General features: G+C 47.6%; 4 protein-coding genes and 1 long non-coding RNA gene across 23 annotated transcripts in view; 2 read left to right on the top strand and 3 right to left on the bottom strand.

Annotated features, from left to right (window-relative positions):
• The window catches only part of LOC135967920 (uncharacterized), a 12,663-nt gene extending 3,778 nt beyond the window's left edge, over window positions 1-8,885 (bottom strand). Inside the window, exon 1 of the long non-coding RNA XR_010582232.2 lies at window positions 8,831-8,885. This is a non-coding gene — a long non-coding RNA (uncharacterized lncRNA). The remainder of the gene's footprint in view (window positions 1-8,830) is intronic.
• Window positions 8,886-26,047: 17,162 nt separating this feature from the next.
• On the top strand, window positions 26,048-50,638 carry SCIMP (SLP adaptor and CSK interacting membrane protein). Its single transcript, XM_045374772.3, has 5 exons — window positions 26,048-26,111; window positions 38,244-38,367; window positions 41,475-41,538; window positions 46,067-46,140; window positions 49,853-50,638. The coding sequence occupies exons 2-5, from the start codon at window positions 38,256-38,258 to the stop codon at window positions 50,026-50,028; spliced, it is 426 nt and encodes a 141-aa protein (XP_045230707.2). The 5' UTR covers window positions 26,048-26,111; window positions 38,244-38,255; the 3' UTR covers window positions 50,029-50,638.
• A 2,447-nt stretch (window positions 50,639-53,085) lies between these two features.
• Window positions 53,086-109,616, bottom strand: LOC107127711 (uncharacterized). Of its 6 annotated transcripts, none has more exons than XR_012425172.1 (5): window positions 109,099-109,616; window positions 96,482-96,686; window positions 94,437-94,503; window positions 90,335-90,424; window positions 53,086-53,235 (listed from the first exon to the last, which is right to left on the bottom strand). XR_012425172.1 is itself a non-coding variant. In XM_074018369.1 (4 exons), exons 1-3 carry the CDS (start codon window positions 109,419-109,421, stop codon window positions 94,474-94,476), a joined length of 558 nt encoding a protein of 185 aa, XP_073874470.1. In that variant the 5' UTR covers window positions 109,422-109,616; the 3' UTR covers window positions 53,086-53,235; window positions 94,437-94,473. The 6 variants fall into 6 exon arrangements, 2 of the variants coding, with proteins under 2 accessions (XP_073874470.1, XP_073874469.1); XR_012425173.1 differs by lacking the exon at window positions 53,086-53,235 and adding an exon at window positions 69,604-69,741; XM_074018369.1 differs by lacking the exon at window positions 90,335-90,424.
• On the top strand, window positions 74,023-103,155 carry LOC102129127 (zinc finger protein 232). 13 transcript variants are annotated; one of them, XM_074018365.1, is made up of 4 exons: window positions 95,752-96,220; window positions 98,238-98,612; window positions 98,956-99,082; window positions 102,363-103,155. In XM_074018365.1, the coding sequence occupies exons 1-4, from the start codon at window positions 95,801-95,803 to the stop codon at window positions 102,446-102,448; spliced, it is 1,008 nt and encodes a 335-aa protein (XP_073874466.1). In that variant the 5' UTR covers window positions 95,752-95,800; the 3' UTR covers window positions 102,449-103,155. The 13 variants fall into 13 exon arrangements, with proteins under 13 accessions (XP_065388695.1, XP_065388694.1, XP_073874466.1 ...); XM_074018360.1 differs by having other exon boundaries at window positions 95,786-96,220; window positions 102,385-103,155; XM_074018359.1 differs by having other exon boundaries at window positions 95,786-96,220; window positions 102,358-103,155.
• Window positions 109,617-111,400: 1,784 nt separating the features above from the next.
• Window positions 111,401-127,764, bottom strand: ZFP3 (ZFP3 zinc finger protein). Of its 2 annotated transcripts, none has more exons than XM_045375562.3 (2): window positions 127,626-127,764; window positions 111,401-116,266 (listed from the first exon to the last, which is right to left on the bottom strand). In XM_045375562.3, the coding sequence occupies exon 2, from the start codon at window positions 116,256-116,258 to the stop codon at window positions 114,744-114,746; it is 1,515 nt and encodes a 504-aa protein (XP_045231497.1). In that variant the 5' UTR covers window positions 116,259-116,266; window positions 127,626-127,764; the 3' UTR covers window positions 111,401-114,743. The 2 variants fall into 2 exon arrangements, with proteins under 2 accessions (XP_045231497.1, XP_045231496.1); XM_045375561.3 differs by having other exon boundaries at window positions 127,656-127,764.
• Window positions 127,765-141,609: the final 13,845 nt, after the last annotated feature.

Genomic DNA, 141,609 nt, shown 5'->3' with positions numbered 1-141,609 from the left:
GTGTTTGAAATACATTTTTAGATCCCTTATCACTAATTATGCCTTCCACCTTCAGTGTATAGTCAGTCCTGAGAAAATTAATAATAATGGTATGAATAATTGTAAACAAATAATTGGAGCAGTTGGTAGCGTGGGCTCAAAAATGTTTTGTTGCTAGTGGTAAAATCACCTAACTCAAGATTTCATTCCAATGACTGCAAATTTCTTAATGAATCCAGGACTATTTTTAAATTTTTTTTTTTTTTTTTGAGATAGGGTCTCACTCTGTTGCCCAGGCTGGAGTGCAGCAACTTGATCATAGTTCACTGCAGCCTCCAACTCCTGGGCTCAAGTGATCCTCCCAACTTAGCCTCCTGGGCAGCTGGGACTACAGGTGCATGCCACCACACTCAGTTAATTAAAAAAAAAAAAAAATAGAGACAAGGTCTCAAAATCCTGGGCTCAAGCAATCCTCCCACCTTGGCCTCCCAAAGTGCCAAAACTATTCTTGATCCCCTAGCACAATGTCTGACCCAGAGTAGGTCTTTAATAAATATTTGTTCAGGCCTGGCGCAGTGGCTCATGCCTGTAATCCCAGCACTTTGGGAGGCTAAGGTGGGCGGATCACCTGAGGTCAGGAGTTCGAGACCAGCCTGGCCAACATGGTGAAACCCCATTTCTACTAAAAATACAAAAATTACCTGGGCGTGGTGGTGGGCGCCTGTAAACCCAGTTACTCGGGAGGCCGAGGCAGGAGAATCGTTTGATCCCAGGAGGCGGAGGTTGCAGTGAGCTGAGATTGTGTCATTGCACTCCAGCCTGGGCGACAGGGCAAGACTTTATCTCAATAAATAAATAAATAAATATTTGTTCGGTGAGTGAGTGAGTGAATGAAGGCCTTCAAGATCAGGAACTTGCCAATACGCCCAGCCTTGCCTCACCTCATCCCAGCCCCCAATGCCATTTCACCCTAAGTGCCCAATATCCAGACTACTTAGTGCTCCTTCAGGATCTTTCCAGCCCATCTGTCCGACCTCGGCACACCTCTCTCAGCTTATTCCTACTAACCCTCTAGGACTCGAGTCTGAATGGAATCTCTTCTAACAAACCTTCCCTGACCCAACCTCTCCCAGATCTGGGCTGAAGACCCCTTTGGAGCCCTTTTCATCTTGTTCATAATTAGTTTTATTTTTTGGTGTCCACTCCTTGAAGGCAGGGTGTAGGTCTGCTACCAGGGTTTTTCTTTCTTTCTTTTCTTTTTTTCTTTCTTTCTTTCTTTCTTTCTTTCTTTCTTTCTTTCTTTCTTTCTTTCTTTCTTTCTTTCTTTCTTTCTTTCTTTCTTTCTTTCTTCCTTTCTTCCTTTCTTCCTTTCTTTCCTTTCTTTCCTTTCTTTCCTTTCTTTTTTTTTTTTTTTTTTTTTCCCAATGGAGTCTGACTCTGTCGCCCAGGCTGCAGTGCAGTGGCACGATGTCGGCTCACTGCAACATCCACCTCCCGGGTTCAAGTGATTCTCCTGCCTCAGCCTCCCGAGCAGCTGGGATTACAGGGGTGCACCACCACGCCTGGCTAATTTTTGTATTTTTAGTAGAGACGGGATTTCACCGTGTTGGTCAGGCTGGAGCCACCAGGGTTTCAATGAATATTTGCTGGGTGAATAAATAAATGGATGAAAGAATGAAACAGTTGGCTTGGGTATGGTCTTCAGGCACCAGTTTACTATTACGGTGTCAATCAAAGGCTGGCAGATTCCTCGCTAGGTAGGATAAAGTTCACAGGAACCCATCACTTAGTGGTGTTAGTCATTCTTCAAGGCTCTAAACTTTGCCTCTGGCCTTGGGTTTGGCACCCACCTTTCTCTGGACCAAGCTGTCTCCTACCAGGCACCCCTCTCCTCCCTTCCCCTTCTCTCTGTCATCAGATTGCAAGCTTGTACCCTGAGGGCTGTCTCAGGCAGCTAGGATCTGGATCTACAGGCTTGGTGAAGGCACAATTCCTAATCTCTTGCCTTGAGCACACGCAGGAAGTCAGCCGCCCAGCCACAGTTATATTTAGATTCCTGTCACCTGATGGGGTCATCTGTTAATCAGGGCATAGTGGTAGGTGGAGCATTTTGGGAGTAAACTGAGGTAGGACCAAGGTAGAGAGGAAGTGAGCAGTAAAGTCAGGCACTGACTCCAGGCTGTTTGGCAGAATGAATATTCATGACTTATATTACACCTAGAGAGATAGAAAGCAGACCAAAGGAGGAACTTGACTTGAGAGATAAAACAGTTCTTGGCTTGGACAGGGTAATAGTGGTGCCCCTGAGAGCAGCAGGAAGAGCTGGCCCCTGGGGGCCTCTTGCAGTCCTGAAGGCCAGTCGGGTGCAGGAGCAGGAGCACAGGCCCCTTTGCTGAGTGAGCGGGGCTGAGTGGGTGGTTCTCTTCCATAGGCAGCAGCGCCTAGCTGCGGTCAGCAGAAAGAGCTATGGTCACAGGACCCCGTACACAGGGGAGAAACCAGAAAGAAGCAGACATAGCAGGAATTTGTTTTCAAGCTTCCAAGAGCCTTCTCTGCCCTAGATTTGGTTTATCAAGTGACTGCTTTGGGAGCTGGGGAACGGGCCCTAAATTGTCATGGATCCAGTTGCTTCTCCCTCCTTTTCTATATCTAACCTCGCCTTCATTTCCCAAAGACCCCCTTCTTTTATTTCTAGAATCCACCCCCACTACTATAGTGGGTCCATTGCAAGGAGCTCCTGCCCCCATTCCTTGCTTTGGCCTCCAATCCATTCCAGATCCTGCTGACAGTATTGGTTTCCCACAACCCACTCCTGTCTGAAACGCTGGGGTGCTGGCCCATCACCGGGGATCATCTACACCCCTCCGTCTGGCTTCTGAGTTCTCCATGTTCTGACTGACACCCATCCCAATCCCAGATTCACCTTTTTTTTTTTTTTTTGACAGCTTTATTGAGTTATGACTGGCATGAAATAAGCTGCACACATTTAACGTGTACAATTTATAAAGTGTTAACCAACCTCTGTATATATCCATAGAATCATCACCACAATCACAGTAAGGAACACACCCTTCACCCCAAAAGTTTTCTCCTGTGCGTTTGTAATCCCATCTTCCCAGTTCCCCCCAGACCCTTACCCCCGACCTCCTGCAACAACTGCTGACCTGCTTTCTGTCACTGTGGATTTAGTTTGCAGCTTTTGGTGCTTTCTTTCTTTCTTTCTTTCTTTCTTTCTTTCTTTCTTTCTTTCTTTTTGAGACCGAGTTTCACTTTGTCACTCGGGCTGGAGTGCAGTGGTGTGATCTCAACTCACTGCAACCTCCACCTCCCAAACGCAAGCGATTCTCCTGCCTCAGCCTCCCGAGTAGCAGGGATTACAGATGTGTGCCACCACACCTGGCTAATTTTTTGTATTTTTAGTAGAGACAGGGTTTCACCATGTTGGCCAGGCTGGTCTCAAACTGATGATCTCAGGTGATCCACCCGCCTCTGCATCCCGAAGTGCTGGAATTACAGGCATGAGCCACCGCGCCCGGCCCTCACTTTTATATAGATTGTTTTTCTTATCATTGCATTTTGAGAGTCCTTTATAAATTCTGGACCCAAATCCTTATCAGATATATGATTTGCAACGTTACCTCCCAGTCTGTGGCTTGTCTTTTTATCCTCTTAACAGTGTCTTTTGAAGAGAAATTTCTACTTTTGATGAAGCTCAATTGATTTTTTTCCTTTATAAATAGTGCTTTTGATATAGTATCTAAGGAATCCTTGCCAAACTTAAGGTCATGAAGATTTTGTCCTGTGTTTCCTTCTATAAGTTTTATAGTTTTAAGTTTCACATTTGGCATTTGGTTCTATGGTTTTTGTTTATTTTTATTTGTGTCTTGCATATGGATGTCCTATGGTTTCAACATTTTTTTTTTTTTTTTTTGAGATGGAGTCTTGCTCTGTCGCCCAGGCTGGAGTGCAGTGGCGCAATCTCGGCTCACTGCAAGCTCCGCCTCCCGAGTTTACGTCATTCTCCTGCCTCAGCCTCCCGAGTAGCTGGGACTACAGGTGCCCGCCACCTCGCCCGGCTAGTTTTTTGTACTTTTTAGTAGAGACGGGGTTTCACCATGTTAGCCAGGATGGTCTCGATCTCCTGACCTTGTGATCCGCCTGTCTCGGCCTCCCAAAGTGCTGGGATTACAGGCTGGAGCCACCGCACCCGGCCCATTATTTGTTGAAAAGACTATTCTTTTTTTTTTTTTTTTTTTTGAGACAGAGTCTCGCACTATTGCCCCAGCTAATGTGCAGTGGTACGATCTCAGCTCACTGCAACCTCCGCCTCCTGGGTTCAAGTTATTCTCCTGCCTCAGCCTCCCAAGTAGCTGGGACTACAGGTGCCTGCCACCATGCCCAGCTAATTTTTTTGTATTTTTAGTAGAGATGGGGTTTCACCACGTTGGCCACGCTGTTCTCGAACTCCTGACCTCGTGATCCGCCCGCCTCGGCCTCCCAATGTGCCAGGATTACAGGTGTGAGCCACCGTGCCCAGCCAAAAAGATTATTCTTTCTCCACTGAATTGCCTTTGCACCTTTGTTGAAAATCAATTGACCATGTACGTGTAGGACTATTTTACCTCGCCCAGCCTACAATTTACTGCTACATTGACTCTATTCTGTTCCAATTACCTATTTAAAGAATTGAAAACTATCCTTTCTCCAGTGAATTGCCTTTGCACCTTTGTTGAAAATCAAATGACCATGGCCAGGCGCAGTGGCTCATGCCTGTAATCCCAGCATTGTGGGAGGCTGAGGCAGGCAGATCACGAGATCAGGAGATCGAGACCATCCTGGCTAACACAGTGAAACCCCATCTCTACTAAAAATACAAAAAATTAGCCGGGTGTGGTGGCACACGTCTGTAATCCTAGCTACTCGGGAGGCGTCAGCCACCGCATCCAGCCCTTTTAGTACTTTTTAAATGTTACTTTAGTATCTTCTGCATCACATTAACTCTGAACAAGAAGATTGCTGTCATTTTTATGTTTGTTTTTTCTCTGGCTGCTTTCATATCTTCTCTTTATTGCTGGTTGTAAGTAGCCTGGGTGGATCACCTGAAGTTGGGAGTTCGAGACCAGCCTGACCAACATGGAGAAACCCCGTCTCTACTAAAAATACAAAATTAGCTGGGTGTGGTGGCGCATGCCTGTAATCCCAGCCACTCTGGAGGCTGAGGCAGGAGAATCACTTGAACCCGGGAGGCGGAGGTTGCAGTCAGCTAAGATCATGCCATTGCACTCCAGCCTGGGCAACAAAAGCGAAACTCTCTCAAAAAAAAAAAGAGAAGAAGAAAGAAAGAAAGAAAGAAAATGAAAAAAGAAAATCATAAAGAAGACAAATTATATTTACTATTCATGACATGAATATTTAAGAATATTTGTTTTATTTTTTTGCATTTAAATTTTAACTAAAATCTGGAATTGGTTTTGATGTGTGAAATATGATTCCAGTTTTACCAACGAATTTTTTTCTCCTTCCTCCAGCACCTGGCAACCACCATTCTACTTTCTCTTTGTATGAATTTGCCAATTTTAGGTACCTCAATATAAGTGGAATCATACAATTTTTATTTTTATTTTTTTTATTTTTATTTTTTTTGAGACGGAGTCTCGCTCTGTCACCCAGGCTGGAGTGCAGTGGCCGGATCTCAGCTCACTGCAAGCTCCGCCTCCTGGGTTTACGCCATTCTCCTGCCTCAGCCTCCTGAGTAGCTGGGACTACAGGCGCCCGCCACCGCGCCCGGCTAATTTTTTGTATTTTTAGTAGAGACGGGGTTTCACCGTGGTCTCGATCTCCTGACCTAGTGATCCGCCCGCCTCGGCCTCCCAAAGTGCTGGGATTACAGGCGTGAGCCACCGCGCCCGGCCCTTATTTTTATTTTTATTTTTTATTTTTTTTTATTTTATTTATTTTTTTTTTTGAGACGGAGTCTGGCTCTGCCGCCCAGGCTGGAGTGCAGTGGCCGGATCTCAGCTCACTGCAAGCTCCGCCTCCCGGGTTCCCGCCATTCTCCTGCCTCAGCCTCCCCAGTAGCTGGGACTACAGGCGCCCGCCACCTCGCCCGGCTAGTTTTTTTGTATTTTTTAGTAGAGACGGGGTTTCACCATGTTAGCCAGGATGGTCTCGATCTCCCGACCTCGTGATCCGCCCGTCTCGGCCTCCCAAAGTGCTGGGATTACAGGCTTGAGCCACCGCGCCCGGCCTATTTTTATTTTTTTAAAAGCAGAGTCTCGCTCTGTCACCTAGGCTGGAGTGCAGTGGCACGATTTTGGCTCACTGCAACCTCTGCCTCCCGGGTTCAAGTGATTCTCCTGCCTCAGACTCCTGAGTAGCTAGGATTACAGGCATGCGCCACCATGCCTGGCTAAGTATTTTTTGTATTTTTAGTAGAGACGGGGTTTCACCATGTTTTTACCAGGCTCGGCTCAAATTCCTGACCTCAAGTGATCTGCCTGCCTCGGCCTCCCAAAGTGCTGGGATTACAGGCATGAGCCACCATGCTCAGCCACAATGTTTATTTTTTATGTCTGGCTTGCTTCACTTTAGCATAGCGTCCTGAAGATTCATTCCTGGTGTAGCATGTATCAGAATTTCCTCTCTTATTAAGGCTAAATAATATTCCACTGTATTTCTTTTCTTTTTTTTTTTTTTAATTGAGACGGAGTCTCACTCTGTTGCCCAGGCTGGAGTGCATTGGCACAATCTCAGCTCACTGCAAGCTCTGCCTCCTGGGTTCAAGCGATTCTCCTGCCTCAGCCTCCCGAGTAGCTGGAATTACAGGCGCCCGCCACCACGTCTGGCTAATTTTTGTATTTTTAGTAGAGAAAAGGTTTCACCATGTTGGCCAGGCTGATCTCGAACTCCTGACCTCAGGTGATGCACCTGCCTCAGCCTCCCAAAGTGCTGGGATTACAGGTGTGAGCCACCACGCCCAGCCTCCATTGTATTTCTACAGGCACATTTTGTGTCTCCATTCATTCATTGGTGGATACTTGGGATGCTTCCACATTTTGGCTATTGTGAATAACACTGCTATGAACATGGATGTACAAATCTCTCTCTGAGCTCCTGTTTTCAATTCTTTGGAGTAAGGACCCAGAAGTGGAATTGCTGCTGGGTCACACGGAAATTTAATTTTTGAGGAACTTCCATGCTGTTTTCCATAGCAGTTGTGCCATCTTACATGCCCACCAAGAGTGCACAAGCAGATTCTCTGTGTGTGTGTGTGTGTGTGTGTGTGTGTTTAGTGGCTATCCTAATGGGTGTGACATGCGGGTCTAAGCGCTTCTTGTCTGGTTTAACAATGAGGGATGATGGCCGCCATCTGGTGGTAGAAGTGAGAATGTTTCCATGTTTCCAAACTTTTGGCAATTTATAATTTCTACTGAGCATCCCAGGACCAGTCTGGATGAAGGGAGAGGCAGGGTTTGGCAGCACCAGCCAGGCTGTAACTTTTTGAAACTCTCTTCAGTTCAGTGGGTACTGAAGTGGGTTCTTCTCCCCACTCAGCTTTGGGAGTGCCAAGGCAGAGACCGCGGGCAGAGCTCTCCACACCCTTGTTCATAAGGGCTCTAGGATGCCCCCACCCAGCAGGAATTCCCTCACAGAGTCCTTCTTTAGGGAATTCCTGGGACTCCTTTGAGGTAACCTTGTCTTTTCTGGTTCAGTTCTGGAATGTAAAGCCCTCCCTGCAGGCCCAGCCCTCAGGGCCTCCCTGGCCTGGAGAATATCAAAGGCTGCTCCCGCTCTAGGGGGGCCCTCCCTTGTGGCTTTGCCTTCATCTCAAAAGCCGAGTGGCTTCCTGCCCACAGAGTCTCTGGGATCCAGCCTTGCTTTGTGCCTCCTCCCTTCCTGGCTGTCCCTGATGCAAACCCTGAGATCTCTCACATCGAAGAGGTTCATTGCGAAATTCAGCAGGAAACCCAAGTATAGGTAACAGTTTAACAGTGGAAGCTCTAGCATATCTCAGAAATATGAGGGCTCTTGTTCTTGGTCTACAAACTGCTCCTGAAGCCCCTTTTCTGTCAGAAGTTCTACTGACCTGGCCAGGCAGGGTGGCTCATGGCTATCGTCCCAGCTATTGGGAGGCTATGGTGGGAGGCTCGTTTGAAGCCAGGAGTTTGAGGCTGCAGTGAACCATGATCATGCCACACTCCACTCCAGCCTGGGCAACAAAGTGAGACCATCTCAAAAAAAAAAAAAAAAAAAAAAAAAGGCTAGGTGCAGTGGCTCACGCCTGTAATCCCGGCACTTTGGGAGGCCAAGGCGGGTGGATCACAAGGTCAGGAGATCGAGACCATCCTGGCCAACGTGGTGAAACCCCCGTCTCTACTAAAAATATAAAAAAATTAGCCAGGCATGGTGGCACACCCCTGTAGTCCCAGCTACTGGGGAGGCTGAGGCAGGAGAATCACTTGAACACAGGAGGTGGAGGTTGCAGTAAGCCGAGATCTCACCACTGCACTCCAGCCTGGGCAACAGAGCGAGACTCTGTCTCAAAAAAAAAAACCGAAAAACAAACAAACAAAAAAACAAGAAGTTCCACTGACCTGTTCTTCTTTCGAATTTCTCAGCCTCAGCCATCTCTCATATAGAGAGAAGTTTGTGTTTCATCAGAAAGCTGTGCAGTATGTAAACTCCAGGGCAGCACCAGGGACTGGTTTCATGGAAGACAATTTTTCCACGGACCAGGGGGCAGGAGCAGCAGTGTATGGTTTCAGGCTCATTCAAGCTCATTATATTTATTGTGCTCTTTATTTCTATTATTATTACATTGTTATTATAATGAAATAATTATACAACTCACCGTAACGTAGAATCAGTGGGAGCCCCGAACTTGTTTTCGTAGACAGTCTCATCTGTGGGTGATGGGAAACAGTGACCGATCATCAGGCATTAGATTCTCATAAGGAGCGCGCAACCTAGATCCCTGGCATGTGCAGTCCACAATGGTGTTTGCACTCCTGTGAGAATCTAACGCCCCTGCTGATCTGACAGCGGCAGAGCTCAGGCAGTCATAGAACGCTGGGGAGAAGTTGTAAACACAGATGAGGCTTCACTCACTCACCCAACACCACCTCCTGCTGTGCCCCCAGTTCCTAACAGGCCCCAGACCCCTGTTCTAGAGGGTATCTTTCTGGGTTGCGTGATCTCAATTCTCTGTAAAGTATGGATGGCTGATAGCAATGCAAAAATAATTTTTGTTTATAGAGGTGGATATTCTGTCCTGTCCTGTAGAAGTTGCACTGATTTTCTTCCCCATCCCCTTTGTTAAAAAACGATTTGCTTACATTTGCTCCTCCTGTTACCCAAATGAACCTGGGTGGGCCTGCCTGACCCAGCAGAGCTAAACACTGGCATGAGGATCGCAGCCAGAGAAAGTGGGGCATGTATTGCAGGGCGCCAAGCAAGACGAATCTGGCAGCTCCTGCTTAAGACCTGAACTCTCTGATGGCTTACAGACAAACGTTTTATTTTTTATGTTTATTTATTTTTGAGGCAGGGTCTTGCTCTGTCACCCAGACTGGAATGCAGTGGAGTGATCTCGGCTCACTGCAACCTCCACCTCCTGGGTTCAAACGATTCTCCTGCCTCAACCTCCCAAGTAGCTGGGATTATAGGCATGTGCCACCACACCCAGCTAATTTTTGTATTTTCAGTAAAGATGGGGTTTCATCATGTTGAACGGGCTGGTTTTGTGTTTTTTTTTTTTTTTTTTTTTTTGAGACTGAGTCTGGCTCTGTCGCCCAGGCTGGAGTGCAGTGGCCGGATCTCAGCTCACTGCAAGCTCCGCCTCCCGGGTTTACGCCATTCTCCTGCTTCAGCCTCCGGAGTAGCTGGGACCACAGGCGCCCGCCACCTCGCCCGGCTAGTTTTTTGTATTTTTTAGTAGAGACGGGGTTTCACCGTGTTAGCCAGGATGGTCTCGATCTCCTGACCTTGTGATCCGCCCGTCTCAGCCTCCCAAAGTGCTGGGATTACAGGCTTGAGCCACCGTGGAACGGGCTGGTTTTGAACTCCTGATCTCAGGTGATCCACCTGTCTCAGCCTCCCAAAGTGCTGGGATTATAGGCGTGAGCCACCACGCCCGGCCAGTCAAGAGTTTTTAAAGGCAGAGAGGCAGAGGTTACAGGCAAAGTTGTAAATCAATACATACAGGCTATATATTGATTTTACCTAGAAAGACAGGACATCTCAAAGGCAGGGGGGCCACGGGTCATAGGTAGGTTCAAAGATTTTCTGATTTGCAATTGGTTCAGGAGGCGAAGCTTTGTCTAAAAATTTGGGGTCAGCAGAAAAGAATGTTAGCTCTGGCTCCTGGGCACGACTTCCTCCAGGCCCCTCAGGAAGAAATTGAGAACAAAGACCAGAAGTCAGAGTTCAGTTCTCAGCTGCTCTTATCTGAAGTCTACGGGCCAGCAGATCCATTTGGTGGGTGTCCGGATTTCTGAAAAACAACTCAGGGACGTGGGTGACAAAACATCTCCTCACTCTAACTTCCTTGGCTATTTTTTGTTTGTTTTTTGTTTTGTTTTTGAGACAGAGTCTCGCTCTCTCGCCCAGGCTGGAGTGCAATGGTGTGATCTTGGCTCACTTCAACCTCTGCCTCCCAGGTTCAAGCAATTCTCCTGCCTAAGCCTCCCAAGTAGCTGGGATCACAGGTGCCCACCACCACACCCAGCTAGCTTTCTTTGTATTTTTAGTAGAGACAGGGTTTCCCCGTGTTGGCCAGGCTGGTCTCAAACTCCCGAACCCAGGTGATCCACCCTCTTTGGCCTCCCAAAATGCTGGGATTACAGGCGTGAGCCACCGCGCCCTGCCTTGGCTATTGTTTTAAGCTACTATTACCTTCTTGCTTATCAAGCTACTTATTTACTTCTCAGGGCTAGCTAGAGACCTGGAATTTTCTTTGAAGGAACTCAAGATTTTCCTTAATTTCCATGCTTAAAAGGGCTCTCAGGCCCCTAAAATGGGTCCCTGCTCTATCCCAATTCCTTTCAATAACCTTGATTTATAAATGTTGTCTGGTCTTTGGATTTTTCTTTTAAACCTCTTACAACATTGGCCTTTTTTTTTTTTTTGGATAGGATCTCCCTCTGTTGCACAGGCTGGGTGGCTTTCTTCCCTCATTAATTACTAAGTGGAATAAAATCTTTTTTTTTTTTTTTTTTGAGACAAAGTCTTGCTCTGTTGCCCAGGCTAGAGCGCAGTGGCTCGGTCTCAGCTCACTGCAACCTCCACCTCCCAGGTTCAAGTGATTCTCCTGCCTTAGCCTCCCGAGTAGCTGGGATTACAGGTCCACTGTCTGGCTAATTTTTGTATTTTTAGTAGAGATGGAGTTTCACCATGTTGTCCAGGCTGGGCTCCAACTCCTGATCTCAGGTGATCCACCTGCCTCGGTCTCCCTAAGTGCTGGGATTACAGGCATGAGCCACCATGCCTGGCCTACTTTAGCCTTTTTCTTTTTATTTCTTTTTTTTTTAAAAGACAGTTTTTGCTCTTGTTTCCCAGGGTGGAGTACAATGGCACGATCTCGGCTCACCACAACCTCTGCCTCCCAGGTTCAAGTGATTCTCCTGCCTCAGCCTTCCCGAGTAGCTGGGATTACAGGCGTGTGCCACCATACCTGGCTAATTTTGTACTTTTAGTGGAGACGGAGTTTCTCCATGTTGGTCAGGCTGGTTTTGAACTCCCGACCTCAGGTGATCCGCCCACCTCGGCCTCCCAAAGTGTTGGGATTACAGGCATGAACCACCACGCCCTGCCTACTTTAACCTTTTTCAAGAAAGAATTGCTACCAGGGGCAGGAGAGAGGGGACAATGGTTACAGTGTTTCACTTTGGGAAGATGAAAAAAGTTCTGGGCCGGTGCAGTGGCTCACGCCTGTAATCCCAGCACTTTGGGAGGCCAAGGCGGGTGGATCACGAGGTCAGGAGTTGGAGACCAGCGTGGCCAACATAGTGAAACCCCATCTCTACTAAAAATACAAAAATTAGCCGGATGTGGTGGCGGGCACCTTTAGTCCCAGCTACTCGAAAGGCTAAGGCAGGAGAATTGCTTGAACCCAGGAGGTGGAGGTTGTGGTCAGCCCAGAGCAAAACTCTGTCTCAAAAAAAAAAAAAAAAAAAAAAAAAAAAAGATTAAAATAATAAGCCTTATGGTACATACATTTTACCATGACTGCTTTTTTAAAAAAGAAAATGATTTGCTAATTTTGTCATGAGCAGTACAAGGTTACAGATAACCAGGTCCATGTGTGTTTGTGCCTTTCCACAGTGTCAGGCTTTTATTGATGCTATTTAAATCACAAAAGCCACAAGCTACATGGGGTTCCCAAGGAGGCAATTCTCCTTAGTACTTCCCATCACTCAGCAGTCAGCTGTGGGCACACAGGCTCCAGCCAGTCCACAAGTAAGTCAATATTGCAAACCGCACAAAATAACATATTTAATTAATATGTAAGTGTTACATATTAAACATCCCACAACAAAGTAACATTTAACATAAAGAGGAAAAAGAGACCATAGGAGAAAGGGTTAAGGAACAAGTCCTGGGAAGCAAGAAGACAAAAGGAGTCCTGGTCTGGTGGTCTGGGCCCGGTTAGATCTTGCAAGGAAGAGTCTTTAATGTGGCTGAGCTTTCGGGGGTCAAATGCTGAGTTCTTTTGGTTTGTCTGTTTTTTGAGACAGAATTTCACTCTTGTTGCCCAGGCTGGAGTGCAATGGCGTGATCTCTGCTCACTGCAACTTCTGTCTCCTGGGTTCAAGTGATTCTTCTGCCCCAGCCTCCTGAGTAGCTGGGATTACAGGCACCCACCATCACTCCTAGCTGATTTTTGTAGTTTTAGTAGAGACGGGGTTTCACCATGTTGGCCAGACTGGTCTCAAACTCCCGGTGTCAGGTGATCCACCTGCCCCGGCCTCCCAAAGTGCTAGGATTATAGGCGTGAGCCACCACACCCAGCCAAATGCTGAGTTCTTATGAGTGATGATGATGAGTTACAGCTATTTCAAGCTGCTAGAGGCTTGCTTTTTTTTCTTCTTCTTCTTACATGGAGTCTTGCTCTGTTGCCCAGGCTGGAGTGCAGTGGCATGATCTCGGCTCACCACAACCTCTGCTTCCCGGGTTCAAGCGATCCTCCTGCCTCAGCCTCCCAAGTAGCTGGAACTACAGGCAAACGCCACCATGCCCAGCTCATTTTTGTATTTTTAGTAGAGATGGGGTTTCCCTATGTTGGCCAGCCTGGTCTCCAGCTCCTGACCTTGTGATCCACCTGCCTCAGCCTCCCAAAGTGCTGGGATTACAGGTGTGAGCCACCACACCCAGCCAGCCGAGGCCTGATGGTCTATAGTCACGGAGTCCTCTGATGAGAACTGATGGTGGAAGAGTGTGCTTGTTTGCATCTTTATCTGGTCGGATGCAGTCTTCTTCTTCTTCTTTTTTTAAATTTGTTTCTTAAGCAAAAACATCTTATCCTAGTTGGCAAAGCGCTCTATGAAACAGAAAATGGAGCATTTTTCTAAGATGGACTTAGTTGCATCAAGGGTGCTCTGTACAAGTTTGAATACGTTTCTGGTGGGTTCCTATGGCGAAAGCCAAAATTAGGCAAGATTTCACAGGTTCTCAGAGCCTGAACCTTTTTTAGTGTATGCGATTTTTAAAAATAGACTTTCTTCTTCCTACCCCACCCCCTCAGTTCTCAACCAAACAACAAACAATGACTGTGACCTCACCATTGATAAGGCTTCAAGGACCAGAATAGAGGAGATGGAAGGATCCTCGCTATTGTTGTGTAAGGATTATTTTGGTAGCAAACGGTGGCAGCCTTCCTGGAACTGGTTTAGACATAAACAAAGAAGTACTGGGGCCGGGCGTGGTGGCTCACACCTGTAATCCCAGCGCTTTGGGAGGCTGAGGCAAGCGGATCACCTGAGGTCAGGAGTTCGAGACCAGCCTGGCCAACATGGTGGTGTCCTATATCTACTAAAAACTACAAAAATTATCCAGGCATGGTGGCTCACACCTGTAGTCCCAGCTACTTGGGAGGCTGAGGCAGGAGAATCGCTAGAACCCGGGAGGGGGAGGTTGCAGTGAGCCAAGATTGTACCACTGCACTCCAGCCTGGGCAACAGAGTGAGACTCTGTCTCAAAAAACAAAAACAAAACAAAACAAAAAAGGTACTAGGAGGATCCTGCAGGTGTTGAAGGGTGTATTCACTTCCTATTTCTGTTGTAGCAAAATATCAATCACACATTTGATATTCTCTTACAGATCTGGAGGTGCCAAAGTTCAGCAGTCTGAGATGTGTTGGCAGGCAGGTTCTTTCTGTAGGCTCTGGGGAAGAACCTATTTCGCTGCCTTCTTCACCTCCTGGAGGCCATCTGCATTCCCATGTGGCAGTGGGGAGTGAAAATAGGAACGTGGCAGCTCTGACTGAAAACAATGTGATTGATAAAGGGGGTGGGTAATGGGGGGACATTTTCTCAAAAGAAAGGGTTGCTTTTCACCGAAGAGGGAGTGAAGGCCTGGGAAGGCAAGATAACAGGTGTGCACTCAGCTGTGATAGAGAGGCCAACCAGGGGCCGGGCGCGGTGGCTCACGCCTGTAATCCCAGCACTTTGGGAGGCCAAGACGGTCAGATCATGAGGTCAGGAGATTGAGACCATCCTGGCTAACACGGTGAAAACCCATCTCTACTAAAAATACAAAAAATTAGCCGGGCGTGTTGGCGGGCGCCTGTAGTCCCAGCTACTCGGGAGGCTGAGCCAGGAGAATGGCGTGAACCCGGGAGGCGGAGGTTGCAGTGAGCCAAGATTGCACCACTGCATTCCAGCCTGGGCGACAGAGCAAGACTCCATCCCCCCCGGAAAAAAAAAAAAAAAAAAAAAAGAGAGAGGCCGACCAGGTATGCTGTTTGCAGCAAAATGGGCGTTATGCTTTGCCCCTGGAGGCGTGGAAGTGGGGCAGGAGGGTAGAGAAAAAGTTGTTCCAGCCACTACGGATGTTAACAAGTTACTCCAAATCTTGTTGACTTAAAATAGCCACTTGGTTTGCTCATGATTTTGTGGGCCAGGAATTTAGGCAGGCCTGAGCCCAGCCAGTCTCACTCAGCGTTTCCCTAGCAGCTGCTCAGATGTCATCTGAAGGCCCCACAGGGCTGGACGTCCAAGCTGGCTCACTCACACGGCTGGCACGGGCTGTGGCCTGGTAGCTCAGCTGGGGTTGCCAACCCAGGGCTCTACGTGGCTTCTCCAGCATGGCGGGGTCTCGGAGCAGCTGGACTTCTTATGTGGTGGCTGGCTTCCCCCGGCCCACTGAGTGGGAGACTCAAGAGGACAAAGTAGAAGCTTCATAATTTTTTTTTTTTTTTTTGAGATGGAGTCTCGCTCTGTCACCCAGGCTGGAGTGCAGTGGGGCAATCTTGGCTCACTGAAAGCTCCGCCTCCCGGGTTCACGCCATTCTCCTGCCTCAGCCTCCTGAGTAGCTGGGACTACAGGCGCCCGCCACCACGACCGGCTAATTTTTTGTATTTTTAGTAGGGATGGGGTTTCACCGTGTTAGCCAGGATGGTCTCAATCTCCTGACCTTGTGATCCGCCCGCCTCGGCCTCCCAAAGTGCTGGGATTACAGGCGTAAGCCACTGCATCTGGCCAATTTTTTTTTTTTTTTTTTTTGAGATGGAGTCTCACTCTGTCACCCAGGCTGGAGTGCAGTGGCCTGATTTCGGCTCACTGAAACCTCCACCCATCGACTTCAAGTGATTCTCTTGCCTCAGGTAGCACCTGCCACCGCACCCAGCTAATTTTTGTATTTTTAGTAGAGACGGGGTTTCACCATTTTGGCTGTTATGTGCGTCCGTATAAGAGACCACCTGAGCAGGCTTAGTGTGAGCAACAAGGCTGTTTATTCACTTGGGTGCAAGTGGGCTGAGTCTGAGAAAAGACTCAGCAAAGAGTGGTAGGAGTGGAACTGGTTTTATAGGTTTGGGGTAGGTAGTGGAAAGTTACAGTTAGGGGGCAGTTTTTCATGGCAGGGAAAGAATGTCACAAGGTACATAGTCATGAGGAGGGGGAAGTCCCAAGGCAGGATATCACAAGGTTGATTGATTAGGGTAGGGCAGGAACATATCACAGTGGTGGAATGTTGAAAGGTGGGTTAATCCGTTAGGGCAGGAACTAGCTGTTTCTTCTTCTTTAGTGGTTCTCCTGTTGCTCCAGGCTTTGTGACTCCAGGAGGCCTGTACCTGTGGGTCACAGGGGTCACAATGGCTCAACCATGGTGTAGCTCGTTTAGAGGACCTTCCATTGGCCAGGCTGGTCTTGAATTCGTGACCTCATGATCCACCCGCCTCAGCCTCACAAAGTGCTGGAATTACAGGCATGAGCCACCACGCCCCGCCCAAAGCTGCACAATTTTTTATCCTCAAAAGTTAAGCAGCTTTCCTTCCCCTACATTCTGTGGTTGTTTTTTTTTTTTTTAAGACGGAGTCTCGCTCTGTCGCCCAGGCTGGAGTGCAGTGGCCGGATCTCAGCTCACTGCAAGCTCCGCCTCCCGGGTTCACGCCATTCTCCGGCCTCAGCCTCCCGAGTAGCTGGGACTACAGGCGCCCGCCACCTCGCCTGGCTAGTTTTTTGTATTTCTTAATAGAGACGGGGTTTCACCGTGTTAGCCAGGATGGTTTCGATCTCCTGACCTCGTGATCCGCCCGTCTCGGCCTCCCAAAGTGCTGGGATTACAGGCTTGAGCCACCGCGCCCGGCCACATTCTGTGGTTTATAAGTGAGTCCTGCCAGCCCACTTTCGAGTAGAGGGGACATAGATTCCCATGGTTCAATGAAAGGAGTCTCAAAAAATGTAAAAATATTTTAAAACCACTGAAAAGTATGTCATGGGGAGAACATCCAGAGGGGAGATGACTTAGTTGGGTTAAATTACCAGGCCAGGCACGGTGGCTCATGTCTGTAATCCCAGCATTTTGGGAGGCCTAGGCAGTAAAATCTCTTGAGGTCAGGAGTTTGAGACTAGCTTGGGAAATGTAGCGAGACCCCCATCTCTACAAAAAATTTAAAAATTAGCCAGGCATGGCGGTGCATGCCAATGGTCCCAGCTACTTGGGAGGTTTGGGTGAGAGGATCACTTGAGCCCAGGAGTTTGAGGCTGCATTGGGCCATGACTGCACCACTGCATTCCAGCCTGAGTGACAGGGTGAGACCATCTCAAAAATCAATCAATCAATCAATCAATAAATTGCCAGGCCACAGAAAATGCTTAAGTATTACAACTGGTAAATCACAAGAGTTGTGGTTGATGTGGCTCCCAGTCAGTTGAGTGGTAATGGGGCTAGTGGACTCATGTTTGGGAACGCAGAAGAGAGAAGGTTCAAGGGTGAGAACTGAAATCACTGCTGTCTCCCCATCTCTGTCCCAGGGGAAAAGCCATTGCCCAGCCCTGACCAGCTCCTTGAGACGGCCTGCATTTCTTGGCTCGAGAGCCCTTCTTCGGATCTCCCCAGTCTCTCGCCTCTGCCAGCACGTCCCTTGCCACTGACCCTGACTCTCCTGCATCCCTCTCAGAAGGACCTTGTGATTACACGGGGTCCATGTGGATAATCCAACATGACTTCCCCACTTCAAAATCCTTAGTCGTATCTGCAAAGTCCATTTCACCATGTGAAATGACATAGTCGTGGGTTCTGGGGATTAGGGGCCCAATGCTCCAAGTAACTTTCATGGGAATCTTTACCTCCAGAAATGGGGAGAAGTGGGCAGGGACTCCGTTCATACACAAGAGACGGCTGCCTCCTGCTACACCCCCAAATACTTACACACTTGCCTTTTTACATCTGAACTGGAAAGACCCTACTTCAATGTCGTGGGGGCCGGGGTGGGAGACAGAGGAGCTGCAACACCTGCTTGGCTATTGTTAGGGACAAACAAAGCAGCCACGGACGCTTAGTGATGACTTCCGGTTCCACCTGAGTGCTTTGGCCACCCATACTGCTCTCAGAGCTCTTTAAAGAGTTCTTGTGCTGGGCACAGTGGCTCACGCCTGTAATCCCAGGACTTTGGGAGGCCGAGGTGGATGGATCACTTGATGTCGGGAGTTCGAGACCAGCCCGACCAACATGGAGAAACCCCGTCTCTACTAAAAGTACGAAATTAGCCAGGCGTGGTGGCGCATGCCTGTAATCCCAGCTACTCGGGAGGCTCAGGTAGGAGAATAGCCTGAACCCAGGAGGTGGAGGTTGCAGTGAGCCAAGATCGCACCATAGAACTCCAGCCTGGGCAATAAAAGCGAAACTCTTTAAAAAAAAAAAAAAAACTTCTTAAAAACTATAATAAAATCTATTAATGTTCTATTTTATGATTTCCCTTTCTTCAGTTTTTTTCTCATGATGGGGATTAATTGACACTTTGAGTGGTACAAAGAATAACACCCTCATTTTATACATGGCTTGGATGACTGAGTGAGAAGAAACAGAAGAAACAAAATGGCAGAAGCTGGGTGCCACCCGGATGTTGACAAAAATGTTGAGTCATGGGATGAGGAGTGGACTAGAACCCCTTCTGAGTGTCCTCTAGCCTGATGGTCTCTATAGCTTTAAGAGGTGAACATCGTCGGGCGCGGTGGCTCAAGCCTGTAATCCCAGCACTTTGGGAGGCCGAGGTGGGCGGATCACGAGGTCAGGAGATCGAGACCATCCTGGCTAACATGGTGAAACCCTGTCTCTATTAAAAATACAAAAAATTAGACGAGCATGGTGGCGGGCACCTGTAGTCCCAGCTACTCAGGAGGCTGAAGCAGGAGAATGGCGTGAACCCGGGAGGCGGAGCTTGCAGTGAGCGGAGATCGCCCCACTGCACTCCAGCCTGGGTGACAGAGTGAGACTCTTGTCTCCCAAAAAAAAAAAAAAAAAAAAGAGGTGAACATCTTGTGTGTCCAGCCATCCCTTTTGGGAGGTCAGAAGGACCAGAATCCCGAGGAGAAAGTACCACAGATGACCACTAGAGGGTGCCCTTCATTCTCCTTGACCCCCTCTGGTACAACTGCTAATCTACGGCCCTCAGGGACCTCTTTAGCTGCCCAGACCAGCAGATGGCATTTCAGATGTGCAGAAAGAACACAACCGCCTCAACTTCCTGCTCTCCTCTTGTGGTGGAAAGACAAATGGTATAGTCGGGGAAGAATGTAGGTAGCAAGGAAGTGGGCAGATCCAGATGCTCTGGTGTGTGTCCCTAAACTTTGCTCTCAGGCCTCTGACTGCCCAATACATTCACTCTTGATCAGCCATGCAACCGTCTGTTTCTCTCCAAACACTATGGCTGCTTTGTGTCTGTCCACATTCTCTCCACTTGGTGAGCTCCTACACATCCTTCAAGGCCCAGTTCAAATGCTACCATATCAGACCCTTTCTTCTCTCCCACTTTTGTGCTTCCACAGCACTAGCATTCATCACTATGCATAGTAATAACTTATGTGCCTTCTGTCCTGTAGAGCATGTGCTCTGCCCATGAATGACTTGCCCAGTTCTCAGTCTCTACTTGCATAGGGTCTGGCACAAATTGAAGGTCACTGTATTTAGCCTGCATCATATTATGGCTTCAACTTCCTCCTACATTTTGCTGGACTTTCTTGAGGGCAGATGCTGAGTCGGATTCTTTTCTTGAATTCTTGCACTGTCCAGCACATGGCCTGGTAAAGTAGGCACTCAAGTTTGGTAGAATGAAGTTGCCTCCTTTGTGTACGCAACTCACATTTTTTTTTTTTTTTTTTGAGATGGCGTTTTCCTCCTGTTGCCCAGGCTGGAGTGCAATGGCTTGATCTCAGCTCACCGCAACCTCCGCCTCCGGGGTTCAAGTGATTCTCTTGCCTCAGCCTCCTGAGTAGCTAGGATTACAGGCATGCCCCACCATGCTTGGCTACTTTTGTATTTTTAGTAGAGATGGGGTTTCTCCATGTTGGTCAGGCTGGTCTCGAACTCCCGACCTCAGGTGATCCACCTGCCTCAGCCTCCCAAAGTGCTGGGATTACAGGCATGAGCCATCGCACCCGGCTGCAACTCACCTCTCTCTGTGGATGACTCAGCTTCTTTTTTCAGTCAGCGAGTATCTATCAGGTATTTCCTATGTGTTCAGGAATATGCTGGGTGCCATGTTGGGAGGGTGCCATGGTTGGGAGGGTGTAACATACAGTTGGTCTTTGTCCCATTTGCTGGCATGCAACTCCTAAAATCCTTAGACTCTTCGAAGTGTTATCTTTTTGTATGCTAATGAGTTGACTTATGACTGGCAGCTTATATGTGGCTTCACAGGATGGGTGCTGATCACTGAAGAGACCCAGAAGGATTAGAAGATTGGCACATTCAGCTCCACCTCCCAGGAGGTGAAAAGGGCTGAAAATTAAACTGATCACCAGTGGGTCGATGGTCTCATCAATCATGCCTACATAATGAAGCTTCCATACCAACCACAAAGGACAGGGTTTAGAGAGTTTCTGGGGAGCCAAACATGTGGAGGTTCCTGCAAGGCAGTGCGTCCTTGGAGGGCATGGAAGCTCTGTCCCTTTTCCCCCTTATCTTTTCCTGTGCAACATTTCATCTGTATCCTTTGTAATATCCTTTACAATAGACTGGTAAGCATAAATGTGTTTCCCTGAGTTCTGTGAGCCACTGTAGAAAATTAATCAACAACAAGGAGGAAGCCATGGGAACCCCCATTTATAGCCAGTAGGTCAGAAGCATGGGTAAAACATCCTGGTGCTTGTGATTGGCATCAAAAGTGACAGGAAGTCTCGTGGGACTGAGCCCTTAATCTGTGTGATCTGATGCTGTCTCCAGGGTGGTAGTGGCGAAATTGAATTGGAGGACACCCGTAAGCTGTTGAATGTAGAACTGATCGCTTGCCTATTGGTAGGGATAAGTTTCCATACATTTCATGGAAGTCTTCTGTGTTGACTGTGGTATGAGAGCAGAGGAAAAGTAGTTGATGTTTTGTCCACTCAGGTGGTACTTGAGAAAGTGTTCAGTCCTCCAGGAGTTTTCCAACTGGAGAGATCAGTCTATAACAGTAAATATGAAGAAGGCAGAGAGACCCAGATGGTGGAATAGGAGTTTCCTACTGCTATTCATCTCATCTCCTCCACAGTGCCCTGGTTTTGACAACTATCCATGGATTAATATACCTTTCTGGGAGTCCAGGGAAGAAATTCTAGAACACCATTGGAGCAAAAAATCTAAACATAGGAACATTGAAGAAAATAAAAAGAACAGTTTCACTACATCACCCCTGCCCGTAGGTGGTACAGGTCAGTGACACGACAGACCCCCTCAGCCCACAGTAACTCCCACAGGGAAATGTAAAAGTATAATGAGTGAACACTCAGCTTCCCCAGCTGTGCAGGATGCTTCCTAAGAGTCCTCCCTTTTCTTCATTCAACCCAGAATACTGAAGGGATGCACATGAACGAGTAGCTGGGAGAATGTGGAGGAAGGAACAAAGGCAAGAGACTCACAGCAATCACAGTATAAAACTCAACAAAGGGCCACATACCTTACTAGCTGCTTCACAGATTCCATCAAAGGCCTGCTCACAAGCTGCTTGGGATGCCTTACCTGTAGACTCCCCAGCTGGCCCATGGGCACCTCGAATACTCTATGTGCTTCACCCCTTTCACCACCCCATGGCTGGACCTCTCTAGGTGTACCCTGGACAGCAAGTGTAGGGCTTTACAGATGGTTTGCAAGCACATGCACTCAACAGGCTTGATACCGTAGGGAGAAGGTACACAAACGAGCATTTCAGGGCACTGCCCCTAAGGAAAACAAATGGGAGACTCTCCGTGCTTGGCCTGGCTTTGCAGTATTAACAGAAGGTATACCATCTTAAGAATCCCCCCCATCCCAAGAGCAAACAAGAGGAGCAGAGTGGGTGCATCCATAGAAAAAGTACAAGATAGCCTCAGAATCCCTGAGCCTGGTTAACTGGTGAAGGTGTTTTCCTCTCAAAGCCAGTTATCAAAGACAGGAAGAAGTGACTTCTCCAAGTAAATACAAAGACAGTAATGTAACACTTTAAGCAACATGAAAACTGAGGAAGCATGACACCATGAAAGGAACACAATAATTTTACAGTAACCAACCCCAAAGAAGTGGAGATCTAAATATTTCCTGACAAGGAATTCAAAACAATTGTTTTAAGGGAGCATAGCAAGCTACAGCAGAACACAGACAACGCAACCAAAATTAGGAAAACAATACATTTAAAACGGAGATGTTCAACAAGAGTGAAACTCTGTCCCAAAACAAAAACAAACACAAAACAAGAAAAATTAGCTGAGTTTGGTGGCATGTGCCTGTAATCTGGGAGACTGAGGCAAGAGAATTGCTTGTACCCGGGAAGTGGAGGTTGCAGTGAGCCGAGATCGCACCATTGGACTCCAGCGTGGGCAACAAGAGTGAAACTAAAAAATAAAATAAAATAAAAATAAAAAGATTTTTAAAAAATTGTATATCTGTATGGAGTATTCGCCATAGAGCTTTCAGGACTGGCTGTTGCCCTGGGTGAGTCAGTGAGTGAGTAGTGATGCATATGAAGGTCTAGGACATTACTGTACATGATGCAGACTTTACAAACACTGTATATGTAAGCTATACAAGTTCATTTGAAAAATAATTGTGCTATGATGTTACAATGGCTATGACATCACTAGGTGATATGAATTTTTCCATTTCATTATAATCTTAGGGGACTACCGTCTAATATGCGGTCCATCACTGACCAAAACATCATTATGTAGATATAATGTATATGCTGCCCTTTAAGGAAACACACAGGCTGAAACTGAAGAGATGGAAAAAGATGTTTGACTCCCATGTCCATTGCAGCATTTTCCATAATAGCCAAGACATGGAAACAACCTCAGTGTCTACAAACAGATGAATGGATAATGAAAATGTAACTATAGGCCGGGCACGGTAGCTCAAGCCTGTAATCCCAGCACTTTGGGAGGCCGAGACGGGCGGATCACTAGGTCAGGAGATCAAGACCATCCTGGCTAACAAGGTGAAACCCTGTCTCTACTAAAAAAGACAAAAAACTAGCCGGGCGAGGTGGCGGGCGCCTGTAGTCCCAGCTACTCGGGAGGCTGAGGCAGGAGAATGGCGTAAACCCGGGAGGCGGAGCTTGCAGTGAGCTGAGATCCAGCCACTGCGCTCCAGCCTGGGTGACAGAGCCAGACTCCGTCTCAAAAAAAAAAAAAAAAAAAAGAGGCGGGGCGCGGTGGCTCAAGCCTGTAATCCCAGCACTTTGGGAGGCCAAGACGGGCGGATCACGAGGTCAGGAGATCAAGACCATCCTGGCTAACACGGTGAAACCCCGTCTCTACTAAAAAGTACAAAAAAAAAACTAGCCGGGCGAGGTGGCGAGCGCCTGTAGTCCCAGCTACTCGGGAGGCTGAGCCAGGAGAATGGCGTAAACCCGGGAGGCAGAGCTTGCAGTGAGCAGAGATCCGGCCACCGCACTGCAGCCTGGGTGACAGAGTGAGACTCCGTCTCAAAAAAAAAAAAAAAAAAGAAAATGTAACTATATATTTAACTATATGTTATATATATATAACTGTGTGTGAGAGAGAGAGATACAGAGAATGTTATTGAGAATTAGAATTTTATTGAACCTTTAAAAATTAGAATAGACCAGGTACAGTAGCTCATGCCTGTAATTCTAACACTTTGGGAGGCTGAGACAGGAGGATTGCTTGAGCCCAGGAGTTTGAGACCAACCTGGAAAACATAACAAGACCTCATCTCTACAAAAAAATACAAAAATTAGCCAGGCATGGTGGCATATGCCTGTGGTTCCAGCTACTCAGGAAACTGAGGCAGGAGGATCGATTGAGCCCAGGAGGTCAAGGCTGCAGTGAGCTGTGATTGCACCACTGCACTCCAGCCAGGGTGACAGAGTAAGATCCTGTCTTTAAAAACAAAGAAAAAGAAGGCCAGGTGCGGTGACTCATGCCTGTAATCTCAGTACTTTGGGAGGCCGAGGCGGGCAGATTGCTTGAGGTCAGGAGTTTGAGATCAGACAGGCCAGCATGGTGAAACCCCGTCTCTACTAAAAATACAAAAATTAGCTGGGCATGGTGGCACGCATCTGTAATCCCAGCTACTCGGGAGGCTGAAGTAGGAAAATCGCTTGACACCGGGAGGCAGAGGTTGCAGTGAGCCAAGATTGCGCCACTGCACTCCAGCCTGGGCGACAGAGCGAGATTCTGTCTCAAAAAACAAAAAAAACAAACAAAAAAAACTTCATGGCAAAATCCCTGAAGCACTTTCATGTTTATCAATTGTATTCTTTCATTTTACAACAAGGAAACAAAGGCTCAGAGAAGGGAAGGATTCACAAAGAAAGTTGTCAAACCAGGCCTGGAATTCTGATCACCTGACACCTCAGCCTTGAACTTGATGTGCAAAAGGCATTGTTGGGAATAGGGTTATAGAGTTCACTATATCACACAGCTGAACTGGGGTCCTTAAAGGTTAGCAAAATAATTTATTGATTGATTTATTGAATGAATGAATGAAACACAAACCAAGAAGTCACAGCTTTGTTAGCCTAGGATAAGTTCTATCCACAGAAGCATTTACTCACCCTTCAGAAGAGAATTTTTTTTTTTTTTTGAGACGGAGTGTTGCTCTGTTGCCCAGGCTGGAGTGCAGTGGCTCGATCTCAGCTCACTGCAACCTCCGCCTCCCAGGTTCCAGCGATTCTTCTGCCTCAGCCTCCTGAGTAGCTGGGACTACAGGCGCCTGCCACCACGCCTGACTAATTTTTGTATTTTTAGTAGAGGCAGGATTTCACCGTATTAGCCAGGCTGGTCTCAAACTCCTGACCTTGTGATCCGCCTGCCTCGGCCTCCCAAAGTGCTGGGATTTCAGGCGTGAGCCACCATATCTGGCCTAGCAGAGAATTTTAAATTGGCTTTTAGGAAGGTGTTTTAGCAGCTAAACTTTGGATGAGCCTAATAAGAAAGAGTTCAGGCCTTGGCCAGGTGCAGGGGCTCATCCCTGTAATCCCAGCACTTTGGGAGGCAGAGGAGGTCGGATCACAAGGTCGAAAGATCGAGACCAGCTTGGCCAACATGGCGAAACTGTCTCTAATAAAAATACAAAAATTAGCCAGACGTGGTGGCAGGCGCCTGTAGTCCCAGCTACTTGGGAGGCTGAGGCAGGAGAATCACTTGAACCTGGGAGTTGGAGGTTGTAGTGAGCCGAGATCAAGCCATTGCACTCCAGCCTGGCAACAAGAGCAAAACTCCATCTCAAAAAAAAAAAAAAAAGAAAGAAATTAGTAAACACTGCAAATCAGGAATCTTCTGAGCCAGATGTTTTGTTTTTGTTTTGTTTGAGATGGAGTCTTGCTCTGTCGTCCAGGCTGGCGTGCAGTGGTGTCATCTCAGCTCACTGCAACCTCCGGCTCACGGGTCCAAGCAATTCTCCTGCCTCAGCCTCCTGAGTAGCTGGGACTACAGGCGCATGCCACAACGCCTGGCTAATTTTTGTATTTTTAGTAGAGATGGGGTTTCACCATGTTGGCCAGGCTGGTCTGGAACTACTGACTTCAGGTGATCCGCCCTCCTCGGCCCCTCAAAGTGCTGGCGTGAGCCACTGTGCCCGGCCAGAGCCAGGTGTTTGTTAAACATTTATCAGACATATCAGGTTATCATCATTATTACTGAAATCGACAACAACTCATTTGCTCTGGGCAGACACAACGCACATCTGTTTGCCTATTTTTACTAATGTGACTGCTCATTTGAGTCAGAAGCAGCCAATTCAACAAAATGGTTAATTGGTTTCCCCACCCCATCCCCCATGTTCAGGGGCCGTGGGCCTCGCTGGGAGTTTCTGTCTCACAGTGTTAAATGAGGGAACCCAACTCCGTCAAAATGCTCCACTGGCCACATTTCTCAATGTCGCCACTCACACGCCCTCAGAAACAGGAAGCCTGTCCCTTGCCTCCTCCAAGCAGAAGATGTCTCAGCAGTTCCAGGGTGCACAGGAGCTTTCAAGAGTCACCCTCATTGTGAGCTGGTGAGTTTGTCACACATGAGCTGGTTTCTTACCTGGATCTGTCTCTGCGTGGGAGTCGGCATCCCGTCGCTCTTCTTGAGACTAAGGCTACCACTTCCAGGAATGCTCAGGGCAAACTCGTCTGTGGGGGCACCTCACCCACCCACACTGCCAAGTCTCCACCCTGGCCCCTGGCCCCCACCAGGACCCCCTCCCGCACCATGAGGGTCCTCTGGTGGGTCTTGCGGGAGCGACACAGGGCAGTGAGAAGATTCTGGCTTCCGGACAGCCGCGGGTCGTCAGCTTCCCTGGAAAAGGGATGCTTGCCTAGCGATGACGCCTGGGTCTCTCCCCCGTGGGCAGACTAGAAAGGGGAAGTGGTCAGGATGAGGCTCACTGTCTCGAGCGGTGGGTGAGGGCCTGTGAGTGAGGAATGCCTCTCGCCAGCTGTGCCTGAACCGCAGCACTCCGGCCACTGCTGTCTCCTTAGCCGCTCGGATACCTTCACAGTTCAGGTAAGCATCTCGGCTTTCCAAGGGACAGTTTCCTGCTCTCTTCCCAGTAGACATCTGTCAGCGCCGGCATCAGGGCATGTGTCCCTGGGAGCCACCGATGGGCACCGGGCCAGGGGATTGCAGCCTGGGGCCCTGGTACGACTGCTGGGTAGGGTTGGAGAAAAACTTGCATTGAAGAATCTGCTCTGCCGGTAACTGGCTGAGTGACCTGAGGCATCGCTTCACCTCTCTGGGCCTTTTCCTCGTGTGTATGTCGCGGCGATAAAGAAGTCAACCTCTCGGGTTGAAATGAGATAATGACTGGGAATGAGAGGTGTGAACTGTAACGAGTTATTCCCACTCTCTGGATGCCGATAGTGTGTTTTGGGACTGATATGTGAGAAGACTGTCATGGTGCCGTGCTGGAGGTAGGGGTGGGAGCAAGGCACTGACTGTGTCCATTTATTTATTTTTATTTTATTTTATTTTATTTATTTAGCTATTTTTGAGACGGAGTTTTGCTCTTGTTGCCCAGGCTGGAGGGCAGTGACGCGATCTCAGCTCACTGCAACCACCACCTCCCGGGTTCAAGCGATTCTCCTGCCTCAGCCTCCCGAATAGCTGGGATTACAGACACGCGCCACCACACCTGGTTAATTTCTGTATTTTTAGTAGAGATGGGGTTTCACTGTGTTGGCCAGGCTGCTCTTGAACTCCTGACCTCGAGTGATCCGCCTGCTTCAGGCTCCCAAAGTGCTGAGATTACAGTGGTGCGAATTTAGGCTACGTCTTGGGGCTCTTGGATGAAAGACCTGGAACACCTCCAGTCTTGGTACCGCTGTCATTGCATCTCTGGCTTTAAGTAGCTCATTAGGCACCTTCCCTTCCAGAGGCCTCGACATCAAAGTGTGTTGGGCTGGTGTGAGTTCTCGGTGGAGCCATCTGCTTTTGCCCTCTAGAAAATTATTTCGAGAAGAGACCAGGGTTCGGCTTCGCCATATCCACTCCCACTGCCCTGTGTATCCACTTGTCCCCGAGGTCTTGGCCGTGAAGCAATGCAGAGCACAGGCTTCACTCTGCTTCAGTGGTAAATAACGACTGAGAGGCAGGTGGGGTGCGGTGGCTCACTCCTGTAATCCTAGCACTTTGGGAGGCCAAGGTGGGCAGATCACAAGGTCAAGAGATCAAGACCAGCCTGGCCAAGATGGTGAAATCCCGTCTCTACTAAAAATACAAAAATTAGCTGGACGTGGTGGCGGGTGCCTATAGTTGCAGCTACTCAGGAGGCTGAGGCAGGAGAATCGTTTGAGCCCGGGAGGTAGAAGTTGCAGTGAGCCAAGATTATGCCACTGCACTCCAGCCTGGTGACAGAGCAAGCAAGACTCCATCTCAAAAACAAAAACAAAAACAAAAACAACCAAACAAACAAAAAAACTACTGAGAGGCTTAAAGCAAGGAAAGGACAGGGTCACACTGGTATTTGGCAGCCAGTGGGAAGCCAGATGGGGACTAGGGACCAGCGAAAATGGAATGGTCCAGGTACAGAGATGAGGACTTAGACTACATTTGGAGGCTGATGGGCTGAAGTGGGGTGGGGATGGGGCCATGGGAGAAAGAGGAATGAGGTGAGGTTTCCGGTCTTTCCCAGAAGTGAAAGGATAGAGAAAGGGAGAAGAGAGGCTGGACTCCGTTTAATGACCCTGCCCTGCACTTCCCCATGCACACTTGGGTTTTAAGTTGCCAGTGACTATCCACATGACCATTTCTGGTGCTGACATCAGTGAGAAGGACAACTGGAGCCAGACTCAGTGGCTCATGCCTGTAATCCCAGCACTTTGGGAGGCCGAGGCAGGTGGATCACTTGAGGTCAGGAGTTTGAGACCAGCCTGGCCAACATGGCAAAACCCCATCTCTACTAAAAATACACAAAAATGAGCCAGGTATGGTGGTGCATGTGTGTCTGTAATCCCAGCTACTCAGGAGGCTAAGGCAGGAGAATGGCTTTAACCGGGAAGTAGGGGTTGCAGTGAGCCGAGATTGCACCAATGGAGTCTAGCCTGGGTGACAGAGCAAGACTCCATCTCAAAAAAAAAAAAAAAGAGAGAAGGACGAGTGAGAACAAGGCCTCACTGAGCATGAACAGCAACAGTCTGGGAATTAGAGGTGAACTGGGGCAAGAGCTGCTCAGGCCAACCAGCCTAAATGTTCTCTACAGCCTCTCAGACCCTTGAGATCTAGGCTGAGATTAGTTCGAACCCTTATTCTAGGCCTGTGGAAGTCCAAAGCCCTCCCCAAGACTTCTGTGGACTCCCGAGGAGTCCACCTCTTTTTCCATGGTCAGCAATGGGCCTGCAGCCTCTGTGGGTTTAACTGTTTATGTTGCACTGTTTCTATTCCACCCCTTTCTTAGTTCCCCACACCCCCAGAACAAATCTGCTCACAAAACCACTGGCAGATGCAGCAGACTTTACCAAAGACTAAGCGGGGGGCCACCAGAGGGGCTTGTAACGCACCAGTGCAAACAACTACGCACGGAACATAACAGGGCCCTGTTCTGAAAATGTCTTTGCCACCCCATCCCTGAGGACTTTCTATCAGTTTCTTCTCTTGTTACCAAATGAGGCCCATTCTGCTCATCGCACAGTAAGCCAATCACTGAGGTGACCAGTTTTTTTTTTTTTTTTTTTGAGACGGAGTCTTACTCTGTCGCCCAGGCTGGAGTGCGGTCGTGCGATCTCGGCTCACTGCAACCTCCGCCTCCCGGGTTCACGCCATTCTCCTGCCTCAGCCTCCCAGGTAGCTGGGACTACAGGCGCCCGCCCCCACGCCCGGCTGATTTTTTGTATTTTTTAGTAGAGACGGGGTTTCACCGTGTTAGCCAGGATGGTCTCGATCTCTTGACCTCGTGATCTGCCTGCCTCGGCCTCCCAAAGTGCTGGGATTACAGGTGGGAGCCACCGTGCCGAGATGAACAGTTTTGCAGCAGAGAATGTGTTTATTCATGAGGCAGCCAAGTGAGGAGATGGGAAAATAGGTCTCAAACTGACTTCCTCAAAGATGGGGTTTAGAGACGTTGATGGGACAAAGAAGCAGGTGGCCTAAGGTGTAGGGAAGGTGATTGGAGGCAAGGAAAAGTAAGGCATCAGCGATCTGTGCAAGCCTAGTCAAGCTTCGTGGTTCTTCATAGGATGCAGGTTCACAAAATGGTGGCATTAGCATGACTGAGGATGGAGTTTTTGGTGCTCTGACATCAAACGTCACCTACTGGACACTCTCACAGACCAAGCTGAAGGACTGATGGTCATAAGTGGCTTGAACTGGATAAGAGCTGACCACACGTTCCTGAAAAACAACTTTTTTTTTTTTTTTTTTTGGGATGGAGTTTCACTCTCGTCACTCAGGCTGGAGTGCAATGGTGCGATCTTGGAGGCTCACTGCAACCTCCACCTCCTGGGTTCAAATGATTCTCCTCCCTCAGTCTTCCGAGTGGCTGGGATTACAGGCGCCCACCACCATGCCTGGCTAATTTTTGTATTTTTAGTAGAGATGGGGTTTCACCATGTTGGCCAGGCTGGTCTTGAACTCCTGACCTCAGGTGATCAGCCCACCTTGGCCTCCCAAAGTGCTGGGATTACAGGCATGGGCCACCGCATCCAGCCCCTGGAAAACAACTTAAACAACCATTACTATGATGGATAACAGAGATGTTATCCAGCAGGAAGCTGGTGGAATTCCAGTTAAATATTGCTTAGCTACATGACTTTTAGCTATATAGGTTTTTTTTGTTTGTTTGTTTTTAAAGACAGGGTCTTACTCTATAACCCAGGCTAGAGTACACTGATGGTGATCACAGCTCACTGCAGCCTCAACCTCCTAGAGTCAAGCCTTCCTCCCACCTCAGCCTCCTGAGTATCTGGGACTACAGGCACACGCCGCCACATCTGGTTTTTTGTTTGTTTGTTTTTAGTAGAGACAAGGTCTTGCCATGTTGCCTAGCCTGGTCTTGAACTCCTGGGCTCAAGTGATCCTCCAGCCTCGGCCTCCCAAAGGGCTGGGATTACAGGTGTGAGCCACTGATCCCAGCAGCTATATAGGTTTTAAGATCAACTAGAAGCAAGTGACTAAAATCAAGTAAAGTAGGTTAAGTTCCGCAGGCCTAATCTAGCCTGGGTTCACTCCCACCTTTGTACCATCCTGCTGGCTCCCCTTCTTCTCACCCTTCCATCCCTTCTTCTCATCACCTTCCCTCCCAGAACTCCAAATTCTCCCCCTCTATAACCCAGAGGAATTTAACATTCCCCACTTCCTACCAGCAAACTTCATTCCTAGCCCCGCCAGCTTTGCAGACCTGGAGATCCTCTGCAGGGAGAATAGGGAATTCTGCTCGTCGGGTAGCTGCCCTTCTTAGAAGACACTTGGCGATTGTAAATAGAACTTGGTTGGTTTGCCCTTAATAATGCCTCATGCTTGGTGATCTTCTGCACACAGAGCTCTTTTGCATGCATCATCTCTTGGAAGCTTTTCAGAAGCCTGCAAGGAGATGTTAAACGTCTTATTCCAAGTGCAACAGCTAAGTGGGAACAGGAAACATATTCCCCCTGGCCAGGTGCAGTGGCTCATGCCTGCAATCCTGGTACTTTGGGAGGCTGGGGCTGAGGATCACTTGGGGCCCGGAGTTTGAGACCAGCCTACGCAACATTTTTTGTGCATCTACAACATTTTGTTGTCTTTACAAAAAGGAAAGGAAGGTAAAGGAGAGGAGAGGAGAGGAGGGGAGGGGAGGGGAGGGGAGGGGGAGGAGGGGAGGGGAGGGGAGGGGAGGGGAGGGGAGGGGAGGGGGAGGAGGGGAGGGGAGGGGGAGGAGGGGAGAGGAGAGGAGGGGAGAAGAGAAAGGAGAGGAGAAAGGAGAGGAGAAAAAGGAGAAGAGAGAGGAGAGGAGAAAAAGGAGAGGAGAGGAGAGGAGAAAGGAGAGGAGAAAGGAGAGAGGAGAGGAGAGGAGAGGAGTGGAGAGGAGAGGAGAGAAAGGAGAGGAGAGGAGAAACGGAGGGGAGGGGAGGAGAACTTGTTTCCCTCGATGGCCAGCCTATGGCCCTTCAATGCTTCATTTATGTGAATATGTGTATAACTTTCACAGTGTAAACTATATTTCTTACTGAACATCTTATTTTAAAAATGCTAAATAGGCAGAACACCGTGGCTCATGCCTGTAATCCCAGCACTTTGGGAGGCCAAGGCGGGTGGATCACCTGAGGTCAGGAGTTCGAGTCCAGCCTGACCAATATGGTGAAACCCCATCTCTACTAAAAGTATAAAAATTAGCTGGGTGTGGTGGTGTGTGACTGTAGTCCCAGCTACTTGGGAGGCTGAGACAGGAGAATTGCTTGAATCCGGGAGGTGAAGGTTGCAGTGAGCTAAGATCCGGCCATTGCACTCCAGCCTGGGTGACAGAGCAAGACTCTGTCTCAAAAAAAAAAAAAAAAAAAAAAAAAAAAAAAAAAAAAAAAGCTAAATAAACCCACAGTCTCAGAACTTCCTGGTGAAGGAAAATGTGATTTCTGTCCCTGACGCCCTGGAAATGCCCCTTGGAGAAATGAAAGTGAAGCTGACGTGGTGGCTGCCTTCAGCTGCTCTCCCACTCACCCGCCCTCTTCCCTGTGGAATGTCTTGCCAAATCCTTTCCACTGAAACCACCCAGAACTGCAACAGGCTCACTCATGTTCCTTGAAAATGTCATGGACAACTAGAGGAATGGGGAGAAACAAAGGGGAAGCTGGAACTCCACCTCCCCAGCATTGTATGGCCACTGCTTCCCAGCCAGCCTCTTGACCCCAGTAGCCAAAGGCCAGCGTGTGTTCAGATGAGGCTTTGGAATTAGACTGCACAGCACAGGAATTTCAGGTACTGGACCCAAAGTGACTTCTGCCTGCATTCTCTGGGGGGAAGTCCATCTATGGCAGGGTAAAGAGACTGGGGCATCATCCATTCTTTCACATATTCACAGATATGTATGGAATGTCCTGCCCCGGGTGATGTTCTAGGCTCTAGAAACACAGTGGTAATTACAGACAAAGCCTCGGCTCTTACGGCTCTTATGGTGCTTACCCATCAGTGTGGGAGACAGACAAGGAACAAATAAACAAAGAGGACAAATACACCAAGAGACAACTGTCACTGTCACAGGCTCAGTTGGAAGAAAAATGCATTTCACTTTTTTTTTTTTTTTGAGACAGGGTCTTGCACGGTCGCTCAGGCTGGAGTACAGTGGCACAGTCATGGCCCAATGCAGCCTCACACTCCTAGGCTCAAGCAATCCTCTCACCTAAGCTTCTTGAGTAGCTGGTACTATAGGCATGTAGCACCTCGCCTGGCAAATTTTTAAATTTTTTTGTAGAGACAAGGTCTTGCTATGTTGCCCAGGCTGGTTGCTAACTCCTGGCCTTCAGTGATCCTCCTGCCTCAGCCTCCAAAAGTGTTGAGATTATAGGTGTCAGTCACTGTGCTCAATGCATTTTTTTTTTTTTGAGACAAGATTTGGCTCTGTCACCCAGGCTCCAGTGCAGTGGCATGATTGCAGCTCACTACAGCCGCGACTTCCTGGGCTCCAACAATCCTTCCACTTCAACCTCCCATGTAGCTGGGACCACAGACGCATGCCACTATGCCCAACTTATTTTTTATTTTTTAAATTTTTTTTGGAGAAGGAGTCTAGCTTTGTCACCCAGGCTGGAGTGTAGTGGCGCGATCTCGGCTCACCACAACCTCCGCCTCCCAGTGTCAAACAGTTCTCCTGCCTCAGCCTCCCAAGTAGCTGGGATTACAGGTACCCACCACCACGCCTGGCTAATTTTGGTATTTTAGTAGAGATGGGGTTTCACCATGTTGGCCAGGCTGGTCTTGAATTCCTGACCTCATGATCCGCGAGCCTCGGCCTCCCGAAGTGCTGGGATTACAGGCATGAGCTACCACACCCAACATATTTCACATATACATATTGCAGGGGTAGTGACATCCCTTCATGTAGCTGAGGAGCTCTCCTTGGGATGCAGCAGACAAGGAGGAAGGACGGCCTCACAAGAAAGGCTCCATCAACTGAAATTGTGAAGAAAGCGCCATGGGAATGGGGAGTGGGGGCTGGGCTGGAAGGTGGAGGAGTTGGTGTGTGCTGTTGGACTGCTCTGCTCAAGCCAGCTCCTCCCACCTCAGCCCCCAGGCTGTTGATTTTGCCTCCCAACTCAGAGGAAATCGAAACTTAAGTGTGAGCTCTCAACTTCCTGCCCCCAAGCCCCTTCTCTCCGGTTCTGGTTCTATTGGGTGTCACTCCCTTCTCTAATCCTTGTTCCCTTTTTTTTTTTTTTTTTTTTTTTTTTTTGAGACAGTCTCGCTCTGTCGCCCAGGCTACAGTGCAGTGGCGCGATCTCAGCTCACTGCAAGCTCCGCCTCCCGGGTTCACGCCATTCTCCTGCCTCAGCCTCCCAAGTAGCTGGGACTACAGGTGCCCGCCACCTCGCCTGGCTAGTTTTTTGTACTTTTTAGTAGAGACGGGGTTTCACCGTGTTAGCCAGGATGGTCTCGATTTCCTGACCTTGTGATCCGCCTGTCTCAGCCTCCCAAAGTGCTGGGATTACAGGCTTGAGCCACCGCGCCTGGCCCTTGTTCCCTTTTGAAAGTTCATTCTGGGTGGGGCGGTGGCTCACGTCTGTAATCCCAGCACTTTGGGAGGCTGAGGAGGACGGATCACTTGAGGTCAGGAGTTCAAGACCACCCTGGCCAGCAGGGTGAAACCCCTGAGTAGCTGCGGAGGAGCTTAACCTCCTGAGTAGCTGGGACTACAGGCGCATGACGCCACGCCCGGCTACATGTGAGTGTGTGTTTGTGTGTCGTGTGTGTTTGCATAGAGACAGGGTCTTGCTGCGTCGCCCAAGCTATCTTGAACTCCTGGACTCAAGTGATCCACCTGCGTTGGCCTTCCAAAGTGCTAGGATTACAAGCGTGAGCCACTCACTCAGCCAGTACAAACACTTCTTTGCAATCCTTCAGTAGCCCTCAGCAGTCCTGTACTCACAATCTTATCAGCCCTCTGTGGCCACAACTCCAGGCCTGCTAGCACAGGTAGGATGCAGCTTCCATACCTTCCCAGGGCCTGAACTTGGTCATGCAGCCATCGTGATCTTCCCATTGTCCATACTCTCTGTCATCCTTCCCCAGGGCTTCCCCTGTCTGGAAGCACCTTGGCCATTAAACCAGCCTGGTGGCCTAGAGGACTTCCTACTGGAACTAGAATGTGATTCTCTTAGGCCCCTTCTCTCAGCTGCCCTCTCTCAAAAAGCAAGCTCTCCTTGGTTCTGCTGAAAATGTGTCGGCCGGGCGTGGTGGCTCACGCCTGTAATCCCAACACTTTGGGAGGCCGAAGCAGGTGGATCACCTGAGGTCAGGAGTTCGAGACCAGCCTGGCCAACATGGTGAAACCCCATCTCTACTAAAAATACAAAACAAATTAGCCGGGCGTGGTGGCACACACCTGTAATCACAGCTACTCGGGAGGCTGAGGCAGAAGAATCGCTTGAACCAGGGAGGCGGAGGTTGCAGTGAGCCGAGATCGCGCCATCACACTCCAGCCTGGGGGACAGAGCGAGACCTCATCTCAAAAAAAAAAAAAAAGAAAAGAAAAGAGAAGAAAAAAAAAAGTGTCTCTCTGCAGTCCATTTCATTCGTAAGAACAAAACTGACAAAAACTATTTATCACTCTGAGTAGTTCTGAAAATGACCCAGGGTTTCCCTTTCTGACAATATCATTCCACTTCCTCTTTCCCGAGAAACTGATGAGAATGAAATTTCCTTGACCTTGAAACCTAAGCAATAGTTTTTCTTGGAGGCTACACTACATGGTGAATTTCTTCTTTTCAGTGTTATCAAAGTAAATGTACCTAGTGCAAGAATCCAGTAATGCAGAGAGTTTATAATGAAAAGCAACAGTCCCTGTCTTCCCGCCTCATCCTTTCACGCAGCCCCCTCCTTCCACGCAGTCACAATCCAGATACAACAGCTTTGAATGCGCAGGTCCTGGTATTTATCTCTATCACTCTAAAGAGTATCGTTTCAGGAAAACTCTGCCGACGGTGTTTTTCCTCTGTTCTCACACACCACCACAATCAACACAGAAAAGGGCTTCTGTGACCAAATGTGTGCGGGTTTTTTCCCCCCACACACCAAGCAGTGAACACCAGCTGGGTGTTCTCCAATTCAATGCCAGCACTATAGACCCAGAGATAGCATCAGATCCCACAGCTCAGTCCCCAAGACTGCTGCCCCCAACTCCCCAGACATTGGTCGCAAGTCCGGGCCTCTGGAACTTGAGAGCAACCAGCTTCAAAGTTGGGGTTCTCACAACTCTCACTTTGAGATCAGTGTTTTTTTTGAGATGGAGTCTCACTCTTGTTGCCCAGGCTGGAGTGCAATGGTGCAACCTCGGCTCACCACAACCTGTCTCCTGGGTTCAAGCAATTCTCTTGCCTCTGTCTCCTGAGTAGCTGGGATTACAGGCGTGCACCACCATGCCCAGCTAATTTTTTGTATTTTTAGTAGAAAAGGGGTTTCACCATGATGGCCAAGCTGGTTTCGAATTCCTGACCTCAAGTGATCTGCCCGCCTTAGCCTCCCCAAGTGCTGAGATTACAGGCGTGAGCCACTGCACCCAGCCTTTGTTTTTATTTTGAGATGGAGTCTTGCTCTGTTGTCCAGGCTGGAATGTAGTGGTGTGATCTTGGCTCACTGCAACCTCCGCTTCCTGGCTTTAAGCAATTCTCCTGCCTCAGCCTCCCGAGTAACTGGGACTACAGGTGCAAGTCACCACACTCGGCTAATTTTTTTATTTTTAGTAGAGACGGGGTTTTGCCATGTTGGCCAGGCTGGTCTTGAACTCCTGACCTGAAGTGATCTGCCTGCCTCAGCCTCTCAAAGTGCCGGGATTACAGGCATGAGCCACTGCACCCGGCCATGTTATGCAGTTTTATTGGAGGTTTGATGGTAACAAAAGGTGACACCACAGCATAACCTAGGTAGCAATTTAAAGCTGGACATGAGGCATTACTGTCCTAGAAATGCCTTGGTTATTTGCCACTGCGGGAGCTTCCTAACCAGGCTCTGACTTGCCGCTCTCTTCTTGACCTCTCTCTCTGCTGCTAACCTTTTCTAAGATTTTTCCCGGGCCGGGCGCGGTGGCTCAAGCCTGTAATCCCAGCACTTTGGGAGGCCGAGATGGGCGGATCACAAGGTCAGGAGATCGAGACCATCCTGGCTAACATGGTGAAACCCCGTCTCTACTAAAAATACAAAAAAACTAGCCGGGCGCGGTGGTGGGCGCCTGTAGTCCCAGCTACTCGGGAGGCTGAGGCAGGAGAATGGCGTAAACCCGGGAGGTGGAGCTTGCAGTGAGCTGAGATCCGGCCACTGCACTCCAGCCTGGGCGACAGAGCGAGACTCTGTCTCAAAAAAAAAAAAAAAAAAAAAAAAAAAGATTTTTCCCCTCTCTGGTCTGTCAGCTTCCAGCCCCCAAATGCCTGTTAACTCTCTCATGCAGATCAACTCAATTTGCCCTATCTCTTCAGCTTCACCCTTCTGACCATATCTCACTCAAAGAGACCCATCCAGCTATTTTTCTAACCCTCACCTCAAACAAGAGCTCTTAAAATTTCTCTCCCCTGCTATGCATTAAATCTGACTTGTCCTTGTGATTAAAAACAACTGTTCGAGACCAGCCTGGACAACATGGTGAAACCCCGCCTCTACTAAAAATATAAAAACTAGCCAGGCGTGGTGGCGCACACCTTTAATCCCAGCTACTCAGGAGGCTGAGGCAGGAGAATTGCTTGGGAGGTGGAGGTTGCAGTGAGCTGAGATTGTGCCACCGCACTCCACCCTGGGCAACACAGCAAGACTGCTTCTCAAAAAACAAACAAACAAAAAAACAAAAAAAACCCTGCCGTCAATTATTGCTTTAAATGGCACCTTCCCCCTCCTGCTGCATGTCTGAAAGAGCAATGATGATGTCTACCATTTCTAGAGGGCCCAGTAGGTACATGCTTGATCTCCAGTCCTCACAAACTGCATTGAAGTAGGAGGTATCATCCCCATATTACAGACGAGGCTCACAGAAGGTCGAGTGACATGCCTGAGGTCCCCCAGGTGTTAATCAGTAGGGTATGGCTGTGAACCAGCACCTGATTCCTAAGCAGATGTCTGCATCTCTACACAACACAGTAGATTAGCTGGGCGCCGTGGCTCATGCCTGTAATCCCAGCACTTTGAGAGGCCAAGTCGGGTGGATCACCTGAGGTCAGGAGTTCGAGACCAGCCAGGCCAACATGGTGAAACTCTGTCTCTACTAAAAATACAAAAATTAGCTGGGCGTGGTGGCAGGTGCCTGTAGTCCCAGTTACCCTGGAGGCTGAGGCAGGAGAATCACTTGGACCTGGGAGGTGGAGGTTGTAATGATCTGAGAGCTGAGATCATGTCATTGCACTCCAGCCTGGGTGACAGAGTAAGACTCCGACTCAAAAAAAAAAAAAACAAAAACAAAAACACAGTAGATAACTGCCCTACCCCACCCCACCCCAGGATATCTTTCATTCATGCCTCATTCTTGTCTCTCCATTCTTCTCAGGATTCCACTGCAATGAGTTGGTGGAGGAACAATTTTTGGATCATCTTAGCTGTGGCCATCATCGTTGTCTCTGTGGGCCTGGGCCTCATCCTCTATTGTGTCTGTAAGTGGCAGCTTCGACAAGGTAATGGCCATCTTACCTGGGCAGGTGGAGGGAGGAGCCAGGTGGTTCTCAGTGCAGTAACGCACTGATCCTTTAGGGCAAGCAGTCAATCCTGGGCTTGAATGAGCTGAATTTTCATTAAGCATCTTGCATTCTGGGTTTGAGTCCTAGCCCTGCCACTAACATTATGTCTCTAGGCCTCAGTTTCCTCATCCGCGTAGTGAAAGGAGGGATGTCAACTAATCTCCAAGAGCCCTTCCAGCCCTAATCATCCGGTGAAAGCAGAATCTGTTTTAAGGCACAGTATGCTCAAGGGCTTTTTCTTTCCTGTGTGGCTACTGATCACAGCATCTTGAGAGAACACAAGTATATGGAATATTAAGAACTGTCGGCCAGGCCGGGCGCGGTGGCTCAAGCCTGTAATCCCAGCACTTTGGGAGGCCGAGACGGGTGGATCACGAGGTCAGGAGATCGAGACCATCCTGGCGAACACGGTGAAACCCCGTCTCTACTAAAAAATACAAAAAACTAGCCGGGTGAGATGGCGGGCGCCTGTAGTCCCAGTTACTTGGGAGGCTGAGGCAGGAGAATGGCATAAACCCGGGAGGCGGAGCTTGCAGTGAGCTGAGATCCAGCCACTGCACTCCAGCCCGGGCGACAGAGCGAGACTCCGCCTCAAAAAAAAAAAAAAAAAAAAAAAAAAGAACTGTCGGCCAGGCGCAGCAGCTCACGCCTGTAATCTCAGCACTTTGGGAGGCCGAGGCAGGCAGATCATGAGGTCAGGAGATCGAGATCATCCTGGCTAACACGGTGAAACCCCGTCTCTACTAAAAATACAAAAAATTAGCCGGGCGCGGTGGCGGGCGCCTGTAGTCCCAGCTACTGAGGAGGCTGAGGCAGGAGAATGGCGTGAACCTGGGAGGCGGAGCTTGCAGTGAGCCAAGATCGCGCCACTGCACTCCAGCCTGGGAAACAAGAGTGAGACTGTTTCAAAAAAAAAAAAAAAAAAAGAACTTTCTTGAGTAATAAAATATGGACTCAACCCACAGCCAACATGTTTGGCCACTATGATTGCCTTCTCTGAGACCATACTCTGAATCTTCTGGTATTACCTAGACCAGAAACCTCTTGGTACCCTCAGACATAAATAAGTGGTCTGGGGATTAACAGTAACTTTAGATTATCTGTAAGTAGGGTTTCCACTTTCCTGTTCATTGCCAGAAACATGAGAGCCTTGATTCAATGGTGTGTTATCTTGACATCTCATCCCTTTAAATAACAACCTGGCCGGGCACAGTGGCTCATGCCTGTAATCCCAGCACTTTGGGAGGCCAAGGTAGGCGGCTCACTTGAGGTCAGGAGTTCGAGACCAGCCTGCCAACGTTGCAAAACCCTGTTTCCACTGAAAATGCAAAAATTAGCCGGGCGTGATGGTGGGTGCCTGTAATCCCAGCTACTCAGGAGGCTGAGGTGGGAGAATCACTTGAACACGGGAGGCAGAGGTTGCAGTGAGCCGACATGGTGTTACTGCACTCCAGCCCGGGCGACAGAGCGAGAGTCCATCTCAAAATAATAATAACAACAACAACAACAACAACAATGACCTAAGCAGGGAGTACACCTAACAAGAACAATGACCTAAGCAGGGAGTACACCTAGGGATGGTAAGCACACGGAGAGGTACAGCCACCTTCCCTGGGGCACCCTGGACTGGCATCCCTCAATGATGAAGCCACTATCCACCCACTGTATCTGGTCACAGCCTCCAGATTCCTGCTCAGCCCAGCTCAGTGCTGGCAGGTCACAGACAGACAAGAAGTGAAATCTTTCTGTCATTCTTCTCAATCTCTCTTTAGAGATAAGAAAATTAAGGTTCAAAGGAAGATGAGAGCTTCACTGAGGTGCCATAAGAACTGGTGGCAGAGTTGGGACCAGAACTCAGGCCTGCTGGGCTTCCAGTTCAATGTTCTTTCTTCTCTATTGTAATTAATTTTTTAATTAAAAAAGTGTATTCTGGGACCCTACAGTCCTCTGTCCTTTGCCCTTTTTTTTTTTTTTTCAGATGGAGTCTCTGTCATCCAGGATGCAGTGCAGTGGTGTGATCTGGGCTCACTGCAACCTCCACCTCCCAGGTTCAGGTGATTCTCCTGCCTCATTCTCCTCAGCAGGTGGGATTACAGGCGTATGCCATCATGCCTGGATAATTTTTGAATTTTTAGTAGACATGGGGTTTCACCACGTTGGCCAGCTTGGTCCTGAACTCCCGACCTCAAGTGATCCTCCAGCCTTGGCATCCCAAAGTGCTGGGATTACAGATGTGAGCCACCGTGCCTGGCCTCCTTTTGCCTTCTAAAAAGTTTTCATTCCCACCAGGTGCAGTGGCTCACACCTGTAATCCCAGCACTTTGGGAGGCCAAGGCGGGTGGATCACTTGAGGTCGGGAGTTCGAGACCAGCCTGGCCAACATGGTGAAACCCCCTGCCCTGTCTCTGCTAAAATTACAAAAATTAGCCAGGTGTGGTGATGGGCGCCTGTAATCTCAGCTACTCTGGAGGTTGAGGCAGGAGAATGGCTTGAACCCGGGGAGCAGAGGTTGCAGTGAGCCCAGATTGCGCCACTACACTCCAGCCTGGGCAACAAGAGCAAGACTCTGTCTGTGGGAAAAAAAAAAAGTTTCCATTCTCAAATATGGATGACCCTGAACTAAAAATTCTCAAATATGAATGACCCTGAACTAAAACTTTACCTCCTTTCTTTTTATCCTCAACCACTCCTATTAACAAGCAGGTTTTAATTTACGACAACTTATATGTCCAGCACATTACAGGATACAAACTGCTTTTCCGAGGCTTTATCTGATTTCCTCCCAACCACACTTTTGATTATTCATTCGACCAACATTTCTAAGTGCCACCTAAGTGCCAGGCATAGAGGAAATAAACACCACCCACACTGTGCCCGCCCTCACTGGGTTAGTGCAGAGGCTCTGTGGTCAGACAGTCTGGATTCAAAGTCCAGTTCTATCATTTATTAACTCGGTGTCCCTAAGTGTGTTTTTTCTGGGTTCAATTCGAAAATCACAACTTTTGCTAATTCTTCTTCAATGAACATGCTTTTCCTTCTCTTAGGCAAGAAATGGGAAATTGCCAAGCCCTTGAAAAACAAGCAAGCAGATGAAGAAAAAATGTATGAGTAAGTGGGGAGGAATCCTTCTGCTTTTTACTGTTGAGAACTGCCTGTTCACTTCCACTCTTGCCCCTCCACTCTGTACCAGTATGACTGAGGCATCTGCATTTCCTGTAGAGCTGGTGAGATGTCACACCTGCCAAATCTCTCCACATAAGGGCAGAGACTCAGGACACTGTTAATGCTGGGCAAGTCCTCCCTCCTCTTGTCTCTGTTTTTTTTTTTTTTTTTTTTTTTTTTTGAGACAGAGTCTTGCTCTATTGCCCAGGCTGGAGTGCATTGGTGCCATCTCGGCTCACTGCAGCCTCCACCTCCTGGGTTCAAGCAATTCTCCTGCCTCAGCCTCCCAAGTAGCTGGGACTATAGGTGCCCGCCACCACGACTGTCTAATTTTTTGTATTTTTAGTAGAGATGGGGTTTCGCCATGTTGTCCAGGCTGGTCTCGAACTCCTAACCTCGTGATCCACCCATCTCATCCTCCCAAAGTGCTGGGATTACAGGCGTGAGCCACCGCGCCTGGCTGGAGACACTCTTATCAGGGAGGCTATTCCAAGGGTTTAGATATTATTTCCCAGGAGCCAGTCAAGAGCCAGTCCTTTCTTTGGAATATATACACTATCTAAAACAAAACTTACTCTTGGGGCGAGATGCAGTGGCTCATGCCTGTAATGTCAGCACTTTGGGAGGCCAAGGTGGGAGTATCACTTGAGGCCAGAAGTTCAAGACCAGCCTGGACAACATAGTGAGACACCGTATACAAAACATTGTTAAACCTATGCTTTTCTAAAATGCCTTTGACTGTAGCTTCAGGGATCCAGCAAATAAGACTCCCCCTGCCTCCATCAATTCTGATCCCCTTCAGGAATAAGACAGGTGACTAAAATACTGCCTTTTAAAAGAATACAACTGGGGCCAGGTGTGGCAGCTCACACCTGTAATCCCAGATCTGGGAGGCCGAGGCGGGCGGATCACCTGAGGTCGGGAGTTTGAGACCAGCCTGACCAACATGGTGAAACCCCGTCTCTACCAAAAATACAGAAATTAGCCGGGCATGGTGGCGGGTGCCTGTAATCCCAGCTACTTGGGAGGCTGAGGCAGGAGAATCGCGTGAACCTAGGAGGTGGAGGTTGCAGTGAGCCAAGATTGTGCCACTGCACTCCAGCCTGGGTGGTAAGTGAAACTCAAGTCTCAAAAAAAAAAAAAAAAAAAAAAAGGCCGGGCGCAGTGGCTCAAGCCTGTAATCCCAGCACTTTGGGAGGCCAAGATGGGTGGATCACGAGGTCAGGAGATCGAGACCATCCTGGCTAACACAGTGAAACCCCGTCTCTACTAAAAAATACACACACAAAAAAACCTAGCAGGGCGAGGTGGTGGGCGCCTGTAGTCCCAGCTACTTGGGAGGCTGAGACAGGAGAATGGCATAAATCCGGGAGGCGGAGCTTGCAGTGACAGTGAGCTGAGATCTGGCCACTGCACTTCAGCCTGGGCCACAGAGGGAGACTCCATCTCAAAAAAAAAAAAAAAAAAAAAGCAAAAAAATAAAACTGGTATTGGCCTGGGGCAGTGGTTCATGCCTATAATCCCAGCACTTTGGGAGGCCCAAGGGGGAGGATGGCTTGAGGCCAGGAGTTTGAGACCAGCCTGGCCAACATAGTGGGACCCCATATCTGAAAAAAATACCGAAATTAGCCAGGTGTGGTGGCGTCTGCTTGTAGTCCCAGCTACTTGGGAGGCTGAGGTGGGAGGATTGCTTGAACCCATGAGGTCGGGGCAGCACTGAGCTGTGATGGTGCCACTGCACTCCAGCCTGGGTGTCAGAGTGTGATCCTGTCTCAAAAAAAAAAAAAAAAAAAACAGGCCAGGCGCGGTGGCTCAAGTCTGTAATCCCAGCACTTTGGGAGGCCAAGATGGGCAGATCATGAGGTCAGGAGATCAAGACCATCCTGGCTACCACGGTGAAACCCCGTCTCTACTAAAAAATACAAAAAACTAGCCAGGCATGGTGGCGGGCGCCTGTAGTCCCAGTTACTCGGGAGGCTGAGGCAGAATGGAGTGAACCCGGGAGGCGGAGCTTGCAGTGAGCCAAGATCGCGCCACTGCACTCCAGCCTGGGCAACAGAGCGAGACTCCGTCTCAAAAAAAAAAAAAAAAAAAACCACAAGCAAACAAAAAAGAATAAAACTGGGATTGCAGAATGTGGCTCTTTTCTGTGAGCTAGTGAGTTTCCTAATTTGGAACTGGGTGACTTTCCCGCCCAGTTCACAGGCAGCTCCAGAGAACCTCAGGTCTCCCCCACCGAGCAGACCCCTTTCTGTGAATGGCAAAGACCAGAGCAGGATTTGTGATTTCTGCAGTCAGGCCAGCTCTGGCGGAGAAAATGAGGGGAGCTAGACTTTTCCCAAATTTAGCAGTCAGATGAGTTGCTTTCTTCCCTTAAGAAGAGCTACAGAGGGGTGGAGAGAGCTGTCAATGGAGCTCTACCCCCATGTCCCATCTGCACTCAACCCAACAACCTAAAAATGTTTCTTCATTCCCAGGGGGACTTTATAGCATACAGGAGTCAAATCAGTGTACCTAGGGGGATGGAGGCCCAAATAAGGAAGCTTTCTTAAGAGTTTCTCTTTTAGTTAAAGCTTTTTACCAAAGTATAATATAAATACAGAAAAATGGAAATACTAAGTGTACAACCTGATGAATTTCCACGAACTGAACAGACCCAGGTAACTGGCACCCAGATCAAGAAATAATTACCGGCACTTCAGAGGCTTACCTTATACAGCCTTTCAGCTGTTACATCCCAAAGGTAATCACTGTCTGTGACAGTATAAATTAGCTTTTTGGGTTTTTTTGTTTGTTGTTTGTTTGTTTGCTTGTTTTTGAGATAGAGTCTCGCTCTGTTGCCAGGCTGGAGTGCAGTGGTGCGATCTTGGCTCTCTGCAACCTCCGCCTCCCGGGTTCAAGCGATTCTTCTGCCTCAGCCTCCTGAGTAGCTGGGACTATAGGTGCACACCACCATACCTGGCTAATTTTTGTATTTTTAGTAGAGACTGGGTTTCATCATGTTGGCCAGGCTGGTCTCAATCTCCTGACCTCATGATCTGCCCGCCTTGGCCTCCCAAAGTGCTGGGATTACAGGTGTGAGCCACTGCGCCCAGCAGCTTTTTGGTTTTTATGCAATTTATTAATGGCATCATACAGTATATATTATTTGGTGTTTGGCTTTTTTGCTTACATCATTTTTATGAGATTCATTGTGTGTGGTTGTAGATTATTCATTCTTGTTGCTATAGAACATTCCACCGTGGGAGTACACCACTATTTATTTATTTTTTATGTTGAGACAGGGTCTCACGCTCAACCAGGTTGGAGTACAGTGGTGCAATCATAGCTCACTGTAACCTCAGATTTTGGGCTTAAGTGATCCTCCTGCTTCAGTCTCCTGAGTAGCCGGGACTACAGGTGTATGCCACCATAACCAGCTAATTATTTTGATTCTTTTGTAGAGACAGGGTCTCCCTGTGTTGCTTAGGGTCTCCCTATATTACCCTTAAACTCCTGGGCTCAAGCTGTCCTCCCTCTTTCACCTCCCAAAGTGCTGGTATTACAGATGTTAACCACCTTGCCCAGTCGCTATACTATAATTAATCTATCCATTCTACTGCTGATGGGCATTTGGGTTGTGTGATGGCAAATTTTATGTGTCTCTGCTTCTCTGGACAACCCAGACTAACACAGGTAGTGTCCAATTTGGAGCTGTTATGAATAGTGTTGCTCTGAACATTCTAATGCATGTTTTGGTGAATATATGTGAGCATTTTGATAGGCTGTAGACCCAGTAGTGGAAATGCAGTCTCAAGGTGTGTGTACATTCTGCTTTAGGAGTTCATCTGCTTTTGTTTTTTGGGTTTTTTTGTTTGTTTTGAGACAGAGTCTCGCTCTGTTGCCTAGGCTAGAGTGCAGTAGCATGATCTTGGCTCAATGCAACCTCCGCCTCCCGGGTTCAAGCGATTCCCCTGCCTTAGCCTCCCAAGTAGCTGGGATTACAGGTGAGCATCATCATGTCCGGCTAATTTTTGTATTTTTAGTAGAGACGGGTTTTCACCATGTTGGCCAGGCTGGTCTTGAACTCCTGACCTCAGGTGATCCGCCCACCTCGGCCTTCCAAAGTGCTAGGATTACAGGCATGAGCCACCATGCCTAGCTCATCTGTTTTGCAAATAGAAATACATCTGGTGCCTACCGCTCCTAAATCAGCTCAGGTGAACCAGGAAGATATGCTCCATGCTCTGAATTGTAGCACTTTTATTTCCTTCCCCTCAGTTTCAGCCATTTCCTGGGCTAGAGGAAACAGTTTCATTAGGGTGCCAATTACAAATGGGATCCAGGACCTACAAAGGAAAGGAAATGCTTCCGATTTGTAAAGACCAAGATTTGAATGTTCAACCCATTCACTTTCCTTGATGTTTTCTCTTAAATCTGCTGGGAACAGGCATGGCCCAAATCAAACACTGATTCTCTCTTTCTGTCTCTCTAGGAATGTTCTTAATGAGTCGCCAGTTCAATTACCACCTCTGCCACCAAGGAATTGGCCTTCTCTAGAAGACTTCTGTAAGTATATTTTACTGGTAGCAGTTTCATTTAGGGTAGGATAACAAGTTTATCAAGGTGTCTTTTTTCTTTTTTTTTTTTTTTGAGATGGAGTCTCACTCTGTCACCCAGGCTGCAGTGCAATGGCGCGATCTCGGCTCACTAGCTCACTGCAAGCTCCGCCTCCCAGGTTCACACCATTCTCCTGCCTCAGCCTCCCAAGTAGCTGGGACTACAGGCACCTGCCACCACGCCCAGCTAATTTTTTTTTTTTTTTTTTTTAGTATTTTTAGTAGAGACGGGGTTTCACTGTGGTCTCGATCTCCTGACCTCGTGGTCCACCCACCTCGGCCTCCCAAAGTGCTGAGATTACAGGCGTGAGCCACGGCGCCTGGCCCCTATCAAGGTGTCTTAGATAGCTCAGGCTGCTGTAACAAAAATACCATAGACTGGGGTGCTTACCCAACAGAAATTTGTTTTCTCGTTGTTCTGAGACTGGAAGCCCGAGATGAGGGTGCTGGCCAATTTCTGTGAGGTTTCTGGTGAGGGCCCTCCTCCTGGCTTGCAGGCAGGTGCCTTCTTGCTATGTCCCCACAAATGGCCTTTCCTTGGTGCATTCAAGCTGGGGAAGAGCGTCGGGGAACCAGATTTCTGGTGTTTCTTCTTACAAGGACACTGATCCTGTTGGATCAAGGCCTCATCCCTATGGCCACATATAGCCTCACTGGGGGTTAAGGCTTGAACACATGAATTTTGGGGGGACACAAACATTCAGTCTGTAGCACTAGGATTTATAGATTTAGCATCCTGATTATTTTACTTTTGAGGCAGAGTCTTGCTCTCTCACCCAGGCTGGAGTGCAGTGGCGTGATTTCGGCTCACTGCAATCTCCACCTCCTAGGTTCAAGCTGTTTTCCTGCCTTGGCCTCCTGAGTAACTGGGATTATCAGCGCACAGCACCACACTCAGCTAATTTTTTGTATGTTTAGTAGAGATGGGGTTTCACCATATTGGCCAGGCTGGTCTTGAACTCCTGACCTTAAGTGATCTGACTGCCTCGACCTCCCAAAGTGCTGGGATTACAGGCATGAGCCACCACACCCAACCAGCATCCTGTTTAAAAGAGACAGCCAGAGGCCAGGCACAGTGGCATATGCTTGTAATTCCAACACTTTGGGAGGCCAGGGTGGGCAGTCGACTTGAGCTCAGGAGTCTGAGAGCAGCCTGGGCAACATGGCAAAATCCTATCTTTACAAAAATTAGCCAGTGTGATGGTGCACACCTATAGTCCCAGCTACTTGGAAGGCTGGGGTTGGGGGATCGCTTGAGCCTAGAAGGTCTGTAGTGAGCTATGATAGCAAATCACTGCACACCAGCCTGGATGACAGAGTGAGACCCTGTCTCAAAAAAAAAAAAAGAAAAAGAAAAAGAAAAAAGGGGGCAGAATAAGTACCAACGCCCCCAATATCCTGATATAAATGTGTAAATTCATGTTCAAATTCCAGCTTGGAACATAAACAGAAAGAAACATGGGGTGTCACTAGGCCTCTCACTTCCTATCAGAAAAACTCTGCCTGGTTCCTTTCACTGGAATGTTCTTCCTTAAGCTCTTTGCATAGCTGGATTTTCCTCATCCTTCAGATGTCAGCTCAAAAGTCACCACCTCAAAGAGGCCCTCTCTGACCACTCAACCTAAAGTAGTCCTGCTAATTTCCTTTATGAAACTGACAGTTATCCAAAATTGTGTTATTTACTTGTTGTTCATTTGTGTATTTTTGATCTTCTCCACTGGAGTATAAACTTCAGGAAAACAGGAACCTTTCTTGTCCACCACTATTCATATTTATCCACTACCTAGAGCAGGGCGTGAGGCTTAGTTGATACTTAAGAAAAATATTTTGATTGGCTAGATAAACAATATTAGCTACCATTTACTGAGCATGCGCTGTGTTTTAGATCCCACACTAAGCACTTTAAAGGTATTAGCTCATTCAGTCCTCACAACAACTCTACAAGCCAGGTACTTTTTTTTTTGAGACGGAGTCTCGCTCTGCCACTCAGGCTGGAGTGCAGTGGTGTGATCTTGGTTCACTGCAAGCTTCGCCTCGCACATTCACGCCATTCTCCTGCCTCAGCCTCCTGAGTAGTTGGGACTATAGGCGCCCGCCACCACACCCGGCTAATTTTTTTTGTATCTTTAGTAGAGACGGGGTTTCACTGTATTAGCCAGGATGGTCTTGAACTCCTGACCTGGTGATCCGCCCACCTCGGCCTCCCAAAGTGCTGGGATTACAGGCGTGAGCCACCGTGCCTGGCCCAAGTCAGGTACATTTTTATTCCCCTTTGACAGATGAGGATGCTGAGGCACAGATAAGTGGTTTACCTATAGTTACACAGCTAATGCTGCTGGAACCTGAACATGAACTCAGGTCTGTCAAACTGCAGAGTTCTGCAAATAGTGGCATTTCAGGTTTTCTTAGGAAAAGATGAGATTGTGGGAGAGGCAGTTCCTATCCCCATCAAAGATGGAGCTGAGCTGTTTCAAGCTGTTTCATCATCCTTCTATTACTTATGGACCTGTTCTTTTTGTTTTTTTGTTTTTCTTTTCTTTTCTTTTCTTTTTTTTGAGACATAGCCTCATTCTGTTGCCCAGGCTAGAGTGCAGTGATGCTATAATGGCTCACTGAAACCTCTACCACCTGGGTTCAAGCAATTCTCCTGTCTCAGCCTCCTGAGATGCTGGGATTACAGGCACCCACCATCACACCCAGCTAATCTTTGTATTTTTGTAGATTCGGGGTTTCACCATGTTGGCCAGGCTGGTCTTGAACTCCTGACCTCAGGTGATCCGCCCACTTCAGCATCCCAAAGTGCTGGGATTACAGGCGTGAGCCACCACCTCTGGCCTCCTATGGACCTGTTCTGTACTAATTCCACCTTTTGAAAATAATGCCATCCCCTTTCTTCTTAGCAGAGAGATTTGTACATAAGCAATTACGGAGAGTCCTGGAAAACAGTGTAAGTCACTGGAAGGGATGTGCCAAAAAGGAAATATGATTTATTTCACTTCCTTGTGAAAATTAGGATCTGTAACACAACAGCACTCATGACTACTGGGCTCTGGTCTGTTTCTTTTCATCCACCCTTTTTTTTTTTTTTTTTTTTTTTGAGACAGGGTCTTACTACGTTGTCCAGACTGAAGTGCAGTGGTGTGATCATGGCTCATTGTAGCCTCAACCTCCTGGGCTCAGGAGATCCTCTTGCCTCAGCCTCCCAAGTAGCTGGGACTATAAGCGTGCACCACCACATCCAGCTAATTTTTAAATTTTTCTGTAGAGACGAGGTCTCCCTGTGTTGCCCAAGCTGGTCTGGAACTCTTGGGCTCAAGTGATCCTCCCACCTCGGCCTCCCAGAGTACTGGGATTACAGGTGTGAGCTCCTGCACCTGACCTGGTCTGTTTCTTTTCTAAGCTTTTGCTTCATGGTTTCCATGCAGGGCAGTCTTAGGCAAAGATAACAGGAGTCAAGATGTCTGACTAATATTTTCCATTTACTCACTTGGGTGATCCGGAGACTGTGTCAGGTCTGCATCTGAATTTCCTCTGTAAAATGGGGATCTGGCCCACTAGAAGTGGGAAGATCACTGAAACGTGAAAATCACACTGAGCCACTGCGTCAAAAATATAAAAACACATGATAGCTTTGCATCTAAGGATCTTTTTGTGTATTCTAGCCCCACAGGAAACCCCAAGTCAGCCGCCACCTACATACTCATTGGTAAATAAAGTTAAAAATAAGAAGACTGTTTCCATCCCAAGCTACATTGAACCTGAAGATGACTATGACGATGTTGAAATCCCTGCAAATACTGAAAAGCATCATTTTGAAACAGCCATTTCTTCTTTTTGACAAAACTGAAGAGGGTTCACACGACTTATTTTAAAACAATGAAGAATGGTTAACTTCAGTAGGTCTCTGGGCCCTGAAAGCCAGTGGTGATTTTATGAAGCTCTATAAGATAAAGCACTTGCCAAACCTTAGATGAAGGCACCCCGGCAATCAGATGACTGCAGCCAGAGGAGAGACATGGGTGCTCGGCTCTGAGGACTTAGAGGGGTCAGCCTTGCGTTGTTGAGGGAAGTTTCCACGGGAAGGACCATGGGGCTCCATGGCTCCCACCTGTGAGAAACTACTCATGGCCGGGCGCGGTGGCTCACGCCTGTAATCCCAGCACTTTGGGAGGCCGAGGCGGGCGGATCACAAGGTCAGGAGATCGAGACCACGGTGAAACCCCGTCTCTACTAAAAATACAAAAAATTAGCCGGGCGCGGTGGCGGGCGCCTGTAGTCCCAGCTACTTAGGAGTCTGAGGCAGGAGAATGGCGGGAACCCGGGAGGCGGAGCTTGCAGTGAGCCGAGATCGCGCCACTGCACTCCAGCCTGGGCAACAGAGCGAGACTCCGTCTCAAAAAACAAAAAACAAAAAAAAAAAAAAAAAAGAAACTACTCATTTCTTGGCACTCTTTCCCCTTTCATTCCCTTTGGTTTGCATGGTTCTGAGTGATCTGAAATCTCTGCATTTGGTGTTGCAGACCCTCCCAGGCTCCCATCCCCAGCAAGGCCCTCACCAAGCATGCTGGTCTTTACCCTCTCACCCCACCCACCTCCTGCAATGTGAGGCCGTGGGTGAGTTACAGCTGAGTGCTCTTGTGCCCAGGCTCCTATACCACATCTCGCAAGTTTGCAAGGGCAGGGAGTACCTTTTGTTCTTGTGAACCCTCCCCACCTAGACACCCAGAAAACCCCAGTGCCTTTATATGACATAGGCCAACTTGACCACAGAGATTTGAGTTTTCCCCTAGGTTTTTGCCCTGTGCTTGCAAGTTGTACTGTAACAATGGACAAAGGACAAAAGTTACCTTCTGATTTACACCGAGAAGCATCATTTTGCAATAGGTGTGTTGGGGGTGCTACAGGAAAAACAGATTTCCCTCATGAAAAATCATAGGGAACAGGAAAGAAAAGGGGCATGTACCAATGGCATATTCAAGATGAGAGTTCAGGGGGCTTAACATCCCCTGTCCATCATTTTCTTTCTTTCTTTCTTTTTTTTTTTTTTTGAGACCGAGTCTTGCTCTGTCGCCCAGGCTGGAGTGCAGTGGCGCGATCTCGCCTCACCGCAGCCTCCGGCTCCCGATTTCAACCGATTCTCCTGCCTCAGCCTCCCGAGTAGCTGGGATTACAGGCATGCGCCACCACGCCTAATTTTGTATTTTTAGTAGAAATGGGGTTTCTCCATGTTGGTCAGGCTGGTCTTGAACTCCTGACCTCAGGTGATCCACCCTCCTCGGCCTCTCAAGGAGGTATTAATAGCCAGGTGGAAGCCTTCATAGAGTCTAGAAAGAGAGAACCAGGGAGGAAGGCCAGGTCCCCAGTGTTCCAGTGTTGATTGAGGGAGAAAACTTGAAAATAGGAGGAACGCATTTTCCCATCTCTTGAGGGAAAGCTCCGTCTGAGAGTCACTCTCAGGCCTTTCCAGGTCCACAGAGCTCTCTCTGCAAGCCTGTTCATTTGCCAGATTTCCCAGAGGTTGCTTAGAAACCAGATCTTGTGAGTATAGTGAGAATGAGTCAAGTCCTAGGGCTCTAACAGATCAGCTGGAAGGAACTGATGAGGTCTAGGAGCCTACAAAACTGACTCGGGCCTCGTTGGCCCCATTAGGACACTTGTTTAACAAGACATCAGCCCACGCCCCTGGCATCTCATTGGCTACAGCACATCATACTGGACCTTCTGTCTCCTCCCAGGTGCCCAGGGACAGTGATCTGGAAGGAAGGGGCTTGAGGCTGTGTTCTTTTTTTTTTTTTTGAGACGCAGTCTCGCTCTGTCGCCCAGGCTGGAGTGCAGTGGCCTGATCTCAGCTCACTGCAAGCTCCGCCTCCCGCGTTTACGCCATTCTCCTGCCTCAGCCTCCCTAGTAGCTGGGACTACAGGCGCAGGTTGTAGTAAGCCAAGAATGCGCCATTGCACTCTAGCCTGGGCAACAAGAGTGAAACTCCATCTCAAAAAATAAGAATAAATAAATAAATAAACCCTCCTTATGTTAGGCCAGCAGTTCCCTAACTATGGCCTTACGGGACTCTGGTATAGCCAAAGAGAGGACTCTTCCCAAATTATAGAACAGAAATAAGCCAAAGGACTGGAGTGTTTCAAACACATGCTTGCTTCTTACAAATGTTCTGTAAACCCTCCATGCCTGTGACAAAAGTTAAAAAGAAATACAAGACAAATGTTGACTCTTACTTGGTTTCTGGGACGCCACCCTCTCCTGGTTCTCCTCCCGTCTCCATCTCATTTTGGGGCCACCCACTCTTTCTAAAGCATCTCTTCAATGCTAGTCTTCTTCAGATTCTGTCCCTGAGTCTCTGCCCACCTGCCTCCAACACTCACGAGTGATCTCACCAGTGTCCATGAGCTCAGTGGGCCCCTCCATTCTTTTTTTTTTTTTTTTTGAGACCAAGTCTCATTCTGTCACCCACGCTGGAGTGTAGTGGCACAATCTCAGCTCACTGCAACCTCCCCCTTCCAGGTTCAAGCGATTTTCCTGCCTCAGCCTCCTGAGTAGCTGGGATTACAGGTGTGTGCCAACACGCCCGCACCTGGCTAATTTTTTGTGTGTTTTTAGTAGAGACGGGGTTTCACAATGCTGGCCAGGTTGGTCTCGAACTCCTGACCTCAGGTGATCCACTCACCTCAGCCTCCCAAAGTGCTGGGATTACAGATGTGAGCCACCGTGCCCGGCTGCCCCCTCTATTCTGACTTCAGCTGAGCTCTTTCTCTCCAGTTCCAGCAGGGTTGCCTCAAAGACATCTGCCTGTGACTGCCCCACAGACCCCCCGTCAAGTTCAGCATACACCAAAAGGAACTGATGACCTACCTCCAGTCCCAAATGTCTTGTGTTCTACTATCTTCTTAGTTGCTGAAGTCAGAAACCAGTATCCTTCTCCCCACACTGCTTTGTTTCCAGAGTTCCCCATGTTACTTGTGCCTCCCACGTGGTTCTCCAATGAGTCCACGTCTCTCCATCACTGTTCTGAGGACGGATCATTGCCAGCACCTGCAAGAGAACATCAAGAGACCCCTAACTGCTCCCCTGCCTCTGGCATCTCACCTACAGTCCACTTTCTACATGGCACCCAGGGACTTGCTAAAGTGAACATCTGACCACTTCGTTCCTTTGCTTAAATATTCTCTTTGCCCATTAACCCCAGAAAAAGACCAAACCCCTTAACATGGCTTACAAGATTTGTCAGGATCTGGTCACTGATTATCTTTTGCCAAACTCTTCTCTCCCTACCCCCTTGCAACCTCCACTCCACTCCAGCCATTTAAAATGGCCTTCACAGGCCAGGCACGGCGGCTCACACCTGTAATCCCAGCACTTTGGGAGGCCTAGGCGGGTGAATCATGAGGTCAGGAGTTTGAGACCAGTCTTACCAATTTGGTGAAAACCCGTCTCTACTAAAAATACAAAACTCAATCGGGCATGGTGGCACATGCCTGTAATTCCAGCTACTTGGGAGGCTGAGGCAGGAGAATCACCTGAACCTGGGAGGCAGAGGTTGCAGTGAGCCTAGGTTGCACCACTGCACTGTAGCCTGGGCAAAAGAGCAAGACTCCCTCTCAAATAATAATAATAATAATAATAATAATAATAATGATAAAATGACCTTCACTATGGTCCCTCTTGCCCCTGTGCACAGCACCATTCCTCTGTATGAAACATTCTTCCCCACCTTTGGATCCTTCCCATTTCATCTCGGCTACCCTTTCCTCATGACCCAACGTGGGTTGGTGCCTCCTGGATGCTCTCCTTTCATAGCATTAGTATGTTATAATTATTGCGTATCTGTCTCTCTCCTCCACTAGACCCAAAGCAACATGAGGGCAGGGGATATGTCCTTCTTTCCTCTATTGTTTTCCCTGTTCCTAGCACAGTACCCAGGCACATTGTAGATGCTCAATAAATATGTTGAATAATCAATTGGGTCGAATGGATGAATCAACGAACTCCTCTGAGCTCTCACAGCTCCCATACTTGGCCCTATGGAACTACTTCTCCCTTTGTATTATTATTATTCTATATTATAATTATAATTACCTGGTTACTTGCCATTCTCCTTTCTAATCTGGGGGCTCCTTTGGGATGGAAATTGTCTCACTGCTATATTCCCAATATCCAGCACAAAGCCTGTCACATGGTAGGCAATATTTATTGACTGTTGAACATTCATGGAAAATCTATCAATCGGTTTGACAAAAAAAAAAAAAATTTTTTTCTCTCGACATGAGTAATTTGTCTGAGACTTTATACTGGGAACGTATAATAAAGCCAAGTTTTCTACTAGGGAAATTGTTACTAGTTTGGATGACAGATTTAAATATATCAAGATTTCATAGGATCTTTTTGTATATTCCAGTACCACAGGAAACCCCGTCACCTATTGAATACATACTCATCAATAAATAAAGTTAGAAATAAGGGCCGGGTGTGATGGTTCATACTTGGAATCCCAGCACTTTGGGAGGCCGAGGCGGGTGGATCACCTGAGGACAGGAGTTCGAGCTCAGCCTGGTCAACATGGTGAAACTCCGGGTCTACTAATAATACAAAAAATTAGCCGGGCGTGGTGGCGGGCACCTGTAATTCCAGCTACTTGGGAAGATGAGGCAGGAGAATTGCTTGAATCTGGGAGGCGGAGTTGCAGTGAGCTGAGATCATGACATTGCACTCCAGCCTGGGCGACAGAGTGAGACTCCGTTTCCAAAAAAAAAAAAAGAAAAAAGAAAGAAAGAAGAAGATAGTTTCCATCCTAAGCTATATTGAACCTGAAGATGACTATTATGATGTTGAAATACCCACATTGAAAATCGTCATTCTAAAAGAACTCCTGTTCTGCCACCTTAACTGTTTTAAGAACTGATGCTTGGCCAGGCACAGTGGCTCACGCCTGTAATGTCAGCACTTTAGGAGGCCAAGGCAAGTGGATCACTTGAGGTCAGGAGTTGAGGCCTGGCCAACATAGTGAAACCCCATCTCTACTAAAAATACAAAAATTAGCCGGGCATGGTGGCGGGCACCTGTAATCCCAGCTACTCAGGAAGCTGAGGCAGGAGAATCACTTGAAGCTGGGAGGTGGAGGTTGCAGTGAGCCAAAATCGTGCCACTGCACTCCAGCCTGGGCGACAGAGTGAGACTCTGTCTTGAAAACATACCACAAATCAGTGGATTATAATTTTCCTTATAATAATTACTATCTGATCTTTGCAATACAAACAAGATTGTTTTCAGGAAATGCACTGGCATTACCAGCAATAAATTTTATAACTGAAGTGTATTCGTCAGGATGCTTTAGGCTGCAAAGAACAGACTATTGGCAGGGCACAGTGGCTCAAGCCTGTAGTCCCAACACTTTGGGAGGCCGAGATGGGCGGATCACGAGGTCAGGAGATCAAGACCATCCTGGCTAACATGGTGAAACCCCGTCTCTCCTAAAAAAACATATAAAAAAAACTAGCCAGGCGAGGTGGCGGGCGCCTGTAGTCCCAGCTACTGGGGAGGCTGAGGCAGGAGAATGGCATAAACCCGGGGGGCGGAGCTTGCAGTGAGCTGAAATCCGGCCACTGCACTCCAGCCTGGGTGACCGAGCGAGACTCTATCTCAAAAAAAAAAAAAAAGAACAGACTATTTAACTAAAGATAACTTACACAACGAGGAGTTTATAATTTCACAAAGCAAGAAGTCTAGAGGTAAACACTCCAGAATTCATCAGCTCCATAACTTAGGAGTGTGGACCTTTGGGAGGCCGAGGCGGGTGGATCACAAGATCAGGAGATCGAGACCATCCTGGCTAACACGGTGAAACCTCGTTTCTACTAAAAATATAAAAAATTAGCCATGTGTGGTGGTGGGTGCCTGTAGTCCCAGCTACTCGAGAGGATGAGGCAAGAGAATGGTGTGAACCCGGGAGGCAGAGGTTGCAGTGAGCTGAGATCGCGCCACTGCACTCCAGCCTGGGAGACAGAGCCAGACTTTGTCTCAAAAAAAAAAAAAAAAAAAAAGGAGTGTGGACTACTTTCAAATTGCTTAGCTTTAGCCTCATGGTGGCAAAATAGCTGCCATCACTCCAAGCATCTGTACATGATGACATTGAAAGTCAGAAAGAAAAGGGACATTACTAACATGTATCCTTTTTTTTTTTTTGAGATAGAGTCTTGTTCTGTTGCCAGGCTGGAGAGCAGTGGCACGATCTCAGCTCACTGCAACCTCTGCCTCCTGGGTTCAAGTGATTCTCCTGCCTAAGCCTCCTGAGTAGCTGGGACTACAGGCGGGTGCCACCACACCCAGCTAATTTTTGTATTTTTTTTTTTTTTTTTTTTTTGAGACGGAGTCTTGCTCTGTCACCCAGGCTGGAGTGCAGTGGCTGGATCTCAGCTCACTGCAAGCTCCGCCTCCCGGGTTTACGCCATTCTCCTGCCTCAGCCTCCCGAGTAGCTGGGACTACAGGCGCCCGCCACCTCGCCCGGCTAGTTTTTTGTATTTTTTAGTAGAGACGGGGTTTCACCGTGTTAGCCGGGATCGTCTCTCGATCTCCTGACCTCGTGATCCGCCCATCTCGGCCTCCCAAAGTGCTGGGATTACAGGCTTGAGCCACCGCGCCCGGCCAATTTTTGTATTTTTAGTAGAGACCGGGTCTCTTGACCTCGTGATCCACCCGCCTCAGCCTCCCAAAGTGCTGGGATTACAGATGTGAGCCACCGCACCTGGCCATATCTCTTTTTATTAGGGAGGGGAGCCTCCGGCAACTTTCCCTAATGTCTCATTGGACTGTAGTGGTCCACATACCCAGGGTCTTAGTCCATTTGGTTTACTATAACAAAATTCCTCAGACTGGATAATTTGTTAAAAACAGAAATGTTGCTGAGAGTTCTGGAGGCTGGGGAGTCCAAGATGAAGGCACCAGCAGATTTGGTGTTTAGTGAGGGCTCACTCTCTGCTTCACACCTTCTCACCGTGTCTTCACATGGTAGAAGAGGAAGGCAGCTCTCTGGGGCCTATTTTATTTTATTATTTTTTGAGACAGAGTCTTACTTTGTCACCCAGGCTGGAGTACAGCAGCACAATCATAGCTCACTGCAGCCTCAAACTCCTGGGTTCAGGTGATCCTCTCGCTTCAGCCTCCTGAGTAGCTGGAACTACAGGCACATGCCACCACACCTGGCTTTTTTCTTTCTTCTTTCTTTTTTTTTTTTTGAGATGGAGTCTCACTCTGTTGTCCAGGCTGGAGTCCACTGGCATGATCTCGGCTCACTGCAAACTCCACCTCCTGAGTTCACGCTATTCTCCTGCCTCAGCCTCCCAAGTAGCTGGGACTACAGGCACCCCCCCCCCCACATCTGGATAATTTTTTTGTATTTTTTTAATAGAGACAGGGGTTTCACCATGTTAGCCAGGACGGTCTCGATCTCCTGACCTTGTGATCCACCCGCCTCAGCCTCCCAAAGTGCTAGGATTACAGGCGTGAGTCACCATGCCCAGCCTATTTTCCTTCCTTCCTTCCTTCTTTCCTTTCTTTGCTTTCTTTCCTTCCTTTCCTTCCTTTTCTTCTCTTCCTTCCCTTCCTTCCTTCTTTCTCTTCTCTTTTCTTCTCTTCTTTTTTCTTTCTGGTAAAGATGGAGTCTCACTGTGTTGCCCAGGCTGGTCTCAAACTCCTGGACTCAAATGATCCTCTTGTTTCAGCCTCCCTAAATGCTGGGATTACAGGTATGAGCCACTGCACCCGGCCTGAGTCCCCTTTCATAACCGCATTAATCCCATTCATGAGGGCAGGGCCCTCATGATCTAATCCCCCCAAAGGCCCCGCTTCTTAAGACCATCATCTTGGGGGTTAGGTTTCAACATATGAATTCTGGGGGGACACAAACATAGACCATAGCATTCTGCCCCTGACCTCACAAAATCCGTGTCCTTCTCAAATGCAAAATAGATTTGTTCCATCTCAATAGCCCTAAAAGTCTTAACTCATTCCAATATCAGCTTTAGAGTCTAAGTCAACATCTCAACTAAATGTTGACTCATTCCAAGTATGGGCAAAAGTCAAGATATGATTCATCCTGAGGCAAATTGCTCTCCAATTATGAGCCTGTGAAATCAAACTACTTACACAATGTAAGTATGCTTCCAAAATACAATGGTGGGACTGACACAGGATAGAAATTTCCATTCCAAAAGGGAGAAACAGGAAAGAAGAAAGGGGTAATGGGTGCCAAGTCCGAAACTCAACAGGGCAAACAACATTAAGTCTTAAGGTTTGAGAATAATTTTTGACTTGACGTTCTACCCCCAAGATATTGGGATGGGGGTTTGGCCCTCAAGGCTCGGGGCAGCCCCACCCCCATGGCTTTGCCGGGCACAGCCCACTCTGCAGGCAGCCCCGTCCCCATGGCTGTGCTGGGCATTGCTCTAGTGGGGGCTCTCTGCAGTGGCCCTGCCCCTTTGGCGGTGCTCTGTGGGGAAAAGAAAGAGAGATCAGACTGTTACTGTGTCTACGTAGAAAGAAGTAGACATAAGAGACTCCATTTTGTTCTGTCCTAAGAAAAATTCTTCTGTTTGAAGAGATGCTGTTAATCTGTAACCCTACCCCCAACCCTGTGCTTGCAGGGACATGTGCTGTGTTTACTCAAGGTTTAATGGATTTAGTGCTGTGCAGGATGTGCTTTGTTAAACAAGTGCTTGAAGGCAGTATGCTTGTCAAAAGTCATCACCATTCTCTAATCTCAAGTACTCAGGGACACAAACACTGCAGAAGGCTGCAGGGACCTCTGCCTAGGAAAGCCAGGTATTGTCCAAGGTTTCTCCCCATGTGATCGTCTGAAATATGGCCTCGTGGGAAGGGAAAGACCTGATGTCTCCCAGCCCGACACCTGTAAAGGGTCTGTGCTGAGCAGGATTAGTAAAAGAGGAAGGCCTCTTTGCAGTTGAGATAGAGGAAGGCATCTGTCTCCTGCTCGTCCCTGGGCAATGGAATGTCTCAGTAAAACCCAATTGTAGGATCTATTTACTGAGGTAGGAGAAAATCTCCTTAGGTCTGGAGGTGAGACGTGCTAGCAGCAGTGCTGCTCTTTAATGCACAGAAATGTTTGTGGAGATGTTTGTATACATGCACATCAAGGCACAGCACCTTTCCTTAAATTCATTTATGTTTTTTTTTTTTTTTTTTTGTATTTTTTAGTAGAGACGGGGTTTCACCGTGTTAGCCAGGATGGTCTCGATCTCCTGACCTCGTGATCCGCCCGTCTCGGCCTCCCAAAGTGCTGGGATTACAGGCTTGAGCCACCGCGCCCGGCCTAAATTCATTTATGACACAGAGACATTTGTTCACATGTTTTCCTGCTGACCCTCTCCCCACTATTACCCTATTGTCCTGCCACATCCCCCTCTCCGAGATGGTAAAGATAAGGATCAATAAATACTGAGGGAACTCAGAGACCGGTGCCTGTGCAGCATGGCTCGGCTCCTTCGTATGCTGAGCGCCGGTCCCCCAGGCCCACTTTTCTTTCTCTATACTTTGTCTCTGTGTCTCTTTCTTTCTCAAGTCTCTCTTTCTGAATCAGGCACATTCCTCCATATACCTCCCAACTCCCTGAGCCCAGCACAAACACATTCCTCCATATATCTCCCAATTCCCTGAGCCCAGCACAAACACATTCCTCATATATCTCCCAACTCCCTGAGCCCAGCACGAACACAACCCACCATATATCTCTCAACTTCCTGAGCCCAGCACAAACACATTCCTCCATATTTCTCTCAAACTTCAGAAAAACACCACCAGGGAAATCTCCGATAAGGACACAGCGGGAACCAATAAAAAATGCTAAATGTATAATGTTAACCAATTGTAATGCTGTAACCAAGAGAACTACCTTGTTCCCCTGTAACTTTACATATCCTGTTTACATCGGGCTATAAAGAGCAAGCACTCGCATTGTTCGAGGCCCTCTTGTACGCTGTGGGATGGAGGGACCAAGTTCGAACTTGCAGTAAAAGATCCCTGCCGCTTGGCTTTGACTCTGGACTCTGGTGGTCTTCTTTGGGGAACAAACGGTCTGGGCATAACATTTCCACCTGATGAGAAATGCCCACAGGTGTGGAAGGGCAGGCCACCCCTTCAGTACTCTGTCTGGGCCTCAAGCTTCCTACAGAAATCCCTTGAAATCTAGGTAGAGGTAGCAATGCCCTCACAGACCGTGCACTTTGCGCAGCTGTGGAGACAAAACTGCTTGGACACTACTATGCTTTATTGTCTGTGCCTCCCAGAGGGATGGGCTTAGCCACAGTTGGGCCTACTTGAGCCATAGCTAGGGCATCCCAGAAGCCCTGCACCAGAATGCAGGGAGCAGAGCCTTGAAATCTCTTTGACTTCAAGGTCCTAGTTTTCTGGGTCTGTGATGGGCAGGTCAGCCTCTGAAGATCTTCAGAATGGTTTCAGGGTCCTTCTTCACTGTGATGCTGAGCATCTGGCTTCCATCTCCCCACACTAACCTCCTTATCAAAAGTTTCCTCGGTCACTTTCTTGGTGTTTTCTTTTCAACAAGCTTTTTCATTCTTTACAACATGGGCAGGTTGGTAAATTTCTAAACATTTAAATTCTGCTGTTTTTTTTTTTTAAATCATAAATAACATCTTTGGCCAGGGGCAGTGGCTCATGCCTGTCATTGCAGCATTTTGGGAGGCTAAGACGGGCGCATTAACTGAGGTCAGAAGTTCGAGACCAGCCTGGCTAACATAGTGAAACCCCATGTCTACTAAAAATACAAAATTAGCCGGGCGTCATGGCACACAGCTGTAATCCCAGCTACTCAGGAGGCTGAGGCATGAGAATCACTTGAACCTAGGAAGCGGAGGTTGCAGTGAGCCAAGATCACGCAATTGCACTCCAGCCTGGGCAAAAAGAGCAAAACTCTCTCTCTCAAAAAAAAAAAAAAAAAAAGGAAGGAAGGAAGGGAGAAAGGGTATCTTTAATTGGTTTCTCTCTGCTAGCATTTTACTATAGGCATTCAAGAGAAGTTTTTCCACACCCTCAACACTTTACTCAGATATTTTTTTCCACCAAATATCCTATTTCATCACTCAGAATTTCTACCTTCCATAAAACACTAGGACACACAATTCAACCACATTCTTTGTCAGATAATCAGGATCATTTTTCCGCCAGTTTCCAATAACATGTTCTTCATTTCCATCTGAGACCTCATCAGAATGGCCTTTAACATCCATACTTCTACTAGCCTTCTGTTACAACCTCTTAGGTAATCTCTAAGAAAACTGAGGCTTTCTCCGCAGCTCTCCTCTTCTTCTGAACCCTCAGGAGAATCACCCTTCACAATCTATTTACAACAATACAGGCTTTTTTTTTTTTTTTTTTTTTGAGACGGAGTCTCGCTGTGTCTCCCAGGCTGGAGTGCAGTGGCGTGATCTCGGCTCACTGCACGCTCCGCCTCCCGGGTTCACGCCATTCTCCCGCCTCAGCCTCCCAAGTAGCTGAGACTACAGGCGCCCGCCACCACGCCCGGCTAGTTTTTTGTATTTTTAGTAGAGACGGGGTTTCACCATGTTAGCCAGGATAGTCTCGATCTCCTGACCTCGTGATCCACCCGCCTCGGCCTCCCAAAGTGCTGGGATTACAGGCTTGAGCCACCGCGCCTGGCCAATACAGGCTTTTTTGTGTGTGTGTGAAACAGAGTCTCATTCTGTCACCCAGGCTGAGAGTGTAGTGGCTCCATCTCGGCTCACTGCAACCTCCGCCTCCCAGGTCCAAGCGATTCTCCTGCCTCAGTCTCCCGAGTAGCTGGGATTACAGGCACACACCACCACACCTGGCTAATTGTATTTTAGTAGAGACAGGGTTTCACCATGTTGGCCAGGCTTGTCTTGAGCTCTTGACCTCAAGCGATCCACCTGCCTTGACCTCCCAAAGTGCTGGGATTACAGGCATGAGCCACGGCGCCTGGTCAGTTTTGACTTTTTAAACAGATTCAAATAAAGTCAGTAATCCAAAAGGCTAAGACCAACAATTCTGGTTTATCTTCCGGTTGAAAGGACCCTCCATACAGAACTCCACATCCAAACCTACTCATGCTGTATCAACAACTTTAGAACCCAGTAACTCCAGGAGTCTGGTTATTATGACAAATGAATACAGTGGACCATCTCTTCTGAGATGACAGTTCCCTCATTTAACCCCACTAATTGCTAGGTATCCCCTAAAGACAGATTAAAAAAAAAACAAACGGCCGGGCGCGGTGACTCACGCCTGTAATTCCAGCACTTTGGGAGGCCGAGGCGGGCGAATCACGAGGTCAGGAGATCGAGACCATCCTGGCTAACATGGTGAAACCCCGTCTCTACTAAAAAAAAAATACAAAAAATTAGCTGGGCGTGGTGGCGGGTGCCTGTAGTACCAGCTACTCAGGAGGCTGAGGCAGGAGAATGGCGTGAACCCGGGAGGTGGAGCTTGCAGTGAGCTGAGATTGCGCCACTGCACTCCAGCCTGGGCGACTGAGCGAGACTCCATCTCAAAAAACAAAAAAAAAAACAATTTCTTGCCAGGCGCCATGGCTCACGCCTGTAATCCCAGTACTTTGGGAGGCTGAGGCAGGTGGATCACGAGGTCAGGAGATTGAGACCATCCTGGCCAAGATGATGAAACCCCGTCTCTACTAAAAATACAAAAATTAGCTGGATGTGGTGGCACGCACCTGTAGTCCAAGCTACTAGGGAGGCTGAAGCAGGAGAATCGCTTGACCTGGGAGGCGAAGGTTGCAGTGAGCTGAGATTGTGCTACTGCACTCCAGCCTGGTGAAAGAGCGAAACTCCATCTCAAAAAGAAACAAACAAAATTTCCATTTGTTTTTGTGATGTATGTTGCATCCTAGTACTATTTCTGCGTGGACATGTCTCCTGAATTGGAGTGTGCTTCTGTTTACAACCTATTCCATCTGCTTTCCCTGAGTGCACATGGATGTACTCTGTCGTGGCTAAGTGGCAGAATGGAATCTCACTTCAATTAACAGTTGGTTGCCAAAAACCTTCCAGCATAAATAGGTAACCGTTGACTGTGGTCGCATGTTATTTTACTAGAGCAGAGTGTACATATAACTACGTGCCAAACTACTGTCAGAAACAGCCAATTAATATTGCTGCACCCTAGGCCGGGCGCGGTGGCTCAAGCCTGTAATCCCAGCACTTTGGGAGGCCGAGACGGGCGGATCACAAGGTCAGGAGATCGAGACCACAGTGAAACCCCATCTCTACTAAAAATACAAAAAATTAGCCGGGCGCGGTGGCGGGCGCCTGTAGTCCCAGATACTCGGGAGGCTGAGGCAGGAGAATGGCGTGAACCCAGGAGGCGGAGCTTGCAGTGAGCCGAGATCGCGCCACTGCACTCCAGCCTGGGCAACAGCGTGAGACTCCGTCTCAAAAAAAAAAAAAAAAAAAAAAATATTGCTGCACCTTGCCCCTTCGACTGTAAAACTCAACCTCTCATATTGATCAACATATTTCTTTTTTTCTAGCTGAGATTATAGCGCCCACCACCATGTCCAGCTAATTTTTGTATTTTTAGTAGAGATCAGGTTTTGCCATGTTGGTCAGGCTGCTCTCGAACTCCTGACCTCAGGTGATCCACCTGTCTCAGCCTCCCAAAGTGTTAGGATTACAGGCGTGAGCCACTGCGCCCGGCCTGATCAACATATTTCATTGCCAAAATTTAACGCCATTAAAGTTTTAGATCAGCTACACTTGAACAAGTAAATATTCTGTGAATAATTTTAAAAAGCCCTAAATTGGTTAAAATAAACTCTCATTTACAAAGTGAACTAACAGCTTTTAAGTTGTTTTCACATTAGGTCCCTCTGTATTTATTTATTTTTTTTACAAATTAGGTGTTAGTGGAACATGGTTTTAACAAAAATTGCAGAAGGTAGTATTTAAGAATAATGAAATTCCCCTGTTGTTAAAAAAGGGTTATTTGCATAACTTGTACGCTTTTACTACCCATGAGCCACCAAACAAAAATAAATTTTCCGATACATGTAATGTTGATACTGTACAAAGCTATTCTCAGTGACCAAGAGAAACTTCCTCTGAGAACATTTCAGATAAATATGACCCTGCTTTTCACAGTATTGTTTAGAAAAGATAATGAATATTTCATATACCAACTCACTATTGTATTGTATCACTAGCCTACTTTATTTTTTTTTCTTTTGCTAGCCTACTTTAATAATTTCACAATTGTTTACAATTTGAGATTTGGGAAAAACAACAACAAAAAAATCAAGGATATATACATTTCTTTTTTTTTTTTTTTGAGACAGGGTCTTACTCTGTCACCCAGGTTGGAGTGCAGTGGCACAATCTCAGCTAACTGCAACCTCCGCCTCCCACGCTAAAGCCATCCTCCCACCTCAGCTTCCAAGTAACTGGGACCACAGGCACGGACCACCATGCCTAGCTAATTTTTTTTTTTTTTTCTTAGTAAAGGCTTCCAACTAATTTTTAAAAATTTTCTGTAGAGATAGGGTTTTGCCATGTTGCCCAGACTGGTCTCAAATTCCTGGGCTCAAGTGATTTGCCCTCCTTTGCCAGTTTGTTTGGTTTGTTGTTTTTTTTTTTTTTTTTTTTTGAGACGGAGTCCTACTCTGACGCTCAGGCTAGAGTGCAGTGGCACGATCTCGGCTCACTGCAACCTCCGCCTCCTGGATTCAAGTGATTCTCCTGCCTCAGCCTCCTGAGTGGCTGGGACTACAGGCACGCACCACCTTGCCCAGCTAATTTTTATATTTTTAGTAGAGATGGGGCTTCACCATATTGGTTAGTCTGGTCTTGAACTCCTGACCTCATGATCCACCCACCTCGGCCTCCCAAAGTGCTGGGATTACAGGTGTGAGCCACCACACCCAGCCTGGTATTTTGGGGGTTCTTTTGTTTGTTTTTTGTTTTTTAAGATTAGCTTTTGGCCCAGCGAAGTGGCTCACGCCTGTAATCCCAGCACTTTGAGAGGCTGGATGGCTTGAGGTCAGGAGTTTGAGACCAGCCTGGCCAACATGATGAAACCCTATCTCTACTAAATATACAAAAAAATAGGTGTGGTGGTATGTGCCTATAATCTCAGCTACTCAGGAGGCTGAGACAGGAGAACTGCTTGAACCTGGCAGGTGGAAGTTGCAGTGAGCCAAGATTGCACCACTGCACTCCAGCCTGGGTGACGGAATGAGACTCCTACTAAAAAAAAAAAAAAAAAAAAAAAAGCCAGGCACAGAGGCTCACGCCTATTTGGGAGGCCAAGGCGGGTGGATCACGAAGTGAGGAGTTTGACACCAGCCTGGCCAACACGGTGAAACCCCATCTGTACTAAAACACAAAAAAATTAGCCGGGCGTGGTGGTTGCGCGCCTGTAATTCCAGCTTCTCAGGAAGTTGAGGCAGGGGAATCACTTGAACCCGGGAGGTGGAGGTTGCAGTGAGCCAAGATCGCGCCACTGCACTCCAGCCTGGCAACAGAGCAAGACACAATCTCAAAATAAATAAATAAAATAAAAAAAAATAAAAAATTAGCTTTAGCCACTTTGGAGAGCAATTTGGCAACACCTAGTAAAACTGAAATTGTGGACACCGTAAAACACAGCAACTCCACTTCGAGATAGATACCCTAGAACAGCAGTTCCCAACCTTTTTGGCACTAGGGACGGGTTGAGTGCCAAAGCGGGGAATGGTTTTGGTATGAAACTGCTCCACTTTAGATCATCAGCCATTACATTCTCTTAAAAGGCGTGCAACCCAGAGTCCTCATGTGTGCAGTTCACAATAGGGTTCGTGCTCCTATGAGAATCTAATACCGCCCTTGATCTAACAGGCTCAGGCAGTTAACGCTCGCTTGCCCTCCACTTACTTCCTGCTGTGCAGCCTGGTTCCTAACAGGCCACAGACTGTACTGGTCCAGGCTCGGGCAATGGGGACCCTTGCCCTAGAAGAGTGGGTCTCAAACCATTCAGTACCAGGTCTCCATTGCACTTAAAAATGATGGAGAGCCAGGCTCAGTGGCAAGAGCTTGTAGATCCACCTACTTGGGAGGTTGAGGTGGGTGGATTGCTTGAGCCCAGGAGTTAGAGGCCAGCCTGGGCAACATAGCAAGACTCAATCTCTACAAAAACTAAAAATAAAAATGTTAGCCAGGCTTAGTGGTGAGCACCTGTAGTCCCAGCTACTTGGGAGGCTGAGTCAGGAAGATCACTTGAGCCCAAGAGTTTGAGGCTGCGGTGAGCTATGGTAATGCCACTGCACTCCAGCCTGGGCAACAGAGTGAGACCCTGTCTCAAAAAAATAATAAAATAACTATATTTTCCGAAACAAAAAAATTAGTGAGAAAAGTGTCATTTTTCTCACTGTATGTTACATTTTTTTTTTTTCAAATCTCATATCTGGCTTAATAGAAAACATCTGGATTCTCATATCTGCTTCTGCTGTCAATTTGTTGCAATATCGTATGTCATGTAGCCTCATGGAAAGGTCCACTGAACATTCATGAGAAGAGTGAGCATGAAAACGGCCAAATAACAGCTTAATATTATTATGAAAATTGTTTTGGTCTCATGGCCCAGACCACTCTTTGAGAACCACTGCCCTAGAGAAACTCAAGTGCACGTATAAAATGTTCTTTGTAGTATTATTTGTTATAATGAGAAGGTGGAACCAACCTATCTGTCCATCAATAAGGGACCATAAGATCCACACGGACTACATTGGTGTTGCTTTGCTCACCATTGCATTTCCAGTAACTTAGCGCATGTTAGCACCCAATAGGTACTCAGTCAACTTTTGTGGAAGTAGAGAAGGAAGGGAGAGAGGCAGAAAAGAAGAAAGTGAGGCGGTAAAGATACTGTTCTGCAACCTGCTATTTTAATTTAACTCTACCTCATGGACATCTTTTCACAGTTTTAGACTCTTTGTTCACAGGGTAGGAATACACAAAGGCCAAAGGACTCTTGCATAATGGGAAGCTTATTTTTTTTATTGTCTAAAAATAAAGGCATATTTAAGATGTCTCTTTAGGCCGGGCGCGGTGGCTCACGCCTGTAATCCCAGCACTTTGGGAGGCCGAGGCGGGCGGATCACCTGAGGTCATGAGTTCGAGACTAGCCTGACCAACATGGAGAAACCCCGTCTCTACTAAAAATACAAAAATTAGCCTGGCATGGTGGCGCATACCTATAATCCCAGCTACGTGGGAGGCTAAGGCAGGAGAATCGCTGAACCCAGTAGGTGGAGGCTGTGGTGATCCAAGATCGGGCCATTGCACTCCATCCAGCCTGGGCAACAAGAGCAAGACTTCGTCTCAAAAAAAAAAAAAAAAAAAAAAAAAAAAAAAAAAGGCCGGGTGCGGTGGCTCAAGCCTGTAATCCCAGCACTTTGGGAGGCCGAGACGGGCGAATCACGAGTTCAGGAGATCGAGACCATCCTGGCTAACACGGTGAAACCCCGTCTCTACTAAAAAATACAAAAAAAATTAGCCAGGCGAGGTGGCGGGCGCCTGTACTCCCAGCTACTCGGGAGGCTGAGGCAGGAGAATGGCGTGAACCCGGGAGGCGGGGCTTGCAGTGAGCTGAGATCCGGCCACTGCACTCCAGCCTGGGCAACAGCCAGACTCCGTCTCAAAAAAAAAAAAAAAAAAAAAAAAGTCTGTTTAATACAACCACCGGCTGCAGGTCACTGCCACCTAGTGGTGCATTAAGAAGTTCACACATGAGGCCAGGCGCGACGTGGGCGGATCACCTGAGATCAGGAGTTTGAGATCAGCCTGGCCAACATGGCGAAACCCAGTCTCTACTGAAAATACAAAAATTAGCTGGGCATGTTGGCATACGCCTGTAATCCCAGCTACTCCAGAAGCCTGAGGCAGGAGAATCGCTTGAACCCGGAAGGCAGAGGTTGAGGTGAGCTGAGATCAGGCCATTGTACTCTAGCCTGGGCAACAAGAGCGAAACTCCACTCTGTCTCAAAAAAACAAAAACAAACAAACAGTCTTTTGTATGCTGCTGAGATGGCTGACGGCTGGGAGCCCCTAGGTAACTTCAGGATGCGGGCTGGTTGCCAAAAAGATCAAGGCAGGATTAGAGGGTTGAGACTTTCAGTCTCTTCTTCCAACCTCCGAGGGAGGGAAGGGAGAGGGGCTGAAGACTGAGCTCATCACCAATGGCCAATGATTTAATCAATCATGCCTACGTAATGAAGCCTTCATAAAAACTCCACAGGATGGAGTTCTAGGAGCTTCCAGATAGCTGAACATGTGGAAGACGGTGGATGGTTTCTGGAGGATGGCACTCAGAGAGGGCATGGAAGCTCCACACCGCTTTCTGCATACCTTGCCCTATGCATCTCTTCCATCTAGTTATTAACCTATGTCCTTTGTAATATCCTTTATAATAAACGGGTAAATATAAGTAAGGTGTTTCCCTGAGTTCTGTGAGCTGTCCTACCAAACCCTAGGAAGGATTTGTGGGAAGCTCGCTTTAGAGCCAGTTTGTCAGAAATAACAGGTCACAACCGAGGGTTTGTAACTGGCATCTGAAGTGGGCAGTAGTCTTGTGGGACTGCAGGATCTAACACTATCTCCAGGTAGTGTCAGATTGAATTGAATTAGAGGACAGCTATCTGGTGTTTGCTAGAGAATTGCTTTGTGTGTGGAGAAAGCCCCAACCCATCTGGTGTCAGAAGTATTGTGTTGAGTGACCGTATAAGACAGTAAAGAGGGCCAGGCTCGGTGGCTCACACCTGTAATCCCAACACTCTGGGAGGCTGAGGCAGGCAGATCATGAGGTCAAGAGATCGAGACCATCCTAGTCAACATGGTGAAACCCCGTCTCTACTAAAATTGCAAAAATTAGCCAGTTTTGGTGATGCACGCCTGTAGTCCCAGCTACTCGGGAGGCTGAGGCAGGAGAATCACTTGAACCCAGGAGGCGGAGGTTGCAGTGAGCCGAGATCATGCCACTGCACTCCAGCCTGGTGAGAGAGCGAGATTCCGTCTCAAAAAAAAAGCTCCAAGACCTTTCACGGTGGCTCACGCCTGAAATCCCAGCAGTTTGGGTTTGGGAGGCCGAGATGGGAGGATTGCTTGAGCCCAGGAGTTCGAGACTAGCCTGGGCAACATAGTGAGACTCAGTTTCTCTAAAAGTACAAAAATGATCTGGGTGTGGTCATGTGCACCTGTGGTCTCAGCTACTCGGGACACTGAGGTGGGAGGATTGTTTCAGCCTGGGACGCTGAAGCTGCGCTGAGCTGTGATTGCACCACCATACTCCAGCGTGGGCCACAGAACAAAGCCTCCCATCTCACTTAAAAAAAAAAAAAAAGAAAGAAAGAAAAGAAATCTGATAGGGCCAGGGGTGGTGGCAGGTTTGGCTCACGCCTGTAATCCTAGCACTCTGGGAGTCTAAAGTGACAGGATTGCTTGAAGCCAGGAGTTCCAGAGCAGCATGGTCGATATAGGCAGACTCCATATCTACAAAAAAAAAAAAAGAAAAAAAAAAGAAAAAAAATTAGCCAGGCATGGTGGCAGTGCCTGTAGTCCCAGCCACTCGGGAGGCTGAAGGATCACTTGAGCCCAGGAGGATGAGGCTGCAGTGAGCTATGATAATGCCACTGACAGAGACCTTGTTTTTTTTTTTTTTTTTTTTTTCAGACGGAGTCTCGCTCTGTCGCCCAGGCTGGAGTGCAGTGGCCGGATCTCAGCTCACTGCAAGCTCCGCCTCCCGGGTTCACGCCATTCTCCTGCCTCAGCCTCCAGAGTAGCTGGGACTACAGGCGCCCGCCACCTCGCCCGGCTAGTTTTTTGTACTTTTTAGTAGAGACGGGGTTTCACCATGTTAGCCAGGATAGTCTCGATCTCCTGACCTCGTGATCCGCCCATCTCGGCCTCCCAAAGTGCTGGGATTACAGGCTTGAGCCACCGCGCCCGGCCGACCTTGTCTCTTAAAAAAAAAAAAAAAAAAAATCTGGTAGGGCTAGTTGTCGTCAGAACCATTTTACATGTGTATGAACATTTTCTTGTATTTCTTTTTTTTTTTTTTTTTTTTGAGACGGAGTCTTGCTCTGTCGCCCAGGCTGGAGTGCAGTGGCCGGATCTCAGCTCACTGCAAGTTCCACCCACCGGGTTCACACTATTCTCCTGCCTCAGCCTCCCGAGTAGCTGGGACTACAGGCGCCCGCCACCTCGCCCGGCTAGGTTTTTTTTTTTGTATTTTTTAGTAGAGACGGGGTTTCACCGTGTTAGCCAGGATGGTCTCGATCTCCTGACCTCGTGATCCGCCCATCTCGGCCTCCCAAAGTGCTGGGATTACAGGCTTGAGCCACCGCGCCCGGCCTTGTATTTCTTATACTACTTTTAAAATAACAAAATAAAGTTTTTAAAAAATTTATTTTAAGAACCAAGATCTGCATAAGCCAGAAAAATGAAAATGGGAGGCAGTAGGTTGGGGAAGACAGTAGTTGCATTTTTTTGTTGAGAAATATATGTCATGCCGAAAGTGGCTATTTCGACTTTTTAGTCTTAAAAAGAATAGCTCTGGCCAGGCGCGGTGGCTCAAGCCTGTAATCCCAGTACTTTGGGAGGCCGAGATGGGCGGATCACGAGGTCAGGAGAGCAAGACCATCCTGGCTAACACGGTGAAACCCCGTCTCTACTAAAAAATACAAAAAAACTAGCCAGGTGAGGTGGCGGGCGCCTGTAGTTCCAGCTACTCGGGAGGCTGAGACAGGAGAATGGCGTGAACACGGGAGGCGGAGATTGCAGTGAGCCGAGATCACGCCACTGCACTCCAGCCTGGGCGACAGAGCCAGACTCCGTCTCAAAAAAAAAAATAGCTCTTCTTTTTGATCTCCTTTAGAGTTCACATGCTACCCCTGTCAGTGGCATGGATTCATTATGTAATTTATTCATTCTGCAAATATGTATGGAGTGCTGGCTCTGTGCCAGACACGGGTAATATAAGGAATGTTGAGCAAAACCCAAGGCTCTCTCAGGGAACTTGAAGTCATGTGGAACTCTTTTAAGTCATGCATGTTATCCCTTTTCCTATCATGTATGCTACAAATATTTTCCTTTTTAATACTTTCACGATCTGCACCATTTCTTTTCTTTTTTTTTTTTTTTTTTTTTTTTTTTTTTTTTGAGGCGGAGTCTTGCTCTGTCGCCCAGGCTGGAGTGGAGTGGCGCAATCTCAGCTCACTGCAAGCTCTGCCTCCCAGGTTCACGCCATTCTCCTGCTTCAGCCTCCCCAGTAGCTGGGACTACAGGCGCCCGCCACCATGCCCGGCTAATTTTTTTGTATTTTTAGTAGAGACAGGGTTTCACCGCATTAGCCAGGATGGTCTCAATCTCCTGACCACGTGATCCACCCGCCTCCGCCTCCCAAAGTGCTGGGATTACAGGCCTGAGCCACTGCTCCGGGCCCTTTTTTTCTTTTCTTTTTTTTTTTTTTTTTTGAGATGGAGTCTTGCTCTATTGCCCAGGCTGGAGTGCAGTGGTGCCATCTCAGCTCACTGCAAGCTCCGCCTCCCGGATTCACGCCATTCTCCTGCCTCAGCCTTCCGAGTAGCTGGGACTACAGACGCATGCTGCCACGCCCGGCTTTTTTTTTTTTTTTTTTTTTTTTGTATTTTTTAGTAGAGGCAGAGTTTCACCATGTTGGCCAGGCTGGTCTTGAACTCCTGACCTCAAGTGATCCACCCGCCTCAGCCTCCCAAAGTGCTAGGATTACAGGCAAGAGCCACCTCACCCACCCTGCACAATTTTTTAAAAACCCACTTATTTTATTTTATTGATTTATTAAACTTTAAGTTCTAGGGTACATGTGCACAACGTGCAGGTTTGTTACATAGGTATACATGTGCCATGGTGGTTTGCTGCACCCATCAACTCATCATTTACATTAGGTATTTCTCCTAATGCTATCCCTCCCCCAGTCCCCCTCCCCCGGGAAAGGCCCTGGTATGTGATGTTCCCTGCCCTCTGTCCATGTGTTTTCATTGTTCATCTCCCACTTAAGAGTTCTAACTCATTTTTGGCTCCCAGGGGATCCCGGCATCTTAGCTGTGGATCTCCCAATACTTGCAGGTCACAGGGCCACAGAGGCTGGGCCTCTAGGAGCAGAGGGCACACAACAGTCTGGTTTTAAAATTTTTTTGAGATGGTGTCTTGCTCTGTTGCCCAGGCTGGAGTGGAGTGCTTGGATTTCGGCTCACTGCAACCTCTGCCTCCTGGATTCAAGCAATTTTCCTGCCTCAGCCTCCCGAGTAGCTGGGACTACAGGCACCCGCCATCATTCCCAGTTATTTCTTTTTGTATTTTTAGTAGAGAGGGGAGTTTCACCATGCTGGCCAGGCTGGTCTTGAACTCCTGAGATTCGCCCTCCTAGGCCTCCCAAAGTGCTGGGATTACAGGTGTGAGCCACCGTGCCCAGCCTTAAAAACCCATTTCTAAATTCCAAAGAATAACTTCTATTAGTTATTCACTCTTATTAAGAGAGATAAAGCAAAACGAACTGTAAAAGCAACTATAACTGAACTCTATTTGAGACATGGCTCAGTATTTCAATGAAAATTTAACACAGTCTATGAAATACTATCTCAAATGTAGCTGTGCAAATTAAGGAACAAATAGTAGTAGCTGCATTTACAAATTCAAGAGTGAGACGTGCATAATTCGAGCAACCCAAAGTTTGGGACAGAGATAGGAGAAGCCAAAGTGATTAGTGTACTGACATTTTTGTGTGGGAAAGGCTTGGCGTTGGACATCTTACATCTTTACATACATATATAACTCTCACCACGATCCTATGCGATGCGAACTAACATCATCTCCATAGTAATAACTAATATGTATCTGGCCTTTGCCACATGCAAACTTCACATACATATGTCAGTGAGGTTGGTCCTATTATTTACCTCACTTTACAAACGAAGCAACGGAGGCATGAAGAAGCTATCAATAGGTAACTTGTTCAAAGTCACATAGCCCCTAAGTGGTGGGGCAAGAATTCTGACTGAGTGCCTGACTTTCTCACTTCAGAACCTACACTTTTAAACATTATACAGTCTTTGTTGGGCTCTGTATCGCCTAACCTTTGACAGGGCATTGCAAATATAAGTCATGAATGAATGAGACCACAAACGCATGCAGGAACAAAAACAAAAGATGAAAACAGAACAGGCAGTACAAGAGTTCGAGACCAGCCTGGCCAACATGGCGAAACCCCGTCTCTACTAAAAATACAAAAATTAGCAGGGCGTGGTGGTGGGCGCCCTGCCAGCTACTGGGGAGGCCGAGGCAGGAGAATCGCTTGAACCTGGCAGATGGAGGTTGCAGTGAGCTGAGATCTCACCATTGCACTCCAGCCTGGGCAACAGAGCGAGACTCCATCTCAAACAAAACACAACAAAAGGGAAGAACAAAAACGTAGTTACTTGGAGGGGTCACCCACCCCGGACCCGACTATGCCAAAGCCCCAACCCTAACCGTGTCTGGGAGCAGCTGAGGACTCTGCGTCTGGGTGGTAACCGTGGTAACCCGCTAGCGCGCAGCCGGCCCTCCGGAAGTCAGACTTCGCCGGGCTGAGCGAGTTACGCCAGCGCCGACTGGCATCCTGGCGGAGTCTGCACAGAGACACCTCATCGATGGGAGGCGGCCACGGGAGCGCGCGCGGATTGGCTGGAGCAGACGGGAGTCGGCTGGGCGCGGCGCTGACTGGGAGACCGCAGTGCCGGGGAGCGCACCAAAGTTCTCGCGTGGCCCAGGCGCGGGGCCCAAGATGGTGGCGTTAGAAGCCCCGACTCAGTGATGGCGACCGTGGAGGGGCCCCCTACCGAGCGGGAGGCTGGGGGTGGCCCGGAGGTGAGACCCCGCTGCCTTCACAGAGTTGGGGGCCGCGGCGCCTGCGTCCTCCGGCAGGCTAGGAGTGGAGCAGAACTAATATGCCTATGCGGAGAGGCCTGGGGGACCTCAGGAGGATGTAGGCTCCGGGTGCGCACGTCTGGGCCTTCTTGCTCTCGGTAGGCTTCTTGGTCTCCACGTGCCCCGCTCTCGGCCCGTCCCGCTACTCTTGCCTGTTCCAGTTCCCTCCTGTGGGTACCGCTAACGGCATCTTCCCGAGGCCCAGAATCCACCGTCAGGCATAAATTGATTATTCCTCACCCAAAGCTGTGCCAGGTATATTTGTATATGTAACCAAATCTGGTTTCTGCATCCCACGAGTGACCCCGCTGGGGAGACTAGACTAAGCTACAGGAATGAACTGTATGGTTCAGGTATGTTCTGCTACTCAGTCTAAAATATTAGGACTGTTAAGAGTTCAGACAAGGGAGGGATTTAGCTGGGCTGGTCTCTTTGTAAGGGTCTACATTCCTTTTAGGAGCAGCTTTGAAGGGGTGGCCTGCCCCTCCACAGCTGTGGGCGTTTCTCGTCCTGTGGAATGAAAGACTTGAGAAAAGAAACAGACACAGAGACAAAGTACAGAGAAAGAAAAGTAGGCCTAGGGGACCGGCGCTCAGCATACGGAGCTTTGAGTTCCCTCAGTATTTATTGATCATTATTTTTACCATCTCAGAGAGGGGGATGTGGCAGGACAATAGGGTAATCGAGCGGAGAGGGTCAGCAGGAAAACGTGAACAAAGATCTCTGTCATAAATAAGTTTAAGGAAAGGTGCTGTGCCTTGATGTGCACGTATACAAACATCTCCACAAACATTTCTGTGCATTAAAGAGCAGCACTGCCACTAGCACTTCTCACCTCCAGCCCTAAGGCAGTTTTTTCCTCTCTCAGTAAATAGAACATACAATCCATTGGAGGAGCAGGAGACAGATGCCTTCCTCTATCTCAACTGCAAAGATGCTTTTCTCTTTTATTAATCCTCCTCAGCACAGACCCTTTACAGGCTGGGGGACGGTCTGGTCTTTCCCTTCCCACGAGGCCATATTTCAGACTATCACATGAGGAGAAACCTTGGACAATACCTGGCTTTCCTAGGCAGAGGTCCCTGCGGCTTTTTGCAGTGTTTGTGTCCCTGGGTACTTGAGATTAGAGAATGGTGATGACTTTTAACAAGCATGCTGCCTTCAAGCACCTGTTTAACAAAGCACATCCTGCATAGCACTAAATCCATTAAACCTTGAGTAAACACAGCAGATGTCTCTGCAAGCACAGGGTTGGGGGTAGGGTTACAGATTAACAGCATCTCAAGGCAGAAGAGCTTTTCTTAGTACAGAACAAAATGGAGTCTCTACGTCTACTTATTTCTACACAGACACCGTAACAGTCCGATCTTTCTTTTCCCCACAAGCTTCAAAAGTCATGTTGTTTGGGAACTCTTCCCGGATTGCCACCACAGCGCTTTTAGCATCTAATTCATAGGCTCTTACTACCTTGTTTCGTGTGTGTGTGTCTTCCTCTAGGCATAGACTCTTTGTTTAGCTTCACCTAATGCATTCCCATGAATGTGAATTAAAAAGGATTGACATAGTTACAAGATACTAAGAACTGGGCATGAAATAGTGGTATTTCCTAAGTTAAAAAATGGTGGCCCCTGGGCCAGCTTTGAGTGTAGACACATTTTCTTGGCTCATGCTCTTTGTTTTTATTCGAATTAATGGCCAACTTACTTTTTTTCTTGAGACAAGAGTCTTGCTCTGTCACCAGGCTGGAGTGCGGTGGGGCAATCTTGGCTCACTGCAACCTCTGCCTCCCGGGTTCAAGCGATTCTCCTGCCTCAGCCTCCTGAGTAGCTGGGGTTACAGGCGCCTGCCACCATGCCCAGCTAATTTTTGTATGTTTAGTAGAGACAGGGTTTCACCATGTTGGTCAGGCTGGTCTCAATCTCCTGACCATGTGTCCACCTGCTTTAGCCTTCCAAAGTGCTGGGATTACAGGCATGAGCAACCGTGCCTGGAGTTTTTTTTTTTTTTGTTTTTGTTTTTTGAATCAATTATGCCTACTTAATGAAGCCTCCATTAAAACCTCAAAGGATGGAGTTTGGAGAGCTTCCAGATAGCTGAACACATAGAGGTTCCTGGAGAGTGGTGTGCCCAGAGAGGGCATGGAAGCTCTGCTCCCCGTCCCACTTGGCTTGCCTTATGCATCTCTTCATCTGTGTCCTTTGTAATATCCTTTATAATAAACTGGTAAATATAAGTACATGTTTCCCTGAGTTCAGTGGCAGACTTTGCCACTCTAGCAAATAATTTAACCCAATAAGGGAGCTTGGGATCCCTGATTTATAGCTGGTCGGTCAGAAGCACAGGTAAAACAACCTGGGACTTGTGATTGGCATCAGAAGTGCGGTGCAGTCTGGTGAATTGAGTCCTCAACCTTGGGATTTGACGCCATCTCCAGGTAGATAGTGTCCGAATTGAACTGAATTAGAGAACACCTAGCTGTTGTTGCTGCAGAATTTATTGCTTGCTTGGTGTGTGTGGGAAAACCCCAAAATATTTGGTCAGAGGGTATCGTGGCTCTGTAACCGCCCAGTGGGATCACCTTGCCCACTGTCTAGACAGAGCCAATTTATCAAGACACAGGAATTTATCAAGAAAGGGGAATTGCAACGGAGGAAGAGTAATTCATGCAGAGTCGGCTATGCAGGAGACGGGAGTTTTATTATTAAACAGCCTCCCAGAGCATTCGTAGATCAGAGTTTTTGAGGATAATTTGGCGTATGGGCTTGGAAAGTGGGAAGTGCTAATTGGTTGGGTTGAAGATGAACTCATCGAGGGGTGAAGTGAGTTCTACTTTCTGACTTATGCTCCCAGGTGGGATTGCAGAACCGGTTGATCCAGGTTATCGGTCTGGGTGGTGTCATTTGCTGCACTGGAATGCAGGGTCCACAAAATATCTCAAGCACAGATCTTAGGTTTTGCAACAGTGATGTTATTCCCAAGGGCAATTTGGGGAGGTTCAAACTCTTGTAGAGGCTGTATGGCCCCTAATTGTAATTTCTAATCTTGTAGCTAATTTGTTAGCCCTACAAAGGCAGACTGGTCCCCAGGCAAGAAGGGGTTTTTCAGGAAAGGGCTGTTACCAATTTTGTTTCAGCATTTAATCTATAAACTAAATTCCTTCCCAGGGCTAGTTTGACCTATGCCTTTGTTCATACCAGGAATGAACAAAGACAGTTTAGAGGTTAGAAGATGGGGTTAGTTAGGTCTGCTCTCTTTCACTGCCATAATTTCCTCAATTATAATTTTGCAAAGGCAGTTTCAGCTCTTGCCTGTTATCCCAACGATTCAGGAGGCTGAGGCAGGAGGATGGTTTGAGGCCAGGAGTTCAAGGCTGCAGTGAACTATGATGGCACCACTGCACTCCAGCCTGGGTGATAGCAAGACCCTCATCCCTAAAACTAAAAATAATTAAAATAAACATTTGGTTACACAAGTCTTCTGTGTTGACTGACTGTGGTGTAAGGGCAGAGGGAAAACGTTTTTTTTTTTTTTTCCGTTAGACCATTCTTTTACAATGCCCTCTTAATTCCTGAGGGTTCATCTTAATTCACTTCTTTATTGGCTATATGTCTTTGCAATAGTTATTTTCAAAAAGGGCTTACAACTCTCATACTCCCTAAGTTTTTACATAACTGGAAATGTTTGCCTATTGCTTTTAATGCAAGAGAACACTTTACTGGGTAAAAAAATTATCGGCTCACACTGTTTCTCCTTGGAATTATATGGGCATTATTAAATCTGGTATGGAGTATAACTGGGGAAGGACAAAGTCAACCTGAAATTCTGTCTTGCACACTACTTCCTTTTCTGCCTAGATGCCCATTTGCTCATTTATTCCTGAAATTTAATTACTTCAAAAGGACATGTCTCAGTTTTGACTCTTATGTCTACTTTTTATGAGCTACAATTTACCTTTCCAATAGATCTAAGTGTTTATTTCAGCAACATTTTCCTCTGTTACATAGTGATTTTTTTCTTTTGTAATGTTCTTTTTTTTTTTTTTTTTTTTTGAGACGGAGTTTTGCTCTTGTTGCCCAGGCTGGAGTGCAATGGCGCGATCTCGGCTCACCACAACCTCCGCCTCCCGGGTTCAAGTGATTCTCCTGCCTCAGCCTCCGGAGTAGCTGGGACTACAGGCACATGCCACCATGCCCAGCTAATTTTGTGTGTTTAGTAGACACAGGATTTCTCTATGTTGGTCAGGCTGGTCTCGAACTCCTGACCTCTGGTGATCCGCCTGCCTCGGCCTCCCAAAGTGCTGGGATTACAGGCATGAGCCACTGTGCCCGGCCTATGTTTGCTCTTTTCTTTAGGAACACTAATTATATGTATTTGATTATCTTTCTTTAATTATTTGTTTTCTCTGTAATCACATTTGTATTCATTTCATTTTTTATTATTTCTCCAGGCTTCATTGTGACCTTGTCGTGATTATTTTCGTTGTTCCTTATGTGAATTTCATTTAAATAATGCTTTTCATTTGCCCTTCCATTTATTTCCTCAGCTTTGTCAAGTCACTTCTCACTTCTTTTTATTGCTTTCTAATCTAATTTGTTTTTGTCCAAGCATGGTGGCTCATGTCTGTAATCTCAGCACTTTGGGAGACTGAAGGATTGCTTGAGGCCAGGAGTTTGAGACCAGCCTGGGCAACATAGTGAGACCTTCTCTCTACAAAAAATTGTTTTAAACTAGCTGGATATGGTGGTGTGCCTATCGTGCCAGGCTGAAGTGGGAGAATTGCTTGAGCCCAGGAGTTTGAGGTTGCAGTGAGCTATGATTGCACCACTGCACTCCAGCCGGGGTGACAGAATGACAGAATGTATGAAAAAAACAAAAGAAGCTGGGTGCAGTGGCTCACGCCTGTAATCCTAGCACTTTGGGAGGCTGAGGCAGGAGGATCCCTTGAGGCCAGGAGTTCCAGAACACCCCGGGCAACATGGCAAGCCCCATCTCTACAAAAAATTTGGCATGCGTGCTGCAGCATGCCTGTAATCCCAGCTACTTGGGAGGCTGAGGTGGGAGAATCATCTCAGCCTGAGAGGTCAAGACTGCAGTGAACCATGATTGCACCACTGCACTGCACTCCAGCCTGGGTGACAGAGTGAGACCCTATCTCAAAAAAAGTAAAAAAAAAAATGGCCTGGCACAGTGGTTCACACCTATAATCCCAGCACTTTGGGAGGCCAAGCTGGGAGGATCGCTTGAAGCCAGGAGTTCAAGACCAGCCTGGGCAGCCCCACTGCTATTATTTTTTCCTTTTTCTTTTCTTTTCTTTTCTTTTTTTTTTTTGGCTACGTGACTCGATTTTTTTTTTTTAATTAAAAATGTCAAATTTTTAAAAGTGTAATCTATTTTAAACCCTTATATCTCTTCTTTAGGCTTTTATTTAAAGAGTTATTTTGTCTAAAATTTCTTTGAGATAATGGAGAACTCTCTGCTGAATGTTTCCTATTAATTTCTTTGTATTCCTCATGGATGGATGTTTCTTTTCTTTTCTTTTTTTTTTTTTTTGAGACGGAGTCTCACTCTTTCGCCCAGGCTGGAGTGCAGTGGCGCAATCTCAGCTCACTGCAAGCTCTGCCTCCCGGGTTCACACCATTCTCCTGCCTCAGCCTCCCGAGTAGCTGGGACTACAGGCGCCCGCCACAACGCCCGGCTAATTTTTTGTGTTTGTAGTAGAGACGGGGTTTCACCGTGTTAGCCAGGATAGTCTCGATCTCCTGACCTCGTGATCCACCCACCTTGGCCTCCCAAAGTGCCGGGATTACAGGCGTGAGCCACCGCGCCCGGCCTCATGGATGTATGTTTCTAATCTGTTACTCATGTTCCTTTCTTTCCTTTATTCTTCCTTGAAAATACGTATTTTTTTATTTTAAGCATACATCCTACAATATCTTAACAATTACTACTCAATAATGAATGAAGCAGGCTCTTTATTAAAAAGTACTATGGGAACAAGCAGAGGAAACTGAGCCCAGGCACTTCAAAGCCTTCATACAGATTTGCTGCCACAAACACCTCATCAAATCTAGAGGCACACCTTCCTTGAGCTTTTGGCTTTCAAGAGTTCAGTATGACACAATAAAAGCCCTTCAGATCACAAGTTTTTTGTTAAAAAAAAAAAAAAAATTGGACAGCCTTTAATCTACCATCTTTTAAATAGTAATCTGCTTCTGAATTTTGGAAAAAATATATATATGTCAAACCAAAAGGAAAAAAACCACTATACTCTTTAAGGGAAAATTATGACAAAGCCAATTCTTTCCAATAATAAAGGTTGGGGATTTGATAATATGGACACCCAAAAGCAGTAAGCCCACTGTCTTTCAGTTGCAGGAGAGGGTATGGTATTTAAATGAAATCCAAGGCCAGGTGCAGTGACTCACACCTGCAATCCCAGCATTTTGGGAGTCCAAGGCAGGAGGATTGCCTGACCCCAGGAGTGTGAGACCAGCCTGGGCAACATAGTGATACCATAGCTCTAAAAAAAAAAAAAAAGAAGGAAATCCAGCCTTTTTTTGTTCTAGGGACATATTACTTAATATTTAAAGGGTAAATATTAATAATAATAGTAATAACAGCAGCTGACGCATAGTGCTTTCTATATGCAAAGCACTGTTCTAAATGTTTTATGTATATTTGTATGTGTTTGATTCTCATAACAAGTCTATGAAGTAAATACTATCATTATGTCCATTTTATAGATGAGGAAGCTGGGGCACTGAGAGCTCTGTGATTTGCCTGAGGTCTCACCATCATTAAGTGGTGGAGCCAGGTTTCAAACTCAGGCAGTTTGCCCTTCAGTCCATGCTCTTAATCACTGTGCCATGTTGCTGCTCATTCACTGCAAGAAGATTAATGACTAGAGTCCCTATCAGCAGGACCACGCTCCCAAGGAGCTCAGAAATGTGTTTTTGTGACTGACTGATATGGTTTGGCTCTGTGTCCCCACCCAAATCTCATCTTGAATTGTACTTCCGTAATTCCCACATGTTGTGGGAGATGATATGAATCATGGGGATGGTTTCCCCCATACTGTTTTCGTGGTAGTGAACAAGTCTCATGAGACCTGATGGTTTTATCATTGGTTTCTGTTTTTGCATCTTCCTCACTTTCTCTTGCCGCCACCATGTAAGAAGTGCCTTTTGCCTCCTGCCATAATTCTGAGGCCTCTCAAGCCATGTAGAACTGTAAGTTCAATTAAACCTCTTTCCCAGTCTCAGGTATGTCTTCATCAGCAGCGTGAAAACAGACTAATATAGCAAATTGGTACCAGAGGTGCTGCTGAAAAGACACCCAAATGTGGAAGCAATTTTGGAGCTCCATAACAGGCAAAGGCTGGAACAGTATGGGGGGCTCAGAAGAAGACAGGAAAATGTGGGAAAGTTTGGAACTTCATAGAGAGTTGTTGAAGGGGTGGTCTGCCCCTCTACACCTGTGGGCATCAGGTGGAACAAGAGACTTGAGAAAAGAAATGAGACACAGACAAAGTATAGAGAAAGAAAAAGTGGGCCCAGGGGACCGGCGCTCAGCATACAGAGGACCCGCACCGGCACTGGTCTCTGAGTTCCCTCATTATTTATCGATCATTATCTTTACCATCTCAGAAAAATGAAGTGGCAGAACAATAGGATCATAGTAGGGAGAAGGTCAGCAGAAAGACATTTGAATAAAGATCTCTGTGACATGGGTAAGTTTAAGGAAAAGTGCTGTGCCTTGATATGCATATACAAACATCTCCATAAACCTTTTTAGTGCATAAAGAGCAGCATTGCCACTAGCAAGTCCCACCTTCAGCCCTAAGGCAGTTTTCTCCTATCTCAGTAAATAGAACATACAATCGGGTTTTACACCGAGAGGTTCCATTGCCCATGGACAGGCAGGAGACAGATGCCTTTCTCTATTTCAACTGCCCAGAGGCCTTCTTTCCTCTTACACTAATCCTCCTCAGTCACAGACCCTTCACAGGTGTCAGGCCAGGGGACCATTAGGTCCTTCCCTTCCCATGAGGCCATATTTCAGACTATCACATGGGGAGAAACCTTGGACACTACCTGGTTTTCCTAGGCAGAGGTCCCTGCAACCTTCCACAGCGTATGTGTCCCTGGGTACTTGAGATTAAGAGAATGGTGATGACTTTTCACAAGCATACTGCCTTCAGGCACTTGTTTAACAAAGCACATCCTGCACAGCCCAAAATCCGCTAAACCTTGAGTCAACCACAGCACATGTCTCTTGCAAGGACAGGGTTGGGGTAGGGTTACAGATTAACAGCATCTCAAATACAGAACAAAATGGAGTCTCTTATATCTACTTCTTTCTATATAGACACAGTAACAGTATGATCTCTCTTTCTTTTCCCCACACTTGTTGAGTGACTTTGACCAAAAGCCTAACAGCAATATAGACAAAAAGGTCCAGGCTGAGGTGGTCTCAGATGGAGATGCGGAACTTGTCAGGAACTGGAGCAGAGGTGACTCTTGTTATGTTTTAGCAAAGACACTGGTGGCATTTCGCCACTGCCCTACAGACTTGTGGAACTTTGAACTTGAGAGAGATGATTTAGGGTATCTGGTGGAAGAAATTTCTAAGCAGCAAAACATTCAAGATGTGACCTGGGTCCTATTAAAGGGATTCAGTTTTATGAGGGAAGCAGAGCATAAAAGTTCAGAAAATTTGCAGCCTGACAATGTGATAAAAAAGAAAAACCCATTTTCTGAGGAGAAATTCAATCAGGCTGCAGAAATTTGCATAAGTAACAAGAAGCTGAATGTTAATCCCCAAGACAATGGGGAAAATGTCTCCAGGGCATATCAGAAGTCTTCACAGCAGCCCCCTCCCATCACAGGCCTGGAGGCCTAGGAGAAAATGGTTTTGTGGGGCAGGCCCAGGGTCCCCATGCTGTGTCCAGCCTAGGGACCTGGTGTGCTGCATCCCAGCCACTCCAGCCATGGCTGAAAGGGGCCAATGTAGATAGAGCTCGAACTGCGGCTTCACAGGGTGCAAGCCCCAAGCCTTGGCAGTTTCTACATGGTGTTGTCTTTAGGTGCACAGAAGTCAAGAACTGAGGTTTGGGAACTTCCACCTGGATTTCAGAGATGTATGGAAACGCCTGGATGCCCAGCCAGAAGTTTGCTGCAGGGGCAGGGATGTCATGGAGAACCTCTGCTAGGGCACTGCAGAAGGGAAATATGGGGTTGGAGCCGCCATATAGAGTCCCTGCTTGGGCACCTTCTAGTGGAGCTGTGAGAAGAGGGCCAATGACTTCCAGACCCCAGAATGGTAGATCCACCTACAGTTTGCACCATACGCCTGGAAAAGCCGCAGATACTCAACACCAGCCTGTGAAGGCAGCCAGGAGTGAGGCTGTGCCCTGCAAAGCCACAGGGGTGGAGGTGCCCAAGACCATGGGAACCCACTTTTTGCATCAGCATGACCTGGATGTGAGACCTGGAGTCAAATGAGATCATTTTGGAGGTTTAAAATTTGACTGCCTTGCTGGATTTCAACTTGCATGGGCCCTGTAACCCCTTTGTTTTGGCCAATTTCTCCCATTTGGAACAGCTGTATTTACCCAACAATACCTGTACCGATTGTATCTAGGAAGTAACTAGCTTGCTTCTGACTTTACAGACTCATAGGCAGAAGGGATTTGCCTTGTTTCTGATGAGACTTTGAACTGTGGATTTTTGGGTTAATGCTGAAATGAGTTAAGACTTAGGGGGAGTGTTGGGAAGGCATGATTGATTTTGAAATGTGAGGACATAAGATTTGGAGGGGCCAGGGGCAGAATGATGTGGTTTGGCTCTGTGTCCCCACTCAAATCTCATCTTGAATTGTACTCCCATAAATCCCACATTTTGTGGGAGGGACATGGGGAGAGATAATTTGAATCATGGGGGCAGTTTCCCCCCTATTCTCATGGTAGTGAATAAGTCTCATGAGATCTGATGGTTTCATCGTGGGTTTCTGCTTTTGCATCTTCCTCATTTTCTCTTGCCACCGCCATGTAAGATGTGCCTTTCACCTCCCACCATGATCCTGAGGCCTTCCCAGCCATGTGGAACTATAAGTCCAATTAAACCTCTTTTTCTCTCCAGTCTCAGGTATGCCTTTATCAGCCACATGAAAATGAACTAATCCACTGGGGAAGGTCAGGGATTTGATAACATGGACACTCAAAAGCAATAAGCTCATCTATCTTGTAATTTCAGAAGAAATAAAATTGCCATACAAAAAGAGGCAATTTCATCAGAATATCAGAAAGAAAAATGTGAGGTCTGAGAAAAAGAGAATTGGTTTCTATTGAAATGACAGCCAATTATTTTTATTCTGAGGCATAGTACAGATTCGCATAACTATCATGGTATATTGGGAGGAACGAGCAGTATGCTAGTTATTAATTTATTGCCTCTCAACTCCAAATCCACCATCTTTGTTTGCTTGTGTTACAAAGCTGGATTCTGTAAACATTTTTCCTTTGCCAGTTGGTACAAGATTTAGACTTTGTCAACAGCGGATGCTGGAGGGACAATGCATGGCCATAGGAAGAGAAACTAACTTATTTTCCTGGTACCAGTGTGCTGTTCTATTTTTATTTGTTGATTTTAATTATTTACTGATGTGGCTGCTAGCAGATCAACTTGTGGAAGGCCTGGTGGCACTTACCCTAGTGGGCTGCTTCCTGTGAACCAGTTCAGGCCCAGCCACACCATGTAGCAAGTTCCTCCCCCATCCAACAGGCCACTTCCTGTGGACCAACTCCAGATTGCCCTCCTCCCCCAGTGAATTAATTCACCACCCTTTAGGCCACTCCCACAGCCCAGCTCCAGCCTGCACCCTGGCAGGTTTCTTTACCAACAGGGTATGTGGTAGCACAGGTTCTTGTGATAGCCACAGTGTCTCTAGTGAAGTCCACATCTCAGCTTTGGCAGGGAAAGGTCTTCTGAGTTCTTTGTTCCTCCCTCTTAGACTGCCCAGCATAGTGAAGAGGTGATATTTGTATTTTAGGAATCATAGAATGATCTACTTATCATTTCAGATTCTGAAAACAGGAATAAGATGAAGGAACGAAAATCAAAGATGGAAATTTCTGAAGAAAAGAAGTCAGCGAGGGCTGCATCCGAAAAACTCCAAAGACAGATCACCCAGGAATGTGAGTTAGTTGAAACCAGTAATTCTGAGGACAGATTATTGAAGCACTGGGTAAGCCCTTTAAAGGATGCAGTGAGACATCTCCCTTCCCAAGAGAGAGGTATCAGGGAAATGCGTATTATCCCCAAGAAAGCCATTGTGGGAGAGATTGGCCATGGATGTAATGAAGGAGAAAAAATACTTTCTGCAGGAGAAAGCTCCCATAGATATGAGGTTAGTGGCCAAAACTTCAAACATAAGTCAGGATTAACTGAACATCAGAAAATTCATAATATAAATAAGACCTATGAATGTAAGGAATGTGGAAAAACCTTCAACAGGTGTTCAAACCTGATAATACATCAGAGAATTCATCCTGGAAATAAACCATATGTGTGTAATGAATGTGGGAAAGACTCTAATCAAAGTTCAAATCTTATACATCAGAGAATTAATACAGGAAAGAAACCTTATATATGTCATGAATGTGGAAAAGACTTCAATCAGAGCTCTAATCTGGTGAGACATAAGCAAATTCACAGTGGCGGGAATCCCTATGAGTGCAAAGAGTGTGGGAAGGCTTTTAAGGGAAGCTCAAACCTTGTCCTACACCAGAGAATCCACAGTGTGGGGAAGCCATATTTATGCAATAAATGTGGGAAGGCCTTCAGTCAAAGTTCACACCTTGTCACACATCAGAGAATTCACACTGGAGAGAAACCCCTCAAGTGTAATGAATGTGAAAAAGCCTTCAGGCAGCATTCTCACCTTACTGAACACCAGAGACTCCACAGTGGAGAGAAACCCTATGAATGTCACAAACGTGGGAAGACCGTCAGTGGGCGCACAGCTTTCCTCAAACATCAGAGACTGCATGCTGGAGAGAAACTTGAAGAATGTGAGAAAACCTTCAGCAAGGATGAGGAGCTTACAGAAGAGCAGAGACTTCACCAGGAAGAAAAAGCTTATTGGTGTAAGCAGTGTGGTAGGAATTTCCAGGGCAGCTCAGACCTCATCACACATCAGGTAACTCATACAGGAGAGAAACCGTATAAATGTAAAGAATGTGGGAAAACTTTCAATCAGAGCTCAGACCTTCTGAGACATCATAGAATTCACAGTGGAGAAAAACCTTGTGTATGTAGCAAATGTGGGAAATCTTTTAGGGGCATCTCAGATCTTACTAGACACCATCGTATTCATACTGGAGAGAAACCCCATGAATGTAGTGAATGTGGGAAAGCCTTCAGCCAGTGGTCACACCTTGTTACACACCAGAAAATCCATACTGGAGAGAAGCCCTATTGGTGCAATGAATGTGGGAATGCCTTCAGACGGCGTTCCCTCCTTATTCAACATCGGAGAATTCACAGTGGTGAGAAGCCCTATGAATGTAAGGAATGTGGGAAACTCTTCATTTGGTGCTCGGCTTTCCTCAAACATCAGAGATTGCATGCTGGAGAGAAACTTGAATGTGAGAAAACCTTCAGCCAGGGTGAAGAGCTTACGGAAGAGCAGAGAACTCACCAGGAAGAGAAAGCTTATTTGTGTAATCAGTGTGGTAGGAATTTCCAGGGCAGCTCAGACCTCATCAGACATCAGGTAACTCATACAGGAGAGAAACCCTACGAATGTAAAGAATGTGGGAAAACTTTCAATCAGAGCTCAGACCTTCTGAGACATCATAGAATTCACAGTGGAGAAAAACCTTACGTATGCACCAAATGTGGGAAATCTTTTAGGGGAAGCTCAGATCTTATTAGACACCATCGTATTCATACAGGAGAGAAACCCTATGAATGCCCTGAATGTGGGAAGGTCTTCAGTCGGAACGCACACCTTATCGGTCATCAAAGAATTCATACCAGAGAGAAACCCTTTGAATGTAGCAACTGTGGTAAGGCCTTCAGTGGGCGGACAGCTTTTCTTAAACACCAGAAACTTCACATTGGAAAGGAATTTGAGGACTGTAAGAGAGTCTACAAACAGGACCTATTCTAATAGATAGCAGAAACCTAATGAATATAGTAAAACTACAAAAAGCCTGATGGAGACCACATCTTATTGCACTACAGATGGGTTTTATTAGGAAAACCATGTAAAGGTAGGAAAGCATAGAAAATTCCTGCTGGAGTTTTCAAAGATTTACATAAGTATAATCAAGTGGAAAAGCTAAAAGCTCTTGAACGTAATCACCTTTTTTTCTCTGTCAATTTTTTTCTAGAATTGACACTAGAATATGGTCCCAATGATACAATTTTTAAAATTATTTATTTTTTTAAAATACAAAGAGACAAGGTCTCACTATGTTGCCCAGGCTGGTCTTGAACTCCTGGGCACAAGCAGTCCTCCCTCCTCAGCCTCTCAAAGGGTTGGGATTACAGGCATGAGCCACTGCACCAATGTGTCAGGGGATGTCTATCATTATTAAAATCATTATAAATCGCTTTGGCAACAACCCCAAAACTCAATTATTCATGGAAAGAGCCATTTCAATCTTGACTTCCTAGTCGAGTGACAAGTTTAAATGTGGGAAAAAACCCTGTGAAAGTAAGGAGTGTAGGCCAGGTGTGGTGGCTTGTACCTGTAATTCCAGCACTTTGGGAGGCCGAGGTGGGTGGATCACGAGGTCAGGAGTTGATCACGAGGAGTTACTATGCCTGGCCAACATAGTAAAACCCTGTCTCTACTAAAAACACAAAAATTAGCTGGGCATGGTGGGGCATGCCTGTAGTCCCAGCTACTTGGGAGACTAAGACAGGAGAATCACTTGAATCTGGGAGGCGGAGGTTGCAGTGAGCTAAGATCGCGCCACTGCACTCCAGCCTGGGCAACAAGAGTGAAACTCCATCTCAAAAAAAAAAAAAAAAAAAAGTCTAACTCTTTTACTTTTTATGATGCTGTACAGTGAGAGCTAATGTTTATAAGGATAAACAGGATACCTAAAGGGATTTGAAGGTAATTTAATGCAGTGGTTTCCAACTTTTTAATCACCAAGGCCTTCTTTTTACTCCCCTATGTCCTGTGTTTTAAAAGATTATGTTTACCAAACTGCATTTATTAAATAATTATATTTTGCTACATAAAGGCATGTACAACACAAATCATGCTTCTGACTGGCACCATGTAGGCAGAGCTAGGTACTAAAATTCCAGTCCAAAGCAAATAATTAAACATTTTCATTAGCCTTTTTATCCCTTTTGTGGGCAAACCTATCACCTATGTTAGGCTTTTTGAAATATGAACTATTACTTGTAAACTGCAGATTAAAAACTAACCAATTCATCTTTGATGGAGCTTGAATCAAACTAAGGGTACTGGACTTTTGAAAGATTGAAATTTTTGTTACACTACGGAATGTTTTCAACTGTGAATGTGGAAATAAAAGTTATTTAAGAATTACTTAGTGACTGTTTAGTATGTGCCAGGGTCCATAATTAGATGGGGCCAAAGAAAGACAGTCATTGTTCAAAGAATTTACAGTCCAGTGGGGGCTGAAGGAGGACAAAGAGTTAACCTTCAGATAATCAGATAATCCATGAAATGAAAGCCCACCTATTCAAAGCTTTGATAGGTAGCAGAAGCTAATGTAGTAGTGTGCAGTTTGTAAACCTGAATTCTGTAAAATAAAACCTACCTGTTAAGGAGCCGTCTACTTTGGAACTTTGAGAAAAGAGCCTAAATGATCAAAGTTTGCCTTCATAAGATTTTAAACAGCTAAAGAACCAAACTCCAAGAGGACCAAAGCTGAGAAAGTCAGAGTCTGATAATCTCTAGGAGGAAGAGGGGTGATTGGAATGTGGCTTAGGAGAGGTTTCTTCATACAAATATTTGATAGTGATAGAGGCAGGACAGGAAGTTGAGACATTCTAAGCAGATGTGGCAGGCCCCCAGTGAAACCCCACCTTTGAGCCGAAAAGCCTGAAACCCACAGCCCAAAGTAAGAACTTCTATTCCTCTTTGCTTGCTCCCTCCTAGTTGGTTCTTTCTGAATAATGTCTTCTTACCAATTGAATGTTGCCCTTTCCAAAACTATCTATGGCCGCCCCACCCTCATTCTGTGCCTATAAAGACCCCATACTCAGTCAGTAGATGAGAGAGATGGCCAGACTTTTGGGAAGAGATAGCCAGACTTTGGGGAGAAGATGACCGGCCCTTTCTATCCCCTCTCTAGCTCCCCTCTCCACTGATAGCCATTGTGACCACTCTATAAAATTCTCCACCTTCATCATCCTTCAAGTGTTCCACACAACCTCATTCTTCTTGTATGCCAGACAAGAGCTCGGGACCCACCAAGTTTGGCTCCCCAAAAGGCTGTCACACCCGCTCTTTGCCCTCACTGGTGGCAGGTAGCCACCCCACACAATGAGGCTAGGGGCCAGCTGAGCTGTTAACACACAGCCGGCCGGGCGCGGTGGCTCAAGCCTATAATCCCAGCACTTTGGGAGGCCGAGACGGGCGGATCACGAGGTCAGGAGATCGAGACCATCCTGGTAAATACGGTGAAACCCCGTCTCTACTAAAAAAAGTACAAAAAACTAGCCGGGCGAGGTGGCGGGCGCCTGTAGTCCCAGCTACTTGAGAGGCTGAGGCAGGAGAATGGCGTGAACCCGGGAGGCGGAGCTTGCAGTGAGCTGAGATCTGGCCACTGCACTCCAGCCTGGGCGACAGAGCGAGACTCCGTCTCAAAAAAAAAAAAAAAAACACAAAACAAAAAAAAAACACACAGCCATCCTCAAACAGTGGCACTAAGAGAGCACTGTAACACCCCCTCTGGGGCTTTGGGGTCACAGGCACCCCCACTTGGGCACCACCACAGACCCCAAATGGAGCTTGCTCCTGAAGCTGCCCAGAGCAGCCAGCTAGATCCTGCAGTCATTTGCTCATGCCTGCTCTGGTCACAGGCCCCGCATAGAGCTTGCTCGTGCTGGTGCCGGTAGTGGCCAGCCAGATCCTGCACTTGCTTGCTTACCTGCACACTCCTGCAAGAGGCTGAGCGCAGTGGGCTGAGTAAACAGGGTGCCCCGTCCTGAGTCCCACGAAGGAATCAAGGAAAAAAATCCTGCATCAATAGGAAATAAGACTGTCATTACCATCCCTGAGGGAGCGAGTGCATGACTGTGGTAGAATAAGTGAATGCTAGCCAATAATCTGCCAATATAGTCCACTTGTCTTTTTTTTTTTCCTGAGATGGAGTCCCACTCTGTTGCCTAGGCTAGAGTGCAGTGGCATGAACTTGGCCCACTGCAACCTCTGCCTCCCGGGTCAAGTGATTCTCCTGCCTCAGCCTCCTGAGGAGCTGGGATTACAGGTGCAAGCCGGTACACCCAGCTAATTTTTGTAGTTTTGGTAGAGACAGCGTTCCACCATGTTGGCCAGCCTGGTCTCAAATTCCTGGTTATCTGCCTGCCTTGGCCTCCCAAAGTCCTGGGATTACAGGTGTGAGCCACTGCACCCAGCCTCACCTGTCTTGATTTTTAATGCCCTTAGAGTGAGGCCACCATTATCTCTTGCTTGTACTATTACCACAGCCTCCTAACATGCCTCCCTGATTCCAACCCTTCTCTACAGGGCAGCTGGAATGATCTTCCTTTAGAACAAATCTGATAGTGCCACCCCCTCTCTGAATTTCCACAGTGATTTCCCACTACAGCCTGAAGTCCAAAGTCCTTAATGTGACATACATATTCTGATGCAACCCCATTTATCCACTTGTGCCATAAATATTTACTGAGCTTTTTTTTTTTTTTTTTTTTTTTTCTGAGACAGAGTCTTGCTCTGTCACCCAGGCTGGAGTGCAGTGGTACAATCTTGGCTCACTGCAACCTCTGCCTCCCGGGTTCAAGTGATTCTTTTGCTTCAGCCTACTGAGTAGCTGGGATTACAGGCATGTGCCACCACACCCGGCTAACTTTTGTATTTTTAGTAGAGAGGGTGTTTCACCATGTTGGTCAGGCTGGTCTTGAACTCCTGACCTCGTGATCCACCCGCGTCAGCCTCCCAAAGTGCTGGGATTAGAGGCGTTAGCCACTTCGCCCAACATTATCGAGCATTTAATATGTGTTAAGCATTGGGTGCTACAAAGCAGGGTGAGCATAAATGGACAAGTCTCTGGCCGGACGGAGGTTATAATTGCAGAAGAGAAACTAATGGAGGTTATAATTGTAGAAGAGAAACTAATTAGAATCATTAATAAAGTTGCAACCATAATAAATGCCTAAAAGGAGAGGCATATGATACTACAGTGGGGAGTCTGACCTAGTTGGAGAAGGGTTTCTGCAAAGTACTTACCTTTCCTTCCTATTATTTACCCATGAACTCTCTGCAGTTCCCCAAGAATGCAGGCACCGCCCTCCTGCCCTGTGACCATTCCACGAGATGTTCCCTCTGTCAAGATTGCTCCCTCCGTACCTAGCTCCATTATTTTCTAGTACTTGATATGTGTTGGGTACCGTGATAAGCACTTAACATCGATTTTCTCTTGTATTTACCTCAGTGAGTGCAACTGTTAACCCTGTTTTATAAATAAGAAACTACGCTTTAGAAAGGCAAATTTGCTCAAAGACTCACAACTAGTAAGTGAAGAAACGAATTCAAAATCCCGGTGAGCCCGACTCGAAAGCGGTCTCGGCGGCACAGTCTTGTGTCTCCCAATTCCTTCCTGTCCAGGCCTCACGTATCCGCCCGTCTTTCCTGACCGACACCTGGTGACGGTCTACTGCCTCCACGGGCCACGGCCATGGCAAGGTAGCAATGTAACTTGTCGCCTGCCCCACTAGGCTGAGCTCTTCCCGGACAGGGACTGGCCTTTTCCCTTTGGTCGGCTCCGTGACTCCGGGTAGACGCCCCTCAGACGCCACGCGCGACGGTGGCTCACGTGGGCCAGAAGTGTTCCCCTTCTCCCCCCCACGGCTTTTCTAGGAAAGCAGGAGGACTCGGTTCGACTCCATGGTGCGCGCCCCAGCCCCGTGAAGCCGGGAGTGGTGAGGCGGCCCGCCCGCAGCCGGGCAGTCAGTGACGGCGCGCAGAGAGCCCGCAGGCGGAAAGTCCTCGCAGTGAGCATCTCGAGCGAGGCCTGCGACCCCTCATCATGACTACTAGTTGGGGCGGGGACGGCATGGGCGCGGCCGCCAAGGTAGCGCCGAGTCGGGGGAAGACTGATGGGCGCCTGGAGACAAGCTCCCACAGAGGCCGCGTATTTGGAGCTGGGAGCCGGGGCCCGCCCATCCCGGTGAGTCGCTAGCTGTCCCCTCCGCCTGGTCTCCGTGCCTTGCGCCCCCAGCGCCGTCCAGCCCTGCAGCTTTGAGGCCCTTCCGGCGCACGCACCCCGCCCGGATCCCCTGGCGCTGCCCCGGGAGGCTCTGCCTAGCCCGGCGCCTCGAGGACCCGGGCCTCAGTGGCCAAAGGCGGCGTGGGGTGCGCCCAGGCCCTGCCCCTGGGAGGCTGGACCGCCAGTCCGCGCATGAGGCCATCTGCGAGGCACGAGTGCAGGAGAGTGAAGGAGACCGGGGCTTGCTGGGTAAGGACCTCCTTCAGTGAATGGAAGGTTATTCATGAGGCCTTCTGACACTCCAGAAACGGAATTTCTCCAGGGTTTGATGAGTATCAGGGTGGTGGTTTCTTGAGTTTTGAACAGGCATCACAAATAAATCCCTCTGGAATTTTTTCTGCATCTGTTCCGTTTTGAGTTTTGTGTGTGTGTTTTTGGAGACGGAATCTTGCTCTGTTGCCCAGGCTGGAGTGCAGTGGCGCGATCTCAGCTCACTGTAACTTCCACCTCCCGGGTTAAAGCTATTCTCCTGCCTCAGCCTCCCAAGTAGCTGGGATTACAGGTGCCCACCACCACGCCAGGCTAATTTTGTATTTTTAGTAGAGATAAGGTGTCACCATGTTGGCCAGGCTGGTCTTGAACTCTTGACCTCAGGTGATCCACTGGCCTCGGCTTCTCAAAGTGCTTGGATTACAGGCGTGAGCCACTGCACATGGCCAGAACTCAGTCCTTATAGAACATCAGAGAATCCATACAGGTGAGAGGTCTTATAAATGCAGTGGGTGTGGGAAAGATTTGAGGGGTAATTCACAACTTATTCAGCATCAAAGAATTCACAGTGGAAACTTTACGAATGCAACGAATGTTCAAAGACTTGTCATCAGACCTTATTCAACATCATAGAATTCATACTGGAGGAAAGCCCTGTGAACGTGACAAGCATGGGAAAGCCTTCAGATGGAGCTCAGATCTTGTGAGGCATCTGGAAATTCATATTGGAGATAAAGTTTTGGAATGTAGTGAGCATGGAAGAATTTTCAATCAGAGCTCAGGTCTAATACAGCATCAAAGAAACCAAACAGAATCATAACCCTAGGAAGACAATAATGATAAAGATGTCAGTATGTACATATAGGAAGAGAGAAGGAGAATTTGTTTTTTGTCATAACTGCTTGGAAAATTCTAAGCTTCCTAAGAGCTAATTTTCATCTGATTCAGTGTATACTACTTAGTCTCAGGTCATGTGCAGATATGTCCTCCCCAAATGCTTACCACAAGATAAATCAGAAATCTTGACTGGAATAAGCTTCTAGTTCCATTTCACCCCTTTATCGTCAGAGGTTCCACACCACAGGAAAATCTTGTAAATGGTGGAAGCTGCATAAAGCACCATCATCATCACGAAACGGTGTCCTTGTGTCTCCTGTTTAGCAGCGCTGGGAATCTAATAGCTTTCCCCTTGTCTTTTTTTCCTTATTATGAATTGTGCCAGGGGAACAGTAAAATGGCTATGATATCCTGAACTCTAGGGTGGATGTCTTTCTGGGACAGAATCTAATCCAAAAGTCTGCAAATGGACTTGAGATTTTCACATTAGTATACATGTCAATATGTAGTTTAGGGAGTTTGCGTTATTCCTCCATTCCTAGCAAAATTAGACACAGAAGCAGCTAATTAAATCAGGAAAGGGAAATTGATGGTAAGTCCTAAGACCCATTGTCTTCTTTCACATAAAAGTGGAAGTTGTGATTCAATCTATTCTGTAGGATTTGAAAGTATAATGGCACATTGAAGTCTGACATACCGAAATCCAGGCTCTGTCAATTTCATCTCTGTGACTTTTATTGTTTCTGAGTCTTGATTTTTCTCATCTGTAAAATCAAGATAATGACATTAATACAGTCCCTTGTGGGGCAACTGTGAAGACTAAATGAGACAATTTCATTAAGTTCCTAGCATAGTTCTAGACACACAGTAGACATTCAACAAATGATAACTAATTTTATCCATAGCTCCTACGTGCAGTAATTATCAATGGCACTTTGAAGGAAAAAAGATAATATATCCCCCAACCATGACCTTGAGGATTACAAGATTCTGCACTTCTTGATCCTACTTGATGTCAGAAGGGGCTTGGCCCAGTATAAGTAAATTGCAAGGATTTGGAGCGGGGGTGTTATGCACATTTTCAAGGATACTATATCTTGGAGAAACAAATTTAATAATCTGAGAACTACACAGTTGAATAACAATTTTTCCTGGAGAGACTAGGATTAAGCTATTTTATAAAAGTATTGAGAGAAAAACTATTTTATAAAAGGATTGAGAGACTGGATCAATCAATATCCTGCAAATCTGATAGTGAGATAAATTTATTTTTAATTAGTTTTTTTTTTTTTTTTTTTTTTTTGAGACGGAGTCTCGCTCTGTAGCCCAGGCTGGAGTGCAGTGGCACGATCTCAGCTCATTGCAACCTCTGCTTCCCGGGTTCAAACGATTCTCCTGTCTCCTGAGTAGTGGGGACTACAGTCGCCTGCCACCACGCCGGGCTAACCTTTTTGTGTTTTTTTTTTGTTGTTTTTTTGATTTTTTTTTTTTTGAGACGGAGTCTCGCTCTGTCGCCCAGACTGGAGTGCAGTGGCGCGATCTCGGCTCACTGCAAGCTCCGCCTCCCGGGTTCACGCCATTCTCCTGCCTCAGCCTCCCGAGTAGCTGGGACTACAGGCCCACAACCGCGCCCGGCTAATTTTTTTTTTTGTATTTTTAGTAGAGACGGGGTTTCACCGTAGTCTCGATCTCCTGACCTTGTGATCCGCCCGCCTCGGCCTCCCAAAGTGCTGGGATTACAGGCGTGAGCCACCGCGCCCGACCTTTTTGTATTTTTAATAGAGACAGGGTTTCACCATGTTGGCCACCGCGTCTCAAAAAAAAAAAAATTTTTTTTTTTAATTAAAAATAAACAAAAAAACACCAACTCCTATTTCCCCCATCGCAATAAAATCAACCTTAGAATTTTTTTTTCTCCTCCCCTCCCCGTACCCGGCCAGTGGTTGGTTGGGGAATATTTTTTTCGTGGAGGGGACCGTCTTCCTCAGCTGTGACCCTCTCATCAGGTCTGGGAAGTGGTAACTGGAAAATAGAACTCCTGGAGAAGTGTTACCACAGACCATGCACAAGGCCAGAATTTCCCTGACATCTGTCCGCCAGCACCGCCCTTTCAGGTACAACTCCACAAGAGACCCGCCAAACTTGGTGAAGTCACCCGCTTACAGGGCTCGCTCTCCACCTGAGCAAGGACTGCAATTCCCAGGGTCCTCCAGGGCATCTGGCCGCGCCATTCCAGTCGTGCAGGCGGCGCGCTCTTTCCCGCTCCGCTCAAGTACCGGAACCGGTTCCCCGGCTCCCAGCCTCTCGGCAGCGCCCACGCGCCTGGGCCGAAGTGCGCGAGCGGAAGCGGTCGGCGCGGAGGCTTCTGGGAGATGGAGGCCGAGGCTGCGACCTGCGCAGGCGCAAACCTGCAGCTGGGGTGAGGGCTGGAAGTGGCGCGGTTCGCGGCAGCGCCCCGATGGAACCTCCTGGTCCTGTGAGGTGAGTGTTGGCGGCGGCTTCCCCGAGGTCCACCTCGCGGCTTGGCTTTTGCCCGTCCCGCAGGCAGCGGCGGCTGTGCATTGAGCGGGCCTGGCAGGCAGCTCCGCGGGCGTGTGTGGAGAGGGGTTTGGGTTGCCCACGGTGCCCGCGCTGCGCTGCCCTCGCGTTGCGTCACGTGCCGTGGAGGGGGGTCTTGATGTCCTTCTAATCTTTTCTCGAGACCCCTGGGTAGGGAGTGAAGGGTGGGAGGGGGAGTTGTACCTGGCCTGGACGACGGCCTCCTTCCCGCGCTCCCGGGCGGGCACCTGCCCCAGGCCGGGGTAGAGAAGTTTTGCTGGGGCCAGCGCCGCCGGGCATCACCGTGGGAGACACGAGCTCCGCGTTTTTCTTCGCGCCTCCTTTGTCTTCGGCCAGCGGTCCCTCTTTGTGCTCCTTTCGTGGCCTCTGATGCGTCCCACCTCCTTCCCTGTGTGAAAGGAAAATAAAATCTCAGGACCCCAAACTTACTATGCCAAAGGGAAAAGTTAAGCTTGGAAACTGAGTCACGAAAAAAAAACTGCTTTTCCTTTTGTTCCTAAACCGATAGCTGCAAGATAGAAAGCAACATATGCCCCCAGGTGGCCTCCCTCACCCTGGCAATGTAAATGAACAGCCCAGCTTCACCGGACAAGACTAGAAATGCTTCCTCCACCCACCCGGAGACGAAGCTATTTGACTTCTTCCTCTACTCTAGATCTACTTTATCTTGTGGAAAATGCAGATGTACTGAGCACCAGACAAATTCATAATTGACTTCCTCTTTTCACGTGCAACAGGTGAACTCAGCTCTAATCAAATCCTCACAAGAATGTGGCCACTTACCTCACTACATATCCCCCTCTTCTTTACTCCTTCCCCTCCTTTGCCAGCTTTCTCCCCATTAAATTGAAGCCCTCAAAACCCTCGGTGGTAAAAGTGCGGGCCACGGATCTTACTGTGGCTTGTGTGTCTTTTTCCTGGGTGCATCCTCAACCTTAGCAAAGTAACCCCTAAATTGGTTGAGACCTATCTCAGATGCTTTTGTGGTTTACACCTGTTAGATTCCTTGACGCAGGTCACTACCCGAGTTTTGTTCATAGCTGCCCCTTAATAGGGCTTCTGCGTTTGAATGAGATCCGACTCCGTAGAGGGGACTTAACGTTTTTCTTTTGCTGAAACTGCTACTTCAGAAAGTTTTTAAAGCAGGGAGCAGCCTCCCCAGCAAACCCCACCTTGCAGTGAAAGCTGCTGGGCTCTGGGCTCTGCATCTGGAAACTTGGGTTTTGCTTCAAACTTGTTTCTTCCCAATAATCATTTCTTCCCATAGGCCCCCACAACTTTTTTTTCCTTGATATTTTTTCCTGTTAATGGCATTTATTTAGTTGTATTGTAGAAAACCACTTTACATTCCCGTCTCTACAACAAGGCAAGTTTCTCAAAAGCATTGACTTAGTACATCAGAATTCTCTGGAGGGGTGGAAGAAAAAGCCGGACTAAGGGGTATATATAGTACAGAGTTTGGCTCTTTGTAGTGCTGAGTATATGTTTAATGAATCAAAAAAAGAAGAGGCCAGGCATGGTGACTCATGCCTGTAATCCTACCACTTTGGGAGGCCGAGGCGGGTGGATCACCTGAGGTCAGGAGTTCAAGACCAGCCTGGCCAATATGGCAAAACCCTGTCCCTACTAAAAATACAAAAAAATTAGCTGGGCGTGGTGGTGGGCGCCTGTAATCCCAGCTACTCGGGAGGCTGAGGTAGGAGAATCTCTAGAACCCTGGGGGTGGAGGTTGCAGTGAGCTGAGATCGTGCCACTGCACTCCAGCCTGGGTAACAGAGTGAGACTCTATCTCAAAAAAAAAAAAAAGAAGAGGAGGAATGATTTCTTCTTATGTTACAGGGGGCCCTTGCAATATTCCAGCTGGTATGAGCCTTCTGCAGAGCTAGTCCAGACTAGAACGGCTGTATCACTAACAGCAGCTGAAACTCTGGCCCTTCAGGGTACACGGGGACAAGAGAAGATTATGATGATGGAACCAAAGGAAGAGGAAGAGTCTTGTGAGTATGAGACCAGGCTACCTGGGAACCACTCTACCAGTCAAGAGATCTTCCGCCAACGCTTCAGGCATCTCCGCTACCAGGAGACTCCTGGTCCCCGGGAGGCCTTGAGCCAGCTACGGGTACTCTGCTGTGAGTGGCTAAGGCCAGAGAAACACACGAAGGAGCAGATCCTGGAGTTACTGGTGCTGGAACAATTCTTGACCATCCTGCCTGAGGAGCTCCAGTCGTGGGTGCGGGGACATCACCCTAAGAGTGGAGAGGAGGCTGTGACTGTGCTGGAGGATTTAGAGAAAGGACTTGAACCAGAGCCGCAGGTGGGAAGGGGGATTTGGTCTGTTATGGGAGCCAGATCAATGACCTTCAGGCTGGACAGAGGGGCAGCAGTAGGGGGAGTTGCCAAGGTCAAACCTCTTTTGGGCCAGGTAGAGCAGTTAATGTGTGTTTCTGCGTCTGTCTTTTCTGCCCTTGAGCCCTGAATGAGAAAGAGACTCTAGCTCCTTTTCCTTCCCTTGTGCTGACTCCGAGGAGGCTCCCTAAAGTCTTCTTGGAAGCTTTGGTACAAGGAGAGTCACATCTGCAAGTGTCCAGGCAGGGGACAGAAACCACACTAGTAATTTGAAGAAAATTTAAAACTGAGTGGTGCCTGATCACCTCCAGGTCCCAGGCCCTGCACATGGACCTGCACAGGAAGAGCCATGGGAGAAGAAGGAATCTCTGGGAGCAGCCCAGGAAGCACTGAGCATCCGGCTCCAGACTAAGGAGACCCAGCCTTTCCCAAAGAGTGGTGAGGAGCAGGATTCTGTGGGGAGGGAAAGGAGAAAGAGGGACGATAAAGGGCACAGTACCTAGTACCTGTAAAGGGTAAATAGCAGTAGGCACTTAAATGTTTGGTATCATCACAGCCTTACAATTTTTATCTCTTAGGTGAGAGACTTTGCCTGTTTCATCACTCGTAAAATTAGGAGTAAGAATAACCTGCCTCATAAGATAGCTCTGAGGATGAAGCTGAACTTGGGTCATATCTGGATATAAAGCCTGGCCAGTGTCTCTTAACTTTAGAGAGCCCTAAATCAGGACCAGGAAATAGTTCATTCACTTATGCCTTATCATCTTCACTGCACTTAACTCCTAGTCTATAATAACTCTGCCCTGAGCTAGAGGCCAGCCTTGAGATCCTTTTTTTTTTTTTTTTTTTAACTCCTAAGGCCTCGCAAAACACACTTTTTAAGCCATAGAGCACTCCTATGTGAGATACAGCCTGTCATCACCTTTACCACCTCTTCCTCATGTAAACAGCCCTATTTGAGGCCGAGACGGGCAGATCACAAGGTCAGGAGATCGAGACCATCCTGCCTAACATGGTGAAACCCCGTCTCTACTAAAAAACATAAAAAAAACTAGCCGGGCGAGGTGGCGGGCGCCTGTAGTCCCAGCTCCTGGGGAGGCTGAGGCAGGAGAATGGCGTAAACCCGGGAGGCGGAGCTTGCAGTGAGCTGAGATCCGGCCACTGCACTCCAGCCTGGGCGACAGAGTGAGACTCCGTCTCAAAAAAAAAAAAACAAAACAGCCCTATTTGAGACTCTCTTATGTGTGCCCTCACCTTCTACCCTTCAGATTCACTACAGAAACTTCCTTCTTGGCCTGCATACATACCCGCAAACAACCTCTCCTCTCTGCCAGTGGCAAACACTAGACTTAGAGCCTCAGGAGTGTGAACTCTCCTTGTTGACCTCTGTAGCATCGTGACCGTATTGTGAATATGCTGCTAACCAAAAAGAGTCTACTTGATATTTGCTTTTACACCATAACCCCTCCCCGACACCACTATCACCAAACCAAGGCATTTGAAAAAATCAAATTCTTGTTAGTTACAAAATGGGAAAAAATAGGCCGGGCGCGGTGGCTCACGCCTGTAATCCCAGCACTTTGGGAGGCCGAGGCGGGCGGATCACAAGGTCAGGAGATCGAGACCACAGTGAAACCCCGTCTCTACTAAAAAAAAAAAAATACAAAAAATTAGCCGGGCGCGGTGGCGGGCGCCTGTAGTCCCAGCTACTCAGGAGGCTGAGGCAGGAGAATGGCGTAAACCCAGGAGGCGGAGCTTGCAGTGAGCCGAGATCTCGCCACTGCACTCCAGCCTGGGCGACAGAGCGAGACTCCGTCTCAAAAAAACAAAAAACAAAAAAAGGCCGGGCGCGGTGGCTCAAGTCTGTAATCCCAGCACTTTGGGAGGCCGAGACGGGCGGATCACGAGGTCAGGAGATCGAGACCATCCTGGCTAACACCGTGAAACCCCGTCTCTACTAAAAATACAAAAAACTAGCCGGGCGAGGTGGCGGGCGCCTGTAGTCCCAGCTACTGGGGAGGCTGAGGCAGGAGAATGGCGTAAACCCGGGAGGCGGAGCTTGCAGTGAGCTGAGATCCGGCCACTGCACTCCAGCCCGGGCTACAGAGCAAGACTCCGTCTCAAAAAAAAAAAAAAAAAAAAAAAGGGAAAAAATAGAAATGGAGATTAATTAGATTCTGTCCCAAAAGTATGTTTCTACTTCTTAGCTCTTCTTTCTTCTTTGCCTTTTTTTCAGACTTTTTCTTGTCTCCTTTACTTCTGTTTAGTAAGCCTGTATTCATTTATCACTTTTATTACTTTACTTTCAAAAACAAGCTAGCTATTGTGTGATTTTTTTTTTCTCTATAGCAAGCATATTTCAGATTTTTTTAACCACAACATTTAACCTGAAAAAATGAATTTTTAAAAATCAAATGATCTTGGCTGGGCACAGTGGCTCACACCTAGAATCCCAGCACTTTGGGAGGCTGAGGCAGGCAGATCACTTGGGGTCAGGAGTTCAAGACCAGCCTGGCTAACATGGTGAAACCCCGTCTCTACTAAAAATACAAAAATTAGACGGGTGTGGTGGTAGGCGCCTGTAATCCCAGCTACTGGGGAGGCTGAGGCATGAGAATCACTTTAACCAGGGAAACGGAAGTTGCAGTGAGCCAAGATTATGCCACTACACTCCAGCCTGGGTGACAGAAAAAAAAAAAAAAAAAGTCAAATGACATTGAGTTATCTTAAAGCAATTGGTTTCTGTTCTCCTTAGGCTATAGGGAGTGTTACAACAGATAAAACATAAAATGTGCTATGGACATTTAAAAACAAAAAGGCAACGCACTCTTTTTCCCTTTTTAAGGAAGAGAAAGGCAGAAAGCACCAAGCAGATAGGAGGCAGGGAGCTGGAAGTCCTTTTGGTAAAGGAAGCAGTTAGTTGAGGATCCTGTAAAGAGACTATAGATTTATGCAGCTGGGAAATGGATGGGCAGAGGTGAAGGTTGCAGAGCCAGGAAGGGCACGGTTTTTTTGCCTTTAGAAACCTCCCTTTTCCTTAACCCTAATGATTCTTGTTTTTCCCTTTCTTCACACCATCACTCCCTGATTCCTTGAAAATATGAAAAATCCTAAAAAAAGACCATGCATTTGTAATTGCCTTCATTTTTTCTTTTTCTTTTTTTTTTTTTTTTTTGAGACGGAGTCTCGCTCTGTCGCCCAGGCTGGAGTGCAGTGGCGCGATCTTGGCTCACTGCAAGCTCCGCTTCCCGGGTTCATGCAATTCTCCTGCCTCAGCCTCCCGAGGAGCTGGGACTACAGGCGCCCGCCACCACACCTGGCTAACTTTTTGTATTTTTAGTAGAGACGGGGTTTCACTGTGTTAGCCAGGATGGTCTCGATCTCCTGACCTCGTGATCAGCCTGCCTCAGCCTCCCAGAGTGCTGGAATTACAGGCGTGAGCCACCGTGTCCGGCTTGCCTTCATTTTTTCAATAAAACTTCTTTAGTGCTTCATTATGGAGAAATTAGGGGGAAAAAAGCAGATAAATGGGAGAAATTAAAAAGCAGAAACCCTCTAATCTGTAACATAGTCCCATCACCAAGAGTTAACCGTTGGTAATATCCAAGTAAATATTCTTCCAGTCTTTGTCATATATATAGTAGTTTTTAAGTATTTTTTTTCATTCCAGAAATGTAAATTTTAATCTAAGTGTCATTTCTTCATACATCCAGAACAGGTGTATTTACATTTTCTGTCAGTTGTTACAGAAGATGGCCCAGAGCCCAAGGACAAAGGATCATTGCCACCACCACCCATTACTGAAGCGGAATCACAGGTGTTCTCAGAAAATCTTGCTACTGACACCTCTACATTTGAAGCTACCTCTGAGGGTGCCTTACAACTGCAGCAGAGAAATCCCAAAGCGGAGACACTGAGGTGGTCCCCTGCCCAGGGGAAAAGTTTCAGGCAGATGGTTGTCACCCATAAGGAAATTCCCACAGGGAAGAAAGACCATGAATGTAGTGAATGTGGTAAAACCTTCATTTATAACTCACATCTTGTTGTCCACCAGAGAGTTCATTCTGGAGAGAAACCCTATAAGTGTAGTGACTGTGGGAAAACTTTCAAACAGAGCTCAAACCTCGGTCAGCATCAGAGAATTCATACAGGAGAGAAACCCTTCGAATGTAACGAATGTGGGAAGGCCTTCAGGTGGGGTGCTCATCTTGTTCAGCATCAGAGGATTCACTCAGGAGAGAAGCCCTATGAGTGTAATGAGTGTGGGAAGGCCTTTAGTCAAAGCTCCTATCTCAGTCAGCATCGGAGAGTTCACAGTGGAGAGAGACCTTTTATATGTAAAGAATGTGGGAAAGCTTATGGATGGTGCTCAGAACTCATTAGACATCGGAGAGTTCATGCCAGAAAAGAGCCTTCCCATTGAATTGAAGGGGAGAACGTCTCCAGACAGGATTCTACATCGGTCTAATCTACTTTAGGACTGGATCCCATAAAAGTTATAAGCTCCTTAAGATTTTTCCTGTGTCTTTCTTGATTTAGGAAAAACTGTTTACTTAGTTCTGCCTGTAGATCATCCCTTCATGTCCTTTGATTAAGATACTGATATTCATTAGGACGCCTTTGGCTGCAAGTAGTAGCCAAGTTGGTTTACTTCTCCTTTCTAGCATGATCTGCCTAGTTTGCCTACCAATAATGTCTACTTAATTATAATATTTTTTTTTTGAGATGGAGTCTTGCTCTCTCTCCAGGCTGGAGTGCAGTGGCATGATCTCAGCTCACTGCAACCTCCACCTCCTGGGTTCAAGCGATCCTCCTGCCTCAGCCTCCCAAGTAGCTGGGACTACAGGCGTGTGCCACCACACCCAGCTAATTTTTTGTATTTTTAGTAGAGATGGGGTTTCACCATATTGGTCAGGCTGGTCTCAATCTCTTGACCTCATGATCTGCCCACCTCTGCCTCCCAAAGTGCTGGGATTACAGGCCTGAGCCACGATGCCTGGCTACTTCATTAGAGTTTTTTTTTTTTTTTTTTGAGATGGAGTCTTGCTCTGTAGCCCAGGCTGGAGTGCAGTGGTGCAGTCTCGGCTCACTGCAAGCTCCGCCCCCCCGGGTTCACGCCATTCTCCTGCCTCAGCCTCCTGAGTAGCTGGGACTACAGGTGCGTGCCACCACGCCCAGCTAATTTTTTTGTATTTTTAGTAGAGACGGGGTTTCACCGTGTTAGGATGGTCTTGAACTCCTGACTTCATGATCCACCCACCTCGGCCTCCCAAAGTGCTGGGATTACAAGCGTGAGCCACCGTGCCTGTCCTTCATTAGAATTTTTAACCTGGCACTGAGCAGCTGCTCGAGAAGTGTTATATTTGTATTTATTGTGAATGGGGCTTTGGTCTGGCTCTCCCGCTTTTTTTTTTGTTGGTAGAGATGGAGTCTCACTGTGTTGCCCAAGCTGGTGCCAAACTCCTGGTCTCAAGCAATCCTCCTGCCTTGGCCTTCCAAAGTATGGGGATTACAGGCATGAGCTGCACTGCCTGACCAGTTCTGGCCTTTTCTCAGACCTGCTCAGACAGGGTCACATCTGCAAGTGTCCAGGCAGGGAACAAAAACCACACTAGTAATTTGAAGAAAATTTAAAGAAGTAACTAGTAAAAGGATTATCTGCTAAAGGGAATAAAGAGATCTCTAAAGAGGCCGGGCACGGTGGCTCACGCCTGTAATCCCAGCACTTTGGGAGGCCGAGATGGGCAGATCACGAGGTCAGGAGATTGAGACCATCCTGGCTAACATGGTGAAACCCCATCTCTACTAAAAATACAAAAATTAGCCAGGCGCAGTGGCGGGCACCTGTAGTCCCAGCTACACGGGAGGCTGAGGCAGGAGAATGGCGTGAACCCGGGAGGCGGAGCTTGCAGTGAGTGGAGATCGCACAACTGCACTCCAGCCTGGGCAACAGAGCGAGACTCCCTCTCAAAAAGAAAAAAAAAAAAAAGATCTCTAAAGAATATAGGGGCTGGGCGCGGTGGCTCATGCCTGTAATCCCAACACATTGAGAGGCTGAGGCAGGTGAACCACTTGAGGTCAGGAGTTTGAGACTAACCTGGCCAACATGGTGAAACCCCATCTCTACTAAAAATACAAAAAAAATCCGGGCATGGTGGTGGCGGGCGCCTATAATTCAGGTGGCTGAGGTAGGAGAATTGCCTAAACCTGGGAGGCAGAGGTTGCTGTGAGCCGAGATCGTGCCACTGCACTCCAGCCTGGGTGACAGAGTGAGACTCCATCTCAAACAAACCAAAAGAATATAGGAATAGGCCAGGCATGATGGCTCACTCCTGTAATCCCAGCACATTGGGAGGCTGAGGTGGGCAGATGGCTTGAACCCCGGAGTTTAAGACCAGCCTGAGCAACATGGTGAAACCCCATCTCTACAAAAAGATACAAAAAATTAGCCAGGTATGGTGGTGCGTGCCTAGAGTCCCAGCTACTTGGGAGGCTGAGGAGGGAGAATCACCTGAGCCCGGGAGGTTGAGGCTACAGTAAAGTCATGATCACACCACTGCACACCAGCCTATGTGACGGAGTGAGACCCTGTGTCAAAAAATACAGGAATAGCAGAAAAGGGAACAGCTAATTCTCAAGAAGCAAACTTAGAAGAGCCCACACCCCCCTGACCAGGATTGAAATTGACACTTTATTGTGTAGGGTGTGGCTTTTCCCGTGTTGTGCTAGAGCCAGTCTGTACAGGCTGGCCAGAGCCAGTTTCGCACATCGCTTCCCAAGTCTGCATTGAAATCAGCCATGGTGGGAGTATTCACACCATAGAAATCAGCAAACAGCAAAACCAAAAAGGTTTTGAACTACTTGTTAGCTATTTGTTAAATGTCTGCCAACACAAGTCAGGCCCAGTAGCAGGTACCTATGGTCCCAGCTACTTGGGAGGCTGAGGTGGTCCAGCCTGGGCAACATAGCAAAATCCTACCTAAAAATTAAAAAAAACCTTTTTTAGTGTGCCTATCGTGTAGAGTGCAAGGGACAAATGCATTCGATGCGGCTGGAGAGAGGATGTTTATCAGAGATCAAGGCCTTTTAAGCCAGGTAAGGGATTTTGGATTTAAGAGCAGTGGGGAGCTATTACTAGGGAGTGACACCGTCAGTTACTCAGTTGTGTACTTCAGAAAGATCACTTCATCTACAGTGTGGAAAACTGCAAACAGACTCCTATTAGGAGACTTGTGGTAACCTCCAAGTAATATGGCTACCTAAACTGAGGGAGTGACCACGGGGATGTGGAAGAGGAGACAGATTTGAAAAGTATGAAGGGGGCAAGATCAGTAGGACTTTTGGGGGTAGATCTGAATGCCAGGCAGAAACCAGCTCACCCTCCCTCAGTTTATGCTTCAAGCCAAACAGTGCAAATGGCTCCAAGTTTTCCTCCCAAGAGCCTTAGGCTCTGTCCAGCAGCCCCATTCTACAGGCCTTTCTCAGGCACCTGCCTCTGCACACACCCAAGAGGACCCTGAGGCCAGAGTTGGCAGAGTGGCTGCCCTACAGACAGTGTGGCCGTAAGCCCTGGAGGGAGGGAGGAGAGCTGCAAACCAGGGAGCACATGGAAACGGGGAAGCTTTGGGCTTAGTGTTAAGGGAGTCAGTCTCCTCTTCTTCCAGCCACCCGAAAATTACTGAAGCAGTGTTGTAACTGTACTGCTAACTTTCAGAAGGAGGCTTTATATTGCAGTGTTACGGATGAAGAAACAGACTAAAATAGATGAAATAATTTGTCCAAGGCCACATAATTGATAAGTGACAGAGCCAAGATCTGAACCTAAATATGATTTCAAAGCCTGTGCACATGGTACTCTTTACTCAGAGCTGCAGGGAAGAGAAGGGGGGCTTTTGCATTTCTAACTTGAACTGTGGAGCAGAGAAAGCCAAACTCACTGTCCCAGTCAGCACTGCTTCCCAGACAGATGAGTGCTTGGTCCCACCGATGAGACTATCTCTGCTGCCCAGGAACCAATGCAAAGTTTAACTAAATTGAAAATTAAATGTAACTGGATGAGCAGAGTGGCTTGGCTCATGCCTGTAATCCCAGCACTTTGGGAGGCCGAGGCGGGTGGATCACCTGAGCTCAGGAGTTTGAGACCAGCCTGGCCAACATGGTGAAAACCCATCTCTAGTAAAATTACAAAAAATTAGCTGGGTATGATGGCAGGCGCCTGTAATTCCAGCTACTCGGGAGGCTGAGGCAGGAGGATCCCTTGAACCCGGGAGGCGGAGGTTGCAGTGAGCCGAGCTCACACCACTGCACTCCAGCCTGGACAACGAGCAAAACTCCGTCTCAAAATAATAGATTAAATGTAATTAATTCTTGTTAATTAATTCTGCAAATTAATGCTGTCACCTTAATTGCTTAATGGAACAATGAGAAATGAAGGTCTTTATTTAAAAAACGAAAGCCTTGAAAGAGTTCCATCAGCCACAAAATTGGCATACCCATAAACCTTATATCAAATGAGCAAATTTGGCTGGGCACGGTTGCTCACGCCTGTAATCCTAGCATTTTGGGGGGCTGGGGCAGGCGGATTATTTGAACTCAGGAGTTCCAGACCAGCCTGGGAAACATGGCAAAACCTTGTCTCTACAAAAAAAAAAAAAAAAAATAGCCAGGCATGGTGGCACACACCTGTAATCCCAGCTACTTGGGGGGCTGACACAGAAGGATTGCTTGAACCTGGGAGGTTGAGGCTGCAGTGAGCCGAGATTGTGCCACTGCACTCTAGCCTGGGTGACAAAGTGAGACCCTGTTAAAAAAAAAAAAAAAAAATAGAAGCAAATTTCTTTTTTCTGCTTCCAAGTATGAAACCATAATGGAGTAACGGACTGAATTTACCATCCCACATTTAAAAAGCCAGATAAAATATATGAAACAATAATTTTCAGAACTCGGCAACAGGCAATGTGAAAGAGCCCTGAGAGAAGGGATACAAATGGGAGGAGTCCTAGCATTGGCCCAGCTTTTTTTTTTTTTTGAGACAGGGTCTCATGATGATAGTTCACTGCGAACTCGACCTCCTAGACTCCCAAGTAGCTGGGACCACAGGTGCACAGCACCACACCCGGCTGATATTTGTATTTTTCTGTAGGGACAGGGTTTTGCCATGTTGGCCAGGCTGGTCTGGAACTCCTGGGCTCAAGTGACCCTCCTGCCTTAGCCTGTTAAAGTGCTGGGATTACAGGCGTGAGCCACCGCGCCTGGCCCTTTTTTTTTCTTTTGAGACGGAGTCTCGCTCTGTTGCCCAGGCTGGAGTGCAATGGTGCGATCTTGGCTCACTGCGACATCTGCCTCCCAGGTTCAAGTGATTCTCCTGCCTCAGCCTCCCGAGTAGCTGGGATTACAGGTATACGCCACCACGCCCAGCTAATTTTTGTATTTTTAGTAGAGACGGGGTTTCACCATGTTGGCCAGGCTGGTCTTGAACTCCCGACCTCAGGTGATCCGCCCACCTCGGCCTCCCAAAGTGCTAGGATTACAGGTGTGAGCCACCGCGCCCGGCCCTCCATACCTATCTTCTTAGTCCCTCTGGCACTCTTAGACAACAGTGACTTCTTTTTTTTTTTTTTTTTTTGAGACGGAGTCTCGCTCTGTCGCCCAGGCTGGAGTGCAGTGGCCGGATCTCAGCTCACTGCAAGCTCCGCCTCCCGGGTTCCCGCCATTCTCCGGCCTCAGCCTCCCAAGTAGCTGGGACTACAGGCGCCCGCCACCTCGCCCGGCTAGTTTTTTTTTGTATTTCTTAATAGAGACGGGGTTTCACCGTGTTAGCCAGGATGGTCTCGATCTCCTGACCTCGTGATCCGCCCGCCTCGGCCTCCCAAAGTGCTGGGATTACAGGCTTGAGCCACCGCGCCCGGCCAACAGTGACTTCTTTCTAAAGCCAACCCTGCCTTTCGTGTTTTGAGTCTATGCTTCCCGACTGCAAATAAGTTTAACTGTAATAATTATATATTAAATAGTTATAATAGGCCTGGCTTGGTGTCCAGAAAAGCCTGGACCGCGAAAGGGATTCCGTAAATATCCGTGGGATGTGAAACGTCCTCACAAACTGCAAATCCCAGCAGGCGGAGAGACAGAAGTACAGGCCCATGCATTTGCCTCCAACTGCCACCCCGACCCCACCCCGCACACGCACGTAGGGGTCTCCGCGGACGCCCCAGAGCCCACGCACGCGGCCGTGAGCCCGCCCGGAGCGGGGGGATCCCTCGGCCCTCAGCGGCCACCCCACTGCTCCCCGACAGAAAGGCCCGCCGGATGGCAGCTAATCCGCGCGCGGCGAGCCGCCCTCACCCCTCGAGCCCCGCCCCCGGCCGCCGAGGTCCCGCGCTAACGAGGGGTCCTCCCGGCGTCCTAGAGAGGCCCCGCGACAGACGCACTTCCGCTCGCGCCGCAGGGGCTCTTACCTCTCGGATGCCGGGCTGGCAGGCCTGCTAGCGCATTTGGGGACTTTTTGGAGGAGACGAGTACCAACAGAGTTGGGTCCATCAGAAGACACCTGCCTGTGAAGCGTATTATAAACAAGTAAAAACAATGGGTGTTCTTGTCCGCGGTACTGCAGGAGAGTGGAGTGGCCGTCGATTCCCAGGATTAGGAGACAAGGACGTGGGAAAGACGCCTGGGGGATTGGAAAGGGGTCCGAGCTCGGGTCCCGGGGCTCCTGAAATGGACTTCCACTGTTCGGTCGGTTACTGCCCTCAAGCCACCTTCCTCCTTCCCTTCTGTGCATCGTGCTGGCTCAGCGCTTCGGGGAGTGGGCGCGACGCTGCGTGGCCGCCCTGCGTTTGGGACCCTTTCCTGCTCCGCAGCGCTGACGCCGCTGGGCTGTTGAGGCGCCCAGCGCAGGTGTTGAGCGCTTGCCCGCCGCGCCCAGCGCAGGTGCTTCACGTCGCAGGCGGCCAGCGAGTAGATGACGACTGTGTCCACCTGCCCCGCTGAGGCTGCTCCCTTTCTCATGTGATCGCCAGAATCGTCCCCGCCCCTTCCCACTGGGCTTTTACTGAGGTCCAGCTGACTTCCATTTGCAGGGGTTCACCCAGACAAGTCTTTTTGACATAGCTTTATTCCCAAAGCTGAGAGGTGCGGTGAAGAGGAAATTATTGCGGAAGTGACTCGGTCTTTTTTTTTTTTTTTTTAAGGTAAAATGTTTGATTTGGGGAACAGTGGTTAGAGGATGAATTCTCTGAAACTGCATGTATGTGGGGAAAAGGAAGAGAGATCAGCCTGTTACTGTGTCTATATAGAAAGAAGTAGACATAAGAGACTCCATTTTGTTCTGTATTTGTGATGCTGTTAATCTGTGACCCTACCCCCAACCTTGTCCTTTGCAAGAGACATGTGTTGCGGTGACTCAAGGTTTAATGGATTTTGGGCTGTGCAGGATGTGTCTTTGTTAAACAAATGCCTGAAGGTAGCTTGCTGGTTAAAAGTTATCACCATTCTCTTAATTTCAACTACCCAGAGACACGTACACGGCCAAAGGTCGCAGGGACCTCTGCCTAGGAAAGCTAGATATTGTCTAAGGTTTCTCCCCATGTGATAGACTGAAAGTATGCTGCTAAAAGGTTTATGGAGATGTTTGCATATGCATCTCAAGGCACAGCATTGTCCTTTGAACTTATTCATGTCACAGAGGTGTTTGTTCATATGTCTTACTGCCGATTTCCTCTTTTTTCTTTGATCCTATTGTCCTGCCACTCCCCTGTCTTTAAGATGGTAAAGATAATTATCAATAAATACTAAGGGAACTCAGAGACCGGGGCCAGCGTGGGTCCTCTGTAAGCTGAGCGCCGGTCCCCTGGGCCCCCGCTTTTCTTTCTCTATACTTTGTCTCTGTGTCTTATTTCTTTTCTCAAGTCTCTCGTTCCACCTTACAAGAAACACCCACAGGTGTGGAGGGGCAGGCCACCCCTTCACATGTACATTTTTCCGGGCAGAGCTTTCTTGGTTCTCAAAGAAGATTCATGACTTAACAGCATTAAGAACCTGGCATCCGCCAGGAGTCACAACACTTGTAAAAATTGAATGGTAAACAAGCAGCAGCACATGCCGCCACCGTGAAATTTCAGTAATAAGTTGATTTTTTGTTAAAGGCCATACAAATGGTCCGGAATATCTTAAGTTGCTAATCATGAAGAAAAACTTGTATACCAACACACACACAATAGATAACACTTGTCCTGTTATTTAAGATGAAGGATCTCACCAAGCAAAGCAGAAGATCAAGGACACAGAATGTGCACTGTATGCAAAACCAGAAGCTAACAAGCATGTTGGGGTACTTGGGTAAGGTGAAACTTACAAGGTGGGGACAAAACTGGTAACCAAAGTCCTATTAAAAACTATAGTGGGCCGGGCGCGGTGGCTCAAGCCTGTAATCCCAGCACTTTGGGAGGCCGAGACGGGCGGATCACGAGGTCGGGAGATCGAGACCATCCTGGCTAACACGGTGAAACCCCGTCTCTACTAAAAAAAAAAAAAATACAAAAAACTAGCCGGGCGAGGTGGCGGGCGCCTGTAGTCCCAGCTACTCGGGAGGCTGAGGCAGGAGAATGGCGTGAACCCGGGAGGCGGAGCTTGCAGTGAGCTGAGATCCGGCCACTGCACTCCAGCCTGGGCGACAGAGCGAGACTCTGTCTCAAAAAAAAAAAAAAAAAACTATAGTGAAACATAATGCAATTTGGAATAATAAACATGACAAAGGCATTATCTCAATAAAATAGTAAAGAAATTTTATTCACCTAAGGTGTTAGTATACCATTAAAATTAGGGAAGGAAGAAAATGTACATGGGCATAGCTTCAAAAATTCTGAAGTGTATTTCTGGGTATTTAGGTAGGACTTTTAAGATTGAGGCCTGTGCGGTTTTTTAATGGGTCTAAAATTAAGACAATTCATGTCCTTTCCTTCATAGTATTTGCACAAATCATCATTACCAGTCATGACTGTGGTCAGATGCTGACTCCCAAGTAAGTCGAAGAGGGAGGCAAACAGAAGGGAAAGAAAAATCTTCCTGAGATATCTGGGTAAGACGTGGAAGAGGACAGGGAATAGGATAGTGTACCTAACAAGATGCAGGTAATTTCATTCACCAGCAATCTTTGGCGGGGTGGGGGCAGGCGGGTAGGGAATATATATATGGTAGATTTTTCTGGGAATGAGACGTGAGACTTCCCCCTTAAGAACATGCTCAGGTACAACAGGTCACTAAATTGCCTCCTAATGTTCCATTGAATTAATGGTGAACTAGAGGACGTTTTGCTGAGCAGTGATGGGATTGAGCTAGGGCCAGGGGAAGTGAGGGGATGGACTGGATATCTAGTAGGCAAAAAGAAGTTGAGGTGACTGAGCCTTGAGAGGGAAGGACAAAGAGAAAAACCTGCACTGGTGGTTTGGCCAATAAGGTACTTCTGAGAACAAAACGTCTCATAGGATGCACAGTGTGAGCTCTTCTCCTTTGCTTACACACTATTTTCAGTGAAGTCCAGATTGCTCAGGGGTGTTTGTGTGAATAGATTGTTTAGGAGAAGCCTGAAGGGGTGCCGAATTCTCTGTCAGGACTGACAAGAGGTAAATGTGGCAATGAAACATGCCAACGGAATCAGGCATGGAAGGGATCGTGAGATCCAGGTTTCCTGTGGGAAAGAGATGGTCTGGGCACAATTCAGTCTGCGCTCCAGCAATGAGAACAGGAGGAAGAGGGCGCACTTCACTTGTCATCAACCAAAGGGAAGAAGTAAATCAAACAGCTTCCCTTACCAAGAGTGTGACTGTTCCAGGCTGAGGTATCTGGAAGGACGTGAAAACTCTGCAGTCATCTATTTGTACAACCCTTTTCTCAAGCCAAGTAGATAAACCTGGGAAGACACCTATATTGGAGTACAGAATAAACCCATTTGGTGAATTATTTTGGCTGTGATCAGTTCTGTTACCAAGGACATGATTTAAATTCATTATATTCAAATCTACGTAGAAATCAGTAATAGAAAATGTGCAAAGGAGTTCAGATAAGGCGGGAGTGAATGTGCCCGTCTGCAGCACAGCACAGTGGTTAAGACCATCAACCAGGTTTGGAGTCTTGGCTCTCGCTCTTCCTAGCTGTGTAATCATGGGTCAATTACTTAACACTGCCCCTTCTGCCCCCTCCTTATCTTTTAAATTGGGGTAAGAATACCCACATCATTGATGGCTGCACCACTATATAAATTAAAAATCATTCAACTGAACACTTAAAACAGGTGCATTTTATAGTATGTAAATTATACCTTCATAAAGCTTTAAAAAAATGAGTACCCATATCATAGAAATGATGTGAAAATTAAAATGTAAACTGGCACTGTGCCTGTCAGGTCGTAAACACTCAATAAATATTAGTGACTAATACTAGTGTAACAAAGACGAGGTTAAAGAACAATAAAGATATTTAAAGTTAAATTTTTAAAGAATTAAGGAATTACTGGGCTGGTTGAAACTTTAGCAATCATTTAGTTCAACTCTTCCATTTTACAGATGAGAAAATTGGAGACCAGCAGGTGAAGTGCCTTATTCAAGGTCTAGCACTAAGACCAGACCCCAGGCCTGCTGGACCCCCATTAGTGCAATTCCCACTAACAGCCATTGCCTCAGAAACATGGACACATAAAAAATGGAGGCTGTGTTTCCTTAAAGAAGAAATAAATATAGAACACAAAAAACATGCAGCGATGGTGAAGAAACAATTTCAAGTCTGGGCATGGTAGCTCACACCTGTAATCTCAATACTTTGGGAAGCGGAGGCAAAAAGGTCACTGGAGCCCAGGCGTTCAAGACCAGCCTGGGCAACACAGCAAGACCTTATCTCTGTTTTTTAAAAGTTATTCAAGAAAAAAGAATTTCAAGGCCAAGGGGGAAAACCAAGAAGAGGCTGCCACATCCTGACTTAGCCAGGGCCTCCAGTGGGGTCCAGGTAATGAGAACTGAAGTGCTTTGGCAAGGCCAGACCCTGGTTTGTCATCAGGTGCACTGGCTCGCCACTGTAGCCAGGTGCCTGGAGGAGGCGAAGCCACAGTCCTCTCTACTACTTCCCGTCACAGTATCTGTCAGCAGTGGCAGATGGGGCCAAAAATGTATGCAGCAGAATTCTTAGGAGCAGTCAGTCTGAGCACCCCTGAAGCGTGGACAGCTCCTGAATAGCTGCTTCTGCCCGTGCCAAGTAGTGTGACCTCAATTGTTTATCCCCTGTTGTTGCCTAATCGGCCCCTCTGGATGCTAAGGCCTTCACTTACAACCCTGTTGTAAATTGCCTGGCAGTTCCTCCATCATGGCAGCCTCTTCAGATGAATAAGGAAGCCTAACAGATGTGAAATGACCCTGCTTCTTCATTAATGCTGCCATCTTCTAAAGTAACTTGATAGCAGGGCTGGAAAACTTTGAAGCTAATAAAAACTTACTAAATTATTCCAGTGCTAAACAGTGGACAGGGGAAATGAGGTGTGTCTTCTAAGTTATGACTTTCTAATATTTCAGGGGGTAACATTCAGTGAGTCATCTCTGTCATTCTTAGGAGGTGGTGGAATCCTGTTCCCACAATTTTGCTGAAGAGTAATTTAGGAAAGATGGCTGGTACAGACCCTTAATGTTTGTTATGTGATCCACTGGGGGAGGAGAAGGGAAAGGAAGAAGGACAGAGGGGAAATTAAGGCCTGAAATAGCTTTTCTGATTTAACTCAGTACATTGAAACCTCTTAATGAATAATTCATAAAAGTGCCTCATTAGTATCTGCAGTCCTAGCTACTTGGAAGGCTGAGGCAGGAGGACTGCTCGAGCTCAGCAGTTCAAGGAAGCAGTCAGTTATGATTGTGCCACTGCATCCCATCCTGGGCAACAGAGCAACACCCCACCACTTTAAAAAAAAAAAAAAAAGTGCCTCATCTTCTTCAGCCCACTGTTTAAGATCAGTGGGAGGACAGAGATTCTGTCCATTCATTTGATTTGAATACTTGGGACACATAGTATAAACAAATGAATACGTTGGACTTTAGCTTTTCCCCTAAAAACTTTCCTATTTTGCAGATTACTCCATACAGTGAACACTTTGATGTCGGAGGAGGTGAGAGCTCCGACTAAAAGTCTTTTGACATTCTTGGCACTCATAAGGCTTCTCTCCAGTGTGAATTCTCTGATGTATGATAAGTTGGGAATGCTGGCTAAATGTTTTCTCACACTCACTACATTCATAAGGTTTCTCTCCAATATGAATTTTCTGGTGGAGAAGCAGCTCAGAATTATCCCAAAAGGTTCTTGCACACTCATTACACTGATGGGGTTTCTCTCCAGTATGAATTCTCTGGTGGACAATCAGGTGAGAGGTCCGCCTGAAAGCCTTTCCACACTCAAAGCATTCATAGGGTTTCTCTCCAGTGTGAATTCTCTCGTGTCTAAGAAGTTCTGAGTTTCCCCTGAAGGCCTTCCCACATTCCTTACATACATAGGGTTTCTCACCAGTATGAATTCTAATATGTCTAATAATCTCTGAGTTCTGGCCGAAAGTTTTCCCACATTCATTACATTCATAGGGTTTGTCCCCTGTATGAATTCTCTGATGCCGGATAAGCTCCGAACTCTGACCAAAGCCCTTCCCACATTCATTACACAGATACGGTTTTTCTCCAGTATGAATTTTCTGGTGTCTGATAAGGCCTGAGCTATGCTTGAAGGCTTTGCCACACTCGTTGCATTCATGGTATCTTTCTTCAGTATGAATTCTCTGATGCTGAATAAGCTGTGAACTAACCCTAAAGGTCTTCCCACATTCATTACATTCATATGGTTTCTCTCCAGTATGGATTCTCTGGTGTAGAATAAGGGCTGAATTTTGACTGAAGGCTTTACCACATTCTTCACATTTATAGGGCCTCTCTCCAGTATGAATTCTATGATGGTGGATAAGATGTGAACTCTGAATGAAGGCCTTTCCACATTCATTACAAGCAAAGGGTTTTTCTCCAGCATGAATTCTCAGGTGCCGTCGAAGGCTTGAATTAGTTCCGAATGTCTTTCCACATTCTTGGCATTCAAAGGGTTTTTCTCCACTGTGAACCCTCATATGCTGGATGAGATGTGAGTTCTGATTAAAGGCTTTCCCACACTCTTTACACGCGTGAGGCTTTTCTCCCACAGAACTTCTCTGTGTTTTGTGAGATTCTAAAATCTCTATGAAGTTTTGGCCAGAGGTAGCAAATGCGCTTACTCCCTCTGTTGTAGTAGCTCCCTGATGTGTAACCAGATTTGCGCTGGGACTGCAGCCTCTCTCACTCTCATTCTTCTCCTGGTCTTTCTCACTTGAGGGTGATTTCTTAAAGATCATCAACCCTGATGGAAAGTCTCTCTCCTGAGGAGACATCTGCTCTATAACCTCTTCCGTGGACTCCTCTCTCGAATGTCCCTCCAACCTGTCTTCTTCACATCCTGCTCCAAACTCATCACCTTGGTAAACCACTTTTGGAAATTTTTCTAATATTGACCCATGTGGCTCAGATTCTTCAGAAATTTCTTCCTTGGGAATCACCTCCTTGTTCTCAGTCCCCATCTCACAATCTGAAACGAGAAAGGGTAAGTATGTGAAGGGACTGTATCATAGTTAAATGAAGCTAACACTGTAGGAGAACAGAGCTTTGATGTAGTTCTCATAGCACTCAAAAACACTCTTGGTAAGGTGAAGAGGGCAGCTGAGGCAGGGGATTGCTTGAGCCTGGGGAGGTCAAGGCTGCAGTGAGCTGAAACACACCACTGCACTTCAGCCTGAGTGACAAAGCAAGACCCTGTCTCAGAACAACAAAACAGTCTTGGTATCTGGTGACATGACAGCATGCTGCCAAAAAGAAGGTAAAGATTTAGGATTATGGTGGACATGCTAAACAGGGGATGCTGACTAACAGGAGTGAGAAGAGATTTCAAGAGAGAAGTAGGAGATGGATGGTAAGGAGATGCTGATTTAAAAAAGTTCCATAACATTAATGGTGAGTTGGGATAGAACTTGAAGGTGATAAAGAAAACATCTAGGGAAAATGGTGGCCATATTAATAGATAGGTATATGATAAATGTTGAAAGAAGGGACAGAAATGACATGGTGGTTCACACCTGTAATCCCAGCACTTTGGGAGGTCGAGGTGGGTAGATCACTTGAGCTCAGGAGTTCAAGACCAACCTGGGCAACACGGTGAAACCCTGTCTACTAAAAATACAAAAATTAGCTGGGCATAGTGGCGGGCACCTGTATTCCCAGCTTCTTGGGGGGCTGAGGCAGGACAATCACTTGAACCAGGGAGGCAGAGGTTGCAGTGAGTCGAGACTGCACCACTGCACTCCAGCCTGGGTGACACAGTGAGACCCTGTCTCAAAAAAAAAAAAAAAAAAAAAAAAAAAGGACAAGTTAATAGAAATAACTTTTGGGTGTATAGGGGAAGTAACAGCAAAATGAGTAACAAGAGGACTATTCTTAGTCCTGTTCTCTGGTACTCATCAGCTGTGTAGAGCAGCAGAGGGGACGTACAGGGCTTACCCCTTCAAAAGGTGAATGTGTCTTAACTGAAACTAGCACAGAAGCACCACCTTTTGACTCCCTGATGTTCGGAGCCACTGGCTTTAATCTTCTCCAGATGGCTAGTGAATTGTGTCAATACCATTTACTGAATAATTCTCTCCCCTACTGATTTAAAATGCCACCTATGCCATAATCTAAATATCCATCTATATTTGGGCCAACTTCCGGATTCTATTCCGTTCCACTGATCTGTGTCTTCTCTAATATCAAACAGTTCAACCTGTTAGCTTTATTAACATTTTTAACATATGCTAGAGAAAGTTCTCTCTCAGTTTTCCTTTTCAGACCTTTCCCGTCTATTCTCATATCTTCCCAAGTAAAATTTAGTATAAATTTGTAGTCCAAACTTATTCTGACGTTGTTTTTATGTTCATCATGTCTCTGTACCTCTTTTCCTTTAGTGAGTTTTTCTTACATTTTGTAACTAGCTATTACTTTTATATATACTAATGCTGTTGATAATTACATATTAATTTTGTAATCAGCTCTCTTATAGTATTTTCTTAATACCTTCATAAATCTTAAAGAGTACATTTTTGGGCCAGGCGCGGTGGCTCACGCCTGTAATCCCAGCACTTTGGGAGGCCGAGGCAGGCAGATCACAAGGTCAGGAGATCGAAACCATCCTGGCTAACATGGTGAAACCCCGTCTCTACTAAAAATACAAAAAAATTAGCCGGGCGTGGTGGCGGGCTACTTGGGAGGCTGAGGCAGGAGAATGGTGTGAACCCGGGAGGCGGAGCTTGCAGCGAGCTGAGATGGCGCCACTGCACTCCAGCCTGGGTGACAGAGCGAGACTCCGTCTCAAAAAAAAAATTGGCCAGGGGCAGAGGCATGTGTCTGTAGTCTCAGCTACCGGGGAGGCTGAGGTAGGAGGGTCACTTGAGCCCAGGAGGTCAAGGCCGCAATGAGCCGTGATTGTGCCACTGCACTCCAGCCTGGGCAACAGAACAAGACACCTTGTTTCTTGGGTGGCGGTGGGGGGCGGGGGGAATACATTTTTTAAACTTTTAGAAAGATTTTTAGTTGTGGCAAAAATGTTTAGTTGCCTACCCCAATATCTCTTATTCCCCATTGCCTGACAATAGAATAATAAATTTATGTAGTGTGGCAATTAGCCTAGCTAAAAAAAAACACATTCCCCAGCTTTTTAATTTTTGCAGTTGGGATTGGCCGCATGATCATATTCTACCCAATGAGACAGTGAGATGCAAATGAAAACACATGGGACTACTAGGAAATCTGAAGGATGAGGGGATACATTTATTCCATCTTGTCTTCCATGCTGTTCCCAGAACATGATGTGATAGCTGGACACCATCCTAGACCATGAGTATACTGGTATACCCTAGGACTGGGGATCATAGCTGGAAGGAACCTGGGTCCCTGATGACTCCATGGCACTGCCATACCATTCCTGGAATGCCAGCCTCTGGACTTCATTTATCCAAGAGAGAAATAAGCTTTTGCCTTGCTTAAGATATTGGGGGGGTTTTGTTATTATACGAGGCCAAACCTATTCCTAATAAAATTGTCCTGGGGATTTAGCTGTCCCCACCACAGACAAGGGGTCCAAATGTCAGGAGAATAAGCTTGACCTTTGTTCAGATGGTAAACAACCTGGAACTAATATTCAAGTGGCCTTTGCTTAGGACAGTATATTTGTGCACTACAGCAAATCTGAGGAATACAATCCTCCCGTCAGTGAGAGTGTTCATTGTGGAAGGTGATTCTCAAGGGGGTGTGGGCATGTATGGAACTTCATCCTTCAGACAATGCACAACTATGGGATGGTTTTTCTAAACCAAGGGGTTACGCCGGGCGTGGTGGCTCACACCTGTAATCCCAGCACTTTGGGAGGCCGAGATGGGTGGATCACGAGGTCAGGAGATCGAGATCATCCTGGTGAACACGGTAAAACCCCATCTCTACTGAAAATACAAAAAAAAATTAGCCAGGCATGGTGGCGGGCGCCTGTAGTCCCAGCTTCTAGGGAGACTGAGGCAGGAGAATGGCATAAACCCGGGAGGTGGCGGAGCTTGCAGTGAGCGGAGATCGTGCCACTGCACTCCAGCCTGGGCAACAGAGCGAGACTCCATCTCAAAAAAAAAAAAAAAAAAAAATGAGCCGGGCGCGGTAGCTCAAGCCTGTAATCCCAGCACTTTGGGAGGCCGAGAGGGGCGGATCACGAGGTCAGGAGATCGAGACCAACCTGGCTAACACGGTGAAACCCCGTCTCTATTAAAAATACAAAAAACTAGCCGGGCGAGGTGGCGGGCGCCTGTAGTCCCAGCTACACAGGAGGCTGAGGCAGGAGAATGGCGTAAACCCGGGAGGCGGAGCTTGCAGTGAGCTGAGATCCGGCCACTGCGCTCCAGCCCCGGCGACAGAGCGAGACTCCGTCTCAAAAAAAAAAAAAGAAAAAAAAAAAAAAATACAAAAAATTAGCCGGGCATGATGGCAAGTGCCTGTAGTCCCAGCTACTCAGGAGTCTGAGGCAGGAGAATGGTGTGAACCCGGGAGATGGAGCTTACAGTAAGCTGAGATTGTGCCACTATACTCCAGCCTGGGCGACACAGCGAGCCTCTATCTCAAAACAAAAACAAAAACAAAAACAAACAAACAAAAAACAAAAAAAAAAAACTGCAATTCAGAAAGTCTCCCCTGGCCAGGTGCGGTGGCTCATGCCTGTAATCCCAGCACTTTGGGAGACTGAGGCAGGCAGATCACCTGAGATCAGGAGTTCGAGACTAGCCTGGCCAACATGGTGAAACCCTGTCTCTACTAAAAATACACACAAAAAAATTAGCCGGGCGTGGTGGTGTGCATCTGTAGTCCCAGCTACTGGGGAGGGTGAGGCAGGAGAATCACTTGAGCCCAGGAGGCACAGGTTGTAGTGAGCCAAGATCACTCCACTGTACTCCAGCCTGGGCAACAGAGCAAGACTCCGTCTCAAAAAAACACAGAAAGCCTTCCCCAACTAAATCTTATTGGCTCTGATCATTATTTTACTTTGCATTCTGCCAGCAACACAATATCAATGTCATTTGTTAAATACTGCTTTATGGGTATTTTATCACATACAAACCAATCAAAGCCAATCTCCATTTGGTTGATTTTTCCAGAGGCACAGCCATACATTAGGCCTCAGACTCATGGAAACACCACTTCTCATAGCCTAAATTCACGTTCCCAAATATAATTTTCTATCTTTCCGTTTCTCACTTCCTCACTTTTCTCAAACTGAAATTGTTTCTGAAGAGAGATAAGACGGAGGTGCTACTGGAGGAGTGCAGGTTGACCACTGGTCCTCAGTTTGGGGATGACAGGCAGATCTCTACTGGTGCTCCATAGCTCAGAATAGGATCCTCAACTTGGCAGACCTAAATTTGTCTTTTCAATGCGCCCAAGGAAAGCAAGCTCAAAAAGCCTCATTCATAAAGTACTGATGTAGAAACCAGATATCTGTTAATTAACAAGAAATAAAATTTCTAAAGGACCATATTACCTAGATGAAAATCTACATGAGCTGGGCATGGTAGCTCATGCCTGTAATCCCAGCACTTCAGGAGGCCGAGGCGGGCAGATCACTTGAGGTCAGGAGTTCAAGACCAGCCTGGCCAACATGGTGAAACCTCATCTCTACAAAAATACAAAAACTGGCTGGGCATGATGGTGAGTGCCTATAATCCCAGCTACTCGGGAGGGTGAGGTGGGAGAATCGCTTGAACCTGGGAGGTGGAGTATGCAGTGAGCTGAGATCGTGCCATTGTACTCCAGCCTGGGCGACAGAGCCAGACTCCATCTGAAAAGAAAAAAGAAAGGAAAAAGGAAAGGAAAAAGGAAAAAGGAAAAGAGAGGAGAGGAGAGGAGAGGAGGGGAGGGGAGAGAGGAGAGGAGAAGGGAAAGGGAAAGGAAAGGAAAGGAAAGGGAAAGGAAAGGAAAGGAAAGGAAAAGAAAATCTACATGGAAATCCACATAAAACCCTGAAAATTGCTTAGTAGCCCTGAAATCATGGCGGAAAGATCTTGTTAGATGAATGTCTCTTAAACAATGGTTCTTGGTCTGGAACTAGGCTAGCTGCATAAGAATCCACTGAGAGGCCGGGTGCGGTGGCTCACACCTGTAATCCCAGCACTTTGGGAGGCCGAGACGGGCGGATCACGAGGTCAGGAGATCGAGACCATCCTGGCTAACACGGTGAAACCCCACCTCTACTAAAAAAAAAATACAAAAATTAGCCGGGCGCGGTGGCGGGCGCCTATAGTCCCAGCTACACAGGAGGCTGAGGCAGGAGAATGGCGTGAACCCGGGAGGCGGAGCTTGCAGTGAGTGGAGATCGCGCCACTGCACTCCAGCCTGGGCGACAGAGCGAGACTCCGTCTCAAAAAAAAAATAAAAGAATCCACTGAGAAATCTGTTAAAAATACTAATTTCCAGGTCCCGTCTCAGATGTCTCGGAATCTCTAGTGGGGCCAAGAGATCTGTATTTTAATCAAGTGCCCTAGGTGATTCTGATGCCCAGCCAGGTTTGAAAACCACTGTTACAAAGTCTTTTTTTTTTTTTTTTTGAGATGGAGTTTCGCTCTTGTTCCCCAGCTGGAGTGCAGTGGTGTGATCTCGGCTCACTGCAACCTCCACCTCCCGGGTTCAAGCAATTCTCCTGCTTCAGCTTCCCGAGTAGCTGGGATTACACGCATGGACCACCATGCCCGGCTAATTTTGTATTTTTACAAGAGACGGGGTTTCTCCATGTTGGTCAGGCTGGTCTGGAACTCCTGACCTCAGGTGATCCACCCACCTCGGCCTCCCAAAGTGCTGGATTACAAGCGTGAGCCACTGCGCCTGCCCTACAAAGTCTTAATGATTGGAGTTTTCCTACTCTTAGTGTGCTGTATCCATCTCTCCCCAAAATCTGGCCTACAGGCAGATCAACACAGGGGCCAAGCAGCAGAATTATGGTGCATTGCCAGTTCCTGCTTGGACTTTTTTCCTCTTCTCAATCTAGGTTGCCCCTCCCCTCCCCTAAACCCGAGAGCAGACAGGGCAGACATAATACAACTGACTGCTGACCTTTTCTGAGTTAAAAACCACCTTTCCGTTATGCTTATCAAACTGGCGCTAGTTACTGTAACTGGACCGGATTTTGCCCAAACTGCATAAATCTACATTTACAGCAATCTCTTATGATAGCAATATCACAGCTTTTTGAACTTATCTGCCAAAAAGCCACACGGTGATCTGTAGTAAAACATTACAGCATAATCTGTCAGCTGACTGACAACGTGATTACATATTTTAAAAATTTTGTCCCCTTAAGGTCACCATGGTGCATCACTCTGTGGTGGAAAATCCTCTAGGTTGCCATACAGAGATAATTTGTTGCATTTCTTGGACCTTTTGTAATACAAGTCCCAATCTTCGCTCCCCCAAGAATTTTACTTTATTTTTTGAGATAGGGTCTCTTATTCTGTCACCCAGGCTGGAGTGCAGTGGTGCAATCACAGCTCACTGCAGCCTTGACCTCCCAGCCTCATTACCGTGCCCAGCTAATTTTTTTGTAATTTTTCTAGAGACAGGTTTCACCATGTTGGCCAGTCTGGTCTCAAACTCCTGGGCTTAAGTGATGTGCCCACCTTAGCCTCTCAAAGTGCCAGGATTATAGGCGTGCCCAGCACCTATAATTTAAAAAATTTTTTTAAAATATGTATTTACTGATATGTAATCCCAGTACTTTGGGAGGCTGAGGCGGGTGGATCACGAGGTCAGGAGATCAAGACCATCCTGGCTAACATGGTGAAACCCTGTCTCTACTAAAAACACAAAAAGTTAGCTGGGCACGGTGGCGGGCACCTGTAGTCCCAGCTACTCGGGAGGCTGAGGCAGGAGAATGGCATTAACCCTGGGGAGGCAGAGCTTGCAGTGAGCCGAGAACGTGCCACCGCACTCCAGCCCAAGCGACAGAGTGAGACTCCGTCTCAAACAAACAAACAAACAAAGAACAGAAACAGAAAAAGCATTTGGATTTCAACGTAGCATGCACAAGGGTGGGATAAATATGGAAGAGGGGAAGATGAGCAAGGCAGCACTGACATTTTGATGTGGAGGGTAATGATAAGCTCTCACTAAGTGCTAAGCAACATACAGACATTAACCCTCACCACCTCCTGATGAAACAAGCACACTGGAGAGCATCAGAGTGAAGAGGGGCCAATCACCATGCTCTCCTGACTTCTTTCAGTGGCAGTTTTGGCAGTTTGAGAATCCAGGGAGGTGTGTGGTGGAAGACTGAGGAGGTGAGGCCTCGGGAGGTTAGTCAGGACAGAGCTGAGATGACTGAGTGAGACAGGCATGGAAATGAAGTGGGGCTCGGAGGAGTGGGGTGCTAACAGAAGGAGGTTACAGAGACGGTGAAGGATGTGATGAGCACCATCTTTGTGCTCCAAGGGAAGGTAACCAAGGGAAGGTATCTGGGAAGCTGGGATGAGGCTTTATTTGGAAAATTTTTAATACCTCAAAAATAATATCCTTTGAAACTCATTAAAATGTACGAGAAATGGAAATGTTTTGGATGTCAACTTGCAAGTGCATAAAGAGATACAAACCTTCCAAAATTATTTTACAGGGTACGTGAGCAAAAATATTTTACAGGGTATGTGAGCAAAAATATTTGCAGTGGCTTTGCTTTCCTTGCCAGAGATCTAACCTCATCCAAGAACTCCAGCAGCACACTCCAACTGAGTTAACCCAGTCAAATAAATGCCCTAATTCTTGCAAGGCACTGGTTCAGAAACAACAAGGATTCGGGAATTTCTGGTTCAGAAATGGACATCCACCTTCATCTGGGTCAATATTTTGAGGAAGTTTGCTGGGAGCTTCTGAGAATAGTTTCCTGCCATCCTGAGAGAACCATATGATAATACTTCCATATATTATTGCCTATACCTGCTGCTGCCATCTCACTACCAGTCTGTGGATGAGGGCAGCTAAAGCTAAGGAAAACAAGGGAGATACTGGCCAGGCGCGGTGGCTCACGCCTGTAATCCCAGCACTTTGGGAGGCCGAGACAGGCGGATCACGAGGTCAGGAGATCAAGACCACCCTGGCTAACACGGTGAAACCCCGTCTCCACTAAAAATACAAAAATTAGACAGGCGTGGTGGCGGACACCTGCAGTCCCAGCTACTCGGGAGGCTAAGGCAGGAGAATGGCGTGAACCTGGGAGGCGGAGCTTGCAATGAGCCGAGATCGCGCCACTGCACTCCAGCCTGGGCAACAAAGCGAGACTCCACCTCAATAAAAAAAAAAACAAAAAGAAAAAGGAAGAAAGAAAAACAAGGGAGATGCTGCCAGGATTAAATCAATCCTGAAACCACTATACCTCTTTTTTTTTTTTTTCTTTTGAGACAGAGCCTCGCTCTGTTTCCCACACTGGAGTGCAATGGCAATCTCGGCTCACTGCAACCTCTGCCTTTGAGGCTCAGGCGATTCTCCCGCCTCAGCCTCCCGAGTAGCTAGTATTACAGGCATCCGTCACCAGGCCTGGCTAATTTTGTATTTTTAGTAGAAACGGGGTTTCACCATATTGGCCAGGCTAGTCTCGAGCTCCTGACCTCAGGTGATCCACCCGCCTCAGCCTCCCAAAGTGCTGGAATTACAGGCATGAGCCAACATGCCCAGCCTATACCTCTTGCCTTCCAATTATGAGAGCCTATATACTTACATATTTTAAAGCCAGCTTGGCCGGGCGCGGTGGCTCAAGCCTGTAATCCCAGCACTTTGGGAGGCCGAGACGGGCGGATCACGAGGTCAGGAGATCGAGACTATCCTGGCTAACATGGTGAAACCCCGTCTCTACTAAAAAATACAAAAAAAACTAGCCGGGCGAGGTGGCGGGCGCCTGTAGTCCCAGCTACTTGGGAGGCTGAGGCAGGAGAATGGCGTAAACCCGGGAGGCGGAGCTTGCAGTGAGCTAAGATCCGGCCACTGCATTCCAGCCTGGGAGACAGAGCGAAACTCCGCCTCAAAAAAAAAAAAAAAAAAAAGCCAGCTTGAGTTGGGTTGTGTTACTTACAGACAAAAGCATCTTAACTGATGCAAATGATTTTCCTCAACCTCTGAAAGGCCAGATCCTACCAGATATTCCATATTTAGTACAAGGATCACCTCCTTCTCAAAGTCTTCGCTAACATCTGCAGGAAAGAGGTTCTCTCTTGGTCCTCTGAGCCAGCATTTCATTGGCCCTTTTCTCTCTTTCACTGTACTATAGTTATCATGTCGCTTCCTGTTTATTGCATCCCAAAGCCTACAGAATAAAAACTTCTCATGGCTCACAATGTCCCCCCGAGAAAGCCCATTTCCCCTTCTCATCTCCTGTCCGACACCCTCCATTAACTGCTGGAAGGTGCAGTCATGCTTAGTGTCCTGCAGTTTAAACATTTTCTTTTTTTTCTTTCTTTTTTTTTTTTTTTTTTTGAGATAGAGTCTCTCTTGTTGCCCAGGCTGGAGTGCAGTGGCACGACCTCGGCTCACTGCAACCTCAGCCTCCTGGGTTCACACCATTCTCCTGCCTCAGCCTCCATAGTAGTTGGGACTACAGGCCTGTGCCACCATGCCCGGCTAAATTTTCTTGCATTTTTAGTAGAGATGGGGTCTCACCATATTAGCCAGGATGGTCTCGATCTCCTGACCTCGTGATCTGCCCTCCTTGGCCTCCCAAAGTGCTGGGATTACAGGCGTGAGCCACCGTGCCCAGCCTAAACATTTTCTATTCTATTTGAAGCTTCTTTGCTTTTGAGAACAAGTTATTCCCACTTCCTGGAAATCTACTGCCTACTTTGTGCACTTCACAAGCATCTCCATCTCCAAGCCTCGGCTGAGGCATGGACAGACCCCCCTCCATTTTTTTTTTTTTTTGAGACGGAGTATCACTTCTTCATCTAGACTGGAGTGTAGTAATGCGATCTTGGCTTACTGCAACCTCCGCCTCCCAGGTTCAAGTGATTCTCCTGCCTCAGTCTCCTACATAGCTGGGATTACAGGTGTGCGCCACCACGCTTGGCTAATTTTTGTATTTTTAGTACAGACAGGGTTTCACCATGTTGGCCAGGCTGGTCTCAAACTCCTGACCTCAGGTGAGCCGCCCACCTTGGCCTCCCAAAGTGCTGGGATTACAGGTATGAGCCATCACACCCAGCTGACCCCCTCCATTTTCTTCCCTGACCCCCATGCTCTAAGGCAGACAGCTACTCCTTCACCTTGTAGCAGCTACCCCACTGCATTATTAATTTTCATACCTATTTTCTTCTCTAGACCATAAGCAAGGATGCTGTTCCATTCATCCTGGTATTCTGGGTACCTAGCATATTTCAGATACCTGGTAAATGTTAAGTAAATTTGTGTAACTGTCTTATATATATATAATGAATCTGCAATACCTCCCTTTTTTCTGAGACAGGGTCTTGGCTCTATTGCCCAGACTCACTGCAGCTTCAACTTCCCGCGCTCAAGAAAATCCTCCCACGTCAGTCTCCCAAGTAGCTGGGACTTCAAGCATGCGCCACCACACCCAACTACCCAACTAATTTCTTTATTTTTTGTATAGATGGTGTCTCACTATGTTGCCCAGGCTGGTCTTGAACTCCTGGGCTCAAGTGATCCTCCCGCCTAGGCCTCCCAAAATGCTGGGATTACCGGCATGAGCCACCGCACCCAGCCTCTGCAATGCTCTTGATGGCTAACTGGATATTTCATTCATCATTGTATCTAAAGAGCCTAGGATAATGTCTGACACATAACTGCTGTCAATAACTGTTTGTAAAAATAAGTTCCTTCTCCCAATCTGGGTGATATTTAATTTATGGCACTGTTATCCTCCTTTCCTCTCTTCTCCCTCTGGTACCCATAATAGGGCTCTATCTTTGCAGGTCAAACCTGTCTCCTTTTCACAACCACCCCTCATAATCCAGTATCTTGTCTGGCAGCACAGGGCACAATCTGCCACTGGGGCCTTAAGTTTGTGACACTGCCCGCCATTTCGTCCTAGCGGTTTACTTGGGGGTGGAATGTGTGAGAAAACCACAGCTCCCACGGGTCCCCACCTCGGGACGTAAGGGAGTGTCCTGCTTCTCCCGCCCCCAAGGCTGACAGGCACCAAACCAGAGCTGGGACGGTCCCTGGCGGTGTCCAGGCGCCACCCTGTCTGCGTGCAGGTGGAAATGAAGGCCTGGGGGCGGGGGCAATAGAGGGAGGCATAAACTTCAAGGTCACAAACCGAACCCCGGTCAGAACGGGCCTAAACGTAGGGTTTCCGCTCGGCTCTCCAGGGAGTTGGGAGCCCTGCCCCCGCCTACCCCCACAGCCGCGACTGAATGAGGTCTCACCGCAGGCCGCTACCGCCCCGCGCTCGCTCACTCCGCTCAGGCTCCGCGCTGCTGGGCCGCTCGCACACAGCCCGCAGCTGTTGTCCCGGTGTCACTGGCGACGGGCATCGGCCACTTCCGGTACCCGGGCGGCACTCCAGCCAATCGGCGCGCGTCGCACTCCGCTGGAGGAACAGGTGGTCAGCGCACGAACGCCCCCTTGCCTTTTCCGGCTTTGCTTTTCGCCGGTTCTTGCCCTAGCCCTAGCTCCACGTCGCCGCCGCCTGCCAAGCCGGCTCCCTGGAACAGCAAAGTGCACCCGTCGACGCCCACTTCAGCCCCGGGATCAGTGACGAACTGAGTCCTCCGGTTTCCTAGAACGGCTCCGGGGATGAACTTCCGCTCCGCGATCTGCCGCTCTGCGCCCTGGTGTCGCTCCCCAAGCATTGCGCTGGGCTGAAGAACTCCGGAATCTGCTTTGCATTCCCGCGGGGACGGATTGCGCGACCCTTTTAACTCTCCCACCCCGCATCGTTCTTATCCCGTCTTTCCCTTCCACAGACTCCGTGGGTCTGATAAACACAGGGTGCAGATCCTGGGAACAGGCTGCTCCTCGGCGGGAGCTAAGGGAGACCTGCTTTGAGTTCCGGGAGGGCTTGCAGGAGTGACGTTTGGGCTGAAATCTCAAGATTGAGTGGGAATTACCTAGGTTAAGAGTAAAGGCCTAGGTTAAGCAGCTGAGGCCGCGGAAACAGCATTCTGCAGCTAGCCTTCCTGGGTTCTCTGAGCAAAGCTTGGCCCATTCTCACCTCAACCTTTCCTTGTTACTTCCTCTGTAGTTTTGCACAGCCAGTTTGGTTTTTTTTTTTGTTGTTTGTTTTATTTGTTTTTTTGAGATGGAGTTTCGCTTTTGTTGCCCAGGCTGGCGTGCGATGGCTCCATCTCGGCTCATCGCAACCTCCGCCTCCCAGATTCCAGCGATTCTCCTACTTCAGCCTCCCCGAGTAGCTGGGATTACAGGCATGTGCCACCACGCCCGGCTAATTTTGTGTTTTTAGTAGAGACGGGGTTTCTCCATCTTGTTCAGGCTAGTCTCGAACTCCCGACATCAGGTGATCCTGCCGCCTCGGCCTCCCAAAGTGCTGGGATTACAGACATGAGCCACCGCGCCCGGTCTCCAGCTTGTTTTTTTGTTTGTTTTTTGAGACGGAGTTTCGCTCTTGTCGCCCATGCTGGAGTGCAATGGCATGATCTCCGCTCACTGCAACCTCCACCTCCCGTGTTCAAGCGATTCTTCAGCCTCAGCCTCCAGAGTAGCTGGGATTACTGGTGCCAGCCACCACGCCCGGCTAATTTTTATATTTTTAATACAGATGGGGGTTTCACCATGTTGGTCAGGCGGGTCTCGAACTTCTGACCTTAGGTGATCCACCCACCTTGGCCTCCCAAAGTGCTGGGGTTACAGGCCTGAGCTACCGCACCTGGCCAGCCACCTTATTTTTAGGTGTCAGTTCCAAGATCATCACATTGAAGCCTTTCATTCTATGTAATGTTGCCTCAGAGTACACTATCCTTCCCAAATATCAGTTACAAAGAAGGACTATGATTAACCCTGTTTGGGTCTGGTGCTCAACCCTGGACCAGTCAAGAGGGAAAGGACCATGTATTAACCAAACCTGGTCACCTGCCTTCCCACAAGGATGAGGGCGGGCTTCTCTGTTTGCCTCACCATAATACTATGAAATAGGGAAAGGAGTGAACACCTTCAGAAAGGAATATTGTGTTTATATCCCATACACAATCTAGCAGAAAGAAAACTTTCTCTTGAATTCATCATTGCCGTTAGGCCCTAGACTCTAGGGCCCATCACTTTAGCCACTCTCCTACTAAAATCCTTAACTCCCTTGCCCTACTGTCTGCAACTGCATGGGAAGTTTGTTAACTTATCTATTTTCCAGCCGGGGGTGGTGAGTCACTCCTGTAATCCCAGTACTTTGGGAGGCTGAGGCAGGCGGATCACTTGATGTCAGGAGTTTGAAACCAGCCTGGCCAAAATGGTGAAACCCCATCTCTATTAAAAGTACAAAAATTAGGCCTAGGCGTGGTGGGTCACGCCTGTAATCCCAGCACTTTGGGAGGCCGAGGTGGGCGGATTGCAAGGTCAGGAGTTTGAGACCAGCCTGGCCAATATGGTGAAACCCTGTCTCTACTAAAAAAATACAAAAATTAGCCAGGCATTGTGGCTCGTGCCTGTAGTCCCAGCAGGAGGCTGAGGCAGAATAATCACTTGAACCTGGGAGGCGGAGGTTGCAGTGAGCTGAGATCTCGACACTGCACTCCAACCTGGGCAACAGAGTAAGACTCCTTCCCAAAAATAGAAAAACTACAAAAATTAGCTGGGCATGGTGGTGGGCACCTGTAATCCCAGCTACTCGGGAGGCTGAGGCAGGAGAATCACTTGAACCCGGGAGGCAGAGGTTGCTGTGAGCCAAGATCATGCCACTGCACTCCAGCCTGGGCCACAGAGTGAGACTCCATGTCAAAAAAAAAAAAAAAAAAAAAAAATCTATTTTCCTTACCCATTAGTGGGAAAAATATATTTTGTTGAAGAGTCCTAAGGTAATTTTATGGTCTCTGCTTTCCACAGGCCCAGAAATCACTTTCTGTTTCCCTAATCAGCTTGTCTACCATTTTCCTCGTTTGCCATTACAACCTTCCTTACTCTGCTCAAAACTTTCTCCAAGCCGCGATCCAAGAAAAGATCATTTCAATCAAAATCATTGCAAGCTACATTTATCCCAAGGAAAGATGCCCAGACTACAAAAATATCCTGCCTCAGAACCAAGGGTAGAAGATGTTTGGTTTTACTGACCTTTATCTAGTACACCTGCATTAATGGATGTCTGCCTCAAGAGCCTAAATTGTGATTCTCGACCTTGACTGCACATTGGAATCACCTGGGATCTAAAATTATGGCTGTCTGGTGCCTCCCACATAGACTCTGTTGAAATTGATCTGAAATATGATCTGGACATGGGTTGTTTTGCTTTTAACTTTCCAAGTAATTCTGACCTACAGCCATGGTTGAAAACCAATAGCATAGGCCAATGGTTCTCAAAGTGTGGTCTCTAAACCAGCAGCATTAGCATCTCCTGGGGACTTGTTAGAAATGAAAATTCTCAGGTCCCACCCACAGATCTCCTAAATCAGAAACTCTGGAGTTGGAGCTCAGAAATGTGTTGTGTTGTGTGTTTTTTGTTGTTGTTGTTTTCTGAGATGGAGTCCACTCTGTCACCCAGGCTGGGGTGCAGTGGCACCATCTCAGCTCACCACAACCTCGGACTTTTGGGTTCAAGTGATTCTCCTGCCTCAGCCTCCCGAGTAGCTGGGATTATAAGCATGCACCACCACACCTGGGTAATTTTTGTACTTTTAGTAGAGACAGGGTTTCACCATGTTGGCCAGGCTGGTCTTGATCTCCTGTCCTCAGGTGATCCACCTGTCTCGGCCTCCCAAAGTGCTGAGATTTCAGGTGTGAGAGCCACCATGCCTGGCCCAGAAATGTGTGTTTTAACAGCACTTCATGGCTCTGATGCACAATAAAGTTTGAGAATCATTGGCCCCAGCTTTGGCAGTGCTTAATCTGACCTGCCCTTGTGTATGGGTTAGGAAGTAAAAGGATAAGTTGTCTCCTCTCGTCCACTCCCTGGCTCACCATTTGCTTTATTTTATTTAATTTATTTTTTTGAGATGGAGTTTTGCTCTTGTCGCCCGGGCTGGAATGCAATGGCGTGATCTTGGCTCCCACGCAACTTCCGCCTCCGAGGTTCAAGTGATTCTCCTGCGTCAGCCTCCTAAGTAGCTGGGATTACAGCCATGTGCCACCATGCCCGGCTAATTTTTGTATTTTTAATACAGACGGGGTTTCACCATATTGGCCAGGATGATCTCGAACTCCTGATCTCAGGTGATCCATCCGCCTCGGCCTCCGAAAGTGCTGGGATTACAGGCATGAGCCACCACGCCCAGCCAATATATTGTTATTAACTAAAGTCCATATCTCGTTCAGATTTTCTTTTTTCTTTTTTTTCTTTTTTTTTTTTTTGAGATGGAGTCTCGCTCTGTTGCCCAGACTGGAGTGCAGTGGCATAATCTCAGCTCACCACAACCTCTGCCTGCTGGGTTCAAGCGATTCTCCTGCCTCAGCCTCCAGAGTAGCTGGGATAACAGTTGCACACCACCATGCCCGGCTAGTTTCTGTATTTTTAGTAGAGACAGGGTTTTACCATGTTGGTCAGGCTGGTCTCGAACTCCTGACCTCGTGATCCACCAGCCTCAGCCTCTCCCAGTGATGGGATTACAGGCATGAGACACTATGCCCGGCCTCCTTCAGATTTTCTTAGTTGTTACCTAATATCTTCTTTTGTTCCAGGATTCTATCCAGAATACCACATTACATTTAGTAGTCATGTCTCTTTAGGTTCCTCTTGGCTGTGACATAATGGTAGATCTAAAAATGACAGCACTATCCACAACATCACCACACAGGTTTCAGAAGCAGATAGAAACAACTGCCACATTTTCATGATACAGGCTTTTTTTTTTTTTTTTTCACTGCAAGCTCCGCCTCCTGAGTTCATGCCATTCTCCTGCCTCAGCCTCCCGAGTAGCTGGGACTACAGGCGCCCGCCACCACGCCCAGCTAATTTTTTTGTATTTATTTTTTTTAATTTTTTTTATTTTTTTTATTTTTTTTTTTATTTTTTTGAGACGGAGTCTCGCTCTGTCGCCCAGGCTGGAGTGCAGTGGCGGATCTCAGCTCACTGCAAGCTCCGCCTCCCGGGTTCACGCCATTCTCCTGCCTCAGCCTCCCGAGTAGCTGGGACTACAGGCACCCGCCACCTCGCCCGGCTAGTTTTTTGTATATTTCAGTAGAGACGGGGTTTCACCGTGTTAGCCAGGATGGTCTCGATCTCCTGACCTCGTGATCCGCCCGTCTCGGCCTCCCAAAGTTCTGGGATTACAGGCTTGAGCCACCGGGCCTGGCCATTTTTTTGTATTTCTAATAGAGATGGGGTTTCACTGTGTTAGCCAGGATGGTCTCAATCTCCTGACCTCATGATCCGCCCGCCTCGGCCTCCCAAAGTGCTGGGATTACAGGTATGAGCCACCGCGCCTGGCCCAAGTCAGGCATTTTTTAATAAGTATTAGCGTGAATAGCATGAATTGTTTACAATTTCCTTTGCAAGATTTCAAATTGCAACTCTTGAAGTGTTGTTTTTGATTAGATAGTCTTTTTATTTTTTATTTATTTATTTTTTGAGACAAGGTCTCATTCTGTAGCCCAGACTGGAGTGCAGTGTCGAAATCATAGCTCAGGGCAGCCTCGACCTCCTGGGCTCATATAATCCTCCCATCTCAACCTCCCCATGTAGCCAGGACTACAGGTACACACCACCATGCCCGACTAATTTTTTTATTTATTGTAAAGAAAGGGCCGGGCGCGGTGGCTCAAGCCTGTAATCCCAGCACTTTGGGAGGCCGAGGCGGGCGGATCACGAGGTCAGGAGATCGAGACCATCCTGGCTGACACGGTGAAACCCCATCTCTACTAAAAAATACAAAAAACTAGCCGGGCGAGGTGGCGGGCGACTGTAGTCACAGCTACTGGGGAGGCTGAGGCAGGAGAATGGTGTGAACCCGGGAGGCGGAGCTTGCAGTGAGCTGAGATCTGGCCACTGCACTCCAGCCTGGGCGGCAGAGCGAGACTCCGTCTCAAAAAAAAAAAAAAAAAAAAGAAAGGATCTCACTATGTTGCCCAGGCTCAGCTTGAACTCCTGGACTCAAGCAATCCTCCTGCCTCAGCCTCCAAAGGTGCTGGGATTACAAGCATGAGGCACCACACCCTGCTGGATTGTCTTTATTTCACATTTTGTGTATAAAATGGGTTTTATATCACATGCTGTAAAACCACTCAATGTCCATAAAATGCATCTGGCGATACCACACAAATATGAGGTGGGGCCCCTGGTGAGTAGAGTACAGATTCCAGAACCGGGACCCAGCTCAGGAAACTAATTTAGAAGGTCCAGATGAGAGTCAGAGCTACTTTTATTTTAATCTCCAGGTGATTCTGATGCATTTGGGAATCTTTAAGGAACAAGCTTAAATTTAAATTCAGTGTCCAAGTAACACAGCAAGCCCTAATGGTGAAATTCACACTAAAGAGAAGTAATAATGAATATTTAATTAAACATATGCCAAGATACATATGTATAGACATCCTTAAACCTATATGACCTCCCAAATTCCATTTTTAAATTGGTTATTTGAAGCCTAAAATACGTTTATTTACCCTTGGAACATAGTTATGAATGTTGGGTAAGTTCTTCTAACAACCCACGAAAATGTGTTTACCCAATTACACAAGTGAAGTAGCACACCCTTGCAATGAGCAATATAAATCAATATTCTGGTGATACTAGATATAAAACAATATAGGAAAATGAGTAAGAAATTGTCTTTTTTAATTTTTATTTTTTGTTTTTTAGCGACAGAGTCTTGCTGTAGCCAAGGCTGGAGTTCAGTGGTACAATTATAGCTCACTGTGACCTCAAACTCCTGGGCTCAAGTGATCCTCTTGCCTCCGCCTCACAGATCACTGGGAAAAAAATGAGGGGGCAGATGGAGTTATTGAAGGAAGCTTCTGCATTATTTGGTTGTTTTTGTTTTGTTTTTTGTTTTTGAGACAGAGTCTTGCTCTGTTTCCCAGGCTGGAGTGCAGTGGCACAATCTTGGCTCGCTGTAACGTCCGCCTCCTGGGTTCAAGCGATTATCATGCCTCAGCCTCCAGAGTAGCTGGGATTACAGGCACGCACCACCACACCCAGCTAATTTGTATTTTTAGTAGAGACGGGTTTTGCCATGTTGGCCAGGCTGGTCTCAAACTCCTGACCTCAGGTGATCCACCCATCTCGGACTCCCAAAGTGCTGGAATTACAGGCATGAACCACCGCGCCTGGCCTTCTGCACTATTTGAAGAGCTCTCAATGTTGTTAGCCCATTTTCCGCTTAAAATCCAACTCTGTATTTTCCTTTTTTTTTTTCTTTGTAAACTGTCTCACTCTGTCGCTCAGGCTGGAGTGCAGTGGTGCGATCTTGGCTCACTGCAACTTCCACCTCCCAACCCTCTTCCTCTTTTTATAAGGACACACATCATACTGGATAGGGGCCCCACCTTTACAATATTATTTAATCTCAGTTACCTCCTTAAAAGCCTTATCTCTAAATAGAGTCACATTTGGGATTAAGGCTTCGACATATAAATTTTGGGGGAATACAGTTCAGTCTGTAACACCATGCTTCACCCCAGATCAATTAAAATTTGGAGGAGGAGGCCGGGAGCGGTGGTTCACGCCTGTAATCCTAGCTCTTTGGGAAGCCAACGTGGTGGTGCGCAGCTGTAGTCCCAGCTACTCAGGAGACTGAGATAGGAGAATCGCTTGAACCTGGGAGGCAGAGGTTGCAGTGAGCTGAGATCGTGCCACTGCACTCCAGCCTGGTGACAGTGCGAGACTCCGTCTCAAAAAAAAAAAAAAAAAAAAATTGGAGAAGGAGGGCAAGCATTGATACCTTTTCTTTTTTCTTTTTTTTTTTTTTTTTTGAGACACGGTTTCACAGTGTTGCCCAGGCTGGAATGCAGTGTAATGATCACAGCTCACTGCTCCCACCGCAGTCACCTGAGTATCTAGGACCACAGGCATGCACCACCATACTCAGCTAATTTTATTTTTATTATTTTTTGTAGAGACAGGGGTCTCACTATGCTGCCCAAACTGGTCTGGAACTCTTGGGCTCAAGCAATCCGCCCACCTTGACCTCCCAAAGTGCTAGGATTACAGGCATGAGCCACTGCGCCCAGCCAGCATTGGTATTTTTTTTTTTTTTTGAGACGGAGTCTCGCTCTGTCGCCCAGGCTGGAGTGCAGTGACTGGCTCTCAGCTCACTGCAAGCTCCGCCTCCCGGGTTCACGCCATTCTCCTGCCTCAGCCTCCCGAGTAGCTGGGACTATAGGCGCCCGCCACCTCGCCCGGCTAGTTTTTCGTATTTTTCAGTAGAGACGGGGTTTCACCGTGTTAGCCAGGATGGTCTCGATCTCCTGACCTCGCGATCCGCCCGTCTCGGCCTCCCAAAGTGCTGGGATTACAGGCTTGAGCCACCGCGCCCGGCCGCATTGGTACTTTTAAAAGAGCTCTCCAGGCTTGGCCAAGCATGATGTCTCACGCCTGTAATCCCAGCACTTTGGGAGGCCAAGGCAAGAGGATCACTTGAGGTCAGGAGTTTTGAGACCAGCCTGGCCAACATGGTGAAACCCCCGTCTCTACGAAAAATACAAAAATTATCTGGGTGTGATGGTATGCACCTGTAGTCCCAGCTAACTCAGGAGGCTGAGGCAGGAGAATTGCTTGAACCTGGGAGGCAGAAGTTACAGTGAGTTGAGATGGTGCCACCGCAGTCCAGCCTGGGCGACAGAGTGAGACTCTATCTCCAAAAAAAAAAAAAAAAAACTCTCCAGGATTAAGAACCACTAGTAGCCGGGCGCGGTGGCTCACGCCTGTAATCCCAGCACTTTGGGAGGCCGAGGCGGGCGGATCACAAGGTCAGGAGATCGAGACCACGGTGAAACCCCGTCTCTACTAAAAACACAAAAAAAAAATTAGCCGGGCGCGGTGGCGGGCGCCTGTAGTCCCAGCTACTCGGGAGGCTGAGGCAGGAGAATGGCGTGAATCCGGGAGGCGGAGCTTGCAGTGAGCTGAGATCCGGACACTGCACTCCAGCCTGGGCAACAGAGCGAGACTCCGTCTCAAAAAAAAAAAAAAGAACCACTAGTAAAGCATGAGCTTTGAAGACAACCCCACACTCCCGTTGGGTTTCTGCTATTTCCCATGTACCTAAGAAAGTGCCCTAAGTTCAGATTCCTTTCCTATAAAATGGGAGTACTATTAGCACATAGGGTTCATGTGAGAATTAAATGAGACACTGCACGCAAAGCACGTCACACCTGCCAGGCTGCAGCAGGTACTATACAATGGCAGTCCCCACTCAGCTACTGCTACCATGAAGAAGGAGACAGATTTTTTTTTTTTTTTTTTTTTTTTTTTGAGACGGAGTCTTGCTCTGTCGCCCGGGCTGGAGTGCAGTGGCCGGATCTCGGCTCACTGCAAGCTCCGCCTCCCGGGTTCACGCCATTCTCCTGCCTCAGCCTCCCGAGTAGCTGGGACTACAGGCGCTCGCCACCTCGCCCGGCTAGTTTTTTGTGTTTTTAGTAGAGACGGGGTTTCACCGTGTTAGCCAGGATGGTCTCGATCTCCTGACCTCGGGATCCGCCCGTCTCAGCCTCCCAAAGTGCTGGGATTACAGGCTTGAGCCACCGCGCCCGGCCGGGACAGATTTTCTTGAGGCAGCAGGCAACAGCTGAAAGGGGGAGCAGGAAAGGGTGTTTATGTGAGGAAGATTATCTGAAGCAGAATTAAGTAAACTGAATGTTGAAAGAGAAGGAGAACCTGGGCATGGTGGCTCGGGCCTGTAATCCCAGCACTTTAGGAAGCTCAGATGGGCAGATCACCTGAGGTCAGGAGTTCGAGACCCGCCTGGCCAACATGGCGAAATCCCGTCTCTACTAAAAAACAAAATATTAGCCTGGCGTGGTGGTGCACGCCTGTAGTCCCAGGTACTTGGGAGGCTGAGGCATGAGAATTACTTGAACCCAGGAGGCAGAGGTTGCAGTGAGTCGAGATCACACCACTGCATGCCAGCCTGGGCGACAGAGCTGGAAAAGGAAAAAGAAAAGAAGGCTGGGCACGGTGGCTCACGCCTATAATCCCAGCACTTAGGGAGGCCGAGTTGGGCAGATCACGAGGTCAGGAGTTCAAGACCCACCTGACCAATATGGTGAAACCCCGTCTCTCCTAAAAATACAAAAATTAGCTGGGCATGGTGGCACATGCCTGTAGTCACAGCTACTCGGGAGGCTGAAGCACAAGAATTGCTTGAACCCAGGAGGCGGAGGTTGCAGTGAGCCGAGATTGTGCTATTACACTCCAGCCTGGGCAACACAGCCAGACTCTGTCTCAAAAAAAAAAAAAAAAAAAAAGTGCAGTGGCTCACGCCTGTAATCCCAGCACTTTGGGAGGCCAGTGGGTGGATCACGAGGTCAGGAGATCGAGACCATCCTGGCTAACCCGGTAAAACCCCGTCTCTACTAAAAATACAAAAAAAAAATTAGCTGGGCATGGTGGCGGGCACCTGTAGTCCCAACTACTCGGGAGGCTGAGGCAGGAGAATGGTGTGAACCTGGAAGGCGGAGCTTGCAGTGAGCATAGATCCTGCCACTGCACTCCAGCCTGGGCGACAGAGCGACACTCCCTCTCAAAATAAATAAATAAATAAATAAATAAATAAATAAATAAATAAATAAATAAAATTAAAATTAAAATTAAAAAGAAGAGAGGGCCGGGCGCGGTGGCTCAAGCCTGTAATCCCAGCACTTTGGGAGGCCGAGGCGGGTGGATCACGAGGTCAGGAGATCGAGACCATCCTGGCTAACATGGTGAAACCCCGTCTCTACTAAAAAAATACAAAAAACTAGCCGGGCGTGGTGGCGGGCGCCTGTAGTCCCAGCTACTCGGAGGCTGAGGCGGGAGAATGGCGAACCCGGGAGGTGGAGCTTGCAGTGAGCCGAGATCGGGCCACTGCACTCTAGCCTGGGCCACACAGCGAGACTCCGTCTCAAAAAAAAAAAAAAAAAAAAAAAGAAGAGAAGTAGATATGTTTACAGATTTCAGCATCCTCTTCCCTGCTCGGGAATAAAGAGACAGTTCTCTTGCTGGGCATCAGGTGGCGCCAGGAACTTACAGACGAAAATTTCAACTGTGGCTGGGAGAGTGGATGAGGAAGGAAAGTTAGTCCCAGGTCTCCCTGATGCAGCTGCCACTTTGTCTAGACAGAGTGTCTTCAATCGCGTGTCTAAATTTCAGTGAACCCATGAAATTCAGTATGTGGACTAATCCACCTCCTCTAGATCTTTTCTAATTTTTTTTTTTTTTCTTTTCTTTTTTTTTTTTTTGAGACAGAGTCTGGCTCTGTCGCCCGGGCTGGAGTGCAGTGGCTGGATCTTAGCTCACTGCAAGCTCCGCCTCCCGAGTTTACGCCATTCTCCTGCCTCGGCCTCCCGAGTAGCTGGGACTACAGGCGTCCACCACCTCGCCCGGCTAGTTTTTTGTATTTTTAGTAGAGACGGATTTTCACCGTATTAGCCAGGATGGTCTCGATCTCCTGACCTCGTGATCCGCCCGTCTCGGCCTCCCAAAGTGCTGGGATTACAGGCTTGAGCCACCGCGCCCGGCTCTAATTATTTTTATATCAAGGGACATGTATAAACATGCATACTCTATGTTTGTGGTGGTTTCTTAGATGGCTGAAGGTATTCTCTTTCATTGGAGTCATAGGATTATTCCCTGAAACAAATTGATATTGTCATAAAGATTGACCTAGGCCAGACAGCATTTACACATCTATTACATTCAAAGTTTCTCTCCAGTATGAATTCTCTGGGGTAGAGTAAGGCATGAACTATAATTACAGGACTTTCAATATTTATGACACTCACAGGTTTTCTCCCCAGAGGTAATTATTTGATGTGGACTACGATCTGAGCTCTGATTAAAGGTTTACTACATTCAATAAATTATGGGACTTCTCTCCTGAGTGAGGAAAGGTTTTCCTGCAGTCATTACATTCAAAGGATTCCTCTTCTAACATGAAGTCTCCAGAAAAGGCTAAATTATAGCTAAATATTTCCCCACACTCCTTCCTTTTTTTTTTTTTTTTTTTTTGAGACAAGTTGTGCTCTTGTCGCCCAGGCTGGAGTGCGGTGGCGCGATCTCAGCTCACTGCAACCTCCACCTTCCAGGTTCAAGGAATTCTGCCTCAGCCTCCCAAGTAGCTGGGATTATAGACACCCGCCACCACACCCGGCTAATTATTTTGTATTTTTAGTAGAGATGGGGTTTCACCATGTTGGGCAGGCTGGTCTTGAACCCCTAACCTCAGGTGATCCACCCACCTGGGCTTCCCAAAGTGCTGGGATTACAGACATGAGGCACCGCACTAGGCCTACACTCCTTACTTTCACAGGGTTTTTTCCCAGTGTGAATTCTGTGATATTCAATAAAACCTAAGCTATCGCTGAAGGCTCTTCTTTCCACACTCAATGCACTTACAGGGTTTTCCTCCCAAATGAATCATATCATGCTGAACAAGTTGAGATCACCACCTAAAATATTTTCCAGTCAGTGGTGGTGCTTCTTGCCTATAATCCCAGTACTTTGGGAGGCCAAGGCAGGAGGATCACTTGAGCCCAGAATTTCCAGACCAGCCTGGACCACATAGGGAGACCCTGTCTCTACAAAAATTAAAACAATTAGCTGGCATGGTGGCACACACCTGGAGTCCCAGCTACTTGGGAGGCTGAGGTGGGAGGATCACTTGAGCCAGAGAGGTCGAGGCTACAGTGATCCATGATCATGCGACTCTACTCCAGCCTAGGCAACACGGCAAGACTCTGTCTCAAAAAAACATTCCCACATTTATTACATTCATAAGGTTTCTTTCTACTATGAATTCAACAATATCTAATGAGCTCTAACTTCCCTTTGAAAGTGCTTTCCCAGCCAGGTGTGGTGGCTCACACCTGTAATCCCAGCACTTTGGGAGGCCAAGGTGAGTGGACCACAAGGTCAAGAGTTCAAGACCAGCCTGGCCAATATGGTAAAACCCCATCTCTACTAAAAATACAAAAATTAGCCGGGCATGGTGGTGGACGCCTGTAGTCCCAGCTACTCAGGAGGCTGAGGCAGGAGAATCACTTGAACCTGGGAGGTGGAGGTTGCAGTGAGCCGAGATTGCACCACTGCACTGCAGCCTAGGCGACAGAGCAAGACTCCAACTCAAAAGAAAAAAAAAAAAGTGTTCTCACATCTGCTCTGTTTATATGATTCTTCTACAATATGAATTCTCTTGATTAGAGTATAGTGTTATGGACTGAATGTATGTGTTCTCAAAAAATTCATAAGTTGAAGACCCAACTCCCAGCATGGCTGTATTTGGAATAATTAATTGGAAGTAATTAAGGTTCAATGAAGTCATAAATTTGAGGCCCTGGCCAGAAGCAGTGGCTCAGACCTGTAATCCCAGCACTTTGAGAGGTCAAGACAGGAGGATGGCTTGAGCCATGGGGTTTCAGACCAGTCTGGGCAACATAGTGAGATGCCATCTCTACAAAAAATTTAGGCCGGGCAAGGTGGCTCACGCCTATAATCCCAGCACTTTGGGAGGCCGAGACGGGCGGATCACGAGGTCAGGAGATCGAGGCCATCCTGGCTAACACGGTGAAACCCGTCTCTACTAAAAATACAAAAATCTAGCCGGGCGTAGTGGCGGGTGCCTGTAGTCCCAGCTACTCGGGAGGCTGAGGCAGGAGAATGGCGTGAACCCAGGAGGTGAAGCTTGCAGTGAGCCCTCCACTGCACTCCAGCCTGGGCGACTGAGCAAGACTCCCTCTCAAAAATAAAAAAGAAAAAAAAAAATTAAAAATTAACTGGGCATGGTGGTGCATGATTGTGGTCCCAGCTACTCAGGAGGCTGAGGTGGGAGGATCGCTTGAGCCAAGGAGATTGAGGCTACAGTGAGCTGTGATTGCTGGGCTACTGCACTGCAGCCTGGGTGACAGGGTGAGACCCTGTCTCAAAAAAAGAAGATGAAGGAGAAGAAGAAGAAGATAGAAGAAAGAAGAAAGAAGGAGAAGAAAAGAAAAGAGGAGGAGGAGAAGGAGGAGGAGGGGGGAGGAGGGGGAAGAGGGAGGAAGGAGGAAGGGGGAAGAGGGAGGAAGGAGGAGGGGGAAGAGGGAGGAAGGAGG

Source organism: Macaca fascicularis, chromosome 16 (assembly GCF_037993035.2).
Source record: "Macaca fascicularis isolate 582-1 chromosome 16, T2T-MFA8v1.1".
NCBI classification, from domain to species: Eukaryota; Metazoa; Chordata; class Mammalia; order Primates; family Cercopithecidae; genus Macaca; species Macaca fascicularis.
Note: the sequence above shows the minus strand (reverse complement) of the source record. Positions and strands in the feature narration are given on the sequence as shown.

Coding starts and splice junctions, on each gene's coding strand:
- SCIMP (XM_045374772.3), top strand. CDS start 38,256: ATGAGTTGGTGGAGGAACAATTTTTGGATCATCTTAGCTGTGGCCATC. Junction 38,368..41,474: donor TAAGTGGCAGCTTCGACAAG/GTAATGGCCATC, acceptor TCCTTCTCTTAG/GCAAGAAATGGGAAATTGCC. Junction 41,539..46,066: donor GATGAAGAAAAAATGTATGA/GTAAGTGGGGAG, acceptor CTGTCTCTCTAG/GAATGTTCTTAATGAGTCGC.
- LOC102129127 (XM_065532623.1), top strand. CDS start 85,291: ATGAAGGAACGAAAATCAAAGATGGAAATTTCTGAAGAAAAGAAGTCA.
- LOC107127711 (XM_074018369.1), bottom strand. CDS start 109,421: ATGCACAGAAGGGAAGGAGGAAGGTGGCTTGAGGGCAGTAACCGACCG. Junction 96,687..109,098: donor GCCAGCCCGGCATCCGAGAG/GTAAGAGCCCCT, acceptor CCTTTCACACAG/GGAAGGAGGTGGGACGCATC. Junction 94,504..96,481: donor GAGGCCGTCGTCCAGGCCAG/GTACAACTCCCC, acceptor TTGATTTTACAG/ATGAGAAAAATCAAGACTCA.
- ZFP3 (XM_045375562.3), bottom strand. CDS start 116,258: ATGGGGACTGAGAACAAGGAGGTGATTCCCAAGGAAGAAATTTCTGAA.